The sequence below is a fragment of the Erythranthe guttata genome, chromosome 12, assembly GCF_056151865.1.
Source record: "Erythranthe guttata isolate IM_541 chromosome 12, IM_541, whole genome shotgun sequence".
Taxonomy (NCBI): domain Eukaryota; kingdom Viridiplantae; phylum Streptophyta; class Magnoliopsida; order Lamiales; family Phrymaceae; genus Erythranthe; species Erythranthe guttata.
In genome coordinates this window covers 4,105,510-4,231,443 of record NC_142544.1, presented here as the reverse complement: position 1 = coordinate 4,231,443, position 125,934 = coordinate 4,105,510, and the positions used below count along the sequence as shown (strand labels likewise).

The following is a 125,934-nucleotide window of genomic DNA, read 5'->3' as shown; positions in this document are numbered from 1 at the left end:
TTTGTTTAGGATTAATCTTATATTTTTTTTTTGTTACGATATTATTTACTGTACATTTTTGTTGTTGGATCGACATCTATATTTGAAATTGTAACTCCACAAAGAATAGTAAATCATTTTTTTCATTGAATTTTTGTCCAATATATAGACGTATGTGCATTAAACTTTAGTTCTAAAATTGATGTATAAATAATGATTGCAATTAGTAGAATTTTTACATTTTTTGTGCTCTATTGTTTTTCTATTGTACACGTCATAGATGTTAACTAATTTCGCTTATATTATATTTTTTCAATATTTGTCCGTGTAATGCACGGGGCAAAATATTAGTTTTTGATTAAATTTCTAAATTCTTATGGTAAATTAGTAGCTGGCCAGTTTTCTCTCAATTTAATTAAGAGTATTTTGTTATGAATTAAATCCTTTGGCCATTGTGTTGATTATTTATCTAGTTCAGGGATGTTTGCAAAAACTTTTAAAAATAGACTATGAGTTTTTTTTCATCTAATCTGTTTTTAGGTGTTTTGCAAAAAAAGAAAAAAAAATTGCTTTTGTTTCTCTTAAAATAAGCAGTTTTCAGCTATAAGTTATTAAGTATTCATGATCCTGTTTTTCTATTTAAGGGTGTTTGGCGAAGTTTATAAGATGTTAAAATGAGTTTATAAGATGTTTTAGAGCTTATAAGCTCTTCCAAAGTGTTTGGTAATTTTTTAAAAACAGATCCTAATTTTTTTTAAATAAGCTGATAGAGAACAAATAAGATCTTTTTAAATAAGTACCCCTACCTCACCTTTTTATTTAAGATCTTATAATGAGTAAAAACATGAAATAAGCTCATTATCCAAACACTCTAAAAATTAATCCTAAAAATAATATGTAACAGCTTATCAGCTCTTAAAACATCTTATCAGACGTTAGAGCTTATCAGCTGTTTAAAATAAGCTTAGCCAAACACCCTCTTTAGTTTTCAGTAAATTTGCAAACACCCCCGACTTTTAGAAATAAGCACTTAAAATCAACTTAAACTCACAATCTATAACTTCTGCTTTTAAATAAGCTTTTGCAAACACCACCTTAATTTCATTGGTCTATTTATGTTATTTCATGCGTTTAATTGTCTGATCAACAAATTGAATTGAGATATTAATTATTCATGAACAGAGCCGATCTAGCTAGCTCAACTAGTGTGATTATCTGTAATTTATGTTTTCTATTTTTTATTTTCTTTCATTAATGGGTAACTTATATATTTTAAAGTTTATATTAAAATTTTGGAAGAACATTTAGTCTGAGGGGTCATACATACATATTATTGAGTAAAAACGAGAGGGTTTCATAAGTTAAACGTTACCTCAAGGGTGTTTGTAATTCACCGATGACAAGCTAAGATTTTTATTTAACTCTGAACTTATCAATATTCAAATAGCCTCAAAATACTTAAATGTATAAATTGTTCATATGATTTTTTTTTTTTTTTTTTGACATTGCATAACTTACATATCATTTATATTTCTTCTTCTTATTGAAATTTTATTTCCAAAAATAATTTTGATGGTATATTTCTTACAATATTTCAAGGTACTAAAGTGACTCAATACAGTTAAACATTTATAAACTTTTTTTTTTCTTTTGACATTGTATAACTTACATATCATTTATATTTCTTCTTCTTATTGAAATTTTATTTCCAAAAATAAATTTGATGGTATATTTCTTACAATATTTCAAGGTACTAAAGTGACTCAATACAGTTAAACATTTATAAATTAATCTAAACGGGACTAGAGAATAATTAATTAAATTATCGAATTAATAATTTTAATACGTTCTCATCGGGCCGAGACCGAAAGAAATTATTATTCAAGCAATTAAATTATTAATTTATCAAGGTTCTGTTGTATTTTAAAAATTCAAAAGAACGTAGATTAATATCTAATAAATAAATAAATAAATTATCAAAAGGGAATCTATTGATTCAATGGCTAGCATTTAAAGGGAGTGGAAGACTTTGACTACATACATCTCTTCTACGGTTGACAAACGTCGACTAAATTTGTAGCCATTTGTCAATTGTAATCAAGAAGAGAAGTCTATAAATTCCAATTTGCCTCATCAAAAAATTAAATAACAACAAATTAAAATCCTTTTTTTTTAGACTATACACAATTTCACTAGTATTTTATTCTTTATTACATTATAAACACACACACACAAACTATGCAAGAAGAAAGGAAGATGAAGTTGAAGAAAGGGTGGGTGGTGGTGCAAGTAGGGCTAGAGGATGAAGATGGTGGCGGAATATTCCAACGATTTTCGGTGCCTATATCGTATTTATACCATCCTTTCTTTCAGAGTCTTCTCGATAAAGCTAGTGAAGTATATGGTTACCACACAAACGGCCCGCTTAGATTACCTTGCTCCGCTATCGATTTTCTTGATTTGCGGTGGCGGGTGGAAACTGAAACCACCGCCACTCATGGCAATCATCACCACCACCACCACCAGCGCCGCCACCAACTCCGAGCATCTTAATTTTTGTAATTTCACTCTTGTTATGTAACCTTTTTAATCCCTATGCATATATATATATGGTTGATTAGAGTCCATATATATGTGAGCACTTATATTTGCAATGACTTCGCTTTTTGGAAATGAAGAAATGATTGTGTATTACATACAAGGTTGTAAAAGGCGGTAATCGAGTCCGAGTCGGTTAGGCACCGACTCACGATTAATCGGTGCGGCGGTGATAAATCGGAAATAAATCGGTTTTTAAAATTTAATATAATATATTTCTAAATATTATTTATAAATACTCCAAACATATATAAAAATATATTTAAACATAATTATATCTCCATCATGTATATATCCTAATAACATAATAAAAGTTTAATAATTATAAGATGATAATACATAAATATCCTTATAAAATATTAATAAAAAAGCAAAATTTTTGAATTAACATTTATTCGTGAACTCTGCCAATTACTCCAATTCGTGAACTCCAATTCAAATTGCAGTTCAGGCTAAGGCATAAACTCATATTTTTTTTTATTAAAATTCAACTTTTATTTTGAATTGTAAAAAAGAAAAAAGAAACAAACGATTTTTAATCGATTTTTTACACCGAGTTTGACCCGCCTTAAATGTTTGACCGCCTCAGACCGCCTCAAATCGCCTAAAACCGCCTCACAGGCAAAAAACCGATTTTTCAAACATTTACACTAAAATCGTAAAGGTTTTGGACCGCCTCGGTCGATTTTTAGAACACTGATTACATATGTATACATTCTCCAATCTTTTATGGAAAATAATTCTCCCTCTAAAGATTCAAAATGTTTAGTGTTTTAGTGTATAAAAGTTGAAGAACTAAAAAGGTAGTAAGTTTTAATTATATCATTACCTTAATTGAGGTATATTTGACAAATAAATATATAGATGAAAATAAAAGTTTAATTTAATTTGAGGCATCTTAGATGAGAGTTATAATTGGAGTAATTGGCACTTTGAACTCTGAACCGAAATTGCATGAGGTTGGCACTTTGCACCGTCAAAATTGAAAGAATAACACTTTGCACCATTCAATTACAAATTCCTTGCATTGGAAACTTTTGGGACACTGATACTGAAAAAATGATAAATTTTATTATTTTACAAACACAAGAGTACTAAACTTAGTTCCCAATATTATTAATTTTGTCTTTTTATTAAAAAAATATCTTAGAAAAATTAATGTGTATATATATTAGTGATCTCAATAGACACACACCAACTTTGATACTTTCATTATACTTCCTTCGTGGGGAAGATGTACATTTAAGTAGGTAATCTACCCATTCGCTTCAATTTCACTATTAGTCCCATATAAATGGTCTAACAGTTGGAATACTTGTTTTTTTGTCAATTGAACCAAGTTCGAATCTCTTTATCAACAGTCGCTAAGTCGAGTTTGTCACACATAATTAACCTAGTGTGTTTTTCAATGTCTCTTGTATGATTTTGCAAGTTTCTTATGATATTGTAGGTTTAATATCAAAAAGAAAATCACTAAATGTTTGTTTTAAATTATGGCAATATTTTAATCTAGTTACAAATAATTTCTTGGTGTCACAATATCTTTTTTTATTAGTATACATTGGATTTAGAGTCATATAAGATTAAAATCAGTGATTGAAGTTTTGTGGTTGTCTTATGTTTGACTTTTGATAGTAAACGTGTTGTTCACATCAATTATTGCAAATGATATTAGTCACACACACACTCATGATTCAATAAGAGAAGTTGTAAGAGTTGACCTATATATGAATTGTGATACACAAAATTAAAAGATATATATAGAGAATAATTAGATTTTGTGGCCACCGGCCAGCATTAAGGCGCGCATGTAATAATTGTCCGAATATATTCTCAAAATTTCTCCCAACACTTGAAGTTGGTCACGTGGGTATGCACGTGATGGGTCCAAGTTGACCTAAAGTCAACGCCGGCCTAAGGCCACAACAAATTAAGTTATTTAATGAAATTGGAAATTCTTTTCAAAGATTCTTAATAGGGTAAATTGCGCTTAACCCTCCCGTGGTTTCACTAGTTTGCACTTCACACCCCTCTGGTATCGATCTAATGACTTAACCCCCTTGTGGTTGTCAGTTGGTGCGGCCGTCTAATAAATTAACGGAAAATGTTAAATGACTGAAGTACCCTCTTCTTTTTCTATTATTTGCAGGTCAAAACCAGACCTAAAACCCTTGTATTTTATTTTTATACGTAAATGTAAATTCAATTTAACTTAATTATAATTAACCCAAACTCATAGGACTAAGTTACAATTTCACTAACTTTGTATTACCCTAATCATCTTCTTCTACCTCGCCTTAACATAGTCTCCTGCTAATCCGGCGCTATTGAAAAAAAAAATATCCTCTCGGTCTGGGTCACACCGGAGACAACAATGGCGGCATCCTAGTTTAGGGAAACGCCCCAGAAATCTCCGAAAATATTTCAAAACATATCCCCAAAGAAGTTTAGAAAAATATAATCCCAAAAAAATTCAGAAAAATCACTAAAAAAACTCATAAAAGTAGATCTGAACAGTGGCGGATCCAGGACGAAAATTCAGGGTATGCCGGTTGTGCCGGGTCCAAGAATTTACTGTATAGTGGGGTTAAATTTTTTGGGGTTCAGGGGCAGCGCCCCCGAAAAAAAAGATTTTAACCTTTTTTTGTTGGATAAATTAGGAGAAGGGAAAAAAAAATTGAATTTTTTTTTTTTTTTGATAAATTAGGAGAAGAAAAAATTTGGGACTTTTTTTGTATATTTTAAATTTTGGGTGGACTAAATAATAATATAAATATAATATAATGTGTTTTTGGGGAGAGGGGCTAAAAAACAAGAAAACATTTAGGACTTTTTTGTATATTTTGAATTTTGGGTGGACTAAATAATAATATAGATATAATATAATGTGTTTTTGGGGAGAGGGGCTAAAAAAAAAAAATTCGGAATTTTTTTGTATATTTTGAATTTTGGGTGGACTAAATAGTAATATAGATATAATATAATGTGTTTATGGGAGAGGGGCTCAAAAGAAATTTAGACAAAAAAAATAACAATAATTTTTTGTACCATAAAGGAGTCGAACTCAAGACCTTATCTAACAACTTGGAGATCTTTGCCACTAAGGCAAATTTATTTTCTTTATTTGGGGTGGTCCATAGCATACTTGGCCACCCCCTAGATCCGCCCCTGGATCTGAAAGCAACGATTAACCAAGAGATATCATCTCAATACCCATTGTTCACATTTTTTTGTCTTCTCCGGCGATATCTCTGCAAATTTCGGTTTTTCTTCATGGTGGTTTTTCCCCCTTGTTTATGCGAGAAGTGTTTGAAGGTATTTTCGAAAGTGAAAATTGAAATCCAAAGATCCACAATCGAAAGAAAGGCTCCGGTGGTGTTCAACGGTGAGTTGATGATTGCCTGTTAAAATGAGTAAATAATATTGGGATTTATTGAATTAATAGATGTAATTTTAGTTACCATATTCAAAATCCACTTCTCATCTTCTTCAACCTGTGTTTTTTTTTTTTGGGGTGGATAAATCAGCTCTCGTTAAACTGTAACCTGATATTATAATATGTAATTATGTATACTAACAGATGTACGATATGTATAATAACAGATGCTTTATAATATACATATAAACATTTTGTTTAAAAATAAAAAGCTAAAAGTACATGACTAACTAACAAAATTATTGAAAAATATAAAATAATTATAAAAGATTTGAGATAAGTAATTTAAAATTTAATTCATATAAAATTTGAAAAAAATAATAATATAGATTTTTTAAAGTTATTTTGAAACAATACATTTTGTTTCTTTAATTACAAGAAAAATGAGGGATGTGTGTGGTATTTTTACTAGAGGTAGCATGGGCAAAATAGGTATTTTTATAATATTTTAACTTGAAAATGTTTAACCACTTCAAATTTGGGCAAGTGAGCTGCACTCTCGGTTAAATTTAACGGATTATTAGACGGTCGCTACAAATTGACAACCACGAGGGGGTTAAGTCACTAAATCGATATCAGAGGGGGGTAAAGTGCAAATTTGTGAAACCATAGGGGGGTTAAGTGCAATTTACCCTTCTTAATATTAAGAGTAAATTACAACCATTCCTTGAAGTATGGTCAGATTATAAAAAAAACTCCTCATGTGTGGATAATTACATCTACCCCTCAATTATAAATCTTCTTACATCTCCACTTTATGGTGTCAAATTCAACATAATCATCTAGATTCCGTGGAATTTTCTATAGTTTGTACTCATTTTGTGCAAAATTATAGTTTCTGATGCATCACAATTTGATATATACAAGCAAAAAAAACACATCTTATGATCATCTAGCTTCAAAAGGTGGAGCTCGAATGTGATAAAACGGGTCCAAAATTGAGAATATTCCATATAATCTAGAAAATTCCACTAAATTTGAAACGGCAGAGGTGGATATGTAAGAAGATTTATAGTTGAGGGAGGTGGTTGTAATTACCCAAACAAGAGGGAAGTTTCGTAATTTAACTATACCTCAGGGGTGATTGTAATTTACTTTAATATTAATGAAATTAATTTCTTGATAGGTTTGATTAAAAAATACCTTTGAATATGAGATATATTCTACGCCTGATAAAATACATTGTATGGTTTTAAAATTGTTTACCTACTTACTAAATACGCATATATATAGAGGTGTGTGTTACTATGCATAAATCGATGATATAAAACTGCATAATGTATTTCATCAGATATATGTTCTATAAAATATAGTGTTGAATCATAACGGTTCCTAATCTTAAAAAACAAATCTTACTGTCACGCGTTAGGCCCTAAAAGTTGGGGGCGAAAACAATCAATATATTCCCCACACCCTGTCCTTTTCTTCCACTGATGGGAATTGTCAAATTTAAAACCACTATTAAAAAGTAGATGAATCTTTATAGAACCATCAAATTAAAGAAAAATAAAATTTCTCTTAATTATTGGTTTCGGCTTGATCCCACATTGTATCCTTAAAATATAGTGTTTTTGGCACTCTACTTCCTAAAAAAAAAAAAATAACACTTTGCATCTTTAAAATACGATAAATCATGCAAAATGCACCTGAATGAATTTTTTAAAGTTGATGAAAGTGAATTATATCCATATATATATATATATTCCTTCAACTATTTTGTTAATTTTAATTTTTTTCAAAGATTTCTACCAAATATTTTGACGCATTACGATAAAAGATCCATCAATCGAATAATTTAACGAGAAGAGTTTTTTACTGGGTAAGAAAATATTTTGTTTTAAATAATCCGGCGCGATTTTTAATTTTTTCGCACTTTATAAGCTCAAAATCCAGTTGGAGGTCGAGAAAATAATAGTTTTGTTTGTTATTTTGCACGCTCAAAATAAAACAAAACCAATAAAAAATGAAATTGTCCTAATTAAACTTTAAATATTCAATTTATAGTGCACTGTGAATGATTTATTATATTTTGAAGGTGCGAATTAATATAACTTTTTTGAAAGTTGCATAAGTGCTAAAATGCTAAATTCTAATAGTGCAAAATGAGATTAAGCCAATTGGCTTTATCATTAGTACTAGTTAAGAAGCACTTTTATTGGTATGGCTGGTATTGGGCCATGTTTGGCATTTAATTTGACGAGGACAATGACTATCACTAGAATAAGAATCTCACAATTAATTCAATTTCAACTTACTTGATTTTTTATTTTATTTCTTATTTTTTTTAGAGGAACTTACTTGATTTGACCGGGACTAAAAGTTGTAGCACCTTGATAAAATAATGTCCAATAATTTTGTAAAAAAGTGGATTTGAGATTGAAATGACTCGAAATATGAGCTAGAAATTTGTTCACTAGGGGCCCAATTATTCGATTAATTGATTTTAAGTAGAATTACTTATTATTTGCGTACGAATTGGCATGGACCAACTCATTGAATATCTAAGTCACTTGATTTCTTGTTCTTTCATGAATCTAGCGTTTTTTTTTAGAGGTAACGGACTAGATATTCCTTATTCTGAATTTATATAGGTGGGAATTCAATTTTGTTAGATGAATATATAAGATATATGTCCTTCGATAAAAGATAATAGTATAAATTAAATTAAATTATTAGTGTGTAAATAAAAACACGCTCAATTGATATATGGTTTTTATGAAAGTGGTTAGCAATCCCACTTATCGTTCTTCTCTCTCTTGCGCTCATTCTCACTTGTCACGCCTCTCTCTCTCTCGCTCTTAGTTTTTATTTGTAACTTATATTTTTTATTTGCATTTTTTCAATTTTCATTCGGCAAACAACAAAAAGAAATTGAAACGCAAAATAAACTAGCAACATGAAATAGAAATCTGCAAATTGTATATTTATTTATTGTTATTGTTTGCCGATAGACGATACATATCCTATTTTTCAGTTTGTAATTAAATATAAATTAAATATAGGTAGTTTGTTGTTTGCAATTAAATAATACTAATTATATTTTCAGTTAATTATTTGCATTTGACACATAATAAGGGGCGTTTCTCTTTTCTAGAGTCTGAGTTTTTGTAATATATATATATCTTTGCCACACTAGTATTTCTGTTATTATTATTATTATTATTATTATTATTATTATTATTATTATTATTATTATTTTTTTTTTTTTTTTTTTTTTTTTTTTTTTTTTTTTTTTTTTTAAAGAAAGAAGATGAAAAGACCTAAATGGGTTTTGGCCTTTGGGAGATAAATAGGGGTGCATGAGGAAAGTAGTGATCAATAGGGAAAAAGTGAAGATTGGAGAAAAGAGAAAAAGAAAAGTTAAAAATTAAAATGGCTGGAAAGTGTGACAAACATGTATGTGCCATCTATTTTAGCAACTTAAATCAATAACAGTTGGTTCAAAATCGTGCCCACTTCTAAGGAGGTCCCTATGACAGATATAGTGGTGGTTGATCTTTAAATTGACTTTTTTGATTTCAAGTTGAATATTTAGGTCCTTCAATTCAATCTCATGATGACATGAAATATTGAGTGAAATTTCGTCCACTACACATAACTTGTTAACATTCATATATAAGTGCATTAGATAAATTTCTACTTTCTTGCAGCACCTCGTAAATCACAAAACATATGTGAGGCATAAGCTGTGTTCAACAAATTTGACCTGAAAAGTGCTGACAAAAATATTTAAATTTCAATCATTTAAGTTCACGCTCTCTTGTTTCACCAACTAAACCACTCTTGATTATTTACAAACAACTCCTCGTATTCATTACCCTTATTGGGGATAATTATAGTTTTGGTCCCTCAAGTTTGCACGTTTTTCACTTTTGGTCCCCCATTTATCGCCGTCAACAAAATACACATTAATCTGCTCACATTTTAACACATTTGGTCCCTCCGTCTGTTTGACCGTTAAGTAGTAACGGTCAACGGCTGAATTTGGGGTTTTTCTTTAAGAAAATTGCAATAAGACCTATGTATTCTTTCAAAATATTCTAAAAACCTCTAAAATTTTATCCAACCATAATTTAACCCCAATTTCATCAATTAACCAATTTTAACCAATGACCCTGATTTTTCAACATTGGGTAATCCGACGTTGACTTTCTTTTTAACTCGGTTGACTCTTTTTTCGATTGATCATTTTTTGCCGTTGTTGACCGATGTTGAATGTCGGGTTAACAGCGTTGACATTTTTTTTTCTTGATTTTTATTTTATTTTAATTTAAACTATTGAGTAATTGAAAAATATAATTTTAAAAAAATTCAAAGCTGATAATCGGCGAGAAAAAAATATCATAAAAAAATCAAAAAAAGGAAAAAGTCAACGCATCTCAATAACGGAAAAGTTTTAAGACAAAAAAAAACAAGATAAAAATTAACGGCCGGTGTTAGCCCCAAAAACCGTTGTACTAGAGTGGTTATCTCATTCCAAATTACTCCGCACATGCCTAATTCATCTTCTTCATAATTTTTTGGGTAGAAATTTGGGATGCACTGGCGGTTCCACGAAGAAAAAATTGAGGGGAACAAATTATGGATTTTAGATTTTTTTTTTAAATTGTATTTAGTCCCTAGAATTTTAGATAAAAAAATTGTTAGAAGTTTGTAATTTTAATATTACGATACTAGATGTTAATGTAGTATTATTATTGTGTTATACAATAATTGTGTTGATCGGAAAAAAAATCACAGGAAAAAGTTCATAAAAAATCAAGAAAAATAAAAAAAAAGTCAACATTGTTAATCGAGAATACAATGTCGGTGAACGACGTCAAAATCCATATTAAATAAAAAAGTCAATGCCGAAAAAAAGAAAAAAAAAATTAACGTCGGTCGATGGTTACCGGTAATGGTGGTAAAAATCGGGGTCGTTTGTCAAAATTGATTAAATGATGAAATCGGGGTTAAATTAGGGTTGAATAAAATTTTAGGGGTTTTTAGAATATTTTAAAAGAATGCAGGGGTCTGAGTGCAATTTTTATCTATGAAAAATCCCAAATTCAGCCCAAATTCAACAGTTGACCGTTACTTCTTGACGGTCAAACAGACGGAGGGACTAAATGTGTTAAAATGTGACAACATTAGTGTGTATTTTGTTGACGGCGGTAAATGGGGGACCAAAAGTGAAAAACGTGCAAACTTGGGGGACTAAAACTGTAATTATCCCCCCTTATTGTAATTGTAGCATCCCCTTAGGATTCTACAATAAATCAAATTTATATCACAATTCACAACCCTTAACACATATATATATATATATATATATATATATATATATATATATATATATATATATATATATATATATCACAATCATGAAAGCCCCTTTGGAATATATATCTTTATTGTGGGACTTATATATTGAAGATATAAAGTTAAAGTTTTGAAGATTTGCAAAATAAGGTACACTTTACTCGAGTGGGGGAGGAGGATTGAGAGGGAAGGAATATTCAAATATTTATATCCCATCTACATACTAAGCAAAAATATAATAAGAATCAATCAATCATATGGATTTTTTTTTTTAATTAGTTATGAGAAATTGAGAATACAACACCAAAAATTATTATTATGTCAAAGAAAGCCTAAGATTAAATAAAAAAAAACGAAACAAATTTCAACAAAAAAATACACTTGCATTATTTTTTATGATGTCTTCATAGATTAATCATAATATAATATATACTATAAGGAGTATTAATTTATTTAATTCATGTGGACTACATGAATTCTCGTAAATTAAACATGTTATTATATATATTACTTATATTTTGTATGTAAATCAATAAATAAAAACTTAAACGAAATTGCGAGTCAACTCGTGATATCACAAACAACTAATAATCGCTTCGACCTTTTGTCTAGCCGATTTATCAGGGTTATGAGCCGGTTCAACTTACACCTCTACGTACAATCATAAAGGTACGTTTGTACGTACACGGTACATCTTTTTTTTCTAAAAACAATTGCTTCCCTCCAAAAGGGGCAAAAAAAGAAACTTAATTTAATTGCAGAGGTCATATCGAATAATATTAATATACACTTCTTTCCTTTTCTTCTTTTTTTTATTTTAACAAGACCCCATTAACAAAAGGTTCCAAAATTAAGTTTGTGGGCAAAGTCAAGAGTCAACGTTTGTGAGTGTGTGTGTGTTTTGTGTGTTTATATATATATACCTAGGCCACAATTAATATAGATATATACATATACACACACAAGTTCACAAAAGAAGTAGTGAAAAAACCCTCATCAAGATTCTCATTGATTTTCCTTGTAAAAAAAATGGAGATCAATCATCATAGTATTATGCAGGTGAACAAGAAAATGAAGGTGAAAAAAGGGTTTATTGCGGTTAGGGTTGGATTAGAAGACGAAGAATTTGAAAGATTCACCATACCTATTTCGTACCTATACCATCCGTTCTTCAAGAAGCTTCTCGATCAAGCTCGTGACACCTATGGATACAACGAAGTCGGCCCTCTAAAGCTTCCGTGCTCCGTCGACGATTTCCACCATCTCCGGTGGGGGATCGAGAAGGAATATTCCGATGGTCACAACCACCATCACCACCATCTCTACCACCGTACCGGTGCCCTATCCTTCCGTTCTTGCTAGCCATGGATTCGAGATATATATATTGAAAAAGCTTCAATAGTTTTCTCTTTTTTCCTTTTTTTTTTATTTTTTTTTTTAAGTTTTGTTCTATGAGAGAATTAGTAAAGTATGTCAAATTACCAACTTGTAAATTTTTATTGTGTCTCTTTTATTTTGAAAAGTTCAAATATAAGATAAGAATTAGGATATAGTTTAAACAATGTGAAATTAATTTGTTCTTATACGCCAAATTAGCCAAATTCGAATTCCCTTACTTTTTCTACGTTAAATTTGCCCGACATGACTTATACCTAAATGGTTTACTCTCGTATAATTTACAAACTATTGTACGAAAATGAAGATTAATCCAGTACGTGTGTGCACGTAATCGTTACCAAAAAAAAAAAGGAGCACTTGTAGTTTTCACTTTTGAAAAAGTATGAGAAGGGGGTTGGTTTATGCTAAAAACTGGTGTGAGCCACATAATTGATAATTGGCTTAATTCCACTTTGCACCCTTAAAATATACCATTTTGGCACTTTGCACTCTCAAAATAAATTAATAGCACTTTGCGTACCCTCAAAACCCAATATATCATGCATAATGTACACCACTTGAGTTTTTAAAGTTAATAAAGGTAATTTAATATTTTTAGTGGTATTTAAAAATAATATTTTGAATCACAAAAAAACAATTTACGAGAAGTGTTTTGAGAGTGCAAAGCGCTATTATTTTTTTTAAGGGTGCAAAGTGTCAAAAGGCTCTATTTTAAGAGTGCAAAATGGGATTAAGCCTTGATAATTTGATAATACTAATCATTGAAAAGACAATATAGTGGTATATAATGTTGTAAAGAGATTTATATGTTTCCCACTGCCCTGATTTTTCTCCTCTAATTAGGCTAACATAATTGTCACTCGTCACCATTAATAATGCTATAGAATCTTTGTAATATAAAATAAATTTCACAACTTTAATATTGATGTAGCCAATTTGGCTAATAATAGGAAAAGAGAGACGATGTGGGCTTTAAATAAAGTGAGCCCAAAGAGTCCCCGAAAAACGTGCAAAAAGGAGTGTCGGGCAAGTACCTCCCGGTGGTAGCACTCCAACAATCAAGTCGGTAGGAATCGTGGAGAACAAAATGTGTAAATAGTGAAGTAGAATGTTTATTTCTTTTTTCTACCTGTGGTTCTTCCTTGGTTCTCAAAGTTGTATTTACCCGGATTCAAGAGTGGGTAGTGAGCAGGGGCGGACCCATGTATAGGCTTGGGGGCTTCCGCCCCTGTAGAATTTTTTATTTATTTTTACTAATTTTCTGTTATGTTTTTTGATTTTATTATGCTATTTATCTATTCATTTATAGAGTTTGGCCCTCCAAGATATCAAATTTTATACATTTTAGCCCATAAAAAAAAATTCCCTCTTAATTCATTCCCATGTTTTGACCCCCATCAAAAAGCTCCTAGGTCCGCCCCTGGTAGTGCCTCTTCTAACTTCGGTCGCACTCACACGTGGGTGTGGTGTGATTACCCTGGGTTGCATGTCTATTGAAAGCGAGCTGAATCGGTGCAATCTGGGAAAACTCATTTTTAGATGGCAATTGGGTATTTCCCTAGTTCATGTCAAATTGTAAGATTTTCGCCTATGTCAAGCCACAATGAAGTCAAATTTGTACTACGTGGGGAGAGTTTACGGGGCGAGAGTGGACTACCTCATAGCGGGCCTGAGCTTATACTTGGGCCTTGTTGTACGACGTCTTAAAGGTTGGATATTTGGGGCATTCCGGCCCGTATCATAAAGATTAACAAAGACAAAGTAAATTTTGACAAGTTAGTTATTCTAGGGCTGGACCAAAAAGAAACTAGTAAATAAATGAGGTCCAGGAAGAAAAATAAAAATAAAACAGAAATGGGGTGAGAGAGGCTCGAACTCTCGACCTCAGGATCACTCAACTTAGCTATGAGACCTACGCGCTAGCCAACTGCGCCACCACCCCTTGTTGAACGTAAGTCATACTGAATATTATATAGAATATCTTGGGACCTCCAACCCGCTCCCCCTTTTTTTTCTTGAGTCTATTAGATATTACTCCCTTAAACATTCAAATAATAGGCGTAGACCCAAATTTATATTTGCCATTTTGATAACAGCCCAAACTTTTCCTAATTACATAATTACCCTCAATCAAATCCCACAAAACCCGTTACTTTACCTTTTGAAATAAAATCAAATCCCTTCCTATTTTCCCGTTAAATCACTACCATCCCAAACCCACTGTCGAATAAACTGCAAAACCTCCCAGAACAACTTCCCGGTACGGCCGATTGAAAAGGGAAGACGTCTGCACTGCCGTGAAACGACGATTTTCGTGCACTCCGAGCAAGCTGTCGTAGGTACGTCGTCGCCACTCGCTGAATCGCTATCATCCATCGATTTGTTGATATGTTTTGGCTAAATCGAATATTACGTTTGTGTAATTGCAGATCTGTTATAATCGCATACCGAATTCGAGCACTAAATCAGTGATATTGCAACAATTGATGGGCAGGACATCCACCAGAAGTTATATCGTCGTTGGCCGCCGCCGTCGCCGTCGCCGTCACTGCTCCAATCTAGGATTACTCAAATCTAGGATTACTCAAATCTAGGGTTTTGATAATTCTTCGGCCCATAGTTGATTAACGAGATGCATAGTCGAATTACATCTGTATTAATATACTATCCCATATCATTTAATAGACTATCCCACTGGTATAATTTTACTATGGATCTCGCTAATCGATTATGGGCCGAAGAATCATCAAAACCCTAGATTTGAGAAGTGACGGCGGCGGATTTGTGTTTTAAAATTAATAGACTATCTCATATCTTTTAATAGACTATCCCATGTATCTAATTCGACTATGGGTTTAGTTAATTGACTATTGGAAAAATAATAATATATATGGATACTGAATAATATGTTTGTTTGAAATACTAATCAATTAGGGTAATTTTCCTTATTATATGAAAACGATTAAGGTAAATAATAATATATATGAAAAAATAATAATATATATGGAAACTGAATAATATGTTTGTTTGAAATACTAATCAATTAGGGTAATTTTCCTTATATCATGTAATAGACTATCTTATTCATCTAATTCGACTATGGATCTCGTTAATCGACTATGGATCCAGTATTATTCAACCACATAGTATATTAATAATTTTAATATAGTACATTGATCTGCTATGATAGTATATTACGGTTATAGTAGTGATATGAATTGTGTTTCAAACAATATACCACTGAAATGACAAGAACATTGAGAACAACACCAACGTAAAGTATTCCAACATAACCAATAAAATAGTACATTAATAATCTCATAATTTCAATCTAGGGTTTTGATAAAATACATAAAACACATCATAACACAATCAAACCAATATGTCGAGTTAAAAAACTCTAGTACATTAATAATCTCATAATAGTATAATAAAATGATAATGGTAGTATCATACGGTATTCATAATAGTATACTACTGTATTACAATGATTTAAAACTTAACCGAAGTTACCGAGCCATTACATCGTAAACACCTCTTTATAGCAACCAACCCACCAAACCTCAACAAAATCCGTACGAAATTCACCATCGAAAAAACCTAAAATCATGAAACAAAATAAAAAATGCAGAATACTAAAAAATGATTAAATAGACTGCAAATACATTTGAATGACAATACATTAATATCATCAAAAATAAACTTAAAATGCAAAATCCATACGCTAATTTAAAAAAGACTACGAACTATATTTTAATGTACTACCCAACACACTTAAATCGGCTGTTATAAACAAATAAACCAACTATCGACCGGGATCAGACTCATGAACTCCACGACAACGGACAATTATTTCAATTAATGCGTAAACCAACTACGATGTTCATATAAAACAACTCTGGTCCGATATGCGTGAACCATCCTCATCTAACTCTGTCAATATATCCTCTTCCAAATAAACATCATCCGCCAAAAAATAACGATGTATATATGACGGAATAATTTTGTTAAAAAACGTTCTACTTAATAGAATCAAGTATCAACACAACTCTTAAAAATTTCTAACCACCGTAATCGACAATCCTAGACATTGAGCGAAAAATAAAAACGAATAACGCATTCATACCCGGTTAACAACGTCCAACAACGAACGCTCAAATTCGATCATATTTCAACGACGGTGCAGAAATCTTCAAAGACGATAAAAAATCGCTGGAACGCTGAAGAGAACCTTCGAAAAATATTGTACACGATTTGATATAACGGCCAATGATCTCACGTAATTTTATTCCGTGATTTTAGGCAACGTATCAGCAAATCTCAAATCACGTAGTAAAGGAAATAAATGCCGTTTAAAAATAAAACAGGGGTATTAAAGGCAAATTATATAATATATTTTGCCAAGTTGGCAAAATTGGGTCTATCTCAAAAAGGGGAAAAAAAAATTGGATCTACCTCATTAGAAAATTTGAACAAGGGGTTTATCCCTAATAAACCCTTTTTTCGAATACAAAATGTGTAAATAGTGAAGTAGAATGTTTATTTCTTTTTTCGACCTGTGGTTCTTCTTTGCTTCTCAAAGTTGTATTTACCCGGACTCAAGAGTGGGTAGTGAGCAGGGGCGGACCCATGTATAGGCTTGGGGGCTCCCGCCCCTGTAGAATTTTTTATTTTATTTTTTACCAATTTTCTGTTATGTTTTTTGATTTTATTATGGTATTTATCTATTCATTTATAGACTTTGGCCCCTCAAGATATCAAATTTTATACATTTTAGCCCATAAAAAAAAATTCCCTCTTAATTCATTCCCATATTTTGACCCCCACCAAAAAGCTCCTAGGTCCGCCCCTGGTAGTGAGGTCCTCTTCTAACTTCGGTCGCACTCACACGTGGGTGTGGTGTGATTACCCTGGGTTGCATGTCTATTGAAAGCGAGCTGAATCGGTGCAATCTGGGAAAACTCATTTTTAGATGGCAATTGGGTATTTCCCTTGTTCATGTCAAATTGTAAGATTTTCGCCTATGTCAAGCCACAATGAAGTCAAATTTGTACTACGTGGGGAGAGTTTACGGGGCGAGAGTGGACTACCTCATAGCGGGCCTGAGCTTATACTTGGGCCTTGTTGTACGACGTCTTAAAGGTAGGGTATTTGGGGCATTCTGGCCCGTATCATAAAGATTAACAAAGACAAAGTAAATTTTGACAAGTTAGTTATTCTAGGGCTGGACCAAAAAGAAACTAGTAAATAAATGAGGTCCAGGAAGAAAAATAAAAATAAAACAGAAATGGGGTGAGAGAGGCTCGAACTCTCGACCTCAGGATCACTCAACTTAGCTATGAGACCTACGCGCTAGCCAACTGCGCCACCACCCCTCGTTGAAAGTAATTCATACTGAATATAATATATTGTGTAATGCAGATGAATATCTTGGGACCTCCACCCTGCTCCCCCTTTTTTTTCTTTGGCAGTATATTTTCCTTTTCTTTTTCTTTGAGATGCAAAATTATGGTGCAAATGGGTTGAGAAATTCCGAATTCTGCCGATCCGGCATAAATGTTTCGATTTTGGAACAATATTTTACATGTTAATATTTTTTTGCATACATATATGTTTATATCAAACTCTTAATATTCAATTTGTTGTATTCCATAAAATTCTTGGATAGTTTTCAATTGATAAACATATGCATGTATTAAACATACACAAACTTGTCACAAATTGATTAATGAATGATACAAATTTAATGAATTCAAGGAAATTGTGTAAGAGATCGATACCTAATCGATCCCTCCTCGCTTGTTTGCTAATATTTCACAAGGTTTTTTTTTTTGTTCTTTGTGTGATTCTTACAAGATTTAAGATCAATATATATATGTAGAATACATAACGTGTAAAAATATTGTTCCAAAATTGAATCATTTATATATTGTGTCCTTGTTTGAGCTCTACAATTTTAAGCATCTATGTTATATCATTGTTTAATTTTATTAAATGGGTAGGTTAGGTAGGTCTACTTGACCACCAATATAGTTACAATTATATTAAGCCCACACGTGTGTTCCAATTAGTAAAGTAAAGAGGCTACTATGATCGATCGATGTAGAGACTTTGAGGCTATACTATAAACTATAGAAACTATACTATGACTTCTCTTTTTATCTATATAATAATGTCTCAATTACTTTCATTTTCAAAATAAGATTGATAGACAATATTTGATTCTAGGAAAAATAATATGTGCGTAGTTTCGGACAATTTAAAAATCTAATTTGATGTGTGATATGCCTATTGGCCCAGCCCAATAGACCCAACTTAATAGTTATATCTACGAAGGCCAAATCACATCCAAATAAGGTTGGACCCGATAAATTGATCTCGGCCCAATCAATAAAGTATAAATAGAACTTAAATTCATTTAATGAAGGTACGCTTTTATTATTCAATCATTTTTTCTACTCAAATTCTCTCGGCTATTACCGATTATCCTCACGTCTGACTTGAGCGTCGGAGGGGTTTCCGCCGGATCAACCCCGACTTAGATTACGTGTTTTCTATTCGCAGGATTATTAAGTTAATTAAAGCGTTTCAGGACCATCTAGCTCGTGAGCACGTGACCTACTTTGCTCTCCCAGCTTTAACACCCTAGGTGATTTATTTTTAACATCATCAATGTGAATCGTTTGATCAGATAGATAGTTCGATCGATTATGAAGATATAGATTGATCGATTATGAAGATATAGATTGACCAAGAATATTGTGATGAGTTGTTGCATATGAGCTTCGAACTTAATTAATTAAAGAAGAATGGCCATTCAACAAAGTTCAAGGAAGCGTGGAACACATAACATAGACACTAGATTTTGTCATAGTTAAGATTTTAAATGTTATGTTTTTTAAATTGTGAGAGAAATTGTAGGGATTATAGGTTAGGTGAGTGTTGTTTTTTTTTTTTTCCTAATATCTACCTTCATTACAAGGAAAAAAAAGTGCATACATTTAGCACACTCTTTTAATGCACGTTGCAAAGTTGTGCACGAATGAGTTACAGTTATGATTTTATAAAACTTAAAATACTGAAGTTGTAACCGATGTTTGTTAGTTTATGTATATCTCTCACTCAACATCAATTCTACTTGATTCAAATTGAATTAGAAAACCACCTCAAAAGACTTAAAAAAATGGTGTTTTGAATTTTGCTTGATTCAAACTAGAAATTGATTAAAATATATTTGAAATAAAAAAAAGTACCAAAATAAATTAAAACATATTTAACAACTCCTAAAAACAATGACCCCTACCAAGTACAAATGGAGACTCTTATTTTGGCTAGGCTAACATTAGCTTCTACTTGTGCTTTTAATTCCGAAGAAACTTCGGCCATAAATTTCAATATAGGGATTTTTATGCAAAAGTCCCCAACCAAGCATGTTTATTATTCTAGGTATAGGGGACATATCTCTTTCACCAATAAGCCCATCCCTTTAATATTTATTATAACTAAAGGAAACATTCATGTATATCACAATATTACCCTCAATCATTTATACCCAATTCTTAATTGTAATCCAAATTAATCAATTTTGTCCATAAAAGTTCAATTTTGACCACAAAAATTCAATTTTGACTTTTTTTTGGAGTATAATTTAATATGCTCCAATTTCATCCTTAACTTAATTTAATCTCAATTTGACCCCAAATTTCACAAATTATTAAATTTTGACCCAAAATTTTTTTTTTTTCAAAAAAATTTTTTTTTTCAAAAACTTTTTTTTGCCGCCGGATTCCGGCGTTGACCGGCGGTCAACGCCGGTCTCCGGCGTTGACTTTTTAAACTTTTTTTTTTTTTTTTTTTTTTTTTTTTCTTCCGGATTTTTTTTCCGGATTCCGGCGTTGAGCGGCGTTGACTTTTTTTTTTTTTTTTTTTTTCTTTTTTCTTTTTTTTTTCTTTTCTTTTCTTCCGGATTTTTTCGCCGGTTTCCGGCGGTCTCTTTCTTTAGTGTTTTTTTAAGTTTTTTTTTTTTGTTTGGTTTGTTTTGTTTTTCCACGCCCGCCGCTACACGTTGACCGTAATTGTGCTGTCACTGACAGTAATTTAGCGTAATTATACTGTCAATGATAGTTAATTAACGTAATTGTACTGCCGTTGACATTACATTTATGTAATTGTGCTGCCGTTGACAGTAAATTAATGCAATATTATATTTTTTTATTTATTATTATTTTTTTTTTATTTTTTTTGATTTGTTGACAAGTCAACGTAATTATATTACTGTCGTTGACAGTAAAATAACTGTAAACACAATAATATTACTGTCAACAACATCAATATTATTATTTTTTTGGGGTGTTTGTTTTGTTCGAGTTATTCACGAAGTAACGTAATAATATTACTGTCTACTATTGTAATATTACTGTTGCTATAGTAATATTACTGTCACTCACAGTAATATTAATTCTTTTGGTTTTTTTTATTTTGTTTACATTTGTTGAACGGACAACATAGTAATATTACTTTATTATACAATAATAATGAATTTTGTTGTGTTAATATTAATGTGCTAGAGATTAATATAGCAATATCAATGTGTTAAACTATAGTTTAGTTAATTTTACTGTGTTTAACAGTAATATAGTTAATATTACTGTCATTCACAGCAATATTGCTGTTTAAACGGAAAAAAAAGTTACAGAAAAAAAAAAAAAAAAAAAAATTAAAAAGTCAACGCCGGAGACCGGCGTTGACTGCCGGAATCCGGAAAAAAAATCCGGAAGAAAAAAAAAAAAAAAAAAAAAAAAAAAAAATTAAAAAGTCAACGCCGGAATCCGGAAAAAAAATCCGGGAAAAAAAAAAAAAAAAAAAAAAAAATTAAAAAGTCAACGCCGGAGACCGGCGTTGACCGCCGGTCAACGCCGGAATCCGGCGGGAAAAAAAAGTTTTTGAAAAAAAAAAAATTTGTGAAAAAAAAAAAGTTTTGGGTCAAAATTGAATAATTTGTGAAAGTTGGGGTCAAATTGAAGTTAAAGTAAGTTAAGGATGAAATTGGAGCATATTAAAGTAAGAGGGGTTATTTTAGTCCTTTACATAAATCTGGACCATGTGTGGACTTATTGGTAAAGGAGAATATTGTCTGGATCTCTTTATGAATAAGTTCCCACTGATAGGCTTATTTGTAATATGCCCTTCAATATAAGGCTTCGTCTATTAATAGTTGTTGGGCTACAAATATGTTCATTAATAGAGACGTGTCGAAATTTTCTTGTTTTGTTTGAGATTAGGCCGAGTTTTATGAACTTTCCTACCTGATAGAAGATACTAGGGGTGGAAATTATAACCGAAATTCCGAATTTTCACTATTTTAATACGGCAAATTCCGGTTTCGTAATGATAATTTTTCATTTCCAATTTTGAAATGTTGATTTATGATATTTCAAGACTTTTTTTAACTTCGTTGGAATGCATGTTAAATTATGATTTCTGATTGGACTTTGAATTTTGAAAATTACACATATAATATTAATATTATTATGTGTTTATATTATTCAAATGTTAAATGTTTTTTTTTTTACCATGTGGTTTTCACTCCGAAAGTGATTTTGATTATTTTCTAGTCTGATTTTGGCAGTTTTCAAAATAAGAAAATAAAAAACCTTTAAATTAACTTTGTATTCCAACTTAAATCAGCTGGATTGGATGTCGGGTGACAAAGTTATGTTTGAATGAGTTACATTTTGAATTTTAGATAATTCAAAACATCAAATTTGTAGGCAGTGTTTATTGAACTACAATCGACATCCAATCTTGGTGATGTAAGTTGTATTAGAAAGTTAACTCAATAAATTGCAAGTTATGTGTTTAGAGTTTTGTCAAATTCCACCTATAAAGTGGTCAAAATCACATTTAAAGTTGAAATGATATTATTAAAACTTATATAACATTTATCACACCAATTTACATGATGTGTGACTTAAGAATGAAAGTTCAAATTCCACCAATTCCAATCTTTAAGTTTTTGATTTTGACAATTTGATGCATAACAGAAGAACAATTGAAGAGAAAAATTATAACGAATTAATCTCAAGAATACAAACTCTTGTATTTCACCTGAAAATAAAGAAAAAAACTAAGGATTTTTTAGAGTTCTGAAATTCAATAGAGTACACTAAGGCAATTATTTATAATAGTAAAACTAAAACCCTAATTGAACTAGATAATAAACAAAACACAAAAAATAAAAAATAAAAAACGAAATAACTCATAATCCTAATAGAATTCTTAATTATTGAAACAATACAATTTACGAAACTAAAATCCAAAAATGCTTTTCTCAAAACTTTTGAAAAACACAAAAAAATTGCCTTGATGGCCTAAACAACCCCAAAACGCCGAAATCTATCGTTCATCACAACATTAAGATGACTTTTGCTCCCCACACCGTTGGGCTTCGGAAAAAGTTGGTCTCGAGCCAGTTCGACTTTGTGACCCCAACTAGTAGAAATAGTTGTCATCACATTTTTCTTTTAATCTAAATTTTCAAAAAATTTTGATTTCCATTTTTCAAACAAAACTTGAATTAGTTTTCTACTTCTAGCTTCTCCTCCAAAATTTATACATTTTCCCACTAAAAAACTGGACTTGACAAAATATACTAACCCAAAAAAATGGACTGAACTGACAAAACTCTGTATGTTTATGTTTTGAAAGTAATGTTTGATTTCTAGAGCCTCTAAATTGATGTTTGATATGAATAATTTTTTTTTTTTTTTTTTGAATATATTTCTACAAGACTATAAATATAATATTTTATAAATAAAGAAATAAAAAAAAAAATTAAACTGATTCCGATTGAATTGGTTCAATTTTGAATCCGCCGCCGCCACTACCGCCGGTCCGCCGCCGCAGCTTCTCTGATATCCTCAATTCTCAGACGATCAATTACTCTCCTCCTCCCAATCTTCAACTGCTAGAAGATATACTAAATTCTTACAATTTACTTTCATTTTGCTCTTACCTTTCTTCTGCTTACTATTACTCAATTATCCCCAATTTACAAACAATTTATTATTTCTCAATTGAAAAAATAAAATAAAAATCACTGTAAAGAAAATAACCTAATTACAGTAGAACCTCGATAAATTAATACTCGGTAAATTAATAACCTCGTTTAAATAATATGTTTTCCCGGTCCCGACTTGAAGTAACGTGTTAAATAATATTTCGTTAAATTAATATTTCGCTAAATTAATAGAATTTGGGTGATCCCGACTGTATTAATTTATAGAGATTTAACTGTAATTGTAATTCAGTAGCTAAATGCATAGTGCCAAATTCTTGTGTATGTGTTGGCTCCACTCTCGTTGTAGTGTGGTAGGATGTTTTTGTTTTTGACTTTGCATTTTGCTACTTGGCTATTTTCTTGACTGCATATATATCTATTTGTATTTAATCCGCAGTCGAAAAAAATCGAAATCCCCTTAATTAGAGGACACAGTTTGTAGATTAGTTTCCTACTTTTCATCTTCTTAGGCATTGATGAATGATGAATGATATATCTCTTAGACTTGAGATTTTTCTTTGTCCAATCGTATAGTTATTTAAAGTGCTACATTTAGCTCTAGCAATTAAATGCTTTCACATCTATCTTCGTCGTTTTCCCGACTGAAGAAATAATGAAATGTATATATATATAGAGAGAGATGCATGCACATTAGATGGATCAGTATTTTGTTATCCGGTTTAGCACGTACGATAGATAGATGGATATTAGTGATGTATATAGAGCCAATACTAATAGCTTCAGGAGAAATAGTTCGACTTGGAGGAGCAACGGTTTGGAAATGTTTTCGAATTCGTCACGAGGAGAGGAAGATGACGAAGAAGCTCTAAAATGGGCTGCTTTGGAAAAGCTTCCGACTTTTGACCGTTTGAGAAAAGGTCTTTTGCTTGGATTGGGAGGGGTTTCGAGCGAGGTCGATGTAAAGGATCTTGGATTTCAAGAAAGGACGGATTTGCTCGAGAGGCTGGTTAATGTTGCGGAACAGGACAATGAGAAGTTCTTGTTGAAGCTCAAGAATCGAATCGATAGGTATTAGTGGAAGTTCTTTTTCGACTCGGGTGTTTTTTGCTTTCTCTAGTTAATATTTATGATTGTTTTTTTTTTCATTACGTGCAGAGTTGGAATAGATTTACCGACGATTGAAGTGAGATTCGAGCACCTGAATGTTAAAACAGAAGCTTATGCAGGCAGTAGAGCATTGCCTTCTTTCCTCAATTTCTTCGCCAATTTCTTGGAGGTAATTATAAATTATCACTAAAATCATCTCTATATTATTTTTCGTGTTTATTGAAATTAGTGCCCCTGTGTTATATCGAATTAGTACCCCTGTTTAGGGGTTGTGTGCTAGAAAAAATAGAATCACGGGTTTTTTTTTGCCAAAAATTAACATAGGGTAGTTCTTTTAGCAATTCGATATAATACATGTGTACTATATGCCATTCTTTGTCAATGGGACTTCAATCTAACTCGTGTTTTTTCTAAGGGATTTGCAAACTATCTTCGAATAATTCGTAGCAGAAAGAAGCCGTTGTTAATCCTGAACAATGTCAGTGGAATTTTAAAGCCTAGTCGGTAAATATCCACGAACAAATTCGTTACTTTACTTCTTTCTGGCTAATATGTTTTTGATCTGTTCTATTTATTTTCCCATGTTAGCATGACACTTCTTTTAGGCCCTCCGAGTTCCGGAAAAACGACACTTTTGCTGGCTTTGGCCGGGATGCTCGATCCTGATTTGAAAGTAAAATGAATATCTTTCTAAAATTGGAAAAATAAAAATACAAAAAGTAAGTAGGGGCTGAAATTTAACATCCTAGATAATCAGTTTTCAGGAAATGTGACGTATAATGGACATACTATGAAAGAATTTATACCGCAACGAACAGCTGCATACATAAGCCAAAATGATGTCCACATTGGAGAAATGACTGTAAGAGAAACCTTGGCCTTCTCTGCCAGGTGTCAAGGAGTCGGAAGCAATCATGGTGAGTCCGCAAAAAGAAAAACTACCGATTTTTTGTAAACTAAAAGAACGAAACGAAGAATAGGTGTTGATAGTATTTGTGAAAAAAAATCTGCAGAAATGTTGGCAGAGTTGTTAAGAAGAGAAAAGGAGGCAAATATAAAGCCCGACGCTGATGTGGATGTGTACATGAAAGTAAGTTCCGACTTTCCACCGAAAACGGAAGCAATTTGATTTATATTACTTGATTTAAATTTTTAATAATCATGTAGGCAGCAGCTATAGAAGGTCAAGAAGCAAGTATTGTCACAGATTATATTATCAAGGTATATTAACTTAACGCACTCGTAAGTTGTTTCGCAAATATATCTAAAAATGATTTTTTTTTTTGTTGATATTACATCTGTTTGCAGATATTGGGATTAGACATTTGTGCTGATACTTTGGTAGGAGATGAAATGACTCGGGGAATCTCCGGTGGGCAGAAGAAACGTGTTACGACAGGTGAAATATTGGTGGGGCCCGCAAAGGCGCTTTTCATGGACGAGATATCCACCGGCTTGGACAGTTCGACAACCTTCCAAATCGTGAATTCCATTAGACAATCCATCCACACTCTGAAAGGGACCGTTCTTATTTCACTCCTTCAGCCGGAACCCGAGACGTACGATCTCTTCGATGACATCATCCTCATATCCGAAGGTCGGATTGTTTACCAGGGCTCACGTGAAAACGTGCTCGAGTTCTTCGAATCCATGGGCTTCAAATGCCCCGAGCGAAAAGGGGTCGCCGATTTCTTGCAAGAAGTAAGCATTTGAAATATGTATATACTATATATATAATAATTAGGTTAATTACGGATACCCCTGAGGTAAGACTAAATAACTTACAAACTCCAGTGGTATTGTTAGTTACAAATATCCCCTGAAACTAACAGTCCGTTATATACCCCAACTGAATGAATGAATTGTGTAAATTACCCTTTTATTAAACAAACAAACTATGGCTAAATTACGGGTATCCCTGAGGTAAGACAAAATATTACATTTACCCTCTGAGAATATATTATATTTACCCCTGGGGATATATTCGGAAATTCAGATGAATCTTCCATTCTTCAAGATTTCGATACTCATAACTCCGTAAGGATGTAATTGTAAGACGGAGAAATAGTTCAGAGGTATTTGTAATTACCAATACCACAAGGGTTTGTAAGTTATTTAGTGTTACCTCAGATGTACCCGTAATTTACCCTAATACTTAATATGAAGATTTTTCGTTAATTACTCAAACTTTGGTAAACAAATGCAGGTGACATCGAAGAAAGACCAGCAGCAGTATTGGGCATGTGATACTGACAAGCCTTACCGGTTTATATCAGTAGCGGAATTTGCTGAGTCGTTCGAGTCATTTCACGTCGGGCGTAGACTAAACGCGGAGCTGGCAATCTCGTTCGACAAGACTAAAAGCCACCCCGCTGCTTTGACGACTCAAAAATACGGCGTCGGAAAAAAAGAGCTTCTGAAAGCTTGTACCTCGAGACAACTATTATTGATGAGGAGAAATTCTTTTATATTTATCTTCAAGCTCTTCCAGGTCAGCAATATTTAGCATTAATAACATAACTTCCATTTCGTTTTTAAAAGAAAATATATATATATATATATATATATATATATATATATATATATATATATATATATATATATATATATATATATATATATATATATATATATGTTATTACTAACGACGATTTCTTGGACCTGGCTTTTTTTAGCTAAGTATAATGGCTATCATATCAATGACACTCTTCCTTCGGCCTAAAATGCACCGAGACAACGTAACCGACGGAAGAATATTTGCCGGTGCTCTGTTTTATGCCATCACAACTGTCACATTCAACGGAATGGCGGAGATAGCCATGACTATCCAGAAGCTTCCGGTCTTTTTTAAGCAACGGAATTTTTCCTTTTTTCCAGCATGGGCGTATGCTCTCCCTGTATGGATACTCAGCATCCCTGTTACTGTTGTTGAAATAGGCGTCTTTACGGTACTCACTTACTACGAAATCGGATTTGATCCAAATTTTGGAAGGTAAAAGGAAAAACGAGTTTATTTTATTGTATTCACCACCCCTGTGTTTACTCTAATTGTCAGAAAAACTCTACGATGTAACTTTTTTCAGCACACTACCCTAATTTGCCTCTTTGACGAGATATCATTACCGTATGTTTATATGATACAGATTTGTTAAATACTACTTGGTGCTTTTATTTCAAATTCAAACGGCGTCTTCATTGTTTCGATTGATTGGGGCGACGGGTAGGAACATGATCATAGCCAACACATTTGGCTTCTTTGTGTTGCTTATGGTTTTTGCGTTGTGCGGTTTTGTCCTGTCACGAGGTATTTAAATAATAAGCAATGTTTGCTTTGCAATTAATCAATTTAGAACTCATTATTTAAATAAATGCTTTTTTTTTTTTTTTTTTTTTTTGTAGAGAATGTGAAGAAATGGTGGATATGGGGTTACTACATCTCCCCGATGATGTATGCACAGAATGCAATTATGGTGAACGAGTTCACAGGTCACAGTTGGAAACACGTAAGTATTCGGTGATATATATTGTCTCCCTCATATGTCATGACATTGAAAGTTGATTTTTTTATTTTTTATTTTTGTTTCGACAAGGTTTCTACGAATGCAAACATCTCACTGGGAGTTGAGGTTTTAGAGTCTCTCGGGTATTTCTCGGGCGCATACTGGTACTGGATAGGAATTGGAGCATTACTAGGCACGACGATTCTGTTGAACTCGCTTTGCGTTCTGGCTCTGACTTATCTTAACCGTGAGAATATATATTAAATGTGATTTTTTTCAGCTTTTAATGAACATTTTTACGAAAAGTTCGATGCACTAATACAATAATTGTCCCACATTTTTCAGCTCTGGGAAAACCTCAAGCTGTGCTACCAGAAAACGAGAATGAGGTTTCAACTGTAAACAACGGTTAGTTAGTTATCAAGTAATTTTAAATATTTTCAACTTTGGAATTTCGGTGATAAAAATTCTAAGATGAATCTTTTTATTTATTTATTGAACTCTTGAACTTGTAAAGAAAAGAAGAGGAAAGTCGTTCTTCCCTTGGAACCACACTCCATAACATTTGACGACGTCAAATACTCTGTTGACATGCCGCAGGTAAAACTGAAATTCTTGTGAAGGTGCACGGTAGAGATTGAATACTCTACCACATGTGATAACTTCCTCTCACTTGTGCAGGAAATGAAAAATCAGGGGGCTACTGAAGATAGGTTGGTACTGCTAAAGGGTGTGAGTGGAGCTTTCAGGCCGGGTGTACTCACTGCTCTAATGGGTGTTAGTGGGGCCGGCAAAACGACACTTATGGATGTGTTGGCGGGTCGAAAAACGGGCGGGTATATTGAGGGAAATATTACAATATCTGGCTATCCGAAGAAGCAAGAGACTTTTGCTCGTATTTCTGGATACTGCGAACAGAACGACATCCATTCTCCTTGTGTTACGGTTTACGAGGCCCTCATTTTCTCGGCTTGGCTACGTTTGCCCTCCGAGATAGATTCCGAAACCAGAAAGGTTTTTGTTTCTTTTTCTGAATTATTAACTAGTAGTATCTAGGGGTCGAAATTGGTACAAAATTTTGGATTCCCGCGTTTTCGGATTTGAGACAATACTTTCTTATATATTATTATGTATTTTATATTTTCTATGACTAAAAAAGGGAATTTCACGAAATCCGCCAAAAATTTCTTATTTAAGAACAAGCTTTTTCGTTCCAATTTCCGGGTTTTCCGTTTTTTTTTAAGATATTCGGATTGGTTTTCCAATTTCCTATTTTTCTGAATTTTTGTTATCAGAATTGGAATATAAATTTGAGATTCCGATTTCCGATCGGATTTTAATTTCCGGACTTTTTCCCCCCAAAAAATACAATTATATTATAAATATCATTATGTATTTTATATTTTCTTTTACTTTAAATTGGACTTTTACGAAATCCGCCGAAAATTTCTGATATAAGAACAAGTTTTTTCGTTGCAATTTCCAAAATTTCGATTTCCGGGTTTGTCCTATTTTTATATTTTTTTGAACAGAATTGGGATTGATTTATACTTCTTAAGTTCCGAAAAATTGGAAATTTTCCGATAGTGCATATTCTGGTCCGATCCGTGGTACGGTAGTAGTATCCCAATAAGATGATCTTATTTGTTGGTCTTATTTTCAGGCATTTGTTGAAAGTGTAATGGAGCTTGTAGAGCTAACTCCGTTAAGAGGAGGTCTAATAGGGTTACCTGGGGTCAACGGACTATCAACCGAGCAGAGAAAAAGGTTGACTATTGCAGTTGAGCTCGTTGCAAATCCATCGATCATATTCATGGATGAACCAACTTCAGGCTTAGATGCAAGAGCTGCTGCTATTGTGATGAGAACTGTTAGGAACACCGTTAACACCGGAAGGACAGTTGTCTGCACCATCCATCAGCCTAGCATCGACATTTTCGAATCTTTCGACGAGGCAAGAATTTATTTTTTATCGATAAATTAAGAGAAACCCCCCTCAACTTAGTCAATTTACAAAAAAGAAAAAAAAAAAAACCCGATTTTTATTACATGGAATATTCCCAAAATATACCAATTCTACCCTAGTTCACTAGGTGGTAATCGTAATTATTTCTTGGAATAAAATATCATTATTTGGTAATTGTGAAAACTTGAAGGGATTTTTTGGTAAATAGAGACCTTATTTCAGGGGTTTTTTGGTAATTTACCCTTCTTTTTATGTCGTTTGCCCCCCAATCAATATGTCGTTTTGCACATTGCAAAAAAATATTGCGTTGAGTGAATAAATTGCAAAAAGAAAAAATTGTTCAGGGGGCAACGTGCAAAACATCCTATAGTTTCGAAGGCAAACTTCTATTTACTCTAAAATAAATACCTTTTTGATCTTTGGTGAGATTGTTAGTTTAATGGAATATAAACGCACAGCTGCTATTGATGAAGCGAGGGGGACAAGAGATATACGTGGGGCCGTTGGGTAGGCATTCATGCAATTTGATCGAGTATTTCGAGGTGAACAACGTAATTATAATATTGCGAGTTTATTTTATTTTTTATTTTTTTAATGATTTAACGGACACGAATGATTTGTTGAATATTTCTCGTTTGATTTTATCTTAGGGAATCGAGGGAGTTACGAGAATCAGGGACGGTTATAATCCGGCAACATGGATGCTGGAAGTAACATCTTCGGCTCAAGAAATGATTTTAGGGGTGGACTTTAGTCAACTTTACAAAAACTCCGAGCTTTATAGGTCAGTTCAATTTTGCAAATTAATGTTAGTAGGTAATGGAACTTTTTAATTTTTGTTTTTCGTTTTAATTAGGAAAAATAAAGCTCTGATTAACGAGCTAAGTACACCACCTCCCGGTACGAGAGGCCTTCATTTCCAAACTCAGTACTCTCAGCCTTTTCTCATTCAGTGCATTGCTTGCCTATGGAAACAACACTTGTCGTACTGGCGCAATCCTCTTTACTCTGCTGTAAGAATTCTGTACACGATTTTCCTAGCGATCCTGTTTGGGTCGATTTTCTGGGATCTCGGTTCCAAAAGGTAAAGCATATAAAAATCAAATCATTTCTTGGTTATCGTTCTCAAGATTTATGTACTCGTTCTAATGCTATATATATATAGACACGCACGCATAGTAGAACCTCGATAATTTAATATCCCGCTAAATTAATAGTATTTCGCTAGTCCCAACTGCATTAATTTATAGAGGTTTAACTGTATATATATATCAGGCGTACCCAGCAAGAAATTTTCAATGCGATGGGGTCCATGTATGCCTCGGTCTTCTTCCTAGGTGTACAAATCGCGTCATCGGTACAGCCTGTGGTGTCTGTTGAACGAACGGTTTTCTATCGGGAAAGGGCTGCGGGGTTGTACTCAGCCTTACCGTATGCCTTCGGACAGGTGATTATAAATCTGTTATGTGATGGCAATATAGAATATAGAATATTGATACCTTTTTTTTCTTTTTTTTTTTTTGCAGGCTGTGATTGAAATTCCGTATGGTTTTGCTCAGGCGATAACATACGGGACAATCGTGTATGCAATGATTGGTTTTGAGTGGACAGCGGCTAAGTATTGGTGGTATATATATTTCATGTTCTTCAGTCTGTTGTACTTCACCTTCTACGGCATGATGGCTGTGGCTTTGACTCCTAATCATCATATTTCAAACATCATATCTTTCTTCTTTTATTCGCTGTGGAATCTTTTTTCGGGGTTCATAATTCCGAGACCGGTAAGTTCTAGAAATTTCTAGGTTTCGCTGTATTATGCTGCTATGTAGAGGTGAAAATTGGAACAAAATTTCCGATTTCTGCAGATTCCGATCCATTTTTTTTTTTTTTTTTTTTTTTTTTTTATTTTGGAACAGTTTTCATTTTGAATTGCAAAAATTCCGATTTCCGATTCTTCCCTTTTTTTTTAATCAAAATTGGAATATATATGAGATTCCGATTTAAAATTCGATTTTAATTTCCGAAAATTCCATTTTTTTTCCCTGAATAATAAATACACTTATAATATCAAAATTATTATGTATTTTATATTTTAGGTTATTAGACATTGGAATTATACGAATTTCGTCGTTTTTGATCCAAAAATCTCCGACTATGGAACAAGCTTTTTCATTCCAATTTCCGAAACTCGAATTTTTCCGATTTTTTTTGGGACGAAATTGGAATTGGTTTTTCACTTAGAAAAAATGATTTGTTTTTGGAAGTGCTAATTTCGATCCGATCAGTCCGATTTATAGTGAAAGAAAGACTAATCGGACTTTTTTCTCTCTTCTCGTAATTGTTTAATGACAGAGGACACCTGTGTGGTGGAGATGGTTCCATTGGGCAAATCCTGTGGCGTGGACACTTTACGGTTTAGTTACATCACAGTTTGGAGATGTAAGAGATGAGCTGGAAATTACAAAGCAACCTGTCGGAGAGTTCTTGACAAGTTACTTTGGTTTCAGACACGATTTTATCGGTGTGGTTGCTGTTATGGTTGCTGGTTTCGGAGTCGTGTTTGCTTTTGTTTTTGCATTTGCTGTCAAGGCATTGAATTTCCAGAAGAGATAAAGTAACCGCGTTACGAAAATTGCGATTATTTTCCTTGAACTCTCCAAGATTTGTAGTCGTCGTCTTTTCCGACTTTACCTAATGATATTTAGCATAGTTTGACGGTCAATGGGTTGCGTTATGAAGGTTTCGACCTTGTTTACGACCCGAATCATTGTCCTTTTCAATCACAGTTCAAACACACAAGTTCTTTGGGGTAAAAACTGAATTGTGTACATATGTCTAATATATGATATATCGTGCAATGTAAGTTTACTATAATCAAATATTTTGTTTTTATTAAATATATATAAAGAATACTATGAAGGGATGGCTAGAACTAATATCAGATTTTTTTTTTTACTTTAATATAGACCTGGCCACGGTTCGGTTCGGTTCCGGTTCCGGTTCCAAACCGCCGGTTCCGGTTCCAAACCGCCGGTTCCGGTTCCGATTTTGGAGGAACCAGAACCGAACCGAAAAAATCCGGTTCCTTGCGGTTCGGTTCCTAACCGGTTCCGGTTCGGTTCCGGTTCGGTTCCCGGTTAGAACCGTAGAACCGTTCGGTTCTTAATAATTTTTTTTTTTATTTTATATATATATATATATATATATATATATATATATATATATATATATATATATATATATATAACTTAAAAAAAACTTTAAAAAAAAACTTTTAAAAATAGTTTTTTTTAAAGTGTTTATATTTAAAAATAATATTTTTTTTTAAATACGTAATTTTTTTTTCTTAATACTTAAATATATATATATATATATATATATATATATATATATATATATATATATATATAGAGAGAGAGAGAGAGAGAGAGAGAGAGAGAGAGAGAGAGAGAGAGATACATACAGATAGATATATATATATATATAGATATAGATATATATATATACATACAGAGAAGTATATATATATATATATATATATATATATATATATATATATATATATAAATATATATACAGAGCGAGAGATATTATATATATAGATATAAATATATATACACAGACATACATATATAGAGAGAGAGAGAAAATTAATATTTTTTTTTTTTTTTTTTTTAAAAACCGGTTCAAACGGTTAGAACCGCGGTTCTAACCGTCGGTTCCCGGTTCCAAAAATGAGGAACCGGAACCGAACCGGTTTTTTCGGTTCCGGTTCCGGTTCCGGTCAAACCGGTTCCGGTTCGGTTCTAAAACCGTTGACCCCGGTTCGGTTCCGGTTCCGGTTCCGGTTCTAACCGAACCGGTGGTCAGGTCTACTTTAATATCACCAAGTTTAGAACCACAATTCAATACATATTTATAAAAAAAAAAATTACTTTAATACCAAAAAGAAATTAAAAGTACAAAAATACTCCTTACCTACAAAATATCAACTTATACCAAGAGATAGTAAGATTTCTTGAGTTTAATACAAATTAAAAAAAAAAGAAAAAAGGAAAAATCTCCCAAAAAAAAACCTCCCCAAAACCCACCACACCCTGAAACCGACCGCCGCCGCCCGTCCTCAACCTACCGCCGTGACCCAAACGAACCTGACGCCTCGCCGCCGCCGCCGTTATCTCCAAGTAAGAGTTAGACTATTTCCCCCCTTAGATATTGAGTTAAATTTGATATGGATAGTTAGGATTTGATTGTTTTACGTAGGAATGATTGTTATTTAGTGATGGGTACCTATAATTTCAGTCGATTTGAGCATTGATTTGAGATTTCGTGGTTTGTTCTTCGTCTTCCAAAAATCGACCTGAAAGTGTCGATTATTTCACAATTTTCGACATATTCTTGTCGAAAATTGTGAATAAATCGACACTTTCAAGTCGATTTTAGCGTATTGTCGAAAATTTGAATTATCAAATTTCGACAGGTTCCTGTCGAAAAATGGTGGAAAAATCGACAAGTTGTTGTCGATTTTTCCACCATTTTCGACAGGAACCTGTAGAAAAAAAAGGATATGATTTATGCTTCGGTTCATTATTGAAACCGAACCATTATTGAAACCGAACCGAAAATTATATGAACCCAGAAGGAACCGAAACCAAACCGAAACCGATCGAAACCGAACTGCAAGAAATCGATCGGTTTAGTTTTTGGTTCTTTAGGAACCGAATACTTCGGTTCCGATTCAGGTTTGTGGCTAAAACCGAACCAAACCGACCTGTTCTCACTCCTAGTTGCCCCGGAGCCTTAAACAGCACCGACAGATTTCTCTGGGTCTTGGTCATGGTCTTTTTTCTCGATTTTGGTCATGGTTGTCTTTCCCTTATCAGATAGTTCCTTCCTCTTCTTACGATTGGAGACAGTCGGCGGTATAAGAGGTTCATACGGTTCTTCCACTGCATTACAATAACACACATATAAATAAATATATATATAAATTAAAAAACCAACAAATCAAAATTGGAAAGAAAAATAAATTACAAAAAAAAAAAATCACAGCCTTTTTTCTACAGGTTCCTGTCGAAAATGGTGGAAAAATCGACAACAACGTGTCGATTTTTCCACCATTTTCCGGCAGGAACATGTCGAATTTTGATGATTCAAATTTTCGACAATACGCAAAAATCGACCTGAAAGTGTTGATTTATTCACAATTTTCGACAGGAATATGTGGAAAATTGTGAAATAACCGACACTTTCAGGTCGATTTTTGGGATACGAAGAACAAACCACGAAATCTCAAATCAATGCTCAAATCGACTGAAATTAGATTCACCCATCACTAAATAATGATCATTCCTACCTAAAACAATCAAATCCTAACTACCCATATAATATTTAACTCAATATCTCGAGAGAGGGTGGCGGCGGCGGTTTGTTGGCCTTGGGACGTCGGCAGCGGCGGCGGGGCGTCAGGTTCGTTTGGGTCGCAGCGGTAGGTGGAGGATGGGCGGCGGCGGTGGGTTTTGGGGTGTGGTCGGTTTCGGGGAGGGTTTTTTGGGAGATTTTTTCTTTTTCTTTTAATTGGTATTAAACTAAGAAATCTTAATATTTTTTGGTATAAGATGATATTTTACAGGTAAGGGGTAATTTTATACTTTTAATTTCTTTTTGGTATTAAAGTAAGAAAAACTTTAAAAATATGTATTGAATTGTGATTTTAAACTTGGTGGTATTAAAGTAAGAAAAATCTGGTATTAGTTCTAACCACCCTCTACTATGAATAAAAATATCGCGATGGATATATGCAGGCCCCAAATTTCTTTGTCCAAGACTTGCAACATAAAAATCATAATTTACACTTAATGAAATTCATGACCAAATTAAAAACACAAAACATTAAATATAAAAATAAAACTCTTTCCTTTGTGCAAGACCAAATAAATACATAAACCCATAAATCCATCCATTATTTCAGAACTTAAAAATTCCCTTCTTCTTCTTCTCCTTCTTCTTCACAAACCCACCAAGAACCCTACACACCAAAATAACCAAATCCACACGAAACATTCACAGTGAAATCAGAAAGCAAGGAGATGGAGGTTTATGAGGGTGGAGAATGTAATAAAGTATGTTTTAACCGTTTATTTTAGCTTGTGTCTGTTTTTTTTATTTTTTTTGGAAAGAAAAAATCGCCGATACCAGAAATCGGTATTTGCTGACTAATTTTTGTTACAAACATTAGAATACCGATTTTTGTGGACAATATCGGCGCTGGCATGTCGATTTAAACGAAATATTGTGAATGATGGCATATTCGTCCTTTTTGGTGTTGATATAAGAAAATTAGGTTAATTTGTGGTCTAGAACTAAGGAACCCTTTTATATGTGTTTGAACAAAGAAAAAATTGGACTTGCCTATATCCGCCGCCTAATAATATGCATGTTTCCTACTATGTGTATGTGTGTCTATGCATGCATCAAACTTGATCTCTCAATTTGATCATGGCAATCTCTTCTAGAACCAGTGACTCCTCCACACCTGTGTCATCTTCTGGATCAGAATATTCTATCTCCGGCATGAAAAAATTAGCAAAATAGTGTCATCACCGCCACGAAGAAGGCAAAGAAGACGAAGAGATCGTACTTCAAGGAGCAGAGCATGGTGATGAAGCACTGCCCAACTATGAATGTGAAAGCCATGCTGACGGCCAGCGTAACGCTCTGGGTGGTCGACCGGACCTCCAAAGGGAATATCACGCTCGGGTACAGCCACCCGAGCGGGCCCCACGGCCATGCTAATCCCATCATGTACACGCATATGCACACCACCACCAACGCCGCGAACTAAAAGGGTATATCTATCACGTTTCTTGACACCCCGATTAGCCCCGCTATAAGTGCCTGGAAAATGAACATTTGCACGCCGCCTTCGAGGAAGAGGCTCCTCCTCCCCCACTTATCGGAGCCGTAGATTGACACTCCGGTGGCGAAACCTAGTGTGGTTCTAAGGTGTGCACTTGCACACCATTGAATTAATTTTGATAGTTTTGTTAATTTTGATTTTCTTTTTCTTTCATATATTATATTGGTATTACTTTATGTGGATACGTATTTTAGAAAACAAATTGGAGATGTTGCTCCCGAACACCCATAAATTTTGATAAAGTAATAGTTATATTTTTTACTATACATAATTTCAAACACCCTTTGAAAAATATTCTGGATTCGCCATTAGGTGCATGTTGGATTTATCCGAAAGGTACCTGAGTTCTTTTGAAACATGTGTATGAAAATAAAACTACACAGGCTATTCAAAGGGATAGGGGATCGAAGACCATACATCCGAGTAGATGACAACAACATATATTGACGATGTTTTGAATTATATTTATCGAAATACTATTCATAGTGCATGTTTTACCTAGCTCACAATGCGATTTTAATTGATCATTTGCAACTTTTCAACAACAACAAAACTCATAACTCTCTCAAAAATACTCAAACGGAATCAGATTCGGTTTCAGCCATATTGATAATTGTTATGTTTAAACTGATATTATCAGAAGAAGAAAAAAAACTACAATTTACAAAAAATTTAAATTTGGAGGTTGAGGAAAATGGGAGAAAAGGCTAAAGAGTTTTTCAAAATATTAAATTAAAACGCAGTGCAACTGGGAAAAAATGCACTAGTACTATAATAGTGAACACCTTATTTTTTATTGACTCGTTATATATAATAGTGAGGGGAGCTCTAGATTACAAAATAAAATTCGACATATATATATATATATATATATATATATATATATATATATATATATATATATAAACAAAGAAATAATTGTACAAATAAAATTTTATTGATCAAAGTGAAAATATTGTGTTACAATCTCTAATTTGATCTCGATTGTGATTCTTCACCTAAGTAAAAGTATATTTGTTATTCAAAAATTTGGAGTTAGGTCGTCGTTGACTTAATTTCCTCTAAATTTGATTTCGTTCTTCGATAATGGTAATTCGAGGTTTTGTAACTTAAACTCGAATTAAACATTATGCCGACTTCTTGGATTAATTTTGTAAACTTCCATGGTGGTCTAAAATGTCCGAAATGTGTGAGAAACTTTCCGAAACTCTCATATTTCATCAAAATTAGTACATTATGAGATATACGACCGTCTAAACTATGAGATGGCTTATATATTCCATCGAAAGCGCGCACGAATTACTGATGAATCGTGCTTGAATCTACTGCTAATTCCAAAATTTAACAAGTCGGTATGTTTTAATTAATTAGAATATATATAGAAACTAATAGTAATAAAAACTAAAATAAAATTAAAACTTGCCTATATATATATAGTGGGGTTTAGTGGCAGCTCGAACTCGAGCTCATAACATTTTAACCGAATTAACTCGAGTTCAGTAGTACTAGATAAGACCATCTTTTATTCAATGAAGTACAAATTATAGTTCTAGTTATGCAAATTAGTCGGATAAATTAATAACGGGGTATTTACGAGCGTTTTTCACGATTTTAGCGAGTGCAGCTTGGCCAAGATCAAGACCACAAACATCAGCAAGTTGAACCAAGTAGAGTAAAACATCGGATAGTTCTTCTTCGAGGTGTTCTTTGTCACGTGGGCTCCAGTTCGGTAATCCTTTCGCAACTTCTCCTCTCCATTGGAATATCTCAGACAGTTCTCCCACTTCACCTACCTGCATTTATATATATGTATACATTATAATCAAGAAAATAAAGTATATTCTTACAATACATATATATATATATATATATATATATATATATATGAATGGTAGTTAGAAGGCTTACCAGAGCAAGAAGCAAGTTTCTAGGGCTGTGATATTGCTCCCAACCCCTAACCCTAGCAAATTCAGATAATGTAACCTTAAGTTGTTGCAGTGAGACATCCTTAACCATATTATTATTATTATTATTAAAATTATTATTATTATTATTATTTCCTTCAATATGGGAATTCTCTACTTCCATTTCAACTATCTGTTTCATCTCTACACATCTCTTCTCTATTTATAGGGGGAAAAAAGTAATATTATTATACTATATGCAGTGGATAGGATCAAGCAATTTTATATGAGGTACAAAGGACAAATTGCAAAAAATAATAAAAAAGAATTATGAAAAGAAAAAAAGGTTTCTCTCACTAAAATCCAAGTGAATCCAACCTAGAGCAATTAAAATATTTCAATGCATAATAGAGGAGAGGGCCCTTTTTTTTGTCTTCCATGACAATTTGTTTTCATGTGAGGTTATAATTCCATGCATGACTTGGTAGCACTCACTCTCATCATATATATATATATATATATATATATATATATATATATATATATTTAGTACGAAAACTTTAACTTCTTAACATATTTGTGTTCGGATATGTCTCGTATTCGACACTCGAGGAAACCTTCGGGTCTCGGGACACCTTATGAACCATCTCTTGTAATTTCTGAAAAATTATATAAACATGTTTGAATAGCAAATTTTCAAATATTTTTGTTGCTTCCCTAATTATTTTACATGATCTAATAACCAAATTCTAAATTGATAGTTGATAATACTATTTATTTTAAATATATTGTATGAAAATATATCAAAAGAATTCATATATATAAATAAAAACTTAAATATGTTTATATTGGCATATGTATATTTATACTCTTATACTTTTAATATTTACATGTTTTCGCAATTTTTTGAATCCATTTTTGGAACATGCCATTTTTCCGTTTCCAGGAATAATCACCGCTTCCGTGTTCGTGCTAATTTTAGAACATAACAATAAATGTATTAGTCACCGCTTCCGTGTTCGTGCTAATTTTAGAACATAACAATAAATGTATTAGTCACCGAATGATCTGTTGATTAATTACTTAATTCTTTTCTATTTTAAAAATTAGAACACAGCAATATAATATAGTAATTTCTTTTATGATGATTGCGTACGTTTTAGAGCTCTGGCTCTATTTCTACAAATCGTTTTACAGTAGGCGTGTATTTCGACGATGACGGTGGTTCTTTTTGGAGAGGTAACATGTTTTTTTGCGGGCTACCCACCGTTGGATTCATCTTGTTAAGATTTATCTTTTGGTGTTAATTTTGTTCAATTTTGATAGTTGGATCTGTTTCTGTGATTTCTTTCATTTTGCGCTCTGAACATTGTGTGGTTGGCGGCTAGGGTTTTGATAGAAGGCGGTTGGGGTGAGGATTCCTTGCCGGTTTGTTGGAAAGTTATGTCTTCTCTCTTTCTCTCTATCTCTCTCAGAATTTTCTTTGATTTTGAGTGTTGTGAAGTTCGTCATTTTTTTGCTAATTTTCTCTAAAATTTAAATTGAATAACGTACACAACAACATATGCAATGTTACTTGTATTATATATCTCCAAAAATAACACAACTAAATTTTCTTTTGTTTGGTTTTGCAATAAATTGCAGCGTAATAGAAGCCATCGATTTCAAGTTGTAGCCGAATTTGGAGAATTTGACATTTGTTTCAAGCTAAAGCCAACTACATAATGCACATTACTATAGTTATATATATATATATATATATATATATATATATATATATATATATATATATATATATATATATATATATATATATATTGTAACATGTAGTAATATATAGGGGTGGTAAAAAAGCTGAACCACTCGGGAACTCGTTGGCTTGAAAAAAGTTCGAACTCGAACTCAAGAGCTTTTTGACGAGTCGGGCTCGAGCTTTTTTTTAGTTGTTCCTGAGCTCACGTACGAGCCGGCTCGCGAGAATTTTTTTTTTTTACTTATTTTATTTTTTTGTTTTTAAATATTATTTTTTTATTTAAATAATGTGTAATAATGTAAAATATTATAGAAATAATCTAAAAAGAACATATAAATATTAAAATATATTTATATATAATTACAGTTTATTTTCTATTTTGTAATTTTTTTATTATAATCTACATAAATTTAATAATAATTAAAAAATATTAAAAAAGAAAATGAGCTTGGACTCAAGCTCGAATCATTCACATCCCTAGTAATATATGCATGTGATTGTGTATTTTGATATGTATTTGTTGGTTACGAGTTGATTTATGATATAAATATTTAAATTGTGATTTTTTTTGTAGTGTGTGTACATAATTGGTTGACCATGACTTTGAAGTAAAAAGAAAAAGATACAACTATAGTCATTTGTAGTCGTTTTTATTACTCTAAGTATATCAAAAAATTCCCTTTCAACAAAAAATAGCGAAATTGATAAATGCAGGTCAAAAAAGTTTAAATACTGTTGTCGAAAATGTCGAATGCAGGTTGATGAAAATTTAATATAAGGGCATTATAGTGCCTTTGCCTCTCCAGAAAACTATCCATAAAAATGATTTCGATTTGGATTTTTCTCTAGTTTAATGACGTGCCGGTCTCATATAAACCCTAAATAGTTATTTATTATCATCCAAATAAATCAATTGGATAAGGAAAAGTTGTATGTGTGTGCATGTAGTGGTATGTCTAGTATTTTTGGCACAAGGCTATATTGATAGTGGGACAAAACAAAAACAACAATATATATTTGGGTGTTCCAAAATCCCGTGTTATGCGGGTCTGACATGGTCCATCGTCTTATTACCCCATTGTTTCACTTTCAATCCTCTATTTCAAAATATCTTCAATACATGTAATCATTTTAATGATCGCAAAAAAATCGTACTAAACTATTTTTTTTTTTAAACATTAAAAAAGTATATTACTTATCTTCTAGAGTTTAGTACATGGTGCATTTCATAGTCTAGCTCGTACGAAGAAAAAAATTATTCTTTTTCAGAACAGACAAGAAAAAGAAAGCTAAAAAACAAGCGAACAAAAGGACATTCGTCATCAAATATACGAAAAACCCCTTCTTGTTTGGATAATTACATATACTCCTTAACTATGAATCGTCTTACACTTCTACCCTTATGATGCCAAATTCAATATAATCATCTAGATTCCGTGGAATGTGCTCTACTTTGTACTTGTTTTGTGTAAAATTACAATTTATGATGCACCACAATCTGATATACAAGCCAAAAAACACATCTTATGATCATCTTGCTTCAAAATATGGAGCTCGAATGGGATAAAACGGATAAAAAGGTGATAATATTCCATATATTCAAGAAGATTCCACTAAATTTATAACCGCAAGAGTGGACGTGTAAGAAAATTTATAGTTCAGGGGTTGTTGTAATTACCCAAACATGAGGGGGTTTTCGTAATTTTACCATACCGCAGGGGGTGGCTGTAATTTACCCTCAAATATAAAATTTCTTCGTTATCCTGAGAAAAAGCGCATTTTTTCGAAAACATATGCACCCTTGTTCACTTCCCGATCGATAGCAAAACTATTTAATAACATGATTTAATCACTTGGAAAGTAGAACTTATGTGCCGATTAGTGACGAAACGAACGATTTAATAACATGATTTAATCAGTTGAAACAGTACATTTCAAATATTAACTCATAAAAAATCATATACAAAAGTGAAAAAAACAGAGAAAACATTCTTAAGATTATCCCCAATCAACCACAAACATGGTGTCGAATAATCGATCAATATATCTCCACATGTCTGTGGAAGGCATAGGTTATTCTCATCGAAATGCAGATACAAGAATGAATAATCGAGCGTCTCTCGCTTATAGAGTATTAAAAAGAAAAATCAGGATAAATGAAATGGTTTCCATGCACAAAATTGTTTAAAATCATAACAATTGGGATGCTGTATTAGCTGTCAGGGACTTGAAACTAGCTTCGCCAAGTTCATGGCTCGTCAATAACCTACTGGAGGGCTCGAATTTTGAACCTGGAGGAAACTGAATCGCTTCTGCCGATTGTGATTTCAATAGGAAATGGCTGCCAACTGAATCGATGGTTCTATTTATGAAGTTCGATCTTGAAATATAGTCCTTCATGCGGCATATAAATTCAAGATGATCCCTTGCCTGAACAGAAAAGAACGAGGCAAACATCGGAATATACGTAAGTTATGTTGGAAAAACCACAATAGCACAATTTGAGCAACATAAAACTCGTGTGTGTTTGAGTTACAATTATTCGAGTTCTCTTAAAGTATAGTTAGCGATTCAGAAAGTTAAAGATTTAATGCCCCAACTATAAAGTGTTAAATATTAGCAATATATATCTCCGCTTACCTGTCGATAATCAGGAGCTCGTTTCGGGTGTTTGAGATAGCCCATGTTAGTGATTTGATAGTCCCATAAGAAGGAAGTATGGTGGACCCACCTATTTTTGGTAATAGACTGAGCATTGCCACCAAACTTGCGGTTGCCAAGCACATAATCTGAAAGAAACGGAGCGGTACAATAAACACAATCAAAACTCAAATTGAATTCAATATCATCCTTAATACTGAATATGGTAAGTTATGGTGCGAAATTGCTTCTGAAATTCTCATGCATTCTTCAACTATTCTTGGCCAACATTCATAATTTGATACGAGTAACATCATTTTCTTGCAAGGTTATTGGCTACAAAGAAATAAGTTACAGACCAAAATATAGAACATTAAACAAGAAAGAACAATATTATGGCAGATGGTGTTTCAAGAATTTCACCATTTGATTTGTCAGAAAATGATTATTTTTAAATCTAATAGTTCGTCCCCATTTTCAGAGCAAGAAGGTATGTCAGAAACCACAACAATTGGTTCATCAATGAACTTGTTCGGAAATAAAACAACTGTACCTTGAAATATGAAAGAACATTTCCCGGTTATCTGATCACGAAGATTGCAAAACAAATAACAGGAACGGAATAAAAAGAAATGTGACAGCTACTAATAGATCCACATTAGCTGATCCTAACAGTCAAAACCCAGAAAATAAATCTGTTTAAAGATAGACTATAAATTACAAATATCGTTTGATGACAAACAAATCTATCAATTCTTTAAAAATTATAAACAGAAATCTTATTAAACCTAAGGTCCATTTAACATTATTGCAGGAATCATAATAAACATATTGATAACATATACATACCGTTCTCACGAAGGCGAAAATCCCCAATTCCTTGAAATACTTTCTCGTATAAAAGACTGCTCCACGACATGATTGGTTGAGGATATGATTGTAAACCAGGAACAGCATCCTTGTTGCATATAAACGTCACGAAAATAGTGCCCTGATCAACAATAACAGTACCACCTCCAGTAAACCTTCGAATGACCGGAATTTCATCTCTTAAAACAGACTCTATTTCAACAAGTTCCTCTGCTTTCCTATCACAAATTATTCATGCAACGCACATCAACTTCTTGCATATATTCTACGTACATGGATCATCGATTTATTTGACAAATCTTATATCTCCAAGATTGCCACGTCTCGGTCAAACGACAAACCTCCACCAAGTACTAACTAATATTAATCTACCCTGTATGGTTAATACATGTACAGATAATCTTCTTGCTAAAAATAATTTATAAGCAACGCAATAAAGCAAAATTTAAGCTCGCTAAAGTTGAACCTAAACTGATTAAGAAAAATTCATAAGAATGGATCGATATCAATGATTACAAAAATGCAAACCTACATGATAATCGACACTAGTTTAACCCACCAAGCTAGACATTGTACCAACACCAATAACTATTGTTTGTAAAGCTTTCCTCTATATTCAAGAAACTTACATGCTTAACAAAAATGATTAAGAAAATGATTGAGAAAATTTCATAAGAATGGATCGATATCAATGATTTAAAAAATGCAAACGTACATGATAATTGACACTAGTTTAACCCACCAAGCTAGGCATTGTAGCAAAACCGATAACTATTGTTTGAAAACCTTCCCTATATATTCAAAAAACTTACGTACATGTTTAACAAACATCACATAAGGAAAAGCTAACAAAATTGAACGGTTGTTGGTGGCTGTGATTTCAATAAATTGGAAAAGAAAACAGTTGAACAATCGTAAAGATGGATTCAACTAACGCCGAATATAGTCCAATTTTAGATTAAATTAATGAAGTTGAAATCCACAGTCCTTCGAGAATTCAGACAAACCAACATAAAAAATTTACGACAACAAATTGAAGATTCCTAACCATATTCAACAAATAAATTCATCAACCAGAAAGTAAAGAGAGAAAATGAAACTACTGGATAAAGAAGGTAAAATTAACTTACCCAGAGATACCCATGACGATGGTGGGGTCGATTGTGCCGTCATTGATGATGCACCAGTTCTCAGCCGAGGTCCTTAGAATTCTCTCCTCCAAATGCAATTGCTGCAGAATCGGCACTCCTTTTAGCCGGAGAAGATTGATCAATGGCAGACCGGAATTTCTTATTTGAGATACAGCCATCGCCGGTGAACTCCACTCTCTGCATAAATTAATTTATAAATTTACGCTGATAAATTAATAAAAAAAAATGAATAATATCAGTAAGTTCAAAATCATACCGACGATCCAAATTCCAAACATTAACAGTAAATAAAAATAAAGGCTGAGATTTAGGGATCAAGGGTTTCGGGGCAGTTGAAGAAAAATAAATGGAAAACGATGAAGAAATCAGAGTGAAAATGATGATATATTGGCGGACCTGCTGTAAATACTAAGAGCAACTCCGGCGGATTCCTGTCATGATTCACGGCGGTTCCGGTGGGGGCAACGGCGACGGTGACGGAGGTGGGTTGAAGGAAGTTAATTGGCTGTGTGGGGAACAGGGGACGAAAATAAACGAATTGGATTAACGGAGAAATGTTTGGAGTTAAATCTGCAGAACGGGACGATGTCGTTTTGGGTTAAATATTGGGTCAACACAAAATAGTATTTATGTAAGTAGCAACTCCAATGGGAGTATCAAATAGATTATCAAATTCATAAACCATTTTTTTGATATTCCAAAATTAAAATTTTCTACTCCAATGGATGGAAGTATTAAAATGGGTAAGTATTTTGATATTCTACCTCTTTGTATGTAAAATTACATCCTGGAACTTGAGTTATCAAAAAAATAACTATATAAACATCCAATTACAAAATAACACGTGGCAATTACAAATAAAAACACTAAAAAACTTTCAATTGATAACCATGGTTGGAGTAGATAAACTGTAAATGGATATTAAAATATTATTTTAATTATCAAATGAGTATTTGATAATCCAATTTTGATATTGAGCATTGGAGTTACTCTTACTTATAACCATAAGTTCAGATTAGATACATTTCTTACTGACTAATTAATTATTTAATTAGTATGATCTTCCGACGTAAAATTAAATCTTGTATTAAATTTGTTGGTTCTGATATTGTATGTTTTTTTCTATAAAAATAATTTATTTAATAAAATTAATATATAATTTGAAGGATAAAATAACATTTTACTTGTTCATGTCTTGTTCATGTCATCACTTGTTCATGTCTACATTATTTTACTTCTTTTTGGTATTTTTTCGGCACCCCTTTCAAGATTATGGGGTTATTTTACATACCCTCCTAGCCATCAAATAAATTAGGGATAAACTCAAGCCCAAATCATCTTTTGACATATCTCTTGGAGAAGCGGAAGTACTATACTATCCTTATACGCAATTTTCGGCCAAACTGCATTCAGCAATTCTGGTCCTGCATTTATTATTTTCGCTGATTTATTTCTTATTATTATTATTTTTTAAACAATAATAAACATATTTGTTAAATTTATATATATATATATATATATATATATTTATTTTTTTAAATTTTTATTTTTTTTTAAATTAAAAAATATATTTTTTTTAATTTTTTTAATATTTTTAATTTTCAAAATAATATGTTTACTGTACTGAAAATAACTACATGTAACTATAATACCTATAGTAATTCGTAGTTATGTTCGTTTTTTTCCCCATATTTTTAGTCGATCAATTGTATACACACACGAATACTGGCTTATACAAAAGAAATTCATAATTCCCAACAAAAATTTACAAATGTCAATATTTTTATTATAAATCACCTCAAAACCAAATAAAAATACAAAATCGAAAATACACAAATATATGCATATATAACTACATGTTACTATATGTATAGTAACGTATAGTAATGTGTAGTAATATATACAGCTAGTTGAACACTGCTTCACATGTAACTTCAACCAAATATTTGACACCTTCAAGTAGAGGATCAATGGCTTTCATTAAGCTGCAATTGCAAAATCAAAACAAAAAAAAATTACTTAGTCGCAAATCAACAAAACTTAAAGAAACATCAAAACACTCAAAAATCAACAAACACGAAGAGATCGAGAGATAGAGAGAGAGGTTATTGCTGGGAAATGCTAGAAAATTTTAAATCAAACAGACATTGACTCCTCTCCTCCTCGCCTCCTACCAAAACCCTAGCCGTCGCTTATAACCACCCACGGTTCCGTGCGCCCATAAATGCAAAAAAAAATATAGAAATAAATCTGAAAACATAAAAATAAACAAAATTACCATCAAAAAATACATCTCGACGAGAGGAATCCAACGGTGGGTAGCCCGTCAAATTTCGACTGGTGCAACACAAAGAACACCTCCGGCAAGACCATCATCGTCGAATGAAAAAAAAAATGCATAAACAGATCTGCTCTCCAAACTGAATGAAATCACCACCAAAAGAAAGAGCCCGACGAGAGGAATCCAACGGTAGTTAAACCATCGAATTCCGACCACCGGAGAGCGAGTTATGGCTCCGAGAAGCAATTTCACCGGTGGGAGGTTTGTGGAGGCGAGATTTTGAATTTGGGGGAAGAGATAGACCGAAATGTGAGTGTCTAGGGATTAAAACTGATTTTAAAATGGTATTATAGGTACTTCAGAGGGGCCTAGGGGGGTATTTCAAAATATTTTTGAAATTAGGGGGATTCGCTTGAAGTGTAACCCACTTGGTAGTTAGTTCTATATAATTTGGGAATAAGGGGGTCTACAAAATAATCCCAAGATTATTGTTCTTTGAAAAATATATAGAGTAGGAACCCCTTTCAAGATTATTGATCTTCGAAATATATATAGAGTAGGAGTGGCAGTCGGAATGATATTTTTGAATTTCATTGATTTCGATTCGAAAAAATCAGAATTTGAAATCGTATTTTTCATTCCGATTTTCAAAGTTATGTGGAAATTCCAATTTTAGGTCCCAAATCTTCTATATATATATATAAAAAGACAATCTATAGGCCTAAAATGGTGACACGTGGCATTTTTAGGGTTTCCAACCCTAGGGCAATTTTTGTAATATTTTCATAGTCCAAGGGCTTATACGTATTTTCGGGATGTGAGGCGAATCGTCGCTTCTTTTCAAAACTTTTATCGAACTGCTTATTTCTTGCCTAACTCCTCTTCTCTCGCAAAGGCAGTTCAATTCTTCCTTCTGCAACCGTTGATTTGTTTTTTTGCTTCCAATTTTACTCTCAATTGCTTCGCTTCTGAAATCAAGTTGGGCAATTTCTGAATGGGGGATTGAAGAAAAAAATACATACCCTGATACCCATTTACCCATACTTTTCTCACCACTTCTTCTCCACATTTATCCGATAAAATAATTCTGCAAATCTGTGGGACAATATTTTCTCATGGGTGTTTTCTTGCATTCTTTTATTAGTCTTCTAGCATAACCATTTATACGAATTCCCATTATGCATTTTATATGGAGAATTCCTTTTTATTTTCTGAATGATTTACTTTTTCTGTGCAGGTATTACACTGTTGTTTACTTGCACAGAACTGATGACACCTTGGTATGAATTTGGTTCTTTTTTAAATCAATTCCGTCTTCTCTACTTTTTCTCTCTTTTTTTTTTTTTTTTTTTTTTATAATAATTTCATGAATCTAGGGTACTATATTCTTTGGTTTTTATTTCCATCGAGCATTGTGGTGTTTGTGTTATTGTGCATTTGTGCCTACTAGCAACATTGGTTTTTTTACTATAAAGTTCGCCTCTCTCATAAGTTACCAGTTTTTTCCCCTTCTCTTAAAGAATCCTCCACCATCTGATTTCCCCTTTTTTTTTTTTCCTTTCTTTTTCATATTTTGTATGTTTTTTGAGGAACCTCATGGTTCAAATATTATCCTTCCATGATCTACAGATTCACTCAATATATAGCACCATCTCTTCGAGAAGGCTTTTTTTAACGCAATAGTTCTCGAGGTAACTATTTTTTCTTGAGGCTACTTTCGATAAAATATATTTTTTCGATTACATTCAACATGTTGCAGTATGATCAATGTTTTTTTCTATTGCAATTAAATTTTCCATGTTTCATTTATTTGTTGCGTGTGTGATTTTTATATTGCTACTTATTCAATGTACTCCGGTTCATATCTTCAGCACAACGATGGGATATTTGGTAGTCTCCAAAGGATAGATAAAAGCATTGTGAAAGAATAACAATTTTCTATTGTAAATTTTGTGTATATATATATATATTTTTTTTTTTGTAGTTTGTTTTTGTATAGTTTCTCGATTAAGCATTAATAACTTTGATCTACGATATAATTTCTGCCAAATGGAGCATAAACGTATTTTGCAAGGTTCTGTTATAGTTTTTTTCTCTTTTCTTCTTTGAACAGAGATGCTGGCTAAATTGTCAACGAGAGAGACAACAACATGTTAAACTAGATACTGATGTTGATATCTACACTAAGGTAAATTAAAATTTACTATTTCTGCATTTTTTATGCTTAATGTTCTTATTTCCATAGTCATTTGTCAAATAACCATTATTCTTAATTTTGTTTTTAATGTTTTTAGTTCGATAAAATTAACCTTATGCATCAAACTGTATTTGGAATTTATGTCCATGAAAAGTTTCAGCCACCGATTTGCTATAATTACATTCAATACTTTTCTGGTGTTTCTTATTGCTTTCTCTAGAGGGCCTTTTCATTCCTAGTATTTTTTCTTTTTTTACCTCTTAAGAGATTAGCGTTCCCGATTTATTTGGTATCACTGCGTGTTGTATTCATTTCAACTGTCTGGTGATTGAACATACAAAAGCAGTAGGAAAAAACAAGTTTGTTCGGGTATGAATTTCTAAACTTACGCGTATTTGTAGGGTTCTTATTTTCGATGCTTACTTCACATATGATAAGAAATGTGTGTTCGCAAATGTGTGCATTGGGATCAGTCCGTGCGTGTATTGCAATTTATGTGTATGATGTAGTTTGTTTGTGTTTGTGTTTGTATTTTAGAGATAAACTGCACAATACATTTAATTGAATTTTTGTTATGTTTTTTTAGGACTTAGTAATTCTGAACTTTAGATTTTAGAATTTCTTTTACCAGATTTTAGAATTTGTGTTTTACTACATTTTATAATTAATGGTAGGTTTTTTAAGATTTTTGGTCCATTTGGTAATTATGTTCCGTCAACCACATTTCATTTCCGTAGTAGGATTGCTAAGTTGGCATCAGTATGTTGTCTCATAGGTTCTTTAATTGATAGTGAAATGTGTTTAGGAATTTTGTAGCAATGTTTTGGTTATGACTAACATCTTATGGTTTGTTATACTTAAGGATTTTGGATTATTCTGCAATTTAAGTGTTATAGTGACATATGGACGTGCTTATGTAGGATATTTTGGGTACCATCAACCTGTTACCCACAAACTATATCTTCCATGCTTATGTCATATGTGTAAAAAAAATTATCATTTTTTCAGTATCATAGGATCGGATGAAGAATTATGTCTCAAGGCGTTGTTCAGGCTTCCAGGTTCTAGATTGAAGCTTCATGGGAACAACAAAGACGTGCAAGTAAAGCGAAAGTGAAACGAATGAAGGGAAAACAGCCCAGTGGCTTAAGTCTGACCAATATCAGATAGTTCAATTATGCATTCATTTCTTTTCGAATAGTTTATATGTCCAACATCGATTCATGCGGAAATTGATTTTTTGTACATTGTAGCAGAACACTCTCTTACATAAGTCCGATGACGTTAAACAGTTATATGTTGTGCTAACAACGAAAGATGATACTCTAAAAGTCGTTAATAAACATGATATAAAGTGATTAAAGAGCCTATTAAATTTTCTATTCCTTTTTTGGAAAACACGACTGTATGGACTTGAATATATACAAATTTACCTCATTTGTTTTGAATCATTCATTTAAATATGTATTTATCGTCAATTAAAAATATGTACTCACCGTGCATCGCACGGGTGTATTACTAGTTTGTTTGAATTGTATATCATTCATTTACCTCATTTGGAAAGTTTAAGCTTTGATATGCGATAAACTGTTTTAAGTAGGGGTGGTTTCGGTACGGTTGCCGAATATTTTGATCAATACCGTGTACCTACCGAATTATATGGTATTGAAAAATTCGATACCGTTACCGTACCAACAAGTGCGGTATACCGGTATTCGGTATACCGTTACTTTCGGTACGGTATATCGGTATATGGTACTCTACCGTTAATTTTAATTTGTTATACTTTGAAGACGATCTTTATAAAAACACAATACTTTAAACAAGAACATTGGCTATTTATATGATCTTATTCAATTTTTCAAAGCTCCTTCAATATTTATCAAACTTTAACTTCATTGATTTAGTACACCTTGCAAAATAAGATTACTAGAGTCATGATTTTTTTTTCAATCTCAATTTGCAGCTCTATTATTTCAGTGAAAACCAAATGGGATGTACGTTTTTTTGTTGCACTAAGCTTCCATGTTTTCTCATAAATTTTTAAGAACTGTATTTTAACATTTTTAAGTTTCGACCTATTTATTTTAAGTAGTAATTTTAATTTTAGTTAATTATTAACCAATATAAAATAAGTATATATTAATTAAATTATAAAATTCAAATTTGTGGTACGGTACGGTATTCCCGTGGTACTCAAATACAATACCGCTACCGTACCGTATAATAGTGGTACGGTACTAATACCGTACCAAATGTAATGGTTACCGAAGTTTCGATAATTTTTCGGTATTGTTTGGTAGGTATACCGTGGTATTCGGTAGGCGGTAATTTTTTTCCAGCCCTAGTTTTAAGAGTTGATAAATTAATACATCTTATTTTTAGAATTACTTTATAAAGTGGGGGTCTTTACAAATAAGCCCATCAATGGTTACTTATTCATAAAGAGATCCGACAAAAAACTCTTTTACCAATAAATCCATACATGGTCCAAATTTTTGTAAAGGACTAAAATAACCCCTCATACTTTAATATGCAACAATTTCATCCTTAACTTTATTTAACCTCAATTTGACCCCAAATTTCACAAATTATTCAATTTTGACCCAAAAAAATTTTTTTTTCAAAAAAAAAAAATTTCAAATTTTTTTTCCCGCCGGTTTCCGGCGTTGACTTTTTTGAATTTTTTTTTCTCTTTCTTTGTGTAACTTTTTTTTTGTTTAAACAACAATATTGCTGTGATTGACAGTAATATTAACTATCTTACTGTTAAACACATTAAAATTAACTAAACTACAGTTTAACACACTAATTTTGCTATATTAATCTCTAGCACAGTAATATTAACACAACAAAACTCATTATTATTGTGTAATAGAGTAATATTACTATGTTGACCGTTCAACAAATGTAAACATAATAAAAAAAACCTAAAGAATTAATATTACTGTGAGTGACAGTAATATTACTATAACAACAGTAATATTACCGTCAACCACAGTAATATTACAATAATAGACAGTAATATTATTACGTTACTCCGTGAATAACTCAAACAAACAAAAAAGCCAAACAAAATAAAAATATTGATGTGGTTGACAGCAATATTACTATAACAACAGTAATATTACCGAATATTATTGTGTTTACAATAATATTACAATAATAGACAATAATATTATTACGTTACTCCGTGAATAACTCAAACAAAACAAAAAACCCAAAAAAAATAATAATATTGATGTTGTTGACAGTAATATTATTGTGTTTACAGATATTTTACTGTCAACGACAGTAATATAATTACGTTGACTTGTCAACAAATCAAACAAAATAAAAAAAAACAACAAAAATAAAAAATAATAATATTACATTAATTTACTGTCAACGGCAGCACAATTACATAAATGTATTGTCAACGGCAGTACAATTACATTAATTAAATGTCATTGACATTATAATTACGTAAATTTACTGTCAGTGACAACACAATTACGGTCAACGTTTAGCGGCGGACGTAAAAAAACAAAAACAAACCAAACAAAAAAAAAACTTCAAAAAAACACTAAAAAAAGTCAATGCCGGAGACCGCCGGAAACCGGCGAAAAAATCCGGAAGAAAAGAAAAGAAAAGAAAAAAAAAGTCAACGCCGGAGACCGGCTTGATCGCCGGTCAACGCCGGAAACCGGCGAAAAAATCCGAAAGAAAAAAAAAATTTGAAAAGTCAACGCCGGAATCCGGCGGCAAAAAAAATTATTGAAAAAAAAAATTTGAAAAAAACTTTGTTTGGGTCAAAATTGAATAATTTGTGAAATTTGGGGTGAAATTGAGATTAAATTAAGTTAAGGATGAAATTGAAGCATATTAAATCTAGGCAAAGGGCAAAACATTAGATTTACATTGTCTTGGATCTTGGGTTTTACAGTAAGAAAAGAGTACATGAAAACTCAAGAAATACTAACTTGCAAAGTGTGATACATACTTTAGCTTTGGGCAACTATCACAGTGTTTTGACTGGCTAAAAACTTCACACCATTCGCCATAGCACAAACTGCCAAGCATCTCGTCATCGTTGAGTTCGTTGTCACTATTTAAAAAAAAAAATCGATCAATATGATAGCAAAATTGCAAAATAGGTAGTGGCCAATATTAGATTCAAGTCAGGGGAATTAATTTGCATATGCAATTTCTGTCGAACACAATCTGATATAACCGAACCGAAAATTTTCATTTCCAAATAGGCGATGGGTAATATTTACTTCTAGCGTTTTATGGATAGACGCACCTTTTAAAGCCACAGTGTTGGATGATATGACAAAAATGTCGATGATGAATATCACAGACGAAGGAAATTCCCACACCTACAGAAAGCAAACTTTTCGATCAGTTGAAAACGGGGCCAAAAAAACTTATTGGTCGTACAAATGAAGATATTAGGAGCAAAGTATAGGCACTAAAGTACATGATTCCGTTAAATTAGATAAGAGAGAGTATTAACAAGAAAAATACCATCATGGCCACGAGAAAGATCTTGAAGTAACTCGAGAAGACGAGTACGAGCAATATTTGATTCCATCTGTCAATTTTATAGGAAAGTGAATTAATTTCTGAAGGGCGAGAAGAAGGCTATAATAATAATCCAAAAGACAAGAAATTGGGAAGGCGGTGCGAGAGCTCAGACAAATTTGTTATTACATAACCTTCAATTATGTACGGAAGAAGAATATTGCAATGAAGAATTCAAGTTATAAAACAACCCTTTACTGTATCAAGATAGTCCTAAATCGTTCAAACACCAGATGCAGCATGTGTTTAAAATTTCTATAGCTTCGGTTCCTTAAATTTGAACTTTTAAAAAAACTGTAGCCCCTCGCATGTGTATACCGTTACCACTGAACAGATTATAACTGGCAAAGACTGGTTTTGCGGACAAAAAAATGGTGAAAAATTAAAGAATGAAAACCGAGAATATACACCAGAGGAATTGGCGTTGGATTAGTAACAAAGATGACAGAACAAGTGTAATCATTCCCTGAAATATTAAACAAACACCTCGACAAACTTGTGAAAAAGGAAAGATTTGATCTGATGTTGATAAATTATCGAGATACGTTTCAAGCATTTTTAACGAAAATATATCCCACATAAAAAGTGTACTACCTACCGTCTATTGGTGGTAAAAGAAAAGGGTAATGGAACAAAGGATGATCATGCTTGAAAAAAAAAAGATCGAACAAATTTAAGAAGTTCAGTAATATTTACCCGAAAAATTCAGCTGATGCACTCAGAAACTTCCGAGTGGCATGAAATACAGCAACGAGAAAGAGAAGGTTCCCGAAGATAACACCAGTCAGCATCTGGATAACAATCACCATCAAAAATGCGTAATCAAGTCTAAGTACATAATCACTAACGGCGTTTAAAAACGCTAATTTATCCGAACCTTTGTGAATTCCAGTAGCAGCGAAGCCACTCCCACAGGCGAAGACCATTCCTTTTCACTTGTGCTCAAAACCCATATTCTGTCTACAGAAGTTAAGGTACCGTATATACTACATCGCACTCAAATCCAAGCATACAACAGAAACTTTAGATTATCAAACGAAACTAGGGGTGAAAGTCGGATGGATCGGATCGAAACTAGTCTTTTCGGAAATTTTCCAAAATTTTCGGAATCTAAAAATTCATTCCAATTCCAAAAGGCCCGCAAATTTAGGAATTTCGGAAAAAAAATCGGAAATCACATAAGTTTTAAAATTTCAAAACTTAGCCGAAATTTTCTGAAAATTTGATAATTTTTCAAAAATAAGAACATCCACGTCGATAAAAGTAAAACTAATAATTGCTAAATTTCATCAAAAAAATAAATAAAAATAAACCACATCATAATATCTTATAAAACTTCTAACAACAGTTCAATATGTCAAAATCCTAAAACAAAACTTATATCAAATTACTGTTTTAGAACAGAAAAAAAAAAAAAAAAAAAAAACTTAAAATAAGTATTGTATAATATTTATTATTTATATGTGTATTTTTCGGGAAAAAACGGATTTTTTCGGAATTAATTTCGGAAATTAAATCGGATTGGAAATCGGAAATTCCATTTTTTTTTTCTTATAATTCCAATTCCAATCCTCGGAAATCGGAATTTCAGAAGTCGGAATGAACAAAGTTGTTCCAAAATCATAATTTTTCGGATCGGAACAAACAAAAATTGGAATTTCCGTTCCAACTTGCTAAACGAAACTAATGGATACTTTACAGTGTACAGTACTCGATCAATGGATACAGAAATCCAACAGAAGGTACGCCAAAACCGATTTCCACAGCAAGCTCTGCATCACGAAAAAGACCGTTTCTACATAGGCTAAGTCGAACCCAATTTTACGATAGCAAATGTTAACGAATGAAATTGTACCTCAAAGTTGACGGTCTCTTTACTGAACATATTGTAGAACAAATGCCTAAATGCTTTCGGCTTGTGCAGAATCAAATCGATTACGAGAATCTAGATAATTACCAGCATCCAGGAAAAAAAAATTAATCAAAAAAAAATTAAAATTAAGCATCAAATATGATCAAATTTTGTATTCTACTTTGTTCGATTACCATCAATTCACACTCGATGTACTCATCAGCAACTGCTTTGCATTTGCCCTAAAATAAATTTCAATAAATTAGAGAGAACGTAAAAACAAAAAATTTCAATGCATTAGAAATCGAAAATGAAAAACAAAATTGAAATTGGGGGAAAAATAAGTGTGAATTACACATCTCATGAGGCGAATGTTTCCTGGGGAATACTGAATGTAGAGGGTTTTGATAGGGAATCCACACTGCACGCATCGGAAGTCAGTTGTACCCTCCGCTGCGCTAGTAGTACCACAGTCCTCCATTTGTGGTGTTCTTATCTGGTTTTTTTTTGCCTGTGGCAAAAGAGTAATGACAGAGAACATGAAGCATGTAAAAGAGTAGATGTAAAAGAAATTTAAAAAAAAAGGAAAAAAATAATGCGCCGGAGAAAGGTGAGAGCGGTTACCGGAGAAGTAGTCGGAGTGGATTTGTAAATGGATTTGCGGCTGGCCTGTGTGATTTGGGAATTTTTCAAATTAGTGAATTTTTTTTTTTATTATTTGAGGAAAAATTAGTGAATTTGAAATAAAGAGAATTTTGTTACACATTCTTTTTTGATTTTTCTATTGAGATCAATTTTGCTACAATTTGTTTCTTAAAAAAAAAAAAATTGATTCAATTTTTGCTTAGGACAAAATATATTTTATCAAATGCATTTCATTCTAAAAATTGGAAATTTATCACAAGTCAATGAAAATGAGTTTATTGGGATGAAAATCATATAATGGTGTTATGAAAAAAATGCATAAAATCCCATTATGAAATGATTTGTGCAGGCACATATTAAACAGTCAGGCACATTTTTTACCATTCTTCAAAAAACAAAAAGTGAAAAAACTTAAAAACTCTCTCAACCTTTCGATTTTCTTTCGCAAAGCCCGTGCAAATCGTCAACAGATCGGAGGTAATTTTTACGTTTTTACGATCCTCTTGTTATGTAGATTACGAAAAAAAAAACGAAAAAAATCAAACTTTGGCCTGCTCGTGTGAATTTACACGAGCGCATCCACTGCGCTCGTGTAAATCCACACGAGCAGGCCTTGTTAATTTTTTTTTTTAATTGCTCACTTGTTTTCGCACGAGCACTGCTGAAATGCTCGCATGTTTTTGCACGAGCACAACAATTTAATTTTTTTTTCATTTCATTATTTAAATGCTTTTTTTTATTATATGAAATATTAATACTTCCTGTTTTTATATTAATGTAGTTAGCAAATTATAAAACTAAAGAATAAAACTCAAAAAAAAAAAAATTAAAAAATTGTGTTGCTCGTGTGATTTCACACGAACAGAGACGTTCTGCTCGTGTGATTTCACACGAGCATACCTTCTCTGTTCGTGTGAAATCACACGAGTGGGTTAAAAAAAAAACAATTTTTTTAGATTTTCTTTTTTTTTTAAATTAAATAGCTCGTGTGATTTTAAACGAGCAGGTGCCACCTGTTCGTGTAAAATCGCACGAGAGAATATTAAAAAAAAAATTTGTTAATGTGCTCGTGTGAATTTACGCGAGCACTTGCCAAGTGCTCGCGTAAATTCACACGAGCACATGAATAAAAAAAAAATTCATCTCCTCGTGTGAATTTACACGAGCACTTGCCAAGTGCTCGTGTATTCACACGAGCAGATAAGGTTGTGGGAAAAAACGAAAAACTTACATTCGGGTCTAAGTTGTTTGGATCCATCGCAAAAATTGTTGAATATCTGAATTTTTTCACTTTGAATGTTGAGTTTTATATTTTATAGGATTGGGTAGGAATAGTACAAAAGGTAAATAGTTATGGTAAAAAGGTAAAAAATCATGGTAAAAAAGTGCCTGAATGTTTAATTTGGCCTGCGTATATTATTACCCAATCCCATTAATAGTTAATGATGTTAACTTTTAACGGAAGGGGAATTTCGTGCAAAGTAAAATAAGCACACAAGGGGGTTTTTCGTAAGATAATAAATGTTGGGGGATTAGGCGCAAATTACCCTTAACACAGTGGGTTTTATGGGCGTATGTGATCCTACACTTAATGAAATTCACCATGTAGCTTTAAACCGTAGATCTATATAAATAACTATCCACTAAAAAGACATACATCGGTGTGTGTCATTATGCTTAGATCGATCGTTTAAAACTATATGGTGTATTATCAGGTGTAGGTTCTCCAAAACCGAGTTTTGTGTAGTTTACCCATTTCGAAAAGGATAAAATTCATTTTGCACCACTGTACTATATGAAATGTATCATTTATCCCACCCCCTATGTATAGAAAACATCAAACACCCCTATATTTAACGGTGTTAAATTTGCGTGTGTTATGACTCTTTTACCATGCTTAATGTCTGATATAATCCCTAATGTTGTTTGGCTTATTTTTGTGTGGATTATTAACGATTTGTAGTGTTCGTTCAGATTATTGTCTTTTGTCGATTTTAGTATTTGATTTTAGGGATTTACGGTTTACTTTTTCAGGGGATTTTCCTATTATAATTTGAAAAGCTTTTTGTTTTTCATTTGTAATTATTTCATATGGTTTTATGCCAATTTTAGAGTTTCTTTTATATTTCAGGACTTTTAATTTTTTTCTTTTATGGGTTTTACATTCGTAATCTGCAAAGCTTCATTCTTTTTTATTCAACTTTTCAGTTTTTTTACTAGAAAAATGACTGAAAAAAAAAAATGACTTAATAAAGTGTATTCAGGAAATTAGGATGGATAATCATTGAATAAAGTCAAAATTAAGCAACCTATATATATATATATATATATATAAAAATTATGGTATCTTCGTAAAAAAAAAACCCATTATTTCTTTACAATAGCTGGTCAAAGGGTTTAACTAACGGAAATTAGGAAAAAGACTAACGGCAGGGGTATTTGATGTTTTCTATACTTCAGAGGGTAAATAATACATTATGCATAGTAGAGGGGTGCAAAATGAATTTAACCTTTTCGAAAATGCTTCCAAACACAAACTCTACAAGCATGTACTGTACAGTACACTGTACTCCCAAACTACACAAAACGCGTACGTGTACAAATCCGACACCCCAACATCAAACAATAATAATAAAATAAAATAAAAAAAGAAAATCGTTTACGTTGCGCTATTTCAAGCCTTCAAATTTCTCATCATCTATCGAAATTCCTCAATTTTCACATGAACCCCAAGTGGGTTCTCCCAATTTCCAAGCAATGGCGGCGGCAAGAACTCACGCCTGCATGAAAAAACTCGCACTGCTATCCAATTCGGTCAACAAGAGACCAGGATCAGCATTCGGGTCGGGTTTTAGAAGGTGGGTTTCCGTTGAAAGCGGCGGAGTACAATACTTTGATGAAGAATTGAGTAAAGGGGGGAACAAGGGTTTTGCCGCTGTGTGGGGGAACGGCGATTTCGGGAGGCTGGGTTTGGGCAATTTGGAGTCCCGGTGGAGGCCTCACCCTATTCCGCCGTCGGCTTTTGCTGATCGGAGTTTGAAGGAGTTAGCTTGTGGCGGCGCTCATACCCTTTTTCTCACCGGTGAATTTTCTTTCCCCTCTCTCTAAAATTGATTTCCTCTTTCTTTGTGGTCGTGATCGGATTTTATTAGTGTTTGATTGGACTTCAATTTGATTATTATATTGACTTGTGTAATCCAACGTCGCGTGAGGTTCACGCGCTCCGATGAATTTTAGTTGATGAATTTCGTAGACATTTTGCGTAGGCAACGTCATTCGTTTTTCCGTGTTCGTATTGATTGTAGATGGCTGATCTTGAAAATCTGTAACTGTACTGTTTTTATTTTCGACTTTGATGAGAAGCTGCAATCTTCTATTAGATCAAGTTATTGCCGAGGATCATAATTCGTAAAAAAAGGATGTTCTAAATTTATTGTGTTCCGCCTTTGTTTCGTGTGATTGCTCGTGATAATCGAACCATCACTACCATTTTGCTCTTGCTTTTTAACATAAGAAAGTTTCCTACGAGTGTTGTGCGTTTCTGTTTCCCGGAGTTTCCTCGTCGATAGTTCACTCTATCGGGAAATTCGGAATTTATGTGGTCTCTCTATTTTCATTTTTCAGCCTTAAAATAGTTGCTTCAGTTTAACGAAAAAATTAGATATCGTCGAAAACTATTTCTATTTCCAAGCTCGTTAATTAGCTATGCTGATCTGGCAGATAGTGGTGATGTGTATGCTACCGGACTCAACGACTGTGGACAGCTCGGAATATCGGACTCTCGAGATTATACAACTGTATGCTAGTATCTCATCATTATTAATCTCTTACTCGTGTTTTTTTCGGAGCCTTATCGATTTGATGGTCCTGATTTTGAGTTTACCGGAGAATTTTCATATGGAAGGTTTTGTTAATGAGAGACATGAAAAAAAACGAAGAAAAAAAAAATTGATTAGTGAAAGGTTCTGTTGAAATATTTCTGATTCTGTTTTTCACTAATATGTTGTGTTCCGATTAGTGGAATAATTTAGCCTCGTTTGGTTGCCAAGAAGAGATTAAATAATCTAATGAAAATCCAATTATTTTATCCGACCTCCAGGCGCCCAACAAAAAAGCTCCGTAAAAGGCAAGATAAGTCATGATAACATAATATTTGTGGGTCTGACCCGGTAAGTTATTAGGAATACCAAACATCAAACTTAGTCCAATTATTTAGTTAATCATGGCTAATCTCCCCAACCAAACGAGGCTTTACTGTTTTGATTTAATGTGTGCACCAGACTTCATGTATATTTAGTTCATTCGAAATAATTATTGCAGGAACCTGTCAGGGTTTCTATTCCTAAACGGATTATTAAAATTTATGCCGGTTATCATCATTCAGCTGCTATTACAGGTTTGTTGTTATTAAGAACCATTTTAGTTTGGGTAAATTACAGCCTACCCCCTAAGGTAAGGTCAAATTACGAAAAACCCCTTCATGTTTGGGTAATTACAACCACCCATCAATTATGAATCTTCTTACACGTCCATCCTTACGGTGTCAAATTTAGTGGAATCTTCAAGATTATGTGGAATATTCTTCAGTTTGTACCCGTTTTACCTCATTCGAGCTCCACATTTTGAAACAAGATGATCGTAAGATGTGTCTTGGCTTGTAAATATTGTAGTGCATCAGAAACTACATTTTTGCACAAAACTAACATTCCACGAAATTTAGAAGATTATGTTGAATTTGACCTCATAAGGGTGGATGTGTAAGAAGATTCATAGTTGAGGGTGGTGGTTGTAATTACCCAAACATGAGAGATTTTTTCGTAATTTAACCTTACCTCGGTAAATTACCCTATGATTTCATTTTCTAATTCAGATTTTTATCTCATCATAATCCTTCTACAGTAGATGGAGAACTCTACGTATGGGGAAAGAATGCAAATGGACAGCTTGGCCTTGGAAAAAGTAAGTAAACGGGCCTAGGCCTAGGCCCGTATTATTCTATAATTAGTTATTAAAAAATTGTATGCATTGTGTTTCGCTCGACTAAAGTTGACATTTATTTGCATGTAAGTCAATCGTAAATTTGTCTACTTCAAAACTTTATATCTGCAGTGACTGTAATATAATCCTCACTTCTTGATTACAAACCCGCAGAGGCGGAAAAGATTGTTCCTCGTCCTCGTAAAGTTGAATGCTTGGACGGAGTCGTCATTAGAACGGCATCTTTAGCATCTGAACATTCGATTGCTGTTACAGGTCTGTCTACCGTATATATTCACATTACGGTGACTTACAATTACTTACGCATGACGATTTTTTTTTTTTTTTTTTTTTTAATAATTTATTATATATTTCTTTTGGCCAGATAAAGGCGAAGCTTTGAGTTGGGGAGGAGGAGAATCTGGAAGACTCGGTCACGGACACGGATCGAGCATTTTGGGTTTTCAAAAAAGTAGTAGGTTCGTTTTTTATTGGCTAAGATTTTTTTTTTTATAATTGTTGGTAAAGATGGCAATTTTGTAAATAACAATTAATCTCTTTTGTTGCTGGTCTCAAATGCAGCGAGTATACACCACGACTAATTAAGGAACTCGAAGGAATCAAGGTATTTCATATGTGGAATAATCTTTTTCATTTCACTTCGGAATAACTTTCAATCTGAGCACGTTGTGCTCGTCGCATTCAGAATAATTTAATAGCATTTATTTCGAAATAACTAGGTCCAAAGTGTTTCCGCGGGAATGCTGCACTCCGTCTGCATTTGTGGTATATTACATGCTTTTAATGGTATCTTAATTTCGATACGACAACCGTAACGGAAGTATGTTTTTTAATTTATTTAAATTTTTTGTCCGGTTCACAGAAGATGGGTCTGTGTATTTCTTCGGTGAAAAAGAATTCGGAAAATGGGTAAGATTCAAAACATGCACTGTTGTCGGTTAGTTTCTGACGTGATTGTCGTAATCGTAATTTCAAAATTTTTAGGGTTTTGGCAAAGCAAAGAGTGCGACAACACCATCCACCGTTAGCTCACTGCCGTTTTCCGAAGAAGTTGCATGCGGTGGTTACCACACCTGCGTTATTACAAGTAATCACTCGTCCGATCGATATGTTAAAGACTTCATTTTGCCTTTGTTTTTAATTAGAACATCTTATATAAAATAGATGGTGGAGAACTGTACACATGGGGGTCGAACGAGAACGGCTGTCTTGGCATCGGGTATATTCCCTTCAGATATTATTCTGTTTCTTTTATCGGTATATAATAAACACACTCACTTAATATAGTCGATATATATTATCTATCAGCTGCACAGATATCGTTTATTCACCCGAACGAGTCCAAGGTCCGTTTTTGAGGCAACCTGTTAGCAAGGTTTGTAACGATGTCTATCTATAAACGGTTGATTCGTAGTTTATTGTCACATGTTCTGCTAAGAAACGATATATTTATCTAATCTAATAGTCGGAATTTATTTGCTCTCTTTTTTTTACGTTTTACGTTTTCACGTACACAGGTATCCTGCGGTTGGAGACACACAGCAGCAATTTCTGGTAAAGATTTCTGACTGAATAGCCAAACAAGCACCTAACTAAAAGTTCTTTTATTATATACCTTCGCGTTTTGCTTACAAAAAGTCCGTTGGCCTATGAATCTAAATTTAGTAGTTTAATGGAGAATGTTCATAAAACGGGAGTGTTTTCAGCTAACAAGTAACTATAGAATTATTTATAAAAAAAAATAAAAAAATCGAGTTGAATTATTAATAAAATGCATGTAATTAAATAAACTACTATTTAATTAATCCTACACTTCAAATAATATATGTTCGAGCTACATATGTTAGTTTCTTGATTCTCTCATACGAAGTGATCGAAATTAATTTAAATTAAACAAATATAGGAGGCAACATTTATACATGGGGATGGGGTGGTTCGAATGGAACGTTCCAAGAAGATGGTCATTCACCGGGCGGACAATTGGTTAGCTTTTTAAATATTATTCTCTTTTAACTATCGGTTTTCGTAATTTTAGCCTCTTTCTTTCTTCTGTTCCAAGCAAAACAAAAAAAAAACATTTTAATTTCGGTTGTGTTGCAGTATTATTTCATTTTCGCAGTCGTGTTTTAGGTTTATAACTGCATTATTTTTTCTAGGGTCAAGGCGACGACGTTGACTATATTGAACCAACGTTACTCGACTTTCACAAGAGTGTCGAAGCGTTGCAAGTTTCTTGTGGATTTAATCATACAGCTGCTATATTCCAATGTATCCGACTTTTTTATTTTTTTTTATTTTTTTTATAGCAATGCAATTTTCACGGATAACTAAAGATATTTGTGTATTTTTGCCTTAATTCGTTGCAGGTACATGAAAAAAATATGCAAATAAAAGTTACTTGTATCCCTACTAAAGAAAACTCCGGGATGGATCGGAGCAGAATACAGAGGTTAGTAACAGTAGCGAAAAATATTAATCTATCGAAATATTTTTGAACTCGGGACCGCGAAAATGTATAATTTTAATGAGGTTATTAATTTATCGAGATTCTACTGTAATGTTATCTGTAAATATGCTTCAAATGGAATAATTGATATAATTACTTAGAAATAATATATTATGTTTGAATTGTGACAACTGACAAAATTAATTGTAGCAAGAGAAAAAACAATATAATGAGATCAAGAAATTATGTATTTAAATAATAAAAATAATATTTCCCCACAAAATTAATTTGTATCTCGAATTCGCTTCTCGCTCGAAAGCTCTACTGCTAGTTTAATCAGTGCTTCCTCGTTCGTTTCGTCGCTAATCGGCACAAAATTTCTACTTTTCGAATCTAGCCTCGAAACTCGTTTCTTCAACAAATTTTCTCCGACTTTCACTAAATTCTTCAAATTCGTCTTCGTCGCAACGTCCATTGAACGCATTGCCCCGGTTAAAGAATCGTCCTGAAAAATAAATACATTTTTTTTTATTTTTTTATTACATGTATCGAAAATTTGATATTTTTGTAAATGAATATTTAATGAAAAAAGCAAAGAAAAAAAATACCTGAATTCGAAGATAATTATCTTGAGAGAAAAAGCGTTGAAGAGATTCTTCTCCACCGTGAGAGTCTTGGAAATAAAAGAGACTGTCGTAATCAGTGAGAAATGACGCAAGTCGACCGATTGTACTCCAAACGGTCGATGAACCATTCATTACTGTGTAATTGTAAAGAAACCACTTTCTTGCTTTCTTGATGTTATATTTAGGTAAACAACTTCCCACCGACAAAAAGAACGGGGAAAAATTACGCTTCTCCGTTCGTATTTGCATCATTGCTGCTAATATCTGCAAAAACAAAATCCCGGAAAAATAATTAGTATTTGTTATTGAATTTTGTTTATTTTTTTTATCGGAGAGTGTAAGATGGAGATATATATTTACCGGGTTGTCGACTGGACTGCCAATGAGGTCGAATTGTTTGGAATTACCGTCGGAATCTTTAGTTACGAAGGAATGCGGAGGCAAATAAGCCGGAAAAGCTAAACTTCCAATGCAGATGTCTGAGAGTGAAACATCCTTATTCTCCACCTAAATCACAAATTGTAAATATTAATTTATATGTTAAATATAAATACAAATAAATAGGAAAAATAACTATAAAAAAAAAAAGAAAAAAGAGAAATTAAAACAAACCTGATTGGTTGAGAATGTGATGGGGTCTGTGGTGATGACAATATCTGTGAGAGTTTGATTCAGTTTTGTATCACCAATTTTCTCTTTTATTACTGAATTTACATATTTGCCATTATATTTTATTTCCCGGCCGAACCACCATTTAAATTTCTTTGCAGCACGGCTGAATATATTATTTCTGAACCAAACAACAAAGTATTAATTAAAATTACAACTATTTAAAAGAAAAAATATTAATAAATTAAAATAATAATAAAAAGAATTACTTACCCCTGTGGGAATATTTTAGGGAAGTTGTCAATGTAAAATTCTTTGATTTCTTGAGCAGTAAACATCGGACGATTATTTTCGTTAGGTGTAGTAAGCATTGCAGCAGTTAGTGCTCCTGTGTTTGTACCGGCAATTATGTCGAAATAATCTGCAATCCTCGCATCTTTACCGTCTATTTTCTGAAGAATATATATTCAGTATTAAAAAAAATTATTTTTTATACGAATCATGAAAATAATACGTATGTGAGTGTGCTATATAATATATATGTACCTGAAGGTGTGATTCGAGTTTAGCAAGAATAACGAGTGGGATTAAGGCTCTAACTCCACCGCCATCAATCGAAAGAATCCTAGTCATTGGTTCCTCCTGTACAGAACTGCTAGTATTTGCTCCCATTATTACTGAAGATCGAATTATATTTCTTTTGAACGAATCGAGAAAGTTCGATTTTAGGTGTGTGGATGCATGTGTTCTAGTTAGGCCTATTTATAGAGTCAGGTTTTGATGTAAAAAAGGATGCTAAGCAAAATATGGGATAAGTTTCCTTAATTGCACGGTTTATATTAATTAATTAACTTATTTTTTTGATCCAGAATTTTGTTTCCTTGTGTGGTGGAATTAAATGCATATAAGGAAGGTTTATCTCTTAATTTGTTTAATCTCCATAATTAGGAAATATTTACCTATTGTTTCCTTTTTGTTTAATGAAAGGAAACAAAAAGATGGAAAATAATTATTATCTAACCGAGAAAGCAAAAAAAAAACAGTTTCTTTACTGCTCCTCGTCCGATTATATATGTCATATTAAATTGAATTAATTCTCTTCTTGCTAATCAATTAATAAAAAAAAAATCAGCTTATTGTGTAAAATTGTTCAAAATCTGATATAAAATGTGATTTTTAATTTAATAACAAGTAACATCCATAATTGAATTCAATTTTTTTGTACTTTAGAGATGAATTATCTCCTTTCGTTTTAGTAGCTACCTTTACAAAAATAAGCCGCACGAGTATTGGACTATGTATCACAGAAATTTCAACTTCTTAACGTTTTCGCGTTTCGATTATGTTTCGTGTCCGACACTTAAGGTACATGTCGAACACATTATCGGTCATTTTACAATTTCTAAAAATTTAGATATATGTTTGAATAGCGCATTTTCAAATATTTTTATCGCTTCTCTAACTATTTACACTATTTAATGATTAACTAGTACTTCACCCGTGCGTTGCACGGGAAATTCATTATAAAAATAAATATTTAATTTTAAAAAGTTCTCGGAATAGTAAGATCAATGTGCAATACAAAGTTTAAAAAAATTTATTTCATGTAAATAACAAATTCAGCCAAAATAAGTGAAAAAAACTAAATGTCGAAGGTTTAATTTCCGTATACAAATGGCGAGTACATCATTACCGTTACCATTACTATTACCATTACCAATATCAATACTAATACCAACACCGTTACCATTACCATTCCCATTATCATTGCTATTATCATTACGATACCAATATTAATATAGATACCGATACAAATACTGATACTCATACCAATACCAATCATTACCATTAGAACTACCGTCACCATTATCATTATCATTACCTACCATTGCTAATACTAATACTAATACTAATCTGATAATAATACTATTACTATTACTAATCCTAATGCTAATCTTAATCATAACGTTAACGCTAATCCTAATCATAATCCTAATCCTAGTACGTACTACACCCAATCATTATTCTAATCAAAATTACAATCATAATCCTAATACTAATATTAATGTTAATCTTAATTCTAATACTAATTCTAATTCTAATTATAATCTTAATCCTAATAATAATACGAAGCATAGTTTTAATTCTTATAGAAATGCAAATATGCTATTGCTAATAGTACTAATTTTAATATTATTCTTAATATACTAATGCTAATGGTAATGTTAATCCTAATTCTAATCATAATTCTAATTATAATGCTAGTAATATTAATAATCAAAATGCTAATATATCGCAATACTAATATTCATACTAATATGCTAATAATAATGCTAATATTTATATGCTAATGCTAATGCTAATCATAATATACTAATGCTAATGATAATCGTAATTCTAGTTCTACTGCCTATTGCTAGTACTAATGTTAGTCCTAAACTAATGCTACTAATCCTAGTTCTAATGCTAGTGTGCTAATATTAATCGTAATCCTAATCTTACGTATAATCATAATGTTAATTCAAATGCTAATGCTAATGTTAATTCTAATTATAATTCTAATGTCAGTGTTAATTCTAATAATAATAATCTTAATCCTAATCATAATCATAATAATAATCATAATCGTAATCCAATCCAAATCCTAGTAGAAATAATCATATACTAATACAAATACTAATACTAATGTTAATACTTACTAATACAAATACTAATATACTAATGTTATTACTCATGGCCGTTCCTGAGAATTCAGGGGCCCTACGAGATTTAAAAAACAACTTAAAACCGGGGTCCCTATCTGACAAATCAATTTTATTAAAGTGTGTTCAAAATTAAATATAATAAAAACATATAAATAATATTTTCTAAAAATGATGAAATAAAGATTACGGGGGTTCAAGGGTAGTGCCCCCGAAACATTTTTTGAAATGTATGAACATAAAATAACTTCAAATATGGAAAAAAAAATCAAAATTAACAGGATGATTTGCTGGTTCACTTCCTCCCGTGACGTATAATCTTTATAGAAAATAAACTTCATAAATATTTATAAAACTTAAATAAATTAATGAATAATGATTCTTATTTTAGGTATAATAATAAATAATTAAGACATTAAAGATTTAATATTTAGGGGCCCCAAGGTTAAGAAAATTGAAAAAAATATTTATTGATCATTTATATTAAATTTATTTTAGAATTGATGTTCCAAAATATTATATATAATAAATTTTAAAAAATAAGTATTCATATATAAAGTGTATGTAACATAATTTGGGGGCCTAAATTTTCTTAAAAATCCGGGGGCCCTAGGCGACCGCCTACTTCGCCTCCCCCAAAACCGGCCCCGTTAATACTAATACTAATACTAATACTAATACTAATACTAATACTAATACTAATACTAATACTAATACTAGTATTAATATTATAGTCATATTAAAACTAATACTAATACTAATACTAAACTAATACTAATATACTAATCCTAATATATTAATGCTAATCCTAATATATTAATGCGAATTCTAATGTCATTATTAATATTAATGCTACTCCTAATTATAATACTAATGTTAATACCAATCTTAATGCTAATGCGAATACGGAACTAATCTTAATCATAAGACTAAATATAATCCTAATATTAATACTAATTCTAATCCTTATCATAATCATAATTTTAATACTAATTCTAAAATGGTAATGCTAATACTAATGTTGATGATAATATTGATGTTGATGCTAATGCTAATGCTAATGTTAATACTAACAGTAATGCTAATGATACTCTTAATACTCATGTGAATACTAATATTAATATTAATCGTACCATTAAATAAAATCTGACATTTATTCCATAATTAATTAATATTTCCTTTTAATAGTGCACAAAAAATAATTAGGAGTACAAAAAATCAGTTTACTCCAGTTAAAACATATCTCTATGAAGTAATATATGGGAAATGAATTGATGACATGTTTACTTTATAATTTATTTCCATTATAAATTGTCGTTTATCCTTTTTTTTTTTTAAATCTAGCTAGTAGTTAGTAATATTAAAAAAATAGATATTTTATAAATAATTTATCAATATTTAAATGGGTTTAGGTTAGTTAAAATAACTAAAATCGTTGAACACATCTAATTCACTGAACAATTACTTATTGTAAATTTTCGTTTATCCATTTTTTAAATTATTTGTCCAGTGATAATAACAAAATAGATATTTTAAATTTAATTTATATATTTGTGGTTTTATGTTATTCAGAGAAATTAATATCGTTCAATGCACATAATTCACCGAACAATAACCTAAAATTTTAAAATAATTATTTCACTATGAACTAAATAAACAATTATTATTTTTCCAGTATGAAATGTCATTTAATCATTTTAAAAAATATTTTATCTAGTTGTGGTAACAACATGGGTATTTCGAAAATTATTTTTCAAAATTTGAATGGGTTTATTTTAGTTGAGGCAACTAAAATAGTTAAAAACACAAAATTCATCGAACTATAACTTACAATAAAAAATATTATTTTCCCATTATAAAATATCGTTTACCATTTTCTTAAATGTTGTATAAATAAAAAAGGAACAAATCAGTTAAAACTGAAAATGCATAATTAATGGGATTGTCATTGAATGAATGAAACATAGAGTGTAGAATTTATATTTTTATAAACAAACTTATATTTCAACTTCTTAACGTTTTCGCGTTTCGATTATGTTTCGTGTCCGACACTTAAGGCACATGTCGAACACATTATAGGTCATTTTACAATTTATAAAAAGTTAGATATATGTTTGAATAGCGAATTTTCAAATATTTTTATCGCTTCTCTAATTATTTACACTATTTAATGATTAATTGCATATTGATAGTCGATAGTAAATTTTATTTTAAATATGCTTGTATGAAACTATATCAAAAAAAAATTATTACAAGTAAAAACTTTTATAGCATATTTATAGATATACCCTTATACTTTTAATATTTACATGTTTTCCCCAAGTGATTAGTGACATTTATTTAGTTATAGGTTTCAAAATTACTGTCTAGAATAATTACATTTTTTAGTCCCTACACTATTGGACTTATTCGTTTTTAATCCCTACTTATACAACTGAGGGTGAGATATTGGTCCCCAATGATGCTATTATAATTTTTTTAAGAGTAAAAAACAGTTTGCTCCCGAAATTAAGGGCCGATCGCTTTACTCCCCAAACAACTAAAATTTGCACGTTTTTACTTTAACTCGTTAAAGTGTTGCACGGTGCTCCCTGAACTCAATTTTTCGACAATTTTAGCCGGAATGTTAAAACATGTTCTTTGCACGTGAGATTTGCAGGGGTAAATTCGTCCGTTCACTTGCATCTTTAATTTTAAATACAAATAAATATTAAAAGAAAGAAAAGAAAGAAAAAAAAAGAAAAAAAAAGAAAAAGGAAAAAGGAAAAAAAAGTTGTCATCCGCGTCACCCACCTTCCTTCCCAAACACAATCCATTCCTGACCAAAAAAATCTCAAACGCTAATTTCAAAAAATTCCAAAATTCTTCATGTAACTTACATTCTATATCTTAAATATAAATTAATCTTTAAAAAAACCAAAAAAGAAAAAAAAATTGTCATCTTCTTCCCTTCGCCCACCACCCTCCCAAACCCGTCCCCAGCCGAAAATTCCGTCAGCCACCTGCCGCCGATTTAATCCGTCGATGCCATTCTCTTAATCATAAAACACTCCACATGCCCAGCGAACATTGTCCTCCACTCTCTCGCAACCCCAACCACCAACCCCACCCCGACGCATCATCATAACCTCCATCTAGTGGCGAATCCGGGATTTTTATCAAGGGTGTTCGAAATTGCGGAATAAAAAAAATAAATATCACTTTATAAAAATAGTAGACCAAAAATTTACGATTTTCAAATTTTAGGAGAATTGTGGTAGATAAAAAAGGTGAAAAATGACTATTTTGAAAACAAGCAGTAGTTGAGAAGAGCAGGTATCGAAACCGGACCTATAAATGTATGAAAAAACTCTTTACCACCTCAACCACTAACCTTTTTCTATCAACCTATGTATAATAGTACAATTCGTTTTTAAATTAAGGGTGTGCAGCTGCACACCTGATAAGTGTATATTTTTACACTTACTCGTACATTTTAATTGGAGCTTTTAGTGCGTTTTATTGATAATTGATGCTTAAAATGTTGATTTATTGTGTTTTAGGTACAAATTGAAGAATTGGATAAATAGGGGGTCAAACTGTAATTTTGGAGAAAATATGGGCAAAAAGTGAAGAAGTCAAAAATCTGAAGAATTATAGCCCAGACGGCCGTCCGAGAAACAGAGGCAGTCTCTGCTTTTAAGACGCCCGTCCAAGTTTTAGTACAAAATAGACGACCGTCCGAGAAGATGTAGAGGCGCCCAGTAAAGGGATTCTAATATAATTGCACAAGGAAACTACCTTCTTCTCCAAGTTTTCCACCCTATATAAGACCAAGTCAAGCACACAATTGTGTATCAATCTTTTACACAATTTCAAGAGCAACGAAGCAATAACGAAGACGAAGAATTCGAAGACTACAAGCATAGTTTATCTTCTCATGATTTTTTTTTTTTTTTAACTTTAATCATGAGTAGCTAACTCTTTTATTTCTAGAATTTTATTTCGAACCCTGTGTGGGATATATGAACCCTTTTCTATGATTTTATGCAAGTTTTAATTCCGAATTATTTTTCTACTTGTTTTATTAAGTTCATGAAACTGGCCACTTTATGTGCTTTTATGTTATTGTTTCTTCTTGATCAGGACTATATAATCCCGACTCTTGACGGATTCCGCCCAAGCATCTAATATCCACATATTGAGGAGAACAATTTTGAGATCAAACAAGGCCTTTTGACAATGCTCCAAAATAACGGGCTATTTAGTGGATTGGCAGGTGAAGATCCTCATCTTCACATTGTCAATTTTCTAGATACATGTAATTCCCATCGACAAAACGGCGTGTCCCAAGAGGCGCTTCAATTAATTCTCTTCAAGTATTCCTTACAAAGAAGATCTCGCCAGTGGTTGATGTCCCAAGCCCCCCACTCTATTTCGTCGTGGCCTCAACTCCTCAATCTTTTCATGAAAGTTTACAGCTCACTAGAGAAGTACGAGAGAATACGACGGGAAATTCATAATGTCGTCCAATATCAAGGGGAGCCATTATACGAGGCATATGTGAGAGATTTAAAACTCTTTCCGGGAGATTTGGAGTTAGATGCAATTACGACCCTTCAAGCTCAAATGACCCAAATTGCTCAACAAAATCAACTCCTCTTACAGCACATCAAAGCGAATCCACCACAACAAGTCCAAGTCGTGGATTCTCCATGTTGTAGAATTTGCGGTGGAAATCATTACACGCTCAAATTACAACAAGATGTAGAATCGCTCAACTATGTAAACAATGCGCCTCGCCAATTCCAAAATTAAGGATGGAGATCACAAGGGCAATACTGAAGAAATCAACAAGGCCAAGGGTATTAAAGACCTCAAGGTCAATTTCAAAATCAAGCCCCTCGTCAACAAAGCTATCAAGGCAACAATCCACCGGCCCAAAAATCAAACACGGGTGAGATATAGTTATGACCGCTACTCAAGCCTCGCTGCGAAATTTAGAGACTCAATTCGCACAACTAGCATTGAATGAAGAGAACCATCCGGCAGGAGCATTGCCATCAAATACGGAAGACCCTCGAAAGCAAAAGTTCGAAACTTGCCAAGCTATCGATTCCAAGATCGAGGAAAGAGAAGAAATTCAAATTAAGCCGCAAGTCACTGTATCCCCAAAGATTATAAAAGAAAAAGATTGAGGTCGAGACATGCCAAACAGTCACCTTGAAGAATGGTAAGCAATTTGAGGAAGCCCCACGAAAAGAGAAGAGAAATACGGTAATCGAGAAGCCAAAAGTGATTGAGGAAAAGGAATCAATTCAAGAAGAACCAACATCAATAGTGATTGCACGAGCCCCACCAATACCATATCCTCAAAAGTTTCTAAAGAAGAAGCTCGAAGCCGAATACCAAGTTTTTGTGGACAAGTTGAAGGAAATTCGCATAAATATTCCTTTTATCTAAGCACTTCAAAAGATGCTAAAGTGGGTGAAGTTCCTCAAGGACCTCGTGACGAAGGGTAATAAATTGCAAGGGAATGAGATGATCCAACTCACCGAGCAATACAGTGCAATTCTTACTCGGCCCCTTCCCCAAAAACTAGGCGATCCAGGTAAGTTTACTATTCCTTGTACTATAGGAGGTAAAAATTTTAGATCTCTCATTAATTTAGGCGCTAGCATTAATCTTATGCGTTATTCCACTTTTAAAAATCTTGGGTTAGGTGAGATTGAACCGACGGCTATAACTCTTCAATTAGCCGATAGGTCTTTAGTTTACCCAAAAGGTATTTTAGAGAATGTGTTAGTAAAAGTTAATAAATTTATCTTCCCTGTTGATTTTGTTATACTTGATATAGTTGAGGATAGGGAGATACCTCTTATTTTAGGGAGACCGTTTTTAGCCACGTCGAAAACTCTAATTGATTGTGGTAGTGGTGATCTTACAATGACGGTGCATGATCAAACAATCAAATTCAATGTTGTTAGTGCTAATAAAAATCCATGTGATAATAATGAGTGTTTTGCTATTGATCTTATGGATTTTAAAAATCATGAAAATTTTGATGTTTTGATCTTGGACCATGGGAAAACATCTTTGAATGCACGAGATGATGGCGGAAACAGAAGTCGGAAGGAGCAAGTTTATTTTGCGGACTCAATTTCTACTCATCTGATAGAAAGTCATACGATTTTGGGTGTTAACGGCAATGAAAGTGCGAGGATGTTGCCACCCAAAGAATCGAGCAAGCCACGAGAGGACTATTCAAGCTATTGGGGTCGTAAGGATAAAGTCAAAGGGAAATTCCACAAAGAAAAATTGGTGTTATTGTGCAAATCCCATCTTTGGTTATTCCCAAGGAAGCGCAAATCAAAATGGTCGAAGCCGTTTATTGTCCAAGAGATTCTTCCTCACGAAGTAGTCAAGATAAAGGAGCAAGATTCGAATCGTACGTTCAACGTGAAACGGAGCCGGCTCAAACCTTACTGGGAAGTGAGTAATGATTGCCAAGTGACTTTGGTCACTTTTACTTGAAAATAAAGAAGCAACGTCCGACTGAAGACTTTAAACTTGGCGCTTCTCAGGAGGCAACCCGAACATTTATCATTTTTTTTTCTCATATTTTTCGTATTTTTAGTTATTTTTAATTTTCTTAGAATATATATAAGTTTGTAATCTAATAATTTAATCATGTTTGAAGTTTTAGGTCGAAAAACGGATACAAAAAGCCTAGACGGCCGTCCGAAAATCAAGCCAAAACTCCAGACGGCCGTCCGGAGAAGTTACGACGAGTTGTAAACCTTCTGGAATTGAGACTAAAATAAAGTTTCATACTCGGTCCACCGACCGAGTCTTCGACCATAAAAGTAAAAAAAGGATTGAAACTAGAATACAGTTGAAATTTGAGAAAAAAAAAATTGAATTGATATGAATTTCGGTTGTGTTATAGTATTATTTCATTTTCGCTGTTGTGTTTTAGATTTATAACTGCATTATTTTTTTTTCCCTTTTTTTCTAGGGTCAAGGCGACGACGTTGACTATATTGAACCAACGTTGCTCGACTTTGACAAGAGTGTCGAAGCATTGCAAGTTTCTTGTGGATTTAATCATACTGCTGCTATTTTCCAATGTATCCGACTTTTTTATTTCTTTTGATTATTTTTTTTATATCAATGCAATTTTCATTGATAATTTCGCCTTAATTCGTTGCAGATACATGAAAAAAATATGCAAATAAAAGTTACATATATCATGTTTTTAATCTATTGAAATATGCAAGAAAATTCCGGGATGGATTGGAGCAGAATGCAGAGGTCAGTAGCGAAATATTAATCTATTGAAATATTTTTGAACTCGGGACCGCGAAAATGTATAATTTTAATGAGGTTATTAATTTATCGAGATTCTACTATAATTTTATCTGTAAATATGCTTCAAATAGAATCATTGATATATTACTTAGAAATAATATATTATGTTTGAATTGTGACAACTGACAATATTATTGTAGCAAGAGAAAAAACAATATATAAATGAGATCAAGAATTTCCTATAACAATTATGTACTTAAATAATAAAAATAATATTTCCCCACAATAAATTTGTATCGATGCCTATGTATTTATTATATTGTTGCTATCGCAAGAAAATCCGGATCTCGAATTCGCTTCTCCCACGAAAGCTCTGCTGCTAGTTTAAACAGTGCTTCCTCGTTCGTTTCGTCGCTAATCGGCACAAAATTTCTACTTTTCGAATCTAGCCTCGAAACTCGTTTCTTCAACAAATTTTCTCCGACTTTCACTAAATTCTTCAAATTCGTCTTCGTCGCAACGTCCATTGAACGCATTGCCCCGGTTAAAGAATCGTCCTGAAAAATAAATACATTTTTTTTTATTTTTTTATTACATGTATCGAAAATTTGATATTTTTGTAAATGAATATTTAATGAAAAAAGCAAAGAAAAAAAATACCTGAATTCGAAGATAATTATCTTGAGAGAAAAAGCGTTGAAGAGATTCTTCTCCACCGTGAGAGTCTTGGAAATAAAAGAGACTGTCGTAATCAGTGAGAAATGACGCAAGTCGACCGATTGTACTCCAAACGGTCGATGAACCATTCATTACTGTGTAATTGTAAAGAAACCACTTTCTTGCTTTCTTGATGTTATATTTAGGTAAACAACTTCCCACCGACAAAAAGAACGGGGAAAAATTACGCTTCTCCGTTCGTATTTGCATCATTGCTGCTAATATCTGCAAAAACAAAATCCCGGAAAAATAATTAGTATTTGTTATTGAATTTTGTTTATTTTTTTTATCGGAGAGTGTAAGATGGAGATATATATTTACCGGGTTGTCGACTGGACTGCCAATGAGGTCGAATTGTTTGGAATTACCGTCGGAATCTTTAGTTACGAAGGAATGCGGAGGCAAATAAGCCGGAAAAGCTAAACTTCCTGTTAGAGAACATTATATTATAGAACTCTCCTAATATTAGGATTCTAGTATGATTCGGTTACCTAGATTAGTTAGGATTTAGTTACCAAGTCAAACTCTATTACCTTACAATATTTCTCTATATATATTCCATGTAATCAACCCATAACACAATGGGGGTTTCTATTCTACGTATTATTATTTCTCTCTTTCTCCTATTCTATTCTTCCCATACTTCCAATGCAGATGTCTGAGAGTGAAACATCCTTATTCTCCACCTAAATCACAAATTGTAAATATTAATTTATATGTTAAATATAAATACAAATAAATAGGAAAAATAACTATAAAAAAAAAAAGAAAAAAGAGAAATTAAAACAAACCTGATTGGTTGAGAATGTGATGGGGTCTGTGGTGATGACAATATCTGTGAGAGTTTGATTCAGTTTTGTATCACCAATTTTCTCTTTTATTACTGAATTTACATATTTGCCATTATATTTTATTTCCCGGCCGAACCACCATTTAAATTTCTTTGCAGCACGGCTGAATATATTATTTCTGAACCAAACAACAAAGTATTAATTAAAATTACAACTATTTAAAAGAAAAAATATTAATAAATTAAAATAATAATAAAAAGAATTACTTACCCCTGTGGGAATATTTTAGGGAAGTTGTCAATGTAAAATTCTTTGATTTCTTGAGCAGTAAACATCGGACGATTATTTTCGTTAGGTGTAGTAAGCATTGCAGCAGTTAGTGCTCCTGTGTTTGTACCGGCAATTATGTCGAAATAATCTGCAATCCTCGCATCTTTACCGTCTATTTTCTGAAGAATATATATTCAGTATTAAAAAAAATTATTTTTTATACGAATCATGAAAATAATACGTATGTGAGTGTGCTATATAATATATATGTACCTGAAGGTGTGATTCGAGTTTAGCAAGAATAACGAGTGGGATTAAGGCTCTAACTCCACCGCCATCAATCGAAAGAATCCTAGTCATTGGTTCCTCCTGTACAGAACTGCTAGTATTTGCTCCCATTATTACTGAAGATCGAATTATATTTCTTTTGAACGAATCGAGAAAGTTCGATTTTAGGTGTGTGGATGCATGTGTTCTAGTTAGGCCTATTTATAGAGTCAGGTTTTGATGTAAAAAAGGATGCTAAGCAAAATATGGGATAAGTTTCCTTAATTGCACGGTTTATATTAATTAATTAACTTATTTTTTTGATCCAGAATTTTGTTTCCTTGTGTGGTGGAATTAAATGCATATAAGGAAGGTTTATCTCTTAATTTGTTTAATCTCCATAATTAGGAAATATTTACCTATTGTTTCCTTTTTGTTTAATGAAAGGAAACAAAAAGATGGAAAATAATTATTATCTAACCGAGAAAGCAAAAAAAAAACAGTTTCTTTACTGCTCCTCGTCCGATTATATATGTCATATTAAATTTACCATAAATCCGAATTTTAGGGATATCTCTATGTTATCCTTAATTATTATTAAACCCTATTTTTCTCCTCACTTATCTTCATCAGCCGCATCTCTCTCTTTTACTTTCCATGTGCACCTCTGTCACACAACCTCTCTCTACCACCTCTCCCCCACCTCCGCCCCACGATCTTCTCTATTTTTCTTCATCCCTCTTCTTCTCCCCCACAGCCTTTTTATGTGCGAATCCCATGGTCAAGGGCAATTGTGAAGAAGACGACGAGGCTTCATCTCCAATCAATTTCTCTGCCGTTTTTTGGGGACAACTTCCAACATCACTTGACTCCGATCCGACATCGACTACTAAACAACGAGCTTCGCTGAGCCCTCCCTTCAGTAGGAACTGTATTACTATTACCCAGACCGAGATAGAAATGGACTCCTGGACGAAGGATCTCCTCTTCTGCTGATAGAGCCGGGATTACGTCCTCGCTCTAAGAAGTAGGCAAGTCAACTAGCTAGCACCTCTTTTATCATAGGCATTTTGGTCAGCAGGCTACTCTTTCAGATCAATTCCTGGAGTCATGCCAACAAAGCCAGATGGGTGCCGCAACCCCTTCAGTAGTTGATCTTGCCATTGCTATTGATACAGATTTGGGCGGAGCAAGCAGATCCAGGGATGCCTCAGGGTAACCCAATTCTATGGCCGTATAGAAACCTTGTTCTGGGACTTCCCGTGGCAAAGATACCTGAGAAGTAAGAAACTAGCGGTTAGAGAGCCACGTTCCTCTCTCGGAGTTTGAGTTACTCCGTTCCTCTCTGTATTTTACCTCTTTTTACGCTCAACTGAAGGTAGGGGCTTTTCCCATGCCATAAGAGTGAGTGAACTGCCTGACAATTATGATTGGGTAAGCGGGCTCCTTTCACTTTACTATTTCTTTCTATTTTAAAAATATTTTTTAGGAGGTAAAAGGAATAAGATTAACCAGAATATATGTTGCTTACGGCACGGCAGAGCTAAAGCCTTACGCCAAGGATCAAGACGGGAATTGGAGATCTTCACTCAAGATAAAAGAAATCGAGATTAGGTAACCTTGCATTTCACTAGGGGAATTAAGACAAAGGGTTCTAGGGATAGAGAGGGAAGGTGGGTATCCTTAGAAAGTGAATATGCGCTTTTCACAGACCTGCCTGACCAACTTGATGAAAGTAGAAGTTCTTTCTGGAGTGACTTCCTATCCCCTAACGCAGTAAAGGGAACGAGTTAAATACAATACGCGAGTCATAATGGTCTAGGATCAGATTGCGACTTCCTTCTTTCTCTTCTTTGTGTAGAACGGGAGCTCGGTAGATAGCCCGAAAGTGTGGGGGAACTTTATTGCTCAATTGAGTTCGTACGGGTCGATGAAATAAAAGTGACACTTAGTCTAACGGCTTCAACAAGCTAGAAGAGAAGGAAATAGTGAATTGAATAGCACTTGCAAGAGGAGTAGTGCTTCAAGTAAGCTCAATACGGACAGAATGATACACAGAGGCAGGGTCAAATGATCCCTAGAAACTAAAGTAAAGCTAAGGGAATATCCCCAATATTCTTTCTTCCAAACAATTGGATCCTGACTTCCTACCAGGTCTCAAGCATTCCTCTCTCACTTAATCAATACCCTAAGGTTCCTTTCTCCTTCTTTATATGTTTAAATAGACTCCATGTTGTGAGACGGATTCCGCTAAAGCTAAACTCAATAGAATACTACCAATGAATACAGCTGCTCCTTTGACTCGGCTTATAGATCCGAGTGGATCAAAAGGTGGCTTCTGAAGAAGTTCCCTTAGTTCGGTTCCCCACAATCACATGGACTTAGGACTTTAGGATGGGTGCTACAGATTTGATCAATAAAGGTATCCCTAGAAACCTGACAAAGAAAATTTGGATTCGGTGAAGAGCAAATAAGTAAAGGATTATAAAGAAGAGGGTCAGGTGCCAAAGCCCACCAGATTCCAAATCCCAATATTCGAGAAGAAGAAGTGAATAGATTTCTCAGTCCACCTCTTTCAGGAGATCGAAGAAACCGACTATCCATTCGGAATGGAAGTTGACTTTGCTTTGCTACATAAGGAATCCAAGGAGAATGAAATGCATATACAGCTGGCCAATATGAGGAGGCAATATTTTGGATTTGCCTCGCTTCGGGAGGTGCATTATGCATGACCGAGATAAAAAATACATAACTATGGGCGCTCTATGAGTGAATCGATCTGGAGGAAGAAGGAGACGCAATGGTCGAAAACCAATAGGTTAATGCATATATTAACCGGGGTGATCATCCGATGACAAATGCTGGTTTGGAAACAGAGAAATAGATTATCTCTGCGAAAGAGAAAGGGAAGAACCCTATGGGGAAATCATCTAAATCTACTTTGAACGCAGGTAACTTGGCTGCGAAGATTCGCGCTCGACAGGCGGCTACGGTAGCCCATCCTGCCCGGAGAACGTCAATATGGCACCCCCCCTTGAGTCCACCCGGCAGAATCGTATAGACGAGACTACCCTGATGAATCTATCTTCTCTTGCCTCCGCAAAAGCAGCCGAAGCAGCATTTCCTGATACGCATACAGTGGTTTGGTTGGTCCAGAAACAGTGGGATCTTTCCCTACCCTATTAGTAGGGTCCCGTTCTTTATTGTTTAGGGAGTTCTACTGTGTCAGATACACTAGTCTCAGAGTATGGCAACGAACACTGACTTGGTACGAGCTTTTCAAGTGGTGATGCCAGACGAGAACTCCTTTTGTTGTCGAATCGTCGGTTTTAATTAAAGGTGGGGTTGCGCGAACGAAGGAGAATAAGAAGAGGTTCGCTCGGCAAGTGAGGGCTCGGTCTCAATCAAAGGACTAACAAGTTATCCAAACGTTGCTAACAAGCCAAGCTACTTCATATGGTGGGTATCTAACCTCCTGACTCGAAGATTAGGGCTTCTTCCTTTTCTTTTGTTTGAAGCTAGCCAACCATGCCATGAACGGTCGACAAGAGTGCTGCTTCTGTCTTCTCTATATCATGATACCGAAGCCAAGGTAAAAAACGAAGGGCACGAGGGAACAGTTTCTGTTGGGGATCGTGCATGTATACGCAGCGGAATTTAAAATTTTTATATCGAACTAGTTTCGATTACATGCAATACTAATCACATAGTCAACGTACCTTAACGCTTCCGCCATACATATGGTAATTTTCGATTTAATTGAAAAATGCATAAAACCGAAAAATCACGAAACATGCTTATTCATCATTTCACAAAATCGAAACATGTAATCACGTATTACTCATGCTTGCAAATTAATAATCATACAAACACGTTCGAATCGAATTACGAAAGTTCCGATTTAATTACCTCTTGTAGCGTGCGATTTCGACGAATCGAAATCCTAGAACGAGTCACGTACAAGCTGCAAATTACCAATCCTCGGGGCTGCACCTCACGGCTGGACCGAGCTGATCCAGCAGGCAACGAACGGCGACGAACGGCAGCAGCAGCGGCGGCGCGTGGCAGCGGCAGCGGCGGCGCGTGAGCGGCGGTGCGGCGCGTGCGGTGGTGCACGGATTCGTCGGGGCAGCAGCTCCTCTCCAATTAGGTTTCACCTCGTATTTTCGACCCACTCGAACTATAGCACTAGATATAAACGAGTTAGATAACAACACGAATAAAACGAAGGAGAAAGAGGAGAAAACCGGCGGCGTTTCCGGCGGTGGTCGGCGGTGGCGCGGCGGAGATGCAACGGCCGAGAGGTGTTGAGCGGCTAGGGTTTTTGTGCTGAAAAATCTGATCTCAAAACTCCTTTTGAGGTCTATTTATACCTAGGGTTTTCAACCCTAGTGGGCTTAAGTCATTGGGCTTGACCACTGATGCATTAAGCCCATTCCCTCGTCGGCCTCGTTTCTAATAAACGATCGTCCACAAAATTATAACAAAATTATATTTGTGACGAGCTCAAAGTCCTCGTCGATACGAGTGCCTCTTCGAAATTTCCAATTTCCAAAATTGGAAACTTCCACTTCAGTGGACTTGCTAAATCGGGAAACTTCCCAATTTAGAAAGTTCACTGAATTCCGCATGTCTCTCTTTCTCTATGTTTATTCCAATTCGCAATTCACAATTGCGAATCTTGGATTCAATCATATCGACATCCAATAGTTCAAAGATTAACACATTAATCTATGCTTGTTGTTATCAAGGATCTATATTACACGAGAAGTGTGACCCTCAATGGTTCAGGTGTATGCTAGCCGTGGGCTCACAACTCTTTGTGATTCGAACAACACATTGTTCTTATACGAACTCCTCCCAAGAGTCCCGATTAGAGTAAAACTCATTTTACCTAATCCCGATCAAATCGGTGCCCAACGAATCAAGATTGGCGTCTAGCAACTACGCATCATGATTCCCTAGATACAAATGAAGTGCCTGCAAGAACCTTATGATATAGTTAGCGTACAGTACGATCCCTTCGTAGCACATGTCCCGATTGAACTAGAGGCATTGGTTCACCGAGACCTCTTATAAAGTTCAATAACCGTGCGAACGTTCTAGGTATTATAAATCCGTTCGTGTGCGACTTAGGGAAACACATTTCCCTAATCACCCCACTATCAACTCTGGCCAGAGATTCCATGGATTATAAACCGTCAGAACACACAGGACATCCATGACTACTCAAGCGCTCGAATCCCCTACTACAATGCACAGACTTCACACTAGATTTCGGATTGCACGAACGTTGGCCCTTGGAGCGGTCCGCGGTGGGACTCAGGGACAGGTCACGATACAATCGGTCCTCTAGTGAAGTCACGGTGATGTCTGGGTCTTAAGGACTAATGGTGTACAACTATATCTTAGAAACCTATTACTCGATGAATGAGAACCACTTATAGATTTCTAGGGCGAGGGAGTTCAGTGAACTCATCTAATATGAGCACCCACTCAAGTATGCCGATGTCACAACACCGATGACTGATGAGACGCAGTACACATACACTAAGTGCTAGTCTCAAAAGGGAAAGGCCGGTATCCTCATTATTGGCGTAACCCATCGACTAGGAACAAGGTTTAACAGTTACATTACATTGCTGAGTTATCTCACGATTCTACTAGATCAACTCACAGTAATAGAGTAACTCGTTAGGACTATATCTATGCTGCTTGCATGGGATAACAGATATAGAATGCCAAATAAGATATTTTATTATTACGAACGAAAAACGATTGTTTTATTACAAAGAAAAGAGAAAGACCACAGCCACAAGTTGGCTTGCCGGTCACCTACTCTAACAATCTCCCACTTGACCTAAAGCCAACTACTCATAAATCTAAGTCCCATCGACTCTCGATGTTTCTCGTGGACTGATCCTGACAATGGCTTGGTGAAGGGATCTGCAATATTGTCCTCCGAGGTGACTCTGTCTAGCTTGACTTCACCTCTCTCTATGATCTCTCGGATCACATGGTATTTTCTCAACACGTGCTTCGACTTCTGATGAGCTCTTGGTTCCTTAGCTTGTGCTACGGCTCCATTGTTATCGCAGTACAGCCGTACTGGATCGCTAGCGTTCGGAAATACACCCAACTCTTGGATGAATTTCCTAATCCATGACCCTTCCTTTGAAGCATCTGATGCTGCAATATATTCAGCCTCGGTGGTGGAATCAGCCGTCGTGCCTTGTTTGGAACTCTTCCAACACACGGCACCCCCGTTGACCTTGAATATATACCCCGAGTTTGACTTCGAGTCATCCACGTCCGATTGAAAACTAGAATCCGTGAAGCCTTCTATTTTCAACTCGGTATCCCCATAGACCAAAAACAAATCTCGAGTTCTTCGCAAGTACTTGAGAATGTCCTTCACAGCCTTCCAATGGGCTGGGCCGGGGTCGGACTGATATCTGCTTGTGACGCTCACAGCATACGCAATATCAGGTCGTGTACACAGCATGCCATACATTATGCTTCCTATAGCGGATGCATAAGGTGTCCTTTTCATCTCCTCGATTTCCAATTGCGTTTGTGGACGCATGGATTTCGAGAGACGAACCCCATGGGACATTGGCAAGAATCCCTTCTTGGATTCTTCCATGCTAAACCGTTTAAGAACGGTGTCTATGTACATGGATTGGGACAAGCCAAGCAATCTCCTCGATCTATCTCTATAGATCCGTATTCCCAATACGTAGGATGCTTCTCCCAAATCCTTCATCGAGAAACGTGTGGATAACCATACTTTAGTCGACTGCAACATCCCTACATCATTCCCAATGAGTAGTATGTCATCAACATAAAGTACAAGAAAAGTCACTGCACTCCCACTAACCTTCTTGTAGACACAAGGTTCCTCCGGGTTTTTCACAAATTCAAACTCTTTGATAGTTGTGTCGAACCTTTTGTTCCAACTACGGGATGCTTGTTTCAATCCATAAATGGATCGCTGGAGTTTGCAAACCTTTTGCTCATCTCCAGAAGATATGAAGCCTTCCGGCTGCGCCATGTAAATTTCTTCCTCAATGTCCCCATTAAGGAAAGCGGTCTTCACATCCATTTGCCATATCTCGTAGTCATACCACGCAGAGATGGCCAGCAAAATCCTAATGGAGTTAAGCATAGCAACTGGAGAGAAGGTTTCCTCATAGTCAACTCCTTGCTTTTGAGTATAACCCTTCGCTACCAATCTAGCCTTGTAGGTCGATACCTTTCCATCTACTCCAATTTTCTTCTTATAGATCCACTTGCAGCCTATGGGAACAATTCCCTCGGGTGGATCTACCAGGGTCCATACCTTGTTGGAGTACATAGAGTCCATTTCGGATTTCATGGCATTAAGCCAATGTCCCTTGTCTGTATCCGATACAGCTTCGTTGAAAGTTCTAGGATCACATCCTTGGTCAACTTCATCAACGAGGAATAACCTATCGGGCGCTCTCCGAACTCTTTCGGATCTACGCAGCGACGGTTCAGGAGGTATGTTAGTGGTTTGTTGAATTGGTTCATTATCTGATTGTTGTGCTTGAACTTCAGATTGTGGTTCTCGAACTTCTTCGAGATCAACTACACTGCCCTTTCTATCCGATAGAAATTCCTTCTCAAGGAACACGGCATTTCTCGAGACGAACACTTTTGCCTCGGAAACATAGTAGAATTCGTATCCCATGGAATCATCGGGATACCCCACAAAATAGCATAGGTCGGATTTTGTATCCAACTTATCTCCCACTAGCCGCTTCACGTAAGCGGGACAACCCCATATCCTAATATGTTTAAACGTGGGTTTCTTGGAGTGCCAAAGTTCATAAGGTGTGGAGTTAACTGCTTTGGTATTAACCCTATTCAGCAAATACACGGCAGTTAGGAGTGCATGACCCCACATGTATGCCGGTAGCTCGGTGAACCCCATCATAGATCGAACCATGTCTAACAGTGTTCGATTCCGACGTTCGGAAACTCCATTAAGTTGAGGAGTTCCAGGAGGAGTCCATTGAGAAAGAATCCCATTCTCTTTAAGATAGTCTATAAACTCAGTACTTAAGTATTCGCCACCACGATCGGATCGTAGTTTCTTAATACGTCTACCGAGTTGGTTTTCTACTTGGTGTCTAAAATCTTTGAACCTTTCAAAAGTTTCAGACTTATACTTCATTAAGTACACGAAACCATACCTAGAATAATCGTCGGTAAAGGTAACGAAGTAGTTAAAACCACCCCATAGCACTAACGCTTAGTGGACCACACACGTCTGAATGGATCAAATCCAAAAGACCCTCGGCCCGTTCCATCTTCCCTTTGAAGGGAGTCTTGGTCATTTTTCCTTTAAGGCAGGATACACAAGTTTGAAGTGATTTAACGTCCTCCAAGGAGAACATTCCTTCACTAACAAACTTGTTCATCCTTCTCAAGGAAATGTGACCTAGTCGAGCGTGCCAAAGTTGTGCGGGGTTAAGACTTATATCTTTTCGTTTTGCTGATATAACGTTAATAGGTATTTCACTTGGATTCAGTTCATATAAGTTGTTTATAAGTTGTCCCTTACAAATCATATTTTGTTCCTTTTGTATAATGCAAATCGAATTTCCAAAAACAAAAGTAAAACCTTCATTATCCAAAACAGGAATTGAAATAAGGTTTCGAATAAGTGACGGAACAAATAAACAATTGTTCAAAACAATGGAAAAACTAGAATCCAAAACAGAAAGATAAATTGTCCCAATGGCTTCAGCAGCAACTCTTGCTCCGTTGCCCATTCTTAGGTAGGTCTCACCCACATTAAGCTTCCTACTTCTTGTCATGAGCTGCAAATCATTACAAAGATGTGAGCCACAACCAGTATCCAATACCCAAGCAGAAGATTTAACGGACAAGTTAACTTCAACTAAATACGTACCCTTTTCAGAACGTTTCTGATCGAGGTAAGCCTTGCAGTTGCGTCGCCAATGGCCCTTCTTTCCACAATGATGGAAAGCGTCATCAACTTGCTTGGTGACCTTGTCATTCTTCACTCCGCTCGACTCGCCCTTCTCAAGTTTCTTGCTCGGGCCGAAACTCCTTTCTTTCCTTTTCTTCTGCAAAGAACCTTTCTTCGCAGAAGGAGCAACTAGGAGAACAGATTTCTCCTTCTTGATCGTGGACTCATAGCTGACCAACATGTTCAACAACTCATCCAATGGTGGATCGAGCTTGTTCATGTTGAAGTTCACTATGAACGATTCATAAGAACTAGGAAGGGACAGTAGGATCAAATCTACCGAGAGCTCGGCCGGGAGGGTGACATCAAGGTTCACCAGCTTCTCAAGGAGAGTGATCATCTTGAGACCGTGCTCGTGGACCGAAGCCCCTTCACGCAGCCTCATGGTGATCAACTCCTTGGTAGTTGAGTACCTCGATGCCCTAGTATTCTCACTGTACATGCTTTCAAGATGGTGCTTGATATCATAAGCATGCACGTGAGACTCATACTTCCTCGCGAGCTCTGGCACCATGGATGCTAGCATGTAGCACCTCGCATGGAGGTCGTCCTTCTTCCATGCCTCGAAAGTGGCAGTCTCGTCAGCAGTAGCAGTCGCAGGAAGAGCAGCGGGGGGACGTTCGTTGAGCACATAGAGACGCTCCTCGACTTGGAGCACAAGTTTCAGATTGCGAAGCCAATCCAAATAGTTTGGACCGGTGAGTTTGTTTTGGTCGAGGATTGAGGAAAGGGGATGTTTGGACATTGTTGCTGAGAAAATTTTAAGAAGACAATTGTAACACCCCGTAAATATGTAAGTTGTTTAAGTCTGGGGATAATTGAATTTAATTAGTTAATATGTGTCGATATGAGATTATAATATATTTTGAATTTGATGGGAAGTGTAGAAATTGTAATTATCTAAAGTATGGCTTCTATTTAGTAATTAAGAAAACAATTTGGCCTTGTAGCCAATTTTCAGAATTTATAGTGAGATAGGGATTGACGTGTACTTCGCCTATTGTAATTCCTTCTATGGCAGCCACGTTTCTCTTCTCTCTCCCTCACCGTCTCTCTACCCCACCGTCTCTCTCTCTCTCTCTCTCTCTCTCTCTCTCTCTCTCTATCTTCCTCTCTTCACTCTCTCTTTTGCTCACGTTGTTTTCTCTATCTCCGCCATTCTCTCTAGCGGAGTCTTGGCTGGAATCACATAAATTGATCGGAAATATTGAGTTTCTAAGTGAGGGTTTGATGTAATCAAGTTTATGTTGAAGAATTGAGAGATGAAAGAAGGAAAAGCCCAAATTGATTCTTCAAAAGTGCTGCAACGTTTCATGAACAAAGTTTCGAGAATCCGGAGGCACTGGTATTAACAATAAGATGTCAGCTTCACATCGGTGGTGGTGGTCGGCAAGGGTCGAAGAAGACGAGCCGTCGAGAACCAGAATTTCAGCGGTTGGTCCGTCAAAGAATTAATTGAGCGGACGCCTTAAAAGTGGAATCTCGACGATCAGGTCCCATCATTAGAAACCTTACGATGTTACCTTTCTTTTGGTGTTGAAGCTCGATGGCTTGCACCGACGTTGGTCGCCGGAGTTTGGCGAGAAGTCAGCCTGCTCGCTGCGATTTTGGGGAAGCAAAATCTGCTGCCGCACTTGTTTTCGGAGCCGAAATCGAAGGGTTTCGAATGCGAATTTGGAATCGGTTCCTTCAGGAAACTCGTAGAGGACATCGTAAACTATAAGTAAGTGTTCAATTGTATCGAATTAGAGTATTTAATATACGTGTTTTAGAGGTCGGAATCCGATGGCAGTAATCTGCCGGAAACAGGGCAGTTTTGAGTATATTCTTGCGGGACTGTTTTCGATATGTTGGGATCATAATTTGGGCTATGTGCCTTCATGAAACTTGTAGATTAAACTTCCAGGTTTCATTTTATGTATTATTTGGACGATTTGGATAACCGTACAATTTGTTATGATTTTTCAAACGGGCTGTGACAGTAAACGAAATTATCCGAAAATCTGGCAGGTTTATGTGTTCATCTTTCGGGGTTGTTATAGACGGGTTATGTTGTTAATTGGGATTAGTGTCTTTAGTAAACTTGTAGATACAAATTTTATCTTTAACTATATATATCGTTTAGGTCATTCGGATAAGTACGACGATCGAAGTGATTATTTGAATAGAGTGCCACGAGAAGCAATTCTTAGTATATGTTTAAGAAATTGACTATGTCATATAGTGGATGGTAATATGGCTATATTACTGTTTGGATTCTTATTTAGTTCTAATATTTTCATAGGTGTTGAGCGTAGTAAAGCTCTCACTCAAGGTTTAAGCTTAAAGATGCTTCTATAGCACTTCTATAACATTAGCGTTGGACTCCAGGTGAGAAACTATGACTCCTTATCCGATTTCTTTCCTGCGCTTAATATCTCCTTTGTTTGAACCAAATATATTCTCCATCTTGAATCCTTTGATGCATTGATTATATTTTTCTTGGAATATGATCCTTAATGTTCTGCGAGCATATTCGTTTCCTTGGCTCGAACTTGGAACCTTGATCTTGTTCTTGAAATCTTGAACTTGTCAATTCTCTTGGTTGCTATGTTCACGGCTAATTCCTATACTTGATTCCCTGGCCTGAACATTTTCCTTGAATCGATATTGAACTATATTTATTCTCAAAATCTTGTCTTGAATGCTTTCCGAGAATAAATATTTTGTTGGCTCGAACTTGAATCTCATGTTTATTGAATATATCGAGATGATCTTGATATACTCGTTCTGGGAACCTGACATGGAATTTATTGTTCTTCTTGAATTCCATATTCACGACAATTCTTCATTGGCTTGAATTGAAATCTGAACATGTTCATTATCCTGAGACTTGATATTCAATTATCATGATCGTGACCTATCTTGTGAATGATTGACTTGATTCTTGAAATGAATGACTTGATATTCCTAAAAGGAATAATATTGATTCTTGAACCTACTGTCCCCACCCTTGAGGACGCTCTTGGGGGAGCTGGGCCCTAGGACCATTTCGGTAAGACGATCGGGCAGTATTGGGCTGACGATGGCTGGTCTCCCGAATGGTACCTCCTGATGGTTCGGACTCACGTTCGTTTGGAGTTAAACGTTCCTGAGCCGGATCGGCACGTTCCGGTCGTGCCTCTTGCCTGTTTCCGACCGAGTGGCCACTCGGGACGGATTGGAGGGATAAGGATGTGATATGATTTTATTTTTTTGGGAGTTACAAGGTTGGAGACCCCACCAAATATTGAACTCAAGCCGTACATGTTACACTCTTGTACATGTTACACTTCTGTTAATGAAATTCTTGTAAAGTGTCTCGTTATATGTTCTGTTCTGTTGATTCTCATCATACTCATGGATCATATGTTTTTCACTAAGTCATTCGGACTTATTCGTTTCTCCTTTCTGATATTAATGCGCAGGTAAAAGAAAGACTTAGACCTAAATTTTCATACTAAGAGTTAAAGCTCGTGTATGCCTCCGATTAGTCTCGTCGAGAGGTATCTCTATTTATGTTCCGTATAGGTTCATCGAGAATTTTGTAATAGAGTAAGTGGTGTCGAAGTCGACTTGTAATAGAACCTCCTTTTGTAAACATGTTGATATAGATATTGGGGGTTTAATGTTTTGATCATCGAAATTTTGAGGAGCATATTTGGGGTCATTGAATGTACTGCATGTTGAGTGGTGTTCCGCCACGAGGTGCCTGCTACTCGGGGCGGGGCGCTACAGGTGGTATCAGAGCTTTGGGTTGGTAAAGCTTTGGGTTGGCTTTGGGTTGGATGCCCGGGCGGTAATGGAAAGGGATCTTTGAGAATTGTAGAACTATGAATTGAATCTTGGGCTAAATTGTGATTGGCAGTAATCGAGTCATAGAGGCATTGAGATAATTCTTTAGCGTGTAGATAGTGAGGAATAACCCGTAGAAATATCTATCATACACAACCTGAGACGGCTTATCTATTTGGTTACTTCAATTGGCTTCCAATTCTCCCAATTCTCCAATGTTGATCACGAGTGAGGTTTCTAGTCTCACTTGAATTTGGTAACACCTTTTCTTGTAGACGTCCCATTCCATTTTACTTCATAACTTGACTTCCTTATCGAAACCATATTATCTCGTTTTGAGTATTGATTTACGGTGAACCAAATATTCGGGAGTTCTTTTGTTCACTCCTTATCATTCCAATGAATTCAATTTTGCTTCGTTGGCCTATACTGTCTAATTTCATTTGTGGATCGTAATAGATTTTCTTATCTCATTTTAATACCTCATAGTCTTGGTTACCAATGTTGTGAGGTTTCGTACCCCTTCAAATTCCACATGGTTTGAATTATCCCTTGTTTTGAAGCCCCTTACCTTATTGTGCTACCATCTCCACCTTTTATCCTTTTTTTTTAAATATTCTATGGTTTCGGCTTATCTATTTGCCGAGACTTCTTATTCAGTTCACTTCATCTTTAGTGTTCCAATTATTTTGAATACCATATGATTTTGGTCATGTTCTTGTGAGGTTCCTTATTTTTTTTTCACTACCATCTGCTTTTGATAATTGTGAGGTTTTCTATCTCTTTGAACACTCTAGTTTCGGCTAATCTATTTGTCGAGACTTTTTATTTCCTTGAATATTTCTTTACTTATTCAATATATACTACTCCATTTTCAATGTTCCAATTTTCTTGAATATCTCGTGACTTTGGTCACGTACATTTGAGGTCCCTATTCTCGTTTGATTTGGTTATACCATTTGTTATGATTCTGATATCGGATCAATCTTTCTACCTATTTTTTAGGTTCTTGTTCTTTTGGCCTCAAAATTCGATTCTTGTACATGAATTGTTCCATTGTTATTATTGATCACAATGGAAATCCCATATCTCATTTCAAAACTCCTTATCTCATTTCAATACTTCGGCATCTCGGTTACCTATTTTTTCAGGTTTATGATTCTTTGAATACAATATTGCTAAACTATCTTACTTCCTTCCCACTATTGATCACGAGTGAGGTATTTGATCTCGTTTGAATGCCTCATATCCTTGTTGCGTTCTTTTTTTGAGATTCCTCATCTCATTTAATACTTCTCGATTTGGATATCCTATTATGTGAGGTTTCTTATCCCTTTGAAACCTTGTGATTCGACTTCTTTATGTCGCTTCTATTTGTTCCCTCTCACTCATAGACCATGATTATTGTTAATCCAGGGTAAAAGTATGGACCTTGTTTAGGCAATGTCATGTAATATGACTACGGTTGTATGCATCTATTGTTATATCATCTTATGGATTCGACCTGGAATAATTTTGACGATTATCTTACTCGACGGAAAAAGGTTATGTAGTTATCACGACTTAGAAATTCTATAGAGTTTGTTGACTCTTAATGTATCTTGAGTATTTTGAATTCTTGATTCTAACCGTCAGGGTACAGGGAGCTAAGTGCTATGTAGGGCAAAGTGCTACACAGCGGGAGCCACCTCTTAATCTTGCATGAGCCACCTCTAGAGTCCCTAGTATCCGATAAGTCAGCTATATCTTGACATTGGATTATCAGTTTTTGCAATTCTATTTGGTTAATATCAAGAGCTAAGTGCTATGTGGAGAAGGTGTTTAATGTACAACACCTATGTCAATAACACCGTAGAGAGTTCCACTTTTCCTTGTAAGATGTGAACGAGCAACTACAAGAATTTGGCCTTCATGAGCAACTTGCTATAAATAAGTTTTGCCCGTCTTGTAGTTTGGTTGAAGTAATTCACCATCAGCATTAATAGACATAATGTATATAATGTTTCGGATGTGATTAGAGCGTGCTTAGTGTCGAAGAATGACATTAGACTAGTTCACCTATGTTGGAATAGTGGTGAATTGAATGAATTAAGGCTACTCAATTGTCGGATATTATGAGTCATGACTTCTCTACGATAAGTATTTATTAGGCATGCGTTGCGAAACCACGGGAAGATTGTATCAACTGTTGCCATTTTCGATTACTCTTGATTTTAAAAGTAAAGCTCTCTTCCATCAACCGTTGCCTGGTCGATCTACTATTTGAAAACCTTTTCTTTGCGAACGCCATCTATAATCAAGTTCTTCTAGTGTCCAATGTTGATACCATAAGTAAATCACCATAAGTAAATCAGGCTTCGCCGTCCTCTTTGATTATAATTATGGTGCATTCAATTCCACTTTATGTAGGCCAATGAGAAGAGATTTTTTGTGGACCGGGAGAGTAGTTGCCTCTTTGTCTGAAGATAATTTAGATCCGAAATTTATCTCTTGTAGCCAACTCACATTGTCTCGATATAGATTATAAGTCATCTCGTTCTTATGAAAGCAACTATCTGCAACATAGGACAAAATTTCAGCTCGGAACGAGAAACGTTCGGAAACTAACTTATCATTTAAGTGGGTGACTGGACACACTGAGGTACATTGAAAATGTATAACGCGAATTATCGTGATGACTTAGGACAGCTATCAAGCAAGCGACAATACAAACAGTTTCGCAGTAGTTCGTGGGATAAAGTATCAATCGAGCTTGCAATTCAAGACTAGATGAGCGACGAACAACTAACGACGGCAAACGTAAGGGCTTGGAGATTGACACCATGTGCTATCGGTAAAGTTCGACTTATCAAATTAAGATCAAAGCCCGCACAAGATTGTCAAAAGAGTTATACATATGTGGAGCTAGATAAATAATTCTAATTACCACAAAGATTCGACCGAAACGGAGGAGAAGAAACACGTTCTCTTGAAGAATGTGACACGGATAACTAGGGAGAGATTTAAAGATTCGAACGATATGAGACCCTTATTAATCCCTTTCATTCCTCTCATCAGACCATTTGTAGGACTCCTAGCTACAATCCTAACTCGATTATTTCCTCATAGTTGACGTACCTCACAAGTCCCATTAATTGGTTGACGAACCGTATCTCGGCCTTCAACTTCTAGAACGCTATAAATATTCAGAATCTTGCTCAACGGTAAGGCTACATCGAGTATGAGACCGATGAATTGGATAATATTTCTAATGAAGCCGTTGATATTAAGGTTCCGCAAGCAGTACTTCCTAGTACTACCTCAGATTTAAGTTGAAGTAGTATTTTTGAATTCATTACGATAGTAGTTTGACTCGTTACTTAAGTCAATACCAAGTTTGGGAAGATATAGATTGTCATGGAAACACTTCGTAGAGGTTTGAGGGACTAAGCTCACACTATTTCGATCAATCTCGGATATTCTTCCTTGAAGCGACACGGCTTGAAGATAGATTACCCGCGTAAGTGTATTCATCTTAATGACGAATTCCTCAATCACAAGATTTGAAGGTATTATGGAGAAACCACCAAGTTGAAGAAACGACAGATGAGAAAGAAGAATTTTAGGAAATTGTATTTTCATGTTCGAATAATAGTTGAGAATCTGGGGACCAGATTCTTTTAAGGAGGGAAGAGTGTAACACCCCGTAAATATGTAAGTTGTTTAAGTCTGGGGATAATTGAATTTAATTAGTTAATATGTGTCGATATGAGATTATAATATATTTTGAATTTGATGGGAAGTGTAGAAATTGTAATTATCTAAAGTATGGCTTCTATTTAGTAATTAAGAAAACAATTTGGCCTTGTAGCCAATTTTCAGAATTTATAGTGAGATAGGGATTGACGTGTACTTCGCCTATTGTAATTCCTTCTATGGCAGCCACGTTTCTCTTCTCTCTCCCTCACCGTCTCTCTACCCCACCGTCTCTCTCTCTCTCTCTCTCTCTCTCTCTCTCTCTCTATCTTCCTCTCTTCACTCTCTCTTTTGCTCACGTTGTTTTCTCTATCTCCGCCATTCTCTCTAGCGGAGTCTTGGCTGGAATCACATAAATTGATCGGAAATATTGAGTTTCTAAGTGAGGGTTTGATGTAATCAAGTTTATGTTGAAGAATTGAGAGATGAAAGAAGGAAAAGCCCAAATTGATTCTTCAAAAGTGCTGCAACGTTTCATGAACAAAGTTTCGAGAATCCGGAGGCACTGGTATTAACAATAAGATGTCAGCTTCACATCGGTGGTGGTGGTCGGCAAGGGTCGAAGAAGACGAGCCGTCGAGAACCAGAATTTCAGCGGTTGGTCCGTCAAAGAATTAATTGAGCGGACGCCTTAAAAGTGGAATCTCGACGATCAGGTCCCATCATTAGAAACCTTACGATGTTACCTTTCTTTTGGTGTTGAAGCTCGATGGCTTGCACCGACGTTGGTCGCCGGAGTTTGGCGAGAAGTCAGCCTGCTCGCTGCGATTTTGGGGAAGCAAAATCTGCTGCCGCACTTGTTTTCGGAGCCGAAATCGAAGGGTTTCGAATGCGAATTTGGAATCGGTTCCTTCAGGAAACTCGTAGAGGACATCGTAAACTATAAGTAAGTGTTCAATTGTATCGAATTAGAGTATTTAATATACGTGTTTTAGAGGTCGGAATCCGATGGCAGTAATCTGCCGGAAACAGGGCAGTTTTGAGTATATTCTTGCGGGACTGTTTTCGATATGTTGGGATCATAATTTGGGCTATGTGCCTTCATGAAACTTGTAGATTAAACTTCCAGGTTTCATTTTATGTATTATTTGGACGATTTGGATAACCGTACAATTTGTTATGATTTTTCAAACGGGCTGTGACAGTAAACGAAATTATCCGAAAATCTGGCAGGTTTATGTGTTCATCTTTCGGGGTTGTTATAGACGGGTTATGTTGTTAATTGGGATTAGTGTCTTTAGTAAACTTGTAGATACAAATTTTATCTTTAACTATATATATCGTTTAGGTCATTCGGATAAGTACGACGATCGAAGTGATTATTTGAATAGAGTGCCACGAGAAGCAATTCTTAGTATATGTTTAAGAAATTGACTATGTCATATAGTGGATGGTAATATGGCTATATTACTGTTTGGATTCTTATTTAGTTCTAATATTTTCATAGGTGTTGAGCGTAGTAAAGCTCTCACTCAAGGTTTAAGCTTAAAGATGCTTCTATAGCACTTCTATAACATTAGCGTTGGACTCCAGGTGAGAAACTATGACTCCTTATCCGATTTCTTTCCTGCGCTTAATATCTCCTTTGTTTGAACCAAATATATTCTCCATCTTGAATCCTTTGATGCATTGATTATATTTTTCTTGGAATATGATCCTTAATGTTCTGCGAGCATATTCGTTTCCTTGGCTCGAACTTGGAACCTTGATCTTGTTCTTGAAATCTTGAACTTGTCAATTCTCTTGGTTGCTATGTTCACGGCTAATTCCTATACTTGATTCCCTGGCCTGAACATTTTCCTTGAATCGATATTGAACTATATTTATTCTCAAAATCTTGTCTTGAATGCTTTCCGAGAATAAATATTTTGTTGGCTCGAACTTGAATCTCATGTTTATTGAATATATCGAGATGATCTTGATATACTCGTTCTGGGAACCTGACATGGAATTTATTGTTCTTCTTGAATTCCATATTCACGACAATTCTTCATTGGCTTGAATTGAAATCTGAACATGTTCATTATCCTGAGACTTGATATTCAATTATCATGATCGTGACCTATCTTGTGAATGATTGACTTGATTCTTGAAATGAATGACTTGATATTCCTAAAAGGAATAATATTGATTCTTGAACCTACTGTCCCCACCCTTGAGGACGCTCTTGGGGGAGCTGGGCCCTAGGACCATTTCGGTAAGACGATCGGGCAGTATTGGGCTGACGATGGCTGGTCTCCCGAATGGTACCTCCTGATGGTTCGGACTCACGTTCGTTTGGAGTTAAACGTTCCTGAGCCGGATCGGCACGTTCCGGTCGTGCCTCTTGCCTGTTTCCGACCGAGTGGCCACTCGGGACGGATTGGAGGGATAAGGATGTGATATGATTTTATTTTTTTGGGAGTTACAAGGTTGGAGACCCCACCAAATATTGAACTCAAGCCGTACATGTTACACTCTTGTACATGTTACACTTCTGTTAATGAAATTCTTGTAAAGTGTCTCGTTATATGTTCTGTTCTGTTGATTCTCATCATACTCATGGATCATATGTTTTTCACTAAGTCATTCGGACTTATTCGTTTCTCCTTTCTGATATTAATGCGCAGGTAAAAGAAAGACTTAGACCTAAATTTTCATACTAAGAGTTAAAGCTCGTGTATGCCTCCGATTAGTCTCGTCGAGAGGTATCTCTATTTATGTTCCGTATAGGTTCATCGAGAATTTTGTAATAGAGTAAGTGGTGTCGAAGTCGACTTGTAATAGAACCTCCTTTTGTAAACATGTTGATATAGATATTGGGGGTTTAATGTTTTGATCATCGAAATTTTGAGGAGCATATTTGGGGTCATTGAATGTACTGCATGTTGAGTGGTGTTCCGCCACGAGGTGCCTGCTACTCGGGGCGGGGCGCTACAACAATAATTAGAGTTTAGTTCGTAATAATCGTTACAATTAAAATTTTGGACTTGTATGTTTTAATTGTTCTCCCACTAATTTTATCGAATTCCACCACCCTCTAGCAGACAATCGAGAAAACTTATTTTTCTTTAATGGGCTTTAGGTCCAATAGCGCTAATGTAACCCGTAGTTAATCTATCCCGATTACATAAGCCTAAAGGTAGAGTACTATCAATCACATCACTATGTGACCCTAAAGATCGATTTACCTCACACTTGATAATGACCTAAGTTAATCTAGCGAATATCAAAATCTTCGTGTGTCAAGTCTAGCCTACCAATATGAGATGTCATGGATCCAACTATATCAAACTAATGCAATCCCTAGTTAATCTAGCCGACCACATTAATCCAACATAATTTTATCTATGACCGTATCTCCATCTAATGTCAATTAAATTACAGCTTATCCCACAATAGCACTCCCCGCTAACACGGCTTACTGCACTATTATGAGAGGCTACACATAATTTAATTGTTGGTAGAAGGAAAGAAAAATTCAACAATTTGGTTTTCCTTTATAGCTTGATAATTATTCTTGATTAAGAATGAGGGATTTTATTTTTTAAATCTTATTAGCTCATCGGAAGTTTTAGGTTATGATCGTTTGTGATTCCTACAACTATGTTCTCTAGGTATGTGGAAACGCATATTGATCCTAAGAGAGACATACGATCATCATCGTACTTAATCACAATTATTCATCTCATGAATTAATTAATAAATACGATTAATTGCAAATATAATTAACGGACTTCTTTCATTCATAAATCATTCAAATAAGAATGAAGTCCATTAATTATTTGCCATCTAATTTGTGTTCCATTAATTAAACTAATTTAACGATTAAATTAAATAATTAATCCAACACTATTCTTTGAATTCAAATTAAATTAATGGATCAATTATCTAATTGGGTTTAATTGATAAATAATTTCAAAAATTATAAATCAATTAATTTTAATATTAATTCTCAGAAAATCAAATAAATTTTTTTTTTTTTTTTTTGTTTGCGCTGACCGGACCGGTCGGACCGGTCGGACCGGACCGGTTCGGCCAGCTGGAAAAAACAGCAGTGAAAATCCGAATTTTTCAAAAATTAAAAATTTTATATTTTTCTGAAATATTCAAAATATTAATTAATATTAAACCACCCAATTTGATAACACCAAAAATTCAACAATTCAACAAATCGAAGCATGCTTTCGAAAACGATAAACACGTTGACAAATAAACGATTAACCCGTGGCTCTGATACCACTGTTGGGGATCGTGCATGTATACGCAGCGGAATTTAAAATTTTTATATCGAACTAGTTTCGATTACATGCAATACTAATCACATAGTCAACGTACCTTAACGCTTCCGCCATACATATGGTAATTTTCGATTTAATTGAAAAATGCATAAAACCGAAAAATCACGAAACATGCTTATTCATCATTTCACAAAATCGAAACATGTAATCACGTATTACTCATGCTTGCAAATTAATAATCATACAAACACGTTCGAATCGAATTACGAAAGTTCCGATTTAATTACCTCTTGTAGCGTGCGATTTCGACGAATCGAAATCCTAGAACGAGTCACGTACAAGCTGCAAATTACCAATCCTCGGGGCTGCACCTCACGGCTGGACCGAGCTGATCCAGCAGGCAACGAACGGCGACGAACGGCAGCAGCAGCGGCGGCGCGTGGCAGCGGCAGCGGCGGCGCGTGAGCGGCGGTGCGGCGCGTGCGGTGGTGCACGGATTCGTCGGGGCAGCAGCTCCTCTCCAATTAGGTTTCACCTCGTATTTTCGACCCACTCGAACTATAGCACTAGATATAAACGAGTTAGATAACAACACGAATAAAACGAAGGAGAAAGAGGAGAAAACCGGCGGCGTTTCCGGCGGTGGTCGGCGGTGGCGCGGCGGAGATGCAACGGCCGAGAGGTGTTGAGCGGCTAGGGTTTTTGTGCTGAAAAATCTGATCTCAAAACTCCTTTTGAGGTCTATTTATACCTAGGGTTTTCAACCCTAGTGGGCTTAAGTCATTGGGCTTGACCACTGATGCATTAAGCCCATTCCCTCGTCGGCCTCGTTTCTAATAAACGATCGTCCACAAAATTATAACAAAATTATATTTGTGACGAGCTCAAAGTCCTCGTCGATACGAGTGCCTCTTCGAAATTTCCAATTTCCAAAATTGGAAACTTCCACTTCAGTGGACTTGCTAAATCGGGAAACTTCCCAATTTAGAAAGTTCACTGAATTCCGCATGTCTCTCTTTCTCTATGTTTATTCCAATTCGCAATTCACAATTGCGAATCTTGGATTCAATCATATCGACATCCAATAGTTCAAAGATTAACACATTAATCTATGCTTGTTGTTATCAAGGATCTATATTACACGAGAAGTGTGACCCTCAATGGTTCAGGTGTATGCTAGCCGTGGGCTCACAACTCTTTGTGATTCGAACAACACATTGTTCTTATACGAACTCCTCCCAAGAGTCCCGATTAGAGTAAAACTCATTTTACCTAATCCCGATCAAATCGGTGCCCAACGAATCAAGATTGGCGTCTAGCAACTACGCATCATGATTCCCTAGATACAAATGAAGTGCCTGCAAGAACCTTATGATATAGTTAGCGTACAGTACGATCCCTTCGTAGCACATGTCCCGATTGAACTAGAGGCATTGGTTCACCGAGACCTCTTATAAAGTTCAATAACCGTGCGAACGTTCTAGGTATTATAAATCCGTTCGTGTGCGACTTAGGGAAACACATTTCCCTAATCACCCCACTATCAACTCTGGCCAGAGATTCCATGGATTATAAACCGTCAGAACACACAGGACATCCATGACTACTCAAGCGCTCGAATCCCCTACTACAATGCACAGACTTCACACTAGATTTCGGATTGCACGAACGTTGGCCCTTGGAGCGGTCCGCGGTGGGACTCAGGGACAGGTCACGATACAATCGGTCCTCTAGTGAAGTCACGGTGATGTCTGGGTCTTAAGGACTAATGGTGTACAACTATATCTTAGAAACCTATTACTCGATGAATGAGAACCACTTATAGATTTCTAGGGCGAGGGAGTTCAGTGAACTCATCTAATATGAGCACCCACTCAAGTATGCCGATGTCACAACACCGATGACTGATGAGACGCAGTACACATACACTAAGTGCTAGTCTCAAAAGGGAAAGGCCGGTATCCTCATTATTGGCGTAACCCATCGACTAGGAACAAGGTTTAACAGTTACATTACATTGCTGAGTTATCTCACGATTCTACTAGATCAACTCACAGTAATAGAGTAACTCGTTAGGACTATATCTATGCTGCTTGCATGGGATAACAGATATAGAATGCCAAATAAGATATTTTATTATTACGAACGAAAAACGATTGTTTTATTACAAAGAAAAGAGAAAGACCACAGCCACAAGTTGGCTTGCCGGTCACCTACTCTAACAGTTTCCTCTTTTCCCTGGTCCCTAGCATTGAATGATTCTTTCCCTCGGCTGAACAACTATCTTAATCTTAATCAATCCCGGCTGCACATAAAAAGAAAAGGGGGGTGAGTGGGCCTAGCACACTTAGATAAGGCACGGAACTAATAGCAATTGAAGAAGAATAAACAGTAAGGACACTAGTCCCGGGGGCATGCCTAGAATAGGTTCTTAACGTAAGAGCCCTTTCTGCTGAGTGAATATCCCTTGCTTGATGCAATAACCGCAACGAGAGTAACCGGTTCTCAAGCAGGGGATTCTAGCAGCCTTTTTGTCCTACCAGCAGCCTATTCTTTCTTCAAAGGCAAAGTGCGCACGCATATTAGGAGTAGAATTCCCTAGTGATACACTTTCCTAAAGCAAGAGAGAGTGCGCTGTTGATGATACACATTGCATAAGTACATACCATACGGAATCACGAAAGCATAGTGAAAGTCAACTCCATTGTTGGAAGCAAGACCTATTATGCAACTCTAAAGCTAGCTCCTGACTCTCGGGGAGAGGGAAGATCAGAGAGAGAATACCTTCCCTAATATACGAATAATAGACAGATGACAGCTGATATGCGACATAAGCTTTCTCCTAGAAGCCCACTTTTCTAGTCTGTCTCCCTGCCAGTTCTTCTAACTTGGGTTTAAGTTACAGTTTCAGTCCTAATCTAATCCCATCCAGTCCCTTTGAAAAGCAGTATCCTCCCTTAGGCAAGCAGAAAGCACTATTTCCTCCAGTCTAATGGAGGGCTAACGAGAAGATTCCATGGTAGGGTTAAGGATAATAGTAATATAAATACGTTTCATACTGAGCTAACGTGCCTAGTGAGCTAACAGTAGTTAGCCTAACTCATGGATAGCGGTGTCGACTGTGGATAACAGGCATAAAACAAATACCGTGCCTAACAAGACTACAAATCCCCATATGGAACCTATAGAATATGTTTTTTTTTACGGGCAAGTGAAGGCGGGAGTCTTTCTCTTTCTAAAAAGATCCAATTGAATGTCCATCTGCAATCAGTGCCATATCATTGTTCATCTGTAGCCTATATATTAGTATCACATTCTTCCTTTAATATCGAGCTACCAGGGGGGCCCATCAGTTCTACAGAGGAATAGCGGGGTAAAGAGTTTCACCAATCCTATAAGCAGTGAGCAATCCTTTGCTAAAGCCAGTTCCTTTGCCAGGATTGAATACTGCAATCTCTGAATCTGTTACAGCCAGGCCATCTCATGGAGTATAAGTGCCTTTTACCAGTGAGTCATTTGGCCTTCAAACATCTGATTCACTAGCACCGGTTACTGGAACAGCAGATGATTTAACTCAAACAACAGATATGGAGACAACAGCTCCTAATGGAAGACTGACCGAATCTGAATTCAGCCTTTATTCAACGGGGTAGTAGAGGATGCATCCAATTTGACATTAGAAGGGGCTTTGGCACGTCGAGGAAGAGAAGAAGCTCTTTGCGGGGTTTGGCTATCTTTTCCCTCTATGCGCCTAGAAAGGCTATCTTTAAAAGAGCTTGCTTTCAGGTATCTTTGATCGAGTCTGCCCGTGTCGTCATAGGTTTGAAGCTGTTTTCTTCGTATAGTCAATTTTGATATCAACTGGGGTTGGGTAAAATCCTGCGTAAGCCTGAATAGCTCTCCTATGTACACATCCCCAGAGAGTAGCAACGAGCCTTTCCTCTTCTATCTCGGTGATTCTGGGGGAGAATGGGACCCGAATGAACCTTCCTCTGAGCGGCCCGTGATACCTTGTTGAACTCGGTAGCTTGTTTGCTATCATAATGATTGGAACGTTTTTCGTCTTAGTGAAGACTTTCCCATACTTGGTATCAAGCCGGCATTCTTGCCCATCCAGCACCTTGAGTATCGTGTTAGCATAAGCTGTTCCTTCCTCTCTCGCTCCCGTAAGGCGGCTGTCTTCATTCTGCTCGTCAAAGACCCATGCGTCATAGGCATCGTGTCCGCCTGATAAATCGTTTATCCTTGCGCTAGCGCTAGTCAAGTATATTTGGATTTTGATAGGAAGTTGAAAAGGAGGAAGATTTGAATCCTTTTCCCCTCTTAAGGTAGGGAACTCCGGGGGATGAGGACAGTAAGAAGGATTTTTGACTAGGTCTTGAAGTAAAGTGTGTGTTTGGAAACGGGACATCGTTCTTTCGAGTCCGGAGATTCGACGCACAAGCTCATTTCGTTGAGCCAGGAGAACAAGAGGTTAGTTGATATCGAGGGGTCTATCTATGATGACGATGTTGCTTGCAAGGAAGAGGTTTTTTGAATAGTAAGCCGACGAAGGCAAATTCTTGCTGATTCGGAGAGCTATACTCCTAAAGTCAAGACCGATGGGAGGTGCGACGGTTGTTTACAAATCTCCCGGTGGTTCCGATGTAGCATGGTTGCGATCCACCATGCCCCATCCTTCTAGTGTACGAGTGCTGCTTTGCTGCTTCTTGGCCTCGCTCTTGCTTTGCAAAGATGGGTCGCAGCCTGGCACTCTCAGTCCCAGATATTCAATATCCAGGATATTCACTCCTAAACTAAATCAGTTAAGCGGCTTATTGCAATTGTCTTGCAAGCAACCTAGCTTGTTGGGTGGGCACGGTGGGGCGTCGCTTTATTTAAAAGTGAGGGAGTTGTCCCTCAGAGATGAAGGAGCTGTTCGTTCGCCCCAGGTTCTAAAGAACCAGACTGCTTCACTCCAGGCCCGAAGTACTGTGCTATGCTATCCCCCCGCGTAATAAGGTTTTAGAGGTTGGGGGCACTTCCGGGGAACGGGCCGTGGGCGGGTAGAAAGAAGAGAAGGAACCCGACTTCCCGGTTGTCCTGTCCTGTTCAATCCGTTGTTCTTCTGTCTGAGGTAAAGGCGAATCCCTTATATACGTTCGAGCTGGCTTGGCTGGTACATCAAGCATATCGGCATATTGCTTGTTCGGTGTGGTACACATATCTGTCAATGTCAATCAAGTAATAGAATGAATTCCCACTGTCTGAGGAAAACGTGAAGACTTGCCATTTTATGAGCTTGTAAGGCCCGTTGAAGTCCCCGAATAAAGGGGGAAAATAGGGCTATAAGTAGGCCGTTTGCTATTGCTATAAGGGCTGCTCACCTTTATACGGCTTGGCTTCGCTATCGCTCCTATGTAGTGGTCGACCTAAAAAGTGGTATTCCTGCCATACCAGAATGCCTATTATCTAGTGCTAGAAGCTTTGCCAGAAGCAAGCAAGATGAGGTCTCTTGCCCGCTTCCAATTGATGACTGGCTATTATAGAATTTCGCATTGATGTTTGAAGCTTTTTTTTGATTTGAAAAGGCCATCTTTACTACTTTGTAATAAGCACTTTCTTTTTTATTGAGTTGCAGATCCCGAAGAATTCTCGGGAGTGTTTGATCATTTTGCCCTTTCAATCTTTCTCTTTTCTACCTTCTCCTCCACCGGTCGCCTGAGCCCCTCTTCTTTGCGAAATTCGCGGATGAGATCACCTATTTGTTTTTCGTCATCCCGAATCCACTGGTAAGGAAGATTATCGAGATTCACTACATCAGTAGGTGGAGCGGGAAAGGCTATTCCAGCCGGCCCCGCTTGCTCCACGACCGTAGTCTGGGCTTCCCCAGCCACGGGAATCGAACTGACTTCTTGTTCTCCACAGTTTGGGTCGTACGAAGAAGTCTCTGTGTCACTGACGAGAACTCTTTCGATCCATGACTCACTTGATCGGGAAGAGTGCACGTCCGAAGATAAGACCCCAAAAAGAAACCCTGTAGTGAAAAAGGTGGACTGCTCTACATTCAACCACACCACAGTGACCCCCGAAGCCATCTTCTTCTAGTTGCGGGACGAAATCCGACAGCCAATTGCTGGCTCTGAATAACCAGCTCAGCAATAAGCTCAATTCTTCCATAAGATAACGGGGCGGGCTTGCGCGCGAGTCGAATGACGTAGGTGCACAAGAGTACTTCGCGCCACAACCATCTCCTTTTTATAGGTTCTACGGACCGATGCCTGCTGCTTCATTTGGCAGCAAAGAATCATAGATATGCCGGTCATTAGAAGGAAGAACCACCATAAAAAGATTCCTCGTGTATCATCTGTAGCAAAACTATGAACGGGAGCTAGCAATCCCGACCGTATTGAAAAGGTTCCTGAGACACAGCATGGAAAAGTCACAATATTCAGAAAGGAGGTACAAGAATGAAGAAGGGGTAGAATTACTGAATGAATACAAGCTGTGGCTAATACCCGAGGCATAAAAGAAGCATTTTCTACGGGATCCCGAAACCACCAGCCACCCCGACCTAATTCATGATGAGCCCACCAACTTCCTGGCAAAATGCCTACGGTTAAAAACCACCGACATGTCAAGATCCAAATTCGAATTGGTTCCTGGTCCTGGTCAGAGACCACTGTGTTCGCGCCGGCGGTCCAACAAAGAGGCGCAGTAGTGGTATCTTTCTTTCCATTACGAACGACACGCTTCGCCTGCTCCCTCCCCGTGTCCACTAGCGCTCGTGTCCAGAGCGAAGAGAAGGCGAAAAAGCGCCGCCGAAGCAGCATAAGCAGGCTTCTATTGCTACGTAACAATAAAGCAGGATAGCATTTTGCGCCCACATCTTTGAATTTGAGGGTAAAGAGCTCGCTTGTTATACGGGATCCGACGCATCCAACAGAGCGAAACAGTCTTCCATTCTGTTCAGCGGCATCCTTCCGCATTAGCGGCGAGTGGAGTGCCACAATCCCATTCATCATTTTTTATTTACATAAGCCAAAGCCCATAGCACTGGCGACGTCTCCGGCATAAATGCAAGGAGGATGTATAGCTGATATAGGATCTTTTGGAACAGGATTTGATTCTGCAAGCGGTTCGGTACGAACGAAGAAATTTCGAACAAAAGGGTCGGAACTCACTGATAGAAAAGGAGAGAAAAACAAAGCAATGCCAAGAGCTCCGTCAATCCGCTGTTCCTCGATAAACGAAGCTCTCTCTTTATCATCTCGTGCCAGATGCAACAAAGGAGGAGTCCTTTTTCCTTCTCGCGAACCGCGGGAGCGCCTAGCGCCCAGAGGAGCAAAGCTCATTTTCCTTTCAGGGTAAAGCGGCGCATAAAAAAGGGCTGGTCCGTCAAAAGTCCGGTTCCTTCGCGAACGAAGTTCAGAATCAACAAGGGTTCGTCGAACGAAGGGAGTGTACAACTGGGGCTGCGCCCCACTTTTTTGTTCGTAACGAGGGAGAGATAGAATGGAGTTCTTCACGAAGTTCGAAAGAAAGGAATAAAAAAGAGTTTCTCTATGGCCTCCTCGTTTTGAGACATTATGGCTTTTGGGTCGACCCCGGTAACAAAGAAGGAATCCATAAAAACTTAGGATCCGACACCATGATAAAATACTACCCTCATGATTAGACCATGTCCCTGAGATTTGATAAAAGAAAGGTGCATTAGCGGTTAATACGTTGTAATTGGATAAGTTATTAGGAATATGACGGAACGAAAGACCAAGGAAAGAAAGAAGAATACACCAAAATGCAGGTGCTGCACCAAACACTGGTGGTTCTTTCTTGTTGTAAGTGAATGCAACGAAAAGACCCGGAAATAACGAATAATGAAAAAATTCATATATTGACATTTCGTGCTCATTTCAAAATTTCTGCTTTGTTATTCCCATCATCCGGTAACCACAGGATGATCCACAAGAAAGGTGGCAGGATTCGAACCTATGGCCGGCCCGCCCCTGACCTGCTGGGTTGGGTGGCCGGGTTAGCACCCCTCGTCGCCTCTGTACCCGAAACATATGCGCTGCGCTACCCAGCGCGTAACCTTGTCTCCCCTACTCCTCTTCTGGTTGTGCCATTACCAATCGCGGGTAACCCCCGGTCCGGCCGCCCCTGACCTAAGAAGAACGATTATCCTTATGACCAAATAAGGACCAGCTTACTTACTTCTCGAGCGAGAGTGGAACGATCTCGACCCGCAACTTGTTGGGAGTAGAGGCACCAAAGCTTGCCCAACCTAGTAAAGGGGCTTGGAGATAGAGGGTTTTCTGGGGTAGATACAGTTTCCAGGTTGGATTTTTTAGATCAAATAGGACTAGTTGGGTAGATAGAGGTGGTCAAATCTAACCTTTCCATCGATGTTTAGTAGGGCGGGTCGCTTGAGTGTCAAAACCAAGCGGTGGTTGTTTTTCCTTGGCTCATCATTGATCTCTTGGAAAAGCAAGAAAGAAGAAACTGTATCCAAGTCCAGCACAGAAGCCGAGTACCTTCTGGTGAGTCATTTCTTTTTGCTTTGCTTATTTAGAAGAGTAGTTGCAGAGTTCAGTCAATCCTTAGCAAGGCTCTTTCAATAGAAAAAAGGGACAAGGTTGGCTTTCTAGCAATAAGTCGAGTAAGCGAAAGTCTTGCAGAACCTTGCTTGACCCGCTGACTTGGAACTATTTAAACACTACCTTTCCTGGAGAGTCAAGTTTTCAAAAAGAAGGTTCCAATGAATCCGAGGAAAGATGTTCGACCAAAGCAAAGTGGGTAGATGGAATCATTTGAAAGGTTCGAAGACCTTTCGATTCCATTCAGTTTCTTGTTCAAGAGCAAGGATAAAAGAAGAATTTGATAAAGACGGACTAGACCAATGAAAGAGTAGATAAAGGATGGAATTCAGTGGATGGACAATTCTTGAACTCTACCCACACAATGGTTGTTTGGACAGTATCCGTCGACGGGCAGAACCCCGGGCGCCATCGTCTAACTATATATAAGATAATGATTGTTAATCACCCAAGGGCCAAGCCTGAGGGCATGAGTCATTGCTTCTTTGTCTTCCATTCTAAGACAGAAGCAATTTGAACCCATGTCTATAAGTTCTATATCGCCGGAGGGCTTCCAGAGGGTGTGAATGCGTGTGAGGAGAGCTTTAGCTCTTTCCGAGCAGTTTCAAGATAAGTCCTTCTCCCCAATTCTATTGCCCTTTCCCGTTCATTGCCATTCTTGCTCTTGGTTGGGTACGCCTCCTAGGGGATGTCTGCCTTAGTGACTGAATGTTGGATCGTGTTTTAAGTCTTCTTCCTAGCGGCCTGGCTCTATGCTTGCTTGCTCGATAGGAGGCTGAGGCTCGTGCGTTAAGGTTTAGGTGTGAAGATCCATAAGATGAGGAGGGAGGTGCGTTCTCAGAGAGAGAGAGGGAATCATCTATCCAATTCCTAGGTTCGTTCACAGAGGGGCTCAAAAAAAAAGAGAGTGAGTGAAAATAATGCACTACATGGATGCTATTTGGACCCTACGAAAGTCAGCCCCGAGCTGGTCCGTACCAAGCAAGAAGATTGGCTTCATTTGCCATCAGAAGAAGCTCATGTTGGAAAGCAAGCATGTGCAAGAACCAATCAGGATCCGCGGGACCTGAGGTTTTCCTGGATGGATTGACCTACAACTGATTGACTCAGGCCCTTTATCACTGACTTTTTCCTCTCAGAAAGGATAACCGATTTGAGGCGTGCTTGCTTGATTGATTGCTTTCTGTCTTCTAGCAGCAGTCTTTCCTCTCGGTTAAGGGGACGACGGTTTTATTGCGCCCTTTCTCTCTTTCTTGGGAGTGTGGCTGGATCAGTTGAAGATTCCGCTGCTTTTGCTGTTAACCTTTCCTTTATATCTGTACCGAATTCGATCTCTATGTTGCTATTCTTTCTGGCTTGATCACAGACATTGGATTGGGACAAAGACAATTGGACTACAAGGAGCTGGTCTAAGCCTTCCTTTCGTGCTCGCTTTCGTTTGCTACTGACCCCGAGGTACTATACGGTGGATGACCGGGGTCCCCCTCTGGGGATAAGCCCCTTGAGGAAGGGATTTCGCCTAAAAAATATGTCTTTTTCTTTTTTTAGTGCAATATCGAGAATTAGGTCAAAATCATCACCATTCCTTCAGGCCCCTAGATGACCAATTTGACTCATCTCTCCCACCCGAAGAAGGTATCCTCGGCCTATTCAAGGATTCGATATCGTTCTTTCCCATGGATGCACCACACAGGGGAGTGCCGATCTTCCTGAGGACCTTGCATCCTCATCGTCTTGTGACGTGATAAGGATTATGTGCTCACTTGTTCAGATAGGGACATCGACACCGACCTTTTGCCTACAGGCCGGCATCTTCCTCCGATAGGAGAATGAGTCTAAAGGCTGACTCTTCCCGAGTGGCTTAACAAACATTCTTGTCCCGAATTGCTTTTTGAAGCATATGGGGTTTTAGAGTTTTGCCATTAATTATGGGGCTCTTTCCGTTTAGCAGAGCCGGGAAATTCGCTCCAAAGTAGACTTTTGCTTTTGCTTTTTCCAGAAAGGATTGAATCAAGAAGACAATGCCCAAGAAATAAGATCTTAGTAGTGTCACTTTTATAACAAAGTAGTCTTGAGAAGACTTGCTGCCTAGCGCTATAGCTTTGCAAGGCCTAAACTCAAATCTATTTTCGTCACCTCAGTGGTAGCTTAGATAAAGAAGGTCAGGAGGGATCACTTCTGCTTAAGGGAAGTTTGAATATAGATCCCCTCAAACTAAAACCTGAAGTGCAAAGAGCACGTTGTGGCAAGGTTTCTCATTGAGAATGGATCATCCCTGAATGTGATGCCAAGGTCAACATTGGCCAAACTTCCGGTGGATACGTCATACATGAGACCTAGTACAATTAGACTACGGGCTTTTGATGGAAGACGCAGAGAGGTGATAGGGTATATTGAGATATCAATTTTTCCCTACACTTTTTACATACTATTCCAGGTGATGTACATTGCTCCGGCCCACAGTTTCTTGCTGGGCCGACCGTGGATTCGGAGCTGTCCCGTCCTCGCTCATCAGTCTAAGATGATAAGCCTACGGTGTATATCGTGGGGGACTTATTGCATGCCTTTATTATGCAGCAGCAGGAGGATTATTTGGGATTAATTGCCACCGCACTGGCATGATAGTTCAAAACAAAATTTCCCGGGGTACATTGATGGCAGAGTGATTGACCTCTTTCACCAGGTCATGCACGGGGTTAATCCTGTACAAGCCATTTTAGCAGAAACTTTCCGGTCCTTGAACTACTGCCGGACAAAAGGTTTAGAATCCTCGGTTGTGCCCCATTACTATACATCTGGATGAAGGGACATCTTGAGTGCACAGAGAATAGGTTCACAAAGCCTTACCCGCAAAAAAAAAATCCCAATTGTTTCGAATTTGATCTTTTTGGAATGGAATATTTACAGAATCCCCATAAATAGGACCAAACCTTATGGTATTTACCTCTTTCTTATTCTTAAGCAAGTCCCCGAGAGGGCTTAGTTGATCCATGATTTATGTTTCGTCTTTCGTTTTCTTTTCCTTTGTTTCGCGATCAATTCCGATTCTTTCTTTTTTTCTTGATTCTTTTCCGATCGAGATGTATAGATCCTGTTCATGGATTAACGAAAATGTGCAAAAGCTCTATTTGCCTCTGCCATTCTATGAGTCTCTTCCTTTTTGCGTATGGCATCGCCACTCCCTTTGGCAGCATCCACTAATGAATTTGTATTCGTCTTTTTTTAAGACCTAGGCAAGGAGGGACTTTTGCTTCTGTCTGTGCAAAATAGATTTGCCCAATCCTTGAAATACTTATACTGGTACTGGATGTCCGGACTAGAGAAAAGGTCGGATATAGAGAGAGTGGACGTAAGGCACGGCAAAAAGTAATAGAAGAACGGCCCTTGTCCTATAATAAAATGAGGATAAGGACCCCACAAGAGATGCATTAAACGAGCCTTAAATAGACTTTTAGTTGCGGAAAAGGGACCAAGTTCAGAGTAAGCTTTGGAATGAGGGTTTGCTTTTCTTTAGCCGAGAGAGAGCTTGAAAGCGAGTTTCAGTGATCTGAGGGTGAATAGATAGAATACCGGAATCGGAATTCCACTAGTGAGGTAAGCCTTGCTTTTCGGTAAGGGCAAATTCGAATATCTTAGTGAATAGGGCACAGGACAGGGATATCCTTGATCGACCTTTGAGCCACCCTGGAGTGACCTTTGCATATCCTACTCTTTTCGCATCTTTGGGGGGCTAAGGCGATTAGGGGGCATAAAATTGTATTCATTAGCCATTTATCGAATAGAATAGACTCATTTACCCCTAAAAACTTCACTATAGACGGCTTTCTTAGCCAATAATTCTATCTCTGAGAAGTAGGGGCTCTTTGCTTCTTTCGTCCCATCGAGTACCGGCTAGCTCCTCAAACTCTTCAAAAGAAGCCTTCCTTAACTACTTCTTCTCCTAGTTCGGATGGAAACCCTGATCAGGCCGGTGGCCTAGCTAACATAGCTATCCCTCAGAAATAGCTGCATTCCATTGAAGTGAAGAATTTTCCGGGTGGGAAGAAAAATATTGAATCGAAAGCGGACATGCTGCTCACTGGCTAGATCGGACTGTCTCTACCTTTGCTAACTCTTCCGCCTGTAAGGAAGCTTGAAAGAGGGAAGAGTCGACCATAGCAAGAACATCTGAGGCTAAACCCTGGCAACTAAGCAGAGCAATTAAAGAAGGTAGTTTAGGGCTTAAAGGAAAGAAGTGAACTTGAGGTGCCCTCTAGATCAAGCAAGCGCTATGAGAAGCCTTCAATGGATGAATTTGGTAATGATCGCATAGAGAGAATCCTAAACGGATCTCCTGCTTTTATTTTAAAGGGCTCGAGACCAGATTTCAACTCTTGAATTCAAGCATTAGAAAGATCAAGAGAGAGAAGGTAGTCATTTTCGTCTCAATACAATAGGCTATTGGACATTAACTTACAAGACGCACGGGAGATACCTTTATTCATTTTCATCAAAGTAAGTGAAGCCGGTAGGAAATGGCTGGGTCATAAGATTTGGGCGATGCTTTGCCCTTTATCACTTACTTTTTCCTTCATTCGGAGAAGTCATAAGGAATAGAACCAGTGGAAAGTCGTATGCAGAAGAGAAGTGCAAAATAGGCAGGCAAAGACGAAGACTTTGGAAGCGAAAGATGCACCGATTGAAGCTCCTCCAGCCCAGCTGCTGTTTATTGAGCTCAAAGTGGATGAGAGAGAGGCTTTTCCATGCTCTCTATGCTATGGTCTTCTCAATTGCCTAGTCTCGGTTCAAAGACAGTGGAAGGATCCATCCATCGCATCGGCCTTTCTATCTCCACAGCGCTGACCTGCACTTTCCACCTAGTTCACCGACCTTACGAGTCTGATTTGGCTCTCTATTGTCCACTAAGGAAACGCCAAACAACTCCACTGCGACTGAGCAATCTCATTGATCTGACTGACCTTCCTACTCAGTATGGAAGGACTCTTGACTGACTCTGAGACTGATTCTTCTGACTTGGATTGGTATACTGGGGTCAATTCTAGCCTATCTATGGCGCTTTCAAAAACAAAAAAAAAGGAAATCAATAGGGGCTCTCATCTTTTTGTCGAAATCTCTATGAGCTGAATGATGTCACTCGAGTGTTGAGCTTTCAAAGACTTTTTCAAGACCATCCAAGTCTTTCCATTCCGCCAGGCATATAGAGCCCGCTTTTCTTCTTCGATGAGAAAGCTCTGGTGGATTTATACGTCTTTCCAAGGAAGAATTCGCACTTCAAAGAGGTGGAACTAGGTAAACAAGCCAGCCATTAGATGAAGAAGTGACTCCCTCCTATTAATTTAGTACGGAAGAGGACTACCCTACATCCCTTTGGCGCAAAGTGGTTGCCGCTTTCTGCTCCAATCGAAATCTCTTTTGGGCTCATGAATAGAGGAAAGAGGATATCTCCCGTAAAACCAATAAATAATAGCTGGGATTGCCCGTTTTTTCTTCTAGTAAATAACCTTCGGAAAGAAAGCATTCCTCCCTCTCGCCGGGACTGGGCTCTAACCCAATAACTGAGCCTGCGTCAAGCTAGTGAAATCTTTAGAGGGGCGCTTTTGCGGCCTACATTCTAGCACCGCTGCAACAGAAGAAAAGAAGGCTCAACCAAATCCCCACCGACCGGTGAATGGAAGCGAGGGGCGAAGCAACTACTCAATAAGCAACGAAATTGATATGCAAGCCATCATATATACATCATAAAGTTCCTAAGGCTACGCCCGGAGAAGACATGTATGGGAAAGCTGTCTCCCTTTGGTCAGCGGATGAAGGAGCCGACCCCACAAGGTATGCATTTTCGGATTTTGCTGCAAGAGATGCTTCAGACTTGCTAATGTAATGGATTTTCATTCCTATAATCGAGCCACTAAAACCCCCAATCCTTTTCATAGGATTTGGTATAATCCGGCACAGGAGATCTCAAAGCTACAACTAACCTCACGAAGATCAGGAAAAGATTATAATTCCAGGTTTCTAGGCGGTTCACCGCTCCACTTTCTAAAAAATGACTTGGGCTCGATCCAAGATCAGGATGACCCGACAGGCCGAGCACGTCAACAACTTAATCACGACTTTGTGACCGGGGAAACAAGAGCTAGACTTCGGCAAAGGTCCCCATATTGATAGAATATGAATTTCTTGGAATTGAGTTTCCTTTACCAGTCTGTGTGCGAGATGCCCGGCAAACAAATAGAATAAGGGTTGGTCGGTTCAGCATCTCAAGTGGTTGCTTCTTTCCGATGTCCATGTGCCAATGCCAAGTTGGATCGGTCGAGACACTTGAATCTTAACTAGCTCCGTTTGCGTTGGATCAGCCTACTTCATGCACGAGCATACCCACTCACTATATAAATAGAATCGGATTAACAACCTATATGCGATTCCTTCCTGCTCTAACAACAGATAGGAGACAACCAACAACCGATTCGCTTACGATCAATAACACATACCTCCTGGCCCTGTTCTTCTCTTATCTTGTTATCAGAAGACTTCTTTCAGACAGGGCTCCACCGACCTCGACAACTGGCTGATCTAGCGGTCTCGCTTTCTGCCCCTCTATAGCGCTCTAAATGAGTTTGTGATCATTAACCCCTCTCTATCTTCTACTTGATGCTCTCTAGCTTTAGGTCGGAGTGCTGCTGTCTTGTTTGCTTGTTCTCGGAGATCTGGTGTTCTTGCTTCTCTGAGTTCTAGTTCTTGTTGTTCCATTGCCAGCTACAGCTGGGAAGGTTGGAGCAGTCCCTGATGATGAGAACCCAAACCTGACTCTTTCCGAGCTAAGCCAAACCGAAACCAAGCTTCCTCACTCTCTCCGAAGCTAAGCGAACCCAAGCAATCAAGGAGCTAGGCGCACTCCCCGAACCAAACCTCTCCTGCCCTGCATCTATTGCCCTTTCCTATGGTGTCTGTTCTGTGCTAGCTAGGGGTAAGTCTTTGTGCTTTTGTTTGAGTAAGGCCAGTAGGATCCGGATTCAATGGATTTAGGAGCCCGAAACTAGCTGCCAGAAATGTTAAGCTATAGGATATGTGGATGGTCGGGTTATCCATCTCTTCTCTCAGCTCAAGCATGGAGTCAATCCCATACCAGTTATCCTTGCAGAGACTTTCCGGTCTTTGAATCATTGCAGAACTGAGAAAGAAGGGCGATTAGTAGGATGTGCTCCATTATTAGACATCTGGATGCAGAGCCATCTCAAGTCTATCAAAGACAGATTCACGAGACCCTACTTCCCAGAAAATAGAATTCCAATCAAAGACTTTTTCTCAAGTCAGTGGCCGGGACCTTACATAGAGCAACCAGGAGTGGATTGAAATCCTCAGCCATATGGACGATCAGAGTCTTTCTTGTGTAGAGAGCCCCCTGGATGGCTCCATGCGATGTGATATACAGATGTGGCAAAACCTAAAGGTTCCTTTACTCGGGCTGTGGGGAGCCATTAGCTATGCACCTGCAATGGTTAGGAGGCAGATTGGATCAAAGCAATTCATCACTTCTGGTGGAGGCCTGCGAGCAACTATCTCTTCCTGCCTACCTATACACAAGGCCTTTACGCAAGATTCAACCCTTGATCTTGATATTGAATTCCGGGATTTCAGCTTAAATTCAAGCATAGAGGACAAATATGATATGAAGTATGCTGAATTCAGGCGACAAGACAGGAGCAGACATAAGAAAGATCAGATCAAGGAAGAGCACAATTCTAACTAGCGAAGCGAGGCGATCAGCTCAATTCAATTGAAAGAGAAGGGGATCCATAAAGACTTTGTACATACATGCTTTGTGCTGATATCAACGCATATAAATGAAAGAATTTCATTGCCTTAACATCGAGACTGGCACGGGTGACGGAGAGCTCAATGCGAGGTCTCCTCCCTTGAGAGCTCAATGGAGGACGTCGGCAATGCAACCTCAAAGGGAAAACTTTAAGGCAAGTTGATGTTATAGAAATTCTGCCGAGTTCGGATTTGGATATAATCATACCGAAATGTGAGTCTGTGCCTCTTTAAGGCAGCCTCCAGACTAGATACCTGCGCCTTCAATTTCATAGCGGCATCCTGTAATAAAAATGGTGTTAAATCATGACTATCCATGGGGATAAAGGGAATAAAATGGAATAGTGATTACCAAGTTATCCTAGGTAGTGAAGAATGGCTCTCTGAGATTGGCGATGCCCTTCAGACTCGTCATTTTCTTTCTGATTTGCACAAAGAAAAATGGTTCTCCTTTAACAGGACCTCGATAAAGTCACTTCCAACCCGAATAGAAATGAAATAAGGATTAATGGGGAGCGACTCTGACTTACTGAGGCAAGCTCGTCCTGCAAAATGCTCACTTGAGCCCTCAAAGAAAAGAAGCAAGCTCAGGAGTTCAGGTGCTACAGATTAGATTAGCTGCTTGAAGCCCGATCGTCAGTAACTTCCACCGAAGAGAAATATTTTTGTCCTTCTCGGGTTCCAGTCCAACCTTCTGCTGCTGCCCCCGGCCTCTACTTAATTTAAGACTTTCGGGTCTAGGCCATCTCTCAGGCTTACACACGTCTAATTCTTCCGCTACCTATATTGGATCTGAGTCTTCCTTGAAAGAATCGCAAACAAAGAGTCAATTGCTTAGCTTATCGAGATCGCCGCTTCTTTGTTCGCTGCCGAGTAGAAATAGAAAGCCCAACTATGCGGCTATCACGAATAAGAAATTCAAGGATGATGCCCCGCAAGAGCTCGGACAACAACTATCACAACTGGAAATGCTAGAACTACTTACTAGCTATCTGACAGTAGTGAAGATATGCGAAAGAGGGTGCACTACATCGGATATTGCTGTAGTTGATGAAAGAGCTCTAGTGAAAGGCTAGTTAGGTACCGCAGGTAGAGCTCCAACATTTCGGAGAACCCCTTTACTTTACATTGGCACCTTGGCCAGGTACTGACGAAGTGGTCAAGTGAAGTGGGCGTGATGAAATGATATCAGCGGTGAGAAGGGGTGGAAACCATTCATCTTCAAGCAATTAATCTCTATCTTCAAAAATAGATGGGCACGAAGCGTAGCTGGAAAGATCATATCTTCTTGGGATTCTCTCGGCCAAGCTCCATTTAGAGTGGTCCCATTGAGTATGCCATAGAATGAGGTAGAAGGCACCTAGCGCCATTGGACCAGCGAATATCTCATCTGAAGGATAAGAATCGTACTCATGAGCAAGAAGGAACCCGAAATGATGAAAAAGAAGAAATTACAACCAACGAAGCCAAGGAAGTACTACGCAAGGTGTCTACGCTGGCTCCATATCTCCTTCAATCCCAAACCCGGGATCTCCATTCGGACGGTTCACCCGCCCAAGACCCTACTTCCACCCTTGAATTGGAAGAAAAGAGGAAGTCGTCCTGCCCAGAATGCACTCCTTGAAAGGCTCTCGTCCCTATTCGTTTAATTGCCCAACCCGCGTTGATCGAAAGAGACCCCTAGTTCTAGCTATCGATGAAAGTCCTATCTACCTAAGGCTGCCTTATTCATTCGAAATAGTTCCCGATCGATATGATCCATGGATCAAAGACGCGATCTCTTAATTCTCTTTTTTCATCAATATGGGTCTGCTTGACATCCCGGTTAGGACAGATTGGGTAGTTCGGGGCCGTATTGTATTGAATTAATCCACTTTGAAGCTTATCCTTTCCTATTATTGATCAAATGAGGAATCCTGCGCAAGCTTCGACTCAGTCGAAGCCGCACCGACCAATCTTTCTAAAACAAGGGTGGTCCCATTACGGCTTTTGGATTACTCAGGTACTGCATGCGGGAAGCATAGCAGTTTACTGAACAAAACATATAAAAAGAAAAGAAAGAAGAGAACCGCCCTCACGGTGGATTTGGATCCCGATCCTCTCCCGAATGAATCGCGTTTCCACCAACTCACGGTGGATAGGGTGATTTGATTAGGGAAAAAATCCATACCATATTGGACCGGGAAGAAAACGAGCACAAATCTTGGACCGGGAATCAAAAAGGGGATAAAAAAAAAGTATAAGCGCATATGGCACGAAAAGGAAATCCGATTTCGGTAAGACTTGATCTGAATCGTAGTTCAGATTCAAGTTGGTTCAGTGAGGGCGACCGCGAAAGTCACCGAATGGGTCAGTCTTTTCCTTCAGTTTGTCCCAGATTTTAAATAGAAAAAGGCGTGGGAGGACGTTGCGGATGTCCGGGGCGGACACGACTTCTTCTATTCTAAGGCTAGAAGACCACTGAAAGACACCCAGGACTAGAGCATGTCGTGAAAGAAGCACACTACACTGGGCGGGCGTGCTTCGACCGTGTCTCCGGGGCACAGTTGAATGTAGATATCATGAACGCGAGGTGCAGGATACCAGGCCGAGAAACCCGGGCAACCACTCCCCTATGTGCCAATCGCTAGCGCATCCAGGGCCCCGGCGCCCAGCTCAGCTGGAGAGGCCTAGCCTGATCTGAGAAGTGCTAATTCGGTTCGGATAGACTTCATTCAAGAATGCCGCCGCCCTTGGAATCAATAAGAAAAGAAGTGCTAAGTTTCAGATCAATGAATAACCCGAAACGAAAGAAGAGACATTTTTCGCTCGGCGCCTAAAGCGCACTATGCTCCGCTTCAACAAATGAGAGTTTTCGGTGGAACCGGTGAACCACGCGAGCTGGTTAGATGCGTGGGACAGAGGGCTTGTAGTACCTGCTAGCGCTGCTATGCAGTAGAAGGGAAGGAGCCTAACCCCTTCTTTCTTTTTTTTTCAAAGAAAAAAAATATAAGTACAAAGAAACTTTTATTTAAGTCGGATGAGACTAAGCAGCTACCGACCGTTCCGACGCGCCCTTGACCTATCTTGATAAAAACCAAAAACCTATCTAAAGGGGAGCCTAGTTTAAGCTGTCAAACAAATGATAGAATGGAAAATAAAGAATAACCACTAGTAGGGATATGGGTGGAGTCTCGCTCAGTAAAGAGAGTTGTAGATTCGTAAAAGAGGAGAGGAGCCTTGACTTTCTATTATCTTAGTCAAGCGCGCTAGGTGCAATCAAACTAAACTAAAGCAAGAAGTGATAAAGTTGACTTTGAGAAAGAAGGGCAACTATTTAGATTAGTTTCTTAGTAAAGGCGCGTTAGCGCATCCGTTTTCTTGCTCGTTAGCGGCTTTAGTTTTCAGTAAAGGACGTTTAGGCTTTTCTAATAAGATAGAAAGGGCCTTTCCTTTCAAATGACAACTGCCTCTTCTTGCTGCGAGGGCGTTGCACGAAACCAAACCGCCCCCCGCCCGATCAAGTACCAGTTGCTTCGCTGGTAGGCCCACTTAGGTTAGGGGGCATTGTCCCTCAGTTCTTACCAACCTCCGGTGTGTAATCGACATCTTGCTAGCTATAACTCGGTCGAATAAGAATCATTGATTCCCTGTCAATTTCTTATTCATTCATGGCGCTCGGCCGGTGCTCCTTTCTCATCTCAAACCAGAAGAAGTCTGAACGTTAGGGAAGATAAGGGAAGACCACCTGAGTGAACCGACCGAAGGGACTTGACTGAACTTATCCGAACCGAACGATAGCGGCTTAAAGCGCCTATCACGAGAATCAAAATCCTTGATCGACGGGGAGGAGCATCTCAAAGTATGGGGCAAAGGATCAAGCGCTTTGACTTTGTCTCCCGGGATCCACCACAGGTTGGGTTTGAGAGCCGTGTGATGGGTCACTATCCAGCACGGTTCGGAGAGCACTTTTAGTCTGCGTTGGTGAATAGAAGCCCCCCCTATCAAGCAAGAAGGAAGCGGCTCTTCCCACGGCGGAGTCACCATTGACTCTATTTATTATTATGGGAAATCAGTGTATCAAGATCTCAATCTGAGATCTTATTTCGGTTCGATACGTCCACCTACGAAACTCACCTTTGGCTTTCGCCTCGGTAGGTGTATTATTATACATTTTCCCAAAAGAACATTCATTCATTTCTTTCTTCCCCGTCGACCACGACGACTAAAACGACGCGCAAAATCCAGACCCGGAAAGGCGAAGAGCCGGCGGTGGGAATTGGGGAAAGTTGGGCCGATCAGGTGTCTTCATTCAAGCGACGGTACAGAAGAAGAACGAAACGAAGTGAGAGGCCGGGGGTCGGGGAAAAGAGTCGAGTCGATCAGGCTCGACGATCGGAAGAAGCAAAACGAAATCAGGATTTGGCCGAAAAAGAAGCAAGGCTATGGATATCATGACCGATCACCATCGATAAAGAAGAATCTTTCTAAATCACTTCGGGTCAGCGGGGCCTTCAAGCATCCGAAATACGCCGGGGTTTTAAATGGCATATTCAGAAAAACGAAGTTATTCTTGTTCTTTTGCCCAAAGAAGTCCCGCTCAGACGGCCCGACGAGTCATCTACAACAAAGGACCCTCCCCGCAGTGCGCTCTTCCTTGAATTATTCGGTCATGCAATACTTATTGAATACAAAGAACAAAATGCATTTCGACCCCGTCGTAGTTCTCAATCATTTCGTGGCACCGGGCGTGGCTGAACCATCTACGATGGGGGGAGCTAATGCACAGGAAAGAAGCTTAGATAAGAGAATACGTGCTCGCATCGCTTTTTTTGTAGAAAGCTCGACCAGCGAGAAAAAGTGTTTGGCCGAAGCCAAAAATAGGTTGACCCACTTCATTCGCCAAGCGAATGATCTTCGCTTCGCGGGAACAACAAAAACCACCATCTCGCTCTTTCCTTTCTTCGGTGCTACCTTTTTTTTTCCAAGGGATGGGGTCTATAATAACCTTTTTTTTGAGAATGCCCGGGAACAACAAAAACTCCTAGGTCAATGTTGGAGAAAATGTTGGAACCTCATGGCTAAGGATAAGGTAATGGAATTGATAGATAAATTCATAGACCTAGGTAGGATAGGCGAATTGATAAAGGGAATAGAGATGATGATAGAGATCATACTGAGAAACAGAAGAATTCCGTACGGGTACAACTCTTATTTGAACGAAGTGAAAAAAATGCGATCTTTGTTGTCTAATAGAACAAACACTAATACCTTAATTGAATCGGTTAAGATCAAATCTGTTTATCAAAGTGCTTCTCCGATTGCTCAAGACATCTCTTTTCAACTGAGGACCAAAAGAAGATCATTTCGTTCCATTTTTAGTCACATAGTGAAGAATATTCCATTAGTAATGAAAAAGGGGGTTACGGGGATCCGTATATGTTGTTCAGGTCGATCAAAAGGTGCAGAAATAGCTAGAACTGAATGCGGAAAGTATGGAAAAACATCTCGTAATGTATTTAACCAGAAAATCGATTATGCTCCTGCGGAAGTATCTACTCGTTACGGAATCTTAGGTGTCAAAGTGTGGATTTCATATAGTCAAAAAAGAAAGGGGCGTGCTATATCCAAAACGTACGAAATATAGTAAATATCGTAAAGGCAGATGTAGTAGGGGTTGCAAACCGGACGGTACACAACTTGGTTTTGGAAGATATGGCACTAAAAGTTGTAGAGCAGGTCGTCTTTCATATCGAGCCATTGAAGCAGCGCGTCGGGCTATAATCGGACACTTCCATCGTGCTATGAGCGGACAATTCCGAAGAAATGGTAAGATATGGGTAAGAGTTCTCGCGGATATCCCTATTACCGGAAAACCTACAGAAGTCAGAATGGGAAGAGGAAAAGGAAATCCTACGGGTTGGATTGCTCGTGTGTCCACGGGACAAATCCTATTTGAAATGGATGGTGTGAGTTTGTCAAATGCTCAACAGGCCGCTACATTAGCTGCGCATAAACTATGTTCGTCAACCAAGTTTGTTCAGTGGTCGTAAGCTAATTAGTTAGTGGGGAAAAACCGGGCCGGGATTCAAAAGAATTAGGCGAAGTCTTTCTTCCTGAACGACGGAAGTGACTACTTGACTTTCGTATACTAGCTATTTGAAGATCTACCTTCTCTTGCTTATTTAAGCAAAAGGCGATCCACTATCGGTTGTAGTCTGATTGATCTATCAGGCGAGGCTCCTAACAATGGGAGGAAAGGAGAGTGGGTAAGCGGGCTCCTTTCAACTTTTCTATGGTCTCTTTGCTTTAGTTCCTTCCTTTCTGGAGTTCACGACTTATTGTATATGTCCTAATTTTGAGCCGATATAGCTTCTTTACAGCCTCTCATATGGGGTATGGGGGGAAGTATGGTGGATCATAGGCCTTTTTGAAGGTATAGAAACAACATATGAGGAAGATGCGGATATACAGATACGGAAGAGGAGCGATAGCCACTCGACCAAAGGGAGAGGAGTGAAAAAAGCGGGGTTGGCGTTCATCCCGTAGTTGGTCGAGAGAAGAAGCTAACTGCACACTTCTTTCTTACCAGAGAAGAAATGATCCACAGTATAAAGAGAAAATCTCTATTTTTATCTGTAAAGAGAAGAGGAGAAAGCCTAGGAGTAGCATAAGGAATAAAGACCTTAGGCTTCATTCATCAAAGTAGCAGTCCTTAGGGGCTGAAAAGAGCCCAGATTCCCCGCAACAAGCTTGGAAAGGAAGAAGAAGCAGAATCTCCGCATTTGTATGGCAAAGAAGTAACTGATTGCACTAGTCCCTAGCCTTGCGGATTGGTCTCTTATTTTATTAGGGTTTTGTTTTTCACGTGAAGAAGAAGGTCAGTTCGGTAGGTTTATGTAAGTGAAATTGAAGGAACTGATTGCACTAACCCTAAGGGTTAATGTCCGATTGTCTCTTCCAAGCAAGAAGGGCTTGTTCTCAGAATTACCGGAAGAATGGCAAAAAGCTCTCGATTGACGATAGCACACAGAGGCACATCTCGAAGGAGAAGAGTAGTAAGCGTAAAGGTACGTAGCCTAACTGTTCTTTTATTAAACCATATCTATCCGATTTTGTCCATTTCGCATAGCAGGAATTTCGGGATGAAGATAGGATGCAGACGATTTTGTTCACATTGAAGGTTTGAAAGGAATTGAATCATAAGTAAAGGGACGGGGACAAGGAATGCCCTGTGAGGGAGTCAATGTAGACTGTTTGCGACGTGAATCGAGGAAGCGCCTAGGAATCTTGTCGACCAAGATGATAACAGGGGTATTGGACCTTTTCATGAAGCCCGAGTCGCCCTTAGTAGTAATCCAAGCCAGCTGGATGAAAGAAAACCAGAACTCGGGTTTGGAGTCAGATTCAGAAGTAGATAAGTTGTTCCGCATCCGTCCTACTATTTGTAACATGTACCCTCTCCGTATTTGGTTTATTACGTCAGGAAAAGGTAGTATTTTGAATCTGACAGCAGTACTTGGTAATTTGAATCAAACTTCAGGTAGGGTTTATTATTGTAAGGCGGCCGGTAATGAGCAGTTTCCAGAACAAAAGGAAAACTAAACCGACCCATCTAAGGTACAACCTTTTGATCACGTTGAATCGAGCGGATCTCAAAAGAGCCTGCTGTCACTCGAGAAGTGGTGCAAGAAAGATTGAGAATGCTATTCGATTGTCAAGCCCTTCTTGTGGCCAGGGAAGGAGTGGCGGAAGGGTACAATTGGCATCTTGGGCTTTTGAACAAAAAATGCATCAACATACACTGCGAAAGATCGGATTAAGCAAGCCTTCAGCGAATGGCAAGAAAGCGAAATCCAGGTTTCATTCCATAAGGCTTGGGCTTCGGTTTGTAAACTGATTCTTCAACTCGACCAGGCTCCCTTATCTTGGTAAAAAAAAACCTGGACGAAGTCATTCAGCTTGGCTGGTCTAAGAAAAGGAAGAAATCTAATATAATAGAAAGACTCTACCTGGGCCAATCGTAGATCACAGTCCAACTGAGCAGCAGCCAAGCCAAGGTCTTTCTCTCCCTCAATCTATAATTCTAATTGCGAAGCTTGCAGAAATCAGGGACTGGTCTGAAGTCTTTGATGATCCCATCTTGAGAGAGCATGTCTTTCATTCGTATGAACGCTTGCATCAGCTCTACTCCGATCTCGTGGTCGCTCGAGGTAGAGTCCATAGGAAGACTTCTTAGGATGTCTTTGCCCTCCTTCCTGCTTTCTTTTGAAGACCAATAGTAGCCGCAAAGCACCATTCTGCGCGCTTAGAATAAATGAGTGAATTTCCACAATTAGTATCAAAGTGTCTATGAACATTAATAATCTCGTTCCTACAGCTTACAACTTTCATCGTACTGTGCTCTCCAAAGAGCATCTCTTCCTCTCGCAAGCGTTTGGATTCACCACATCCTAACGAGCTCTTTTTTGCGCCATACAGTAGCTAGTCTAGTAAAGCATTAGATGGTTCCCCAAGGGCTCAGCCTTTGATTACAAGTATAGCTTAGCTCATAGCCTCCTTACCAATGAGACAAGGCGGTAAAGCATGACCGTTCGGAAACCTCCGGAAAACCTCTGGCACATCGATGCCAGGCACCAAAAAAGTAGACCCTCGCCAATGAGGAAGCCATTTGTCATGCTATTTTTCTATATAGAAGAGGCCCCACCGAAGTGATCGTAGTAGCGGGCCCGTCCCCATCATTATGGATGACCTACCTCCCTTAGATCTGAGATCTGTAAGCCTCCTCAGCTTCTATATGAATAGGTCTACTTCACTTGTTATAGGATGAGCTCTCCCGGCCCAGCCTCATCAATAGGCAGCTCCCTGCGGACTTAGCAACATCGGTCTCTGAGAACCATCTCATCGGAGGCTGAGCAGGCTATAAGTTCTCATCGTAGATCGACCCTCCCCATCCGAATTCGACAATGATCTATTGGCCGCACCGGTTGAAAAAGAAAAGCCCCTAGCATCAGTGAGTCCAGCCCTTGGTCGACGCCCACTGACTCCGCTGGTGGGAAGCCCCCTAGCCACTAGTCAAAAAAGCCTATCTATTTCATTCATTGATGGCGCAGATTCGGTCCCCAGCGGACTGAAGCCACCCCTCCTACTCTGAGATTGACCCCCCTCTGATAAAGACAATTCCTAAGAAAGAGTCTCATCCGACTAGGCCGGCTGCCTCTTATCCTCGGCAAAAGAAGAAGATCTCGGCCCCCTAGCAGGAGATGTTTAGCTGACGGTTGCACGCCCGCCCATCGCTTGAAGGCAGGCAGATTACCCAGTTGCACCAGAAAAAGACTGGGGGAGCCCCCTCTCCAATGCTTCCTTATCTTTGGGGCTAAGCTGCTCAAGAGAGAGTCCAAGAGGGGGATATTCAGCTAGGTTGTCGTGTCTTTCTTCCATAGAAGATTGCCCAATGCGGATAAATCCTGAGTAGGCCCCTTCTCTATGGATTAGATGAAGCAAGGAAGGAGACCAGACAACTAATATCATAAGTGAGGAAATGGCGCTTTCAGAGGCCCACTCCCCCGCTGCTTCCCGCTTACCTTTTCTCCTTAAGCCGGACCTTCAGGGACCTTGAGGCGAGCATCCATTACTTATGTAGCGCTTATTGGTCAAGACAGACAAGCTAAATGAATTCCATCCAGCTCAGCTTTTTAAGAAGCAGAATGCCACTTTAGCCCAGCCCCTATCCTAGGTCACTACCTAGGAAGATCCTTTCCCGCCCTTCTTTAATAGAAAGAGTCCCTTATAGTGGAAGTGCAGCATCATCCGCAAACTAGTACCTCAGCTGCTACTTGCCTCGATCCGCTAGTTATCTGGTTATTATGGCTTCCCAACTCTACTTCTCTTTATCCAGGCACACGTCGTCTCGCTCCTTCCCTGCCTAGCAAGAGCAAGTCAGAGTCAAGGTCAAGCCAGAGCTACACTTTCTCCCTAGCTGAAACGCCTACTCGAGCACACCTACCCTAGCACACCGCCCCTCGGCCTCCACTCCCTAGCTCACTGGCTCCTTAGCTCTAGCAAACTACTGCAAAAGCGGATTAGTCAGAGGCAGGTATAAGCTATTGATCTATATCACTTCTCAGGCATACTCAATCCGTCTCCTTCTCAATCGTAGTACCAGCAGCACACTCCAGCACCGACTCCTACCCTAGCATATCGCATATCCCTAGCTGACACTGCACACTTCCAAGTTGAGGTCGAGCTACTTCCCTTCCTAGCTAAATTGGCAACTTTAAAGCATAAAAGCATAATACTAGCTACACAGTATCGAAGCAACAAAGCAGCATAGCAGCATAAACCAGGAAAGCTGCAAAGCTGCGAGATCGGCTGCTTGTCTTGCCTCAAGCCCATAAGAGAAGTACTGCTCTGGACTAGGATGGTGCTGTTCTGCTTAAAACTAGGCTAGGAAATGGGCCTAATTCCATTCGCTGATGAAGCCTTAACCCACCCCTGGCTTAGTGACGCGTGCCGTCTACTCTGCTTCAGTGCATACACAAGGGCTATCAGGGGAAGAAGTGGATCTCTTATCCTTCCTTATAATACCGAAAGAGAGTTATACCTGCCCCTATCCTTATACCTTCCAGGTACGAAGGCTGTAGGGGACGACTTTGTTCCTGTTTTTCATTTACCAATCATCTAGGGCTCATCGAAGCCCTATTCTTTATATTAATGAACAGGGCTATCAAATGGTCGACTGTGAAACCCATCAGGGTGAAAAAATAGTAGACTTTAAGCCCTCGATCGGCGATCATTTTTTGACTACTTTTGCGATGTCTGTCACATAAAGAAGCTCAGCAAGCCTTGCAAGAAGTACATGCTTTACTAATAGGGGCATAGTAATAGTGGTTTGCTGGGTTGGTTTTGCTCTCTACCTTCTCATGGGGGGATGGAAACAAGAGAGGTCAACTGGAGTGTAAGCCAAAGGACGGGGCCG

The 125,934-nt window shown here is 36.6% G+C and overlaps 10 protein-coding genes, 3 long non-coding RNA genes and 2 other non-coding genes across 24 annotated transcripts; 7 read left to right on the top strand and 8 right to left on the bottom strand.

The window, feature by feature from the left end:
- The first annotated feature begins 12,252 nt into the window (after positions 1-12,252).
- LOC105959857 (auxin-induced protein 15A) lies at positions 12,253-12,906 on the top strand. Its single transcript, XM_012984019.2, has one exon. The coding sequence runs from the start codon at positions 12,344-12,346 to the stop codon at positions 12,674-12,676; it is 333 nt and encodes a 110-aa protein (XP_012839473.2). The 5' UTR covers positions 12,253-12,343; the 3' UTR covers positions 12,677-12,906.
- Positions 12,907-14,567: 1,661 nt separating this feature from the next.
- Positions 14,568-14,654, bottom strand: TRNAM-CAU (transfer RNA methionine (anticodon CAU)). The gene is given in 2 exon segments: positions 14,568-14,603; positions 14,617-14,654. It is a non-coding gene; the product is annotated as a tRNA-Met (tRNA).
- A 3,346-nt stretch (positions 14,655-18,000) lies between these two features.
- TRNAM-CAU (transfer RNA methionine (anticodon CAU)) lies at positions 18,001-18,087 on the bottom strand. Its single transcript is given in 2 exon segments — positions 18,001-18,036; positions 18,050-18,087. It is a non-coding gene; the product is annotated as a tRNA-Met (tRNA).
- A 5,447-nt stretch (positions 18,088-23,534) lies between these two features.
- LOC105959873 (pleiotropic drug resistance protein 1) lies at positions 23,535-33,202 on the top strand. The gene is made up of 24 exons (XM_088827135.1): positions 23,535-23,835; positions 24,022-24,800; positions 24,888-25,008; positions 25,255-25,343; positions 25,428-25,512; positions 25,597-25,756; positions 25,853-25,929; positions 26,007-26,060; positions 26,148-26,540; positions 27,046-27,330; positions 27,515-27,831; positions 27,983-28,143; positions 28,239-28,342; positions 28,430-28,586; positions 28,685-28,747; positions 28,857-28,939; positions 29,021-29,353; positions 30,003-30,293; positions 30,764-30,847; positions 30,956-31,089; positions 31,162-31,389; positions 31,581-31,752; positions 31,832-32,086; positions 32,658-33,202. Exons 2-24 carry the CDS (start codon positions 24,472-24,474, stop codon positions 32,916-32,918), a joined length of 4,236 nt encoding a protein of 1,411 aa, XP_088683261.1. The 5' UTR covers positions 23,535-23,835; positions 24,022-24,471; the 3' UTR covers positions 32,919-33,202.
- Positions 33,203-38,631: 5,429 nt separating this feature from the next.
- Positions 38,632-39,368, bottom strand: LOC105959879 (uncharacterized). The gene is made up of 2 exons (XM_012984042.2): positions 39,133-39,368; positions 38,632-39,017 (listed from the first exon to the last, which is right to left on the bottom strand). The coding sequence occupies exons 1-2, from the start codon at positions 39,328-39,330 to the stop codon at positions 38,787-38,789; spliced, it is 429 nt and encodes a 142-aa protein (XP_012839496.2). The 5' UTR covers positions 39,331-39,368; the 3' UTR covers positions 38,632-38,786.
- A 3,423-nt stretch (positions 39,369-42,791) lies between these two features.
- Positions 42,792-46,151, bottom strand: LOC105959876 (Biotin/lipoate A/B protein ligase family). Of its 4 annotated transcripts, none has more exons than XM_012984040.2 (5): positions 45,939-46,151; positions 45,522-45,719; positions 44,371-44,609; positions 43,522-43,670; positions 42,792-43,311 (listed from the first exon to the last, which is right to left on the bottom strand). In XM_012984040.2, the coding sequence occupies exons 2-5, from the start codon at positions 45,698-45,700 to the stop codon at positions 43,072-43,074; spliced, it is 807 nt and encodes a 268-aa protein (XP_012839494.2). In that variant the 5' UTR covers positions 45,701-45,719; positions 45,939-46,151; the 3' UTR covers positions 42,792-43,071. The 4 variants fall into 4 exon arrangements, with proteins under 4 accessions (XP_012839494.2, XP_088683259.1, XP_088683260.1 ...); XM_088827133.1 differs by having other exon boundaries at positions 44,371-44,604; positions 45,939-46,114; XM_088827134.1 differs by having other exon boundaries at positions 44,371-44,601; positions 45,939-46,114.
- Positions 46,152-49,006: 2,855 nt separating this feature from the next.
- LOC148766265 (uncharacterized) lies at positions 49,007-51,333 on the top strand. Of its 2 annotated transcripts, XR_016034840.1 has the most exons (5): positions 49,007-49,103; positions 49,453-49,514; positions 49,937-50,011; positions 50,288-50,389; positions 51,082-51,333. It is a non-coding gene; the product is annotated as an uncharacterized LOC148766265 (long non-coding RNA). The 2 variants fall into 2 exon arrangements; XR_016034839.1 differs by lacking the exon at positions 49,007-49,103 and having other exon boundaries at positions 49,371-49,514.
- A 2,524-nt stretch (positions 51,334-53,857) lies between these two features.
- Positions 53,858-57,219, bottom strand: LOC105959877 (protein ARV 1). 2 transcript variants are annotated; one of them, XM_088826917.1, is made up of 10 exons: positions 57,063-57,219; positions 56,794-56,949; positions 56,633-56,680; positions 56,442-56,531; positions 56,313-56,358; positions 55,464-55,546; positions 55,283-55,377; positions 54,530-54,596; positions 54,306-54,381; positions 53,858-54,107 (listed from the first exon to the last, which is right to left on the bottom strand). In XM_088826917.1, the coding sequence occupies exons 2-10, from the start codon at positions 56,917-56,919 to the stop codon at positions 54,004-54,006; spliced, it is 735 nt and encodes a 244-aa protein (XP_088683043.1). In that variant the 5' UTR covers positions 56,920-56,949; positions 57,063-57,219; the 3' UTR covers positions 53,858-54,003. The 2 variants fall into 2 exon arrangements, with proteins under 2 accessions (XP_088683043.1, XP_088683044.1); XM_088826918.1 differs by having other exon boundaries at positions 56,794-56,934; positions 57,063-57,159.
- Positions 57,220-59,622: 2,403 nt separating this feature from the next.
- Positions 59,623-75,614, top strand: RUG1 (Regulator of chromosome condensation (RCC1) family protein). Of its 5 annotated transcripts, none has more exons than XM_088826883.1 (16): positions 59,623-60,165; positions 60,804-60,880; positions 61,404-61,479; positions 61,983-62,042; positions 62,235-62,336; positions 62,446-62,539; positions 62,643-62,685; positions 62,801-62,846; positions 62,944-62,990; positions 63,066-63,168; positions 63,246-63,300; positions 63,390-63,456; positions 63,599-63,635; positions 63,985-64,064; positions 64,238-64,349; positions 64,448-64,709. In XM_088826883.1, the coding sequence occupies exons 1-16, from the start codon at positions 59,841-59,843 to the stop codon at positions 64,453-64,455; spliced, it is 1,332 nt and encodes a 443-aa protein (XP_088683009.1). In that variant the 5' UTR covers positions 59,623-59,840; the 3' UTR covers positions 64,456-64,709. The 5 variants fall into 5 exon arrangements, with proteins under 5 accessions (XP_088683009.1, XP_088683010.1, XP_088683008.1 ...); XM_088826884.1 differs by having other exon boundaries at positions 59,650-60,165; positions 62,947-62,990; XM_088826882.1 differs by lacking the exons at positions 64,238-64,349; positions 64,448-64,709 and adding an exon at positions 75,462-75,614 and having other exon boundaries at positions 59,650-60,165; positions 61,986-62,042.
- Positions 64,680-66,731, bottom strand: LOC105964858 (patatin-like protein 2). The gene is made up of 6 exons (XM_088826885.1): positions 66,309-66,731; positions 66,036-66,214; positions 65,766-65,943; positions 65,514-65,660; positions 65,136-65,417; positions 64,680-65,032 (listed from the first exon to the last, which is right to left on the bottom strand). The coding sequence occupies exons 1-6, from the start codon at positions 66,432-66,434 to the stop codon at positions 64,811-64,813; spliced, it is 1,134 nt and encodes a 377-aa protein (XP_088683011.1). The 5' UTR covers positions 66,435-66,731; the 3' UTR covers positions 64,680-64,810.
- A 267-nt stretch (positions 75,615-75,881) lies between the features above and the next one.
- Positions 75,882-76,894, bottom strand: LOC105959856 (patatin-like protein 3). Its single transcript, XM_088826886.1, has 3 exons — positions 76,793-76,894; positions 76,415-76,696; positions 75,882-76,311 (listed from the first exon to the last, which is right to left on the bottom strand). The coding sequence occupies exons 2-3, from the start codon at positions 76,682-76,684 to the stop codon at positions 76,069-76,071; spliced, it is 513 nt and encodes a 170-aa protein (XP_088683012.1). The 5' UTR covers positions 76,685-76,696; positions 76,793-76,894; the 3' UTR covers positions 75,882-76,068.
- A 10,998-nt stretch (positions 76,895-87,892) lies between these two features.
- On the top strand, positions 87,893-90,497 carry LOC105949231 (uncharacterized). The gene is made up of 3 exons (XR_016034750.1): positions 87,893-88,544; positions 89,106-89,191; positions 90,268-90,497. It is a non-coding gene; the product is annotated as an uncharacterized LOC105949231 (long non-coding RNA).
- A 4,025-nt stretch (positions 90,498-94,522) lies between these two features.
- LOC105949230 (uncharacterized) lies at positions 94,523-97,208 on the top strand. Its single transcript, XR_016034751.1, has 3 exons — positions 94,523-95,255; positions 95,817-95,902; positions 96,979-97,208. It is a non-coding gene; the product is annotated as an uncharacterized LOC105949230 (long non-coding RNA).
- A 6,700-nt stretch (positions 97,209-103,908) lies between these two features.
- LOC148766264 (Cytochrome C assembly protein) lies at positions 103,909-105,604 on the bottom strand. The gene is given in 3 exon segments (XM_088826378.1): positions 103,909-105,107; positions 105,109-105,142; positions 105,249-105,604. Coding segments are annotated over 3 exon segments (465 nt in total). The 5' UTR covers positions 105,308-105,604; the 3' UTR covers positions 103,909-104,735.
- A 7-nt stretch (positions 105,605-105,611) lies between these two features.
- Positions 105,612-106,626, top strand: LOC148766263 (uncharacterized). Its single transcript, XM_088826377.1, has one exon. It carries the CDS (start codon positions 105,646-105,648, stop codon positions 105,937-105,939), a length of 294 nt encoding a protein of 97 aa, XP_088682503.1. The 5' UTR covers positions 105,612-105,645; the 3' UTR covers positions 105,940-106,626.
- The last annotated feature ends 19,308 nt before the right edge of the window (positions 106,627-125,934 follow it).

What these genes read in the sequence shown, in the direction of transcription:
- LOC105959857 (XM_012984019.2), top strand. Translation starts at nt 12,344, where the DNA reads ATGGAGATCAATCATCATAGTATTATGCAGGTGAACAAGAAAATGAAG.
- LOC105959873 (XM_088827135.1), top strand. Translation starts at nt 24,472, where the DNA reads ATGGATATTAGTGATGTATATAGAGCCAATACTAATAGCTTCAGGAGA. An exon ending in CAGGTCACAGTTGGAAACAC is followed by an intron (nt 28,343 to 28,429) that starts GTAAGTATTCGG and finishes TGTTTCGACAAG; the next exon opens with GTTTCTACGAATGCAAACAT. An exon ending in GGCTCTGACTTATCTTAACC is followed by an intron (nt 28,587 to 28,684) that starts GTGAGAATATAT and finishes CACATTTTTCAG; the next exon opens with CTCTGGGAAAACCTCAAGCT.
- LOC105959879 (XM_012984042.2), bottom strand. Translation starts at nt 39,330, where the DNA reads ATGAAACAGATAGTTGAAATGGAAGTAGAGAATTCCCATATTGAAGGA. An exon ending in GAAACTTGCTTCTTGCTCTG is followed by an intron (nt 39,018 to 39,132) that starts GTAAGCCTTCTA and finishes ATATAAATGCAG; the next exon opens with GTAGGTGAAGTGGGAGAACT.
- LOC105959876 (XM_012984040.2), bottom strand. Translation starts at nt 45,700, where the DNA reads ATGGCTGTATCTCAAATAAGAAATTCCGGTCTGCCATTGATCAATCTT. An exon ending in TTTTCGCCTTCGTGAGAACG is followed by an intron (nt 43,671 to 44,370) that starts GTATGTATATGT and finishes CGTTTCTTTCAG; the next exon opens with ATTATGTGCTTGGCAACCGC. An exon ending in GAGCTCCTGATTATCGACAG is followed by an intron (nt 43,312 to 43,521) that starts GTAAGCGGAGAT and finishes TTTTCTGTTCAG; the next exon opens with GCAAGGGATCATCTTGAATT.
- LOC105959877 (XM_088826917.1), bottom strand. Translation starts at nt 56,919, where the DNA reads ATGGAGGACTGTGGTACTACTAGCGCAGCGGAGGGTACAACTGACTTC. An exon ending in AAGAGACCGTCAACTTTGAG is followed by an intron (nt 56,359 to 56,441) that starts GTACAATTTCAT and finishes TTCGTGATGCAG; the next exon opens with AGCTTGCTGTGGAAATCGGT. An exon ending in GCATCAGCTGAATTTTTCGG is followed by an intron (nt 54,597 to 55,282) that starts GTAAATATTACT and finishes TAAAATTGACAG; the next exon opens with ATGGAATCAAATATTGCTCG.
- RUG1 (XM_088826880.1), top strand. Translation starts at nt 59,841, where the DNA reads ATGGCGGCGGCAAGAACTCACGCCTGCATGAAAAAACTCGCACTGCTA. An exon ending in GGTTTTCAAAAAAGTAGTAG is followed by an intron (nt 62,540 to 62,642) that starts GTTCGTTTTTTA and finishes TCTCAAATGCAG; the next exon opens with CGAGTATACACCACGACTAA. An exon ending in AGGAACTCGAAGGAATCAAG is followed by an intron (nt 62,686 to 62,800) that starts GTATTTCATATG and finishes CGAAATAACTAG; the next exon opens with GTCCAAAGTGTTTCCGCGGG.
- LOC105964858 (XM_088826885.1), bottom strand. Translation starts at nt 66,434, where the DNA reads ATGGGAGCAAATACTAGCAGTTCTGTACAGGAGGAACCAATGACTAGG. An exon ending in AACTCGAATCACACCTTCAG is followed by an intron (nt 66,215 to 66,308) that starts GTACATATATAT and finishes TATATTCTTCAG; the next exon opens with AAAATAGACGGTAAAGATGC. An exon ending in CCTAAAATATTCCCACAGGG is followed by an intron (nt 65,944 to 66,035) that starts GTAAGTAATTCT and finishes TGTTTGGTTCAG; the next exon opens with AAATAATATATTCAGCCGTG.
- LOC105959856 (XM_088826886.1), bottom strand. Translation starts at nt 76,684, where the DNA reads ATGATGCAAATACGAACGGAGAAGCGTAATTTTTCCCCGTTCTTTTTG. An exon ending in ATAATTATCTTCGAATTCAG is followed by an intron (nt 76,312 to 76,414) that starts GTATTTTTTTTC and finishes TTTATTTTTCAG; the next exon opens with GACGATTCTTTAACCGGGGC.
- LOC148766263 (XM_088826377.1), top strand. Translation starts at nt 105,646, where the DNA reads ATGCAAGGAGGATGTATAGCTGATATAGGATCTTTTGGAACAGGATTT.